Source organism: Tachyglossus aculeatus, chromosome 4 (assembly GCF_015852505.1).
Source record: "Tachyglossus aculeatus isolate mTacAcu1 chromosome 4, mTacAcu1.pri, whole genome shotgun sequence".
In the NCBI taxonomy this organism is placed as follows: Eukaryota; Metazoa; Chordata; class Mammalia; order Monotremata; family Tachyglossidae; genus Tachyglossus; species Tachyglossus aculeatus.
Window position 1 is genome coordinate 19,102,386 of NC_052069.1, and position 144,179 is coordinate 19,246,564.

General features: G+C 42.8%; 1 protein-coding gene and 1 non-coding gene across 2 annotated transcripts; both read right to left on the reverse strand.

The window, feature by feature from the left end:
* Positions 1-2,442: 2,442 nt before the first annotated feature.
* On the reverse strand, positions 2,443-85,286 carry TAPT1 (transmembrane anterior posterior transformation 1). The gene is made up of 15 exons (XM_038745606.1): positions 85,095-85,286; positions 84,946-85,033; positions 65,354-65,484; positions 58,324-58,442; positions 34,066-34,228; positions 30,476-30,611; positions 29,290-29,387; positions 29,059-29,128; positions 20,804-20,884; positions 19,178-19,287; positions 14,604-14,663; positions 13,971-14,039; positions 11,068-11,144; positions 7,778-7,938; positions 2,443-4,625 (listed from the first exon to the last, which is right to left on the reverse strand). The coding sequence occupies exons 1-15, from the start codon at positions 85,284-85,286 to the stop codon at positions 4,396-4,398; spliced, it is 1,785 nt and encodes a 594-aa protein (XP_038601534.1). The 3' UTR covers positions 2,443-4,395.
* A 26,482-nt stretch (positions 85,287-111,768) lies between these two features.
* On the reverse strand, positions 111,769-111,906 carry LOC119928056. Its single transcript, XR_005451015.1, has one exon. It is a non-coding gene; the product is annotated as a small nucleolar RNA SNORA7 (small nucleolar RNA).
* Positions 111,907-144,179: the final 32,273 nt, after the last annotated feature.

The following is a 144,179-nucleotide window of genomic DNA, read 5'->3' on the forward strand; positions in this document are numbered from 1 at the left end:
CACCAATATTAACCACATTGCCCCCTCCTACCTCACCTTGCTGCTCTGCCACAACCGTGGCTCGGTGGAAAGATCACGGGCTCGGGAGTCAGAGGTCATGGGTTCAAATCCCAGCTCCGCCGCTTGCCAGCTGTGTGATTTGGGGCAAGTCGCTTCACTTCTCTGGGCCTCAGCAGCGTGGCTCAGTGGAAAGAGCACGGGCTTTGGAGTCAGAGGTCACGGGTTCAAATCCCAGCTACGCCAATTGTCAGCTGTGTGACTTTGGGCAAGTCGCTCCAAACTTCTCTGTGCCTCAGTTACCTCATCTGTAAAATGGGGGATTAAGACTGTGAGCCCCACCGTGGGACAACTTGATCACCTTGTAACCTTCCCAGAGTTTAGAACAGTGCTTTGCACATAGTAAGCACTTAATAAATGCCATTATTATTAACCCAGCCCACATGCTTCATTTCCCTGGTGCTAACCTTCTCACTTTACCTCAACCGTCTCGCCCACATCCTACCTATGGCCTGGAACCCCGTCCCTCCTCATCCCAGATAATTGCTCTCCCCAACTTCAAAGCCTCATTGAAAGCACATCACCTCCAGGAAGTCTTCCCTGACTGAGCATTCCTCTCTTCCTACTCCCTTTTGCGTTGCTCATACTTGCTCCTTCATTCATCCTCCCTCCCTTCCCCACAGCACACATGTATATATCTGTAATTTATGTATATTAATGGCAGTCTCCCCCTCTAGACTGTGAACTCATTGTGGGCAGGGAATATGTCTGATGTTATATTGTACTCTTCCAAGTGCTTAGTACAGTGCTCTGTACATAGTAAGTGCTCAAGAAATACCAATAATAATAATACTTAAGAGGTACAGATCCAAATGCATAGGCGATGCAGAAGTGAGAGGGAGTAGGGGAAATTGGAGAGGATGTGATTTTGGTAAGGGGAGAGTGATGGTCTGTAGAATCTGAAAGGGAATGGAGTTCCAGGCCAGAGGGAGGACAAGAGCTAGGGCTCGGTGGTGAGATTCATTCAATCATCATTCATTCATTCAATCGCATTTATTGAGCGCTTACTGTGTGCAGAGCACTGTATTAAGCGCTTGGGAAGTACAAGTTGGCAACACATAGAGACAGTCCCTACCCAACAGCGGGCTCACAGTCTAGCAGGGGGAGACAGACAACAAAACAAGACATAGTAACAAAATGAAATAGAACAGTAAATATGTACAAGTAAAATAGGGTAATAAATATGTACAAACATATTCATTCATTCATTCAATCGTATTTATTGAGAGCTTACTCTGTGCAGAGCACTGTACTAAGCACTTGGGAAGTACAAGTTGGACTTTGCTCAGAGGGAGCATTGGATTTTCTGATTATAATTACAGCTAAGGTGATGCTTTTATAACCTCCTGGGGAATTCATTCATTCATTCATTCAATCGTATTTATTGAGCGCTTACTGTGTGCAGAGCACTACACTAAGCGCTTGGGAAGTCCAAGTTGGCAACATCCAGAGATGGTCCCTACCCGACAGCAGGCTCACAGTCTAGCAGGGGGAGACAGACAACAAAACAAGCTGCGGAGCAGTTAGTAGATAACGATTACATAATTCTAGGTCATCTCAGCCCCCAAAAGAACATGTTTAATCCCTGCTGCCAATTGCTCACCCATTTAGAAACATTAATTTTATTCTTTTGGCATCGGAGGTTGAGACTCATTCTCATTCGGTTCAATGCACAATGGCCATTTTGATTCCCAGATATATCCCAAACTACTGTCTTACTATGGATTAATTAATATTTATGGAGTACTTATATGAGCAAAACACTACTAAGTGCCAGGCAAGAGTTCAGTAAATGATAACTAAGACACCATCGCTGGCTCACAATCTATGAAGGGGATTACTGAGTAGCTGAATATCACCATGGTTTATATTAAAATGTTGATTCTGTAAAGGAAATGAGCAAAACAGACTGACCCACAGCTGCAATTTCAGAACAATTAACAGCAAAGTCAATCTGTTCAGAGAATTATAGCTAGGAATAGATGAACAGTAACAATCACCATGGTAAGCTGAATATATTAATAGTACGTTATAATTGTGCATCCCTTTCCCCGTCTATTTGGCCAACACACACAAATGCTTTATAACTTTTTCAGAACATAAATTTTAAGGAAAAGTGATTTGGTTCTAAAACCCTCTACTCTTTTTCATAACAGGTTTTTTCCACATGCCTTTTAAACACTCATCTTGTTGCTAAGACCAATCACTCTAAACCTCGCAGTATTACTAGGCTACTTATTTTCCTGGGCTGGTTCGATACGTGTGCCCTCTTAAACATCTCCTTCCAATCTGACACACTAAGAGGAAAAGGTAGCCACAGTGAAATGTTATCATCAAACGGAGCGGTGAATGTTAATCGAGTCACTGAATAAATTCAGAGTCACATTGGTTTAAAAAGATTACAAAACTGAATTTATTGAGTTTCACACAAGATGCACTTTATAAAATTGGTACTGAATGTCATTTAACAGAAGACATGAATATCATCCCAAACTCCCTGGAGCAACTGCCAAGTAACTGAAAAATTAAAAATGACATTATGTTAACTGAATAGACGACCTAAATTTGAAGGTACCACCAGCCGAGTAAGCATCAACACACCAAAAACAAATGCTGCTTTTTGAATTGGGTCACGGTTGTCATATTCTCCCCTGTCCTCACTGTTCTCATTCACCTTACGTCCTATCCCAGCAGCTGATGATGGATAAGAAGAGGGAGGAAAGACAAATAATGCTAAGGGGCTTTCCTCGCATCAGATAATCAAAGTCTCTTCATTTAACTTCATGCCCTTCTTGGTATATCATAAACACATTTCTGCAGATTCTTCTCTTTTCTCCCATGCCAAGAAGACTTTCTATTTTATAAAGTACCATTAATCTGCATGGACTTTAATATGCCAAACGCAAAAGCTAAAGCTTTAAACCATGGCTCTCCTATCCTGTACCACACTATTCATTACCCAGTAAGATAACTTTTGTATTTATTTAAGCCTGAAATACCTGCACTGAAGCCTCACCCCCTCTCAAATCAACACAATAACCTCATGGGAAAGAGTTTAGCATTAGCAAGGGCTTCTTCTTTGAAACCAGAAGTTACAACCCCCTTAAAAAGACTGCACGATGGCTTCTCTGTGTAAGATATGACAGGATAATTCCTCTTCCTGGAATGCAGTCTGGAGGACACAGTGAGCCAAAATGAAATTCTTGCTCGCAGTCCACCTCGAAGCACATTTCTGTTGCTGTTTCCATATCACACATACATACACACAAGCACGTGAAGACTGCATTGTATTTCAGAAACCCAAACATGTCATAAGGCTGCTGTTCAACTTATCTAGGTAGCTTGCTTTAGAATTGCTGCTTTCAAAAAAAAAAAAATGATCAACATAACACTGGTGCAATTTTCTTTTAAGTCAAGTCACTGACAATGTTTTTAATCAAATTATTGAAAATGAAAGTTAACTTTTTCACATAGCACAAGGTAATTCACAATTTCACAGAGTGAAAACTTTCCCTCTTAAATTTAACACTGCCTGCTCCTTAGTAAAATGTGCAGTTCTGTAACAAAATCCCTAGTTCTTTCACTGCAAAACACAACTGATACCTCTTTATCTTGCTGTGCAAAACAGTATAGAGAAAAATGATGAGACTTGATTTCTCAGTGACATAGAACCTGCTGTAATTTTCCCCTCCTCAGTGTGCTCTGGCCCCCATCCCTGGTTCAGGTTTTTGGGATATAACACTACTGCATATTACCTGTCTCGTTTAAGAAATGATTTTATTCTGATTAGTTCATATACATCCTCAACGATTTTTCTGGTGCTCAACAACATCATTCTTGATTTACCGCTTAACCTATCAAATGTTTATTTTAATGTTTTGGCAGATGAAGTGAAAGTTTGAAAACTGCTTCTGCAAACAGTACGGCACTGGAAAGTTAACTTCACGCAAAGCGATTCACATCTTTCCAGGCGTATCCTTATACTGAAGAGTCCTTGAAGTACAACAGTATGTGTTCTGGAAGCACAGTTCCACACAGCAAAAGTGGTTTTAATTTTGTTTCCGTCTATTTCCAGGAAAGTGAAACCGAAGCTCTGCCAGGCAGGTGAGAGATTTTCGTAATCCACCAAATTTTCCAAATAATTTTTAAGATCTCTGTTGTTATTTGATCTGACCTGCAACCACGCCAAGTTACTTGTAGAGATGACTACTTCCTTGCTATTAATAATTTAAGGTTTTAAATAAATATGTAGGTGCCGTTTTTGGCAACTGTCCATTCTGAGGGGCAGACACTTGCTACCCCAAAGCTCAGGATCCTAAGCATATATACTCAGAGAATTTAGTCAATGCGGTTTCCACAAATTGTAAATCTGTCTATCTCCAACAAATCTTTCTTTGAGGATCGGTGTTTTAATTCAGGGTTTTCTTGGGTCAGGTCTTTCTCTTCCCCATCTGGGGTTGTCAGAAATTGATCGGAACTGCACGTCACAAGTAACGGTGTGATGTTTTCCTTCTGAAGAACAGGCTGGCTAGTAACGGAAGCAGTTAAATTCTCTTCTGTGGGAAATCCTGTTGATAAAGCAGAATACAGTAATGTTGAGAAAGGCTTGATTTAAAAAAAAAAAACCTCAGGTTTTGGATAGCTGACAAAATTGTCTTCTACCAACACTTTCTTTAGACTCAGTAAACTATCCATGAGCGTGTGAAAACAACCTATGGCCCAACCAACAAAATCTATAGGGAAATATTAGATTTATTTCTACAGGAAGCATTTTTGTTTTTTAATTAATCCTTCCATGGTAAAGGCCTCAAAAATCCTGAGAAGTCCAACTTTATGTGATTATGACATTAAAAAAATTACTTCTAGCCCGCATCCCTGACCCTTAAAGGAGCCGTGGCCTGAATAAAGCAATTTTAAGATCTTCTGCCTTTCCCTTCTACTCCAATGGGAACTAGTGTTGAAAGGTAAACTTGTGGACTTCCGAGTTGATTTTTGTTCCCTAGGGCGATGAAATCTGAGCTGAGTGGAAACAGGAAAAGGAGGTAATAAATGGATGGGCCAATGCAAATTACACTTTTAAGTAACCCGCCTGAAATGGGTATGCCTTGAAAAATTTCAGAACTATGACCAGGGCTCTAGACCTGGGGAAGTTATGAGGTGAACTTCCATACGTTTTTCAAAATGACTTATTCCCAAATTAAATAAAATGCCCAGGTGTCTACTTTCTATTTTCTGTTGAGTTAAGACTTTTCACAGTTTTAGGTCACTTACAATTCCGAAAAAACGATCTCTTTGAAAGGACTGGTCTCCTATTTCAAACAGCTTCTATATTAAGCTATCTTCTCAATTTCAGGAGCCAACTTCTTTTAACCTTCCTTGCTAAGTAGTGCAGGTGCAATTAAATGGCTTCAATTTCAAAAAGCTATTATTGTGCTTTATTCATAGTTCCCACATAATTTTCTTAGTGATCTGATTCATAACATTGGGACATTCAAGTTCAGAGGAAGATCGCTTCAGGTCAAATGAAGCTAACCTAGATTTCTTGGTGTTGAATTTGGTGTAGTGAACAGCTGAGAGCTCCTGAGGCCCAGAGATTAATGACTGCAAAGAATTTTACAACAATAATGTTAAGAGATGGGAAGGGAGGTAGGCTGAAAAAATGCTTAGGAAATGTACGGCTTAGAATTGATGCAATTACAGTCTATATATTTTATTTTATAAAATAAAACATACAGAATAGTCTAGTAAAAACCAAGTTTCCTTTTTCCTCTTTGAAACCCATAACTTGGGAATACATTTCTGTGAAAACACTAAAGCATAGAACTCTTAAGAAAAAACAAAACATTGCTTTGGTCCTTACATAAGCAATTGGTCAATTTACAAAATACATTTTCTGCAGCTTCAGGGAAAATAGGCTTTCTGAATATAAGAATTAGAAAACGTTAAGTGACATTAGAAAATGCTGTGTTAATGCCCTGCACATACCTAGTGTTCAACAAATACAATTGATTGACAAAATTTAAGAGGAACAGCTGAGAACTCAACAGCACATTTTTAAAGTTTGAACCATCTGTTACTTTGAAAGATGTGTACAGTGGAAAACATAAGTAAATATATACAAAATGCATAACCTAAGTACCCCATTCTTCTGATTACATTTTATGACTGCACATAATGCTTTAAACTATTTTCATGAAAAACACACAGAACACTGTGTTGCAACTCCATTTGAAATGGTTACTTTATACAAATGTTCACAGAACTTAACCCAACTCCACAACTGGAAGGACCTGTATCCCTCTATTTTATGCTGTTCACAAGAGTGGTTAGCCTTTCAGTGAGAACATAAAAAAAATTTCACTCTGAAATATTATTAGTCCCCAATGAATTTCTTCCAGAAGTTTTAATATCAGTCCGCTGAACTGATCACAAAATGTTTTATTTACTCTCCATAAAAAATTTATAGTAATTACCATATGTAAAAATATAGGCCCACCATTAAGTGTTTCTCTCATGGAAATATTATAATATTATATAAATATAATATTACAATATTATGAATATTATAAATATGATTGATTGATTATAATTGTTAAGCACTTACTATGAGCCAGGCGCTGTACTAAGTACCGGGATGGATACAAGTAAATCGGGTTGGACACAGCCTCTGTCCCACATAGGGCTCTCAATCTCAAACCTCATTTTACGGATGAGGAAACTGAGGCATAGGGAAATGAAGTGACTTCCCTAAGGCCACACAGCAGGCACAGTGCCAGGATTAGAATCCAAGACTTTCTGACTCCCGGGCTCACGCTATACCCACCAGGCCATGCTGCTTCTCCTTTTGATCTGTTCAGTTTAAGAAAACTATATATATATAACTATATATATATAACTATATATATGTATATATATAGTTATATATATATTACATATATATATATATATAGTTATATATATATATATATACATATATCCTATGCCTTATTAAGGAAGATCCTATGAAGTGAGTCTTATTGTAGCCCTTTTGACAGACTACAAGATGGTCTTTGAAAAATTTCAAAATTAACAAATATATTATTGTTCGTTCATGTTTCCTTCTCTGAGTGTTTTGGCCAGAGCGCGAAGGAGACCAATGAGGGTCCCACCTTGACAGCCCAGCTGCTTCTGTGGTGAGAAGCAGCATGGCTCAGTGGAAAGAGCCCGGGCTTTGGAGTCAGAAGTCGTGGGTTCAAATCCCAGCTCTCCCACTTGTCAGCTGTGTAACTCTGGGAAAGTCACTTAACTTCTCTGGGCCTCAGTTACCTCATCTGTAAAAATGGGGATAAAGACTGGGACAACCTGATCACCTTGTAACCTCCCCAGCACTTAGAACAGTACTTGACACATAGTAAGCGCTTAATAAATGCCATTATTATTATTATTATTTAAAGGGCCCTGCCTTGGGGAGACGTTGTGGAGAGGAGCCTTATGGATTAGGAAGAGAGTAGGAGGATCACCAAAGGAGCATTGACATTTCTAAATGGATTTTACTGCTTCACTTATTTTGGCAATTCCTCTTTATCATTTATTGAGACTGTATACAGCCACTCCTTCAACAGCCAACTATTTTTCTTAAACAAGTAAACACCAAAGCACATTCACTGTTTGATGGAACACAAGCACACAGTGAATGTAGACTTCATGTCATCATCCCATCTTAATAATACGGTCAACTTACCTTGGGAAGTTTTACATTTGTTCTGTGGTTTATTGGATGGTTTGCCTGGGGTGCTGGTTGGAGGGGGATTAAACAATTTTTCTTCCATTTTGGCTTCCTTTACATATTGGCATGACTTTCCCAGCAACACAATGCTATTGAGGACTTTCAAAGTTATCAACCTAAAATTTAAAAAAAGAACACACAACTTTTAATCATTTCAAAGAAAATTGGATAGTCAACAAATATTGTCATCTAAAATGCAGGCTAACAACTTCTCTGGGCCTCAGCTGCCTTATCTATATAATGGGGGTTAAGACTGTGAGTCCACCATGGAACATGGACTGTGTCCAATCTTATTAATTTGTATCTACCCCACTATTTAGTACAACGCCTGGAACATAGTAAGCTCTTAAATACCATTAAAAAAAAGGATTCACTGTAGGAAACACAAATGAAATAAGTCTCAAATTTCTCCGACAGTTGCCTTGGGAACTGGGTTCAGAGGCAAACCACATATCTTACAGAACTCAGCTTAGATTCTGGTTTTTTTTCATTCCAGATAAAAAGAAAGGACCTGACAAATCAATCAACTGCATTTACTGAGTGCTTACTGAGTACAGAGCACTATACTGGGCACTTGAAGAGTACAACATAACAGAGTTGGTAAACCCGTTCCCTGCCCACAACAAGCTTCCAGTCTTTGCAAACTGCTCCATTCAAGAATGGACTTGAAGCAGTCTTAAATGAGTGTGGAAAAAGCTACAACTAGGTTTCTTCAGAGCAAGTTTTCTAAAGCCCAGAAAGATGTCTAAAAAAACCCACTCAAAATGGTGATTATTTCAGAAACACAACCAGCAACAAAATAAAGGGGAAAAAATGTGGATTCTGAGGTCCACCCATTGTTTGAGTGATTAGCTGATGCCTAAGAAAACACTGCAGCAGCTTTACTGTGGTGTTACAACACTGTAGTGAACAGGGGAAAATAATACCCAGATTTATGGGAGAACACTTGAGGGCTAACGACAAATTAGAAAGGCCTCACACCATGGGAGTATTTTTAACCCAATGTGATTTAACCTATTAAATATTCCAAGTAAACATCAAACCCTTCCCTCAGGGATCCTGGTGAAACTACAGGTCTCCTTAATGACAGATCACTTGTGTAAAACTGCTTTTTTTTTTTTCTAGCCAACCCAGGAACAGAAAACCAGATAAATTCCTGGGCCTCCAGCAAAATATGGTCAATTTTGGCAGGGGTAAATGCTGAGAATCCATGTGAAGCAGCTGGGAAAGGAAAAGTGCTTTTACCACTAATAACGATGAAAAGAATGACTGAATTCATTAAGCACTTACTTTGTGCTAAGTGTTGGGATGTGGGATTGGACCCTACCCACACATGCTTCAAAATCTATTTTATCCCCATTTTAGACATGAGGGAAATTGAGATCTAGTAACAAGAAGTTCTACAGAAGGCCAGTAACAGAGCTGGGACTCAATCCAGAGTCTCACGCTGATTCCAACATGCCTAATTTCATAGTGTGAAACACTGGAGAATTGGCTGAAGCAACGGTTAATTGTCGAAAACACCTTTCAAATCCAAAATGAGAGATTAAAAAGAGAATCCCTTCAAATCCTTAGGACCCTGAAGAAAGGACTCAGAGGCAGGTGATCTAGATTTTGCACCCTACTGCTGTTCCTGTTTCTGCCATTCACTACTTTGCCAGGGAACATGTCTACCAATTCTGCTCTACTGTGCTATTTTATAAGTCAGCTCAATGTGGGCAAGGAATGTGTCCATTTATTGTTATATTGTACTCTCCCAAGTGCTTAGTACAGTACTTTGTACATGGTAATAGCTCAATAAATGATTCAATGAATCAATGAAGTATATCAACGACAAGTACCTTGTGTGCAGGGAATATGACTTTTTTATTTTACACTTCGCAATGCTTAGCCCAGTGCATTGCACCCTATGGTCACTCAAATGCCATTACTATGGCTTATCAGGCTGAATTATTTTCTGAAAAGATACCTTGTGTTTATGTTACCCAGGGAAGTTGTGTTAATTTCACTGACTAGATTGTAAGCTGGTTGTGGGCAGGGAATGTGTCTACTATCTCTGCAGTCTGTATATTCCCAAGCACTTAGTATAGTGCTCCGCACACAGTAAAAAAAAGGTCAATTAATACTACTGATTGATTCATTCATTAGAGAGCCATAATAGGTGAACCTCTACTTAAGGTGTTGGCCTGGGGAATGACTAATTTGCCTTGAGATGCTTTCCAGAACTAAACAAAGGTCTTAATAATAATAATTATTATTATCTTTTCCCAGGTCTTCTAAGATATTTCACCAGGTAATGGGCTTAGTAACTACTTAGATGTATAAAGGATTAACTAGCTACTTATCATTGATACTCAGAAAATCTGACCTTTATAATTCCACATTAAGCTAAATGCACAAACTTCAAGACTATAGAGCTGATGAAACAGGGACTAGAATACATCTGTGCTCCAAAACATCATTAAATCATTTTTTTTGAATTGTTGAAAGTCTATTGTCACAGTGTTCTGAAACCACATTTTCTGATATAACTGCACTCCACAAATGTCAATGTCAGAGGATATAACAATGAAATTCTATCAATAGTTCTAAATCGGTCAGTCAATTGTACTTATTCAGTGCTTACTGTGCGCACTGTACTAAGCACTTGGGAGAGTACAATATAACAGACCCGTTCTCTGGAATGAATAAAGTTTTGTTTACCTTCAAACCACAGGTTGCGGTTTCTACGGGGTGTCTGATTTGGTCATTTTTGAAGCTGCTGATATGTACTTAGGATTCCACAGAACTAATCATAAAACCTTAACTACTCCAAAAGTTGCAACCATTAGAAAGGTTTAAGCAATTCACTGATTAGAGATACACATGACTGTAAAAAAGAACATGCTTCTAATTATTTGCTTCAAATCACAACCTCAGCATTTTAGAACACCAAAGTAAGCAACTGGCTAAAGTATAACATCCACATAAAATGGTTTATGATAGTTACTTTAAAAGGCTCAAAATCACCCTTTTGTTCCCGACTACCAACAAGGCCTGAAAAAGGTAGGAAAGGCAGTATACAATTTTCCTGGTTTCTGGGACTACTGCCTGCTCCCACAGGAATTCCTTTTACTACTGAACAGGGGTTCCCTGCCTGCACCACAGGATTAATGATTAAAGGCATGATAATCACCTCTGCTTTTAACATTTTCTAGAGTTAACTGATTACATGCCGCAAAAATGAAGGATGGTGTTAATCTTACCCACAGTAGAAGAGAACCACACAGGCATAAGACAGGATTCCTTGTACTTTTATTGAGCTTGTAACAACTCTGATGAGCTACAGAGAAACAAACACAAGAGCAAAAATCCAAAAGTCATACTCTCCCTCAGAAATACCTTTCTGGATCGCGAAGCGGGGAATGGGGAGGAAAGGACAGACAGACACACACACGAGAAGCCAAAGCCCTGAAAAGTGCAAGATGATAGCTTCCCTCACAAAGTTCTCCACTGGAGGGGAAGTGTTACTTCTTTAAGGAGATCTTTCTCTTCCCTCCTCTCATAGTTTTTCCCATTATGTCCTTTGTCTCCTAATATTCTACCATCTCTAGCCAGCCACACTCCCATTCACAGTACCTAAACCTCTCACCAGAGTTTATGTCCAGAATTTGGACCGACTGCTTTCCAACTAGCATCAATGACCTCGTCTTCTACTACATAGCAGTTGGCATTTTTTTAGAGTGAGGGACACCTAAGTTCAATGTTCTTGTTTACCCTACAGAGATGTAAAGAGTAAGAACCCGGGTAATTTCAAATGTGGCACGTAAATCACTTTGTGCCTCAAAAGAAAAGGGTTAGCTAAATGTTAAGATGCTCATTAAAATGACATTGTAAAATTAAAATAACACAAGCAGAGGGTAAAGAAACAAAAGTAATGCTAGGTCTGATAAACTGTTTCGTGTTTTATAGGCAAAATGGGATTCTATATTTAAATCAGCATCAATATTTTCAATATTTTCAGACACTGACAAAGGATCCATCGTCTATCACCTCCAAAAAGTAAGTGTTCATATCCGCCCCCCCTCCAAAAAGATTTCCGTAAGTGTATTTAGCTGTTTCTATTTTAGGATGGCAAAAATGGCCAAGTTTTGGAGGTTTATTTAAACCAGGTGACCATTTCAGAAATCAATTTAATAAACAAAAACAATGGACTTCACTATCTTGGCCAAGACCATCTGACAGCTTTTAAAGCAGCATTACCTCTCTGAACTTTAGGATTACTTTAGCAAATTAAAGCCTCTAACACACTAAAGGCTAATGCAGAGTCCTGAATGAGCTACTGCAAATATTTAAAAGTGAGCAAGTCTCAGTATTTCATTCTTCCTGTCAGGTAAAAAAACCCACTATACCACTGTAGAAGAAAGTGACCCAGTTTCTGTAACTAAGACCATGGTCTATTTCACTGCTTAAGGAAAAATGCTCTAAAGTACTCTAAATGAAATACTCTAAATGAAAACCAAACAGCCACATATGTTGCTCATGAAATTAAACATTTTATGAGATTTGTGTCCGGTAATCTGGAGTGCACCAAGTTTAGTCAGGTCTCCCATGAGTGTTTTCACTCTGGGTTTTGGATAGAACCCGGTTGGGCAATTAGAAAACGCACTCCTGACAATCTGTATAGAATGCCTTTGTGTGTTTGGGGTAGCAGTTGGCCAAGGCCTGCACACTAAACTGCATGTTTTTCTTACCAGAGAAAAGTAATCCCTTCATCAAAGGAGAACTGAATGTACTCACAGATGCATTTAAAATAAAATTTAGCTTGCTCGTTCCATTTAGTTCTAAAAAGGCAGAGCCTTTAAGATGCCTACAAAGTTAATATGCTACCAACACCTCTCACTACTGCAGTTATGAAATCATTATTTCTATCACAGAAGGATTTCCTAAAACTGTGTTTACTACTGATACACTTAAAGACTCTTAGGGTTAATGCGCGGAACTTGAAACTTGAAGAAAATGTGGAGACCCTAAAATGAAAAAGTTAGGATAGAATTAGCCAACAACATAAGATGGTTTTTGGGCTGGCATCTCTGCAAAAATGAGGGCAGTCAAACTTAGAAAGGAAGGACCCAAACTTTTCATCACCCTTGGCTCCCTGGACCTTGGATTGGATGGTCTGGCATGCTCTGAACATGTGCTGGGAACCAGCGAGGGCCGAAACTACTGAATGATTTTCCAATACTTTAGCAACTTGCATTTTCTTGATAGCTTCCCCTCCCCAGGAGGGTGAGGGAATGGAGTTGAAATCGAGGTCCCGACCCCTACATCCCTGCCTCCCTCTCACAATAAATCTAGCCTTTCTCTGAACCCCCTTTCTCTTTGGTTGAGGCATCATTCACTGCAAACATCATCACTGTCCTGGGAGGAGGGAGGCTTGATTTTTCCCTTGAAGAGGCAACCAGAGCTGGCTAAGGTTATGCGAAGATGTTGGTGGCTGCTGGTGGGGCTGCAAGGGAGATTTCATCCTGTCTCTTTCTTACAACATTGCCTGGCCACTGCCCATGTTGACCGGAAAGAAAGGTGCACATTCCTTGAGCAATTCATCATCTACATATTCATATGTAGTTGATAGAATAGTCCCTATTTCCCTAGATTTCCATAAAGATTTCAAGGAAACTTTCTTTTCTGCTTTTATTCAAAATAAAAAATGCCATTACTAGGTTAGACCATGATCCTCTCGTCCCAGATTCTGTGTCCATCAGCAACAGTGGGATGCTGAGAGAAACCACATTATGGGTGCCATCCCTGATGTTGATTCTGATATTTTGGGACATTCCACTGAACATCCCTAACTAACTTTTTTCCCTTGTACACCCCCATTTTTCCCTTTATTTCTTGCTAGAGTTTATGGTCTTTAATTGAAACTTATGAGAACACAATAAAATTCAAACAGACATTCTCTATCTAGCCATTTATTATTGATAAGAGAAAACTAAGCTATTCCTTCTTAAACATTCTACTAATGGTAGTTTTATGTTATTTGTGTTAACCCACTAATAGTTATTTTATTGTGAATTGTCACTATAGCCCATTCCTTTTTGAGAGAGGGAGGGGGAGAGGGAGAGGGAGAGGGAGAAGGAGAGAGAGAGAGAGAGAAAGTACTTACTAAAACAGCCAAAGGGAGAGGAATAAAACCCATCCTCCTTGCAACAGAGTCACTGTAATCCGTATATGCCTACAAAGGGGGGGAGGGAAAAAAACAAATATATTTTCCATATTTCAAATTTCCTAAAATAAAAAGGTTTACTTGGAAAATTTTGATTACTACTAGCAAATACTGATAGACAACTGCTCTGATGTTTGCAAGGAGGGAAAGGCACACCTATCTGCTGCTAGCTAGGAACTATAACAACTATTCTAAAGATACCGCACACAGCCCACAAGAACTAATATTAGTTGTAGGGCTCTTTAATGATGGGGTTGGAGATATTAGCAACCAGAGAGAGAGAACTGGAGACAGCTTGGACCTACTGCTGCTGCTCAGGGGGTGGGGGATGAGGTGCAGGATGAAGTCAGCAAGACGGGATGTCGACAGTTGGGACAATTCTGGGACATTTATGGGAGCTCCTTTAATGACTGACCTATATTTTTGCTCGGTTAATACAGTGGATGAGCTAATTTACCTGGTTCAAAAGCCTCAATCAACCAAACACGTACAGTGAGAAAATTTAGATATCTTGCAAATTTCCTTCTTAATTTAACAATTGATAGTACAATAAAATTTTGATTTAATGCTTACATTTTTCTGTCTGCTACTAACAAGGTCAAACGCAAGGCTAGCTCTGTACTCGCTGTAGACCTAAAAATACACATTATTAAAAAAAAGAATATGAGATCAACATGCTCTTCTATGCAACATTCATAAATTCATTAATAACATTTAGTGATTTGATTCATTCATTCAATCACATTTATTTTATATACAGATATAGATATACATATATACATATTTTTAGAATACTTAATCTTGCAATACCAAGGGACCATCTTCCATCTGAGTCCCTCCCTACTGGTCAAAATAGTCTAAGATTTATGAAAATGACAAAATGCACCAATGCCACAATTATCTACACTCGTAAAGTGCTGACTGATATACTAAACATATAACGTGCCAAGTGCTAATACGTTGTTGCCTTGTATGGAAGTGGAAGACAGAAGTGCTTTAAGAACCATGTAGAAAGAGCTTTACAAGCAGTGTTCCAAGTTGACGGCAAATTTATCTGTGAAGAATTTAATGTTGTATCCTACAAAACTTCTATTTTGGAAAGAACATAACTGGCTCTAACAGGGCAGTACTGAGGCCATGATTGATGGACTCTGATCCACAAGTGCCTAAAACTTTGCTCGCTTGGAAACAGTAACCTATTGATATTAATCAATGAATCATTCATATTTATTGAGTGCAGCCTATGTGCAGAGCACTTGGGAGAGTACAATATATTGGTTAGTACCCACAAGGAGCACTGTATTTACCACTGTACTTGCTTTTTATGCTGTTTTTGTATTTTTGTTGTTTCATCTCTCCTTATGTACTTGTTGCCAACTTTCTCTTTGCCCTCTATTCTTAAGGCTGGGAGCACCTTGAGGTCCAAGGATCATGTCTACTTCTCTTATATCTATTTTTTCCCCATTCTTAATCTGAGGTTTCACACTCAAAGTAGCAGTATATTACTTTTACTACTGAGGCCCATGATTAAACATATGGTATGTAAATCGCGAAGATGCTCTTTTTAAATAAGTGACACTGACTACGGTCAGTTCTCAATATTCATGAAATTTTTTTTACGGTTTTCTTTTCTGTGACCACTTCCTGTCTCAAACCGCCTGTCCCCAAACTCTCCCCATCTCTTGCCTTTAATGACCTGGCCACGCACAATCGATAAAATTGAAACAATCAGGCACTCTCCCAAAAATCTCCCCCACTTCCCTTCTCCTGCCCCTTCTCTGACTCTCCACTCACTCCAAGCAGCATGTCAAGAGGAAGTCTCCTGCCTTCTCTCAAAATCTAGCCTTCCATCTGGTCCTCTGACTCCATCCCTTGGCAACTTCACGGCACTCAGTAGAGTGCCTGGGACACGGTAAGCACTCAACAAATACCATCATTAGTAAAACATCTGCCCCCTTACTTCATAATAATAATAATAATAATAATAATAATAATAATAATGGTATTTATTAAGAGCTTACTATAAGCCAAGCACTAGATACAAGGTAAGCAGCTTGTCCCACGTGGGGCTCACAGTCTTCATCCCCATTTTATAGATGAGGTAACAGGAACAGAGAGGTGAAGTGACTTGCCCAAAGTCACACAGCTGACAAGTGGTGGAACCAGGATTAGAACCCACGACTTGCAATCTTCAACTGCTCACTCTCCAATGGTTTCTACCCCTACTGCTTTCACACATTCTCACTTTTCTACATATTTTCTACATATCTCACTTTGTACATATTTATTACTCATTTATTTATTTATTTATTTATTTTACTTGTACATTTCTATCCTACTTATTTTATTTTGTTGGTATGTTTGGTTCTGTTCTCAGTCTCCCCCTTTTAGACTGTGAGCCCACTGTTGGGTAGGGACTGTCTCTATGTGATGCCAATTTGTACTTCCCAAGCGCTTAGTACAGTGCTCTGCACATAGTAAGCGCTCAATAAATACGATTGATTGATTGATTGATTTCTACTAACCTAAAAAAAACCCCCACCAAACTTGGCTTTGCGGCTCCCTCCCTCATCTTTCCAGCCAAGCCCTGTCCTCCCTTGGACTTTCTCATTCCTGGGGACAGCACCGCCCCCCCCCGCCCCCCCCCCCCCCCATATCTCACAAGCCCATCAAGCGCTTAGTACAGTGCTCTGCACACAGTAAGCGCTCAATAAATACAATTGAATGAATTTCCTTGGCATTATCCTCTATTCATCCAATTCAACCCACATATTCACTCTGTCATCAAATCCTATCTGTTCTACCTCCACAGCATTGCTAAAACCCAACATTTCCACTCTATTCAAACTGCTACTATGCTGATCCATGAAATTCTAGACTGGGATCTCCCTTCTAGACTGTGAGCCCATTGTTGGGTAGGGATTGACTCTACCTGTGGCTGAACTGTACTTTCCAAGTACAGTTAGTACAGTGCTCTGCACACAGTAAGCGTTCAATACATATGAATGAATGAATGAATGAATGAACTTCTATCCTGCCTTGACTCCTCCATTACCTTCTTGGCTGACCTCACTGACCTCCCTATCCCCTGTCTCTCCCCACTACAATCTATACTTCCTTTACTCTGCCTGGATCATTTTTCTAGAAAGAGTTCAGTCCATGCTTCACCTCTCCTCAAGAGCCACCAATGGTTGCCCATCCACCTCTACATTCTGGCTCTTATGTACATATCTGTCATTTATTTTAATGTCTATCTCCCCCTCTGGATTGTAAGCTCTTTGTGTTCGGGGAACATATCTACAAGTGTTATACTGTACTCAATTACAAAAGATTAGTTTTTTCCTAGTTTACTGCAGCCTTTTATCTACCCCAGCACTTAGCACAGTGCCTGGCACATAGTAAATGCTTAACAAATACCACAATTATTATCATATGGCTAAACTGATTCCCTCCCACCCCCAACATCATTCAAAACAACATTCCTGCACACAGATCTTGCTCCCTATGTATCAATTTTTTAAAAAAAAAACTGCACTAAATCCTTGAACCGAGCCTATTTATTTGCCTTTTGATGCTAAGAAAATGATCCCACAAAGGGAATTATTTTTTTTTTTACTGAGGAAACAGCAACAGAAGGATGAAGATCCTCTTCCAGTAGCACATGGGAAATACTGACAAAAATTTAGGATAACTGCATCTTTCAACAAAGAACTGTGTTAATAATAATAAGGATGGCATTTGTGAAGCACTATGTGTCAAACACTGTTCTAAGTGCTGGGGTAGATACCAGGTAATCAGGTTGTCCCACGAGGGGCTCACAGTCTTAATTCCCATTTTACAGATGAGGTAACTGAGCAACAGAGAAGTTAAGTGACTTGCCCAAAGTCACACAGCTGAAAAGTGAAAGACCTGAGAATAGAACCCAAGACCTCTGACTCTCAAGCCCGTGCTGTTTCCACTAAGCTACGCTGCTTCTCTAGATATAATAGTGTTAAATATCAAACCTTGTAGGATTCCATAACCAAATCAGCATATTGATTTGTACTATACTTCACTGCAATCTTAGAAGAAAGTAGGCCAGGCAAAAATGCTTGCGGCTTAAGAATGCTTATTAAAGGCATTTATTTAGCTCGTCTTTATAACTCATAAAATACAGAAACAGGCAAAAGTGATATTTCTTATACGGAGCTCTTTTTTTTTTTAAGAAAAAAGGGGATATGAGAAAAATGAAATCTTATCCTGTCCTTAAGGAGTCCAAATTTAACAAGTCATTCAATGATTTACTAAATATCTACTTGATGTTATAATCAGATATAATAACATCCCCAAAGTCCATAATACTTTAATAAGAAAGAATAAAATATTATACATGCCTTGGGAAATTAACAGGCCAGAATTTACGTTATACTTTACAACCCAAACTAATGAGACAGTCAAGGAAAATGTTTAAGTACTTAAATTTCAATACTGGATCACATTTTTAAAGTACAATGGAAAAAATCATGTTTTTCAAAGTCTAAAATTTCTAGGGAACAAATACTGCAACACAAGATGCCTTGATAAACTCTGGTCTCTAGGTATCACAGTCACCCAACAGTACACCTTTCAAAATTCTATTTTAGCTGCACAAAGTCCCTCTGAGATTATCTGTCATCAGTGTTGCTTGTCTAGAATTTGATTTTCCGAACTAAGGTTCTCAGAGAAGTGGCAAAAATATTTCTAGGAAAAAGATTCCAAATTTTTTTTTAAATATGACATGAAATTGCCAATTTTAAGGGAACCAATTACCTTCTTACATTGTGATTAGACACATTAATTATTTGGTACTAGTCTGCAAACTTATATTTAATTTTTGCCCACCTGATCATACATAATAGGTGGCAGAATCAAAGGATATAGAGGGTGAAAAATATACAGAGACAGACGAATGTATGAATGAATGGATGAATGGAAGAAATAACAGAGCACAGAAACCCACAGATGGCAGGAAAGTTATCAAAGAGCTAATGGTAAAGAGTAGTTAAAGAATATGGAAAGACCTTTGAGTGTTTTTCGGCCTCAGCTAATGAACTGTAACGCATACCCAAAAGCAGAAAATACTGAACTGCATTAACCTAAAATACCAAAAAGCTCATTATGATACATACGTCTGCTGTTATGTCATTGAATTTGGTAATGAAAGCGTGTTTTACAATGTCCACAGCAGTTTCTGATGCAATCACCATGCAGACATCCGGGAAAAGCACCCAGAGGTGGTCTGTAGAATGAAGAAAGGCATTAATTCTGTATAGGGAAAAGCTGTAACATTATGATCTTTCTAGAAGCACCAATTCTCCAAAAGCGGGTATTCATTCCCCGACAGCACATATGTACATATCTATCGTTTATTTATTTATTCTCATGTCTGCCCCTGCTCCCTCTAGACTATAAATTTGTTGGCAGGGATTATGTCTGTTTATTGCTGCACTGTACTCTCCCTTAGTACAGTGTTCTGCACACACTAAGCACTAAATACGATTGAAAGAATGAATGTTGATATGAAGGCCGCGACACTTCCCCCTCCACTGCGCATATGTACACTTTGTTGCCCTTGGTAAAGGGCTGTGAAGCTCTGTACTGCAGATAAAACTGAGGGGTACCTGATGTGGGGAGCTTAAAAACCCCAGTAAAAGACCAAGGACAGTGATGGTCAGCAGGAGCTCTGAGCCTATTCTTGAGAGTCTGTAGAAACCACCCCATCTGCCCCACTCTGTAGAGGAAATGAGCTAGAAGATAGATCAATCTGACAACTGGGACAACTAAATTTTCAGTGTTTCTTTAAATCCAGAAATCTATTGGGCATCATTTACTCATTCAGTCATATTTATTGAGCGCTTACTGTGTGTACAGCACTGTACTAAGTGCTTGGAAAGTACAATTCAGCAACAGAGAATCCCTGCCCATAATGGACTCACAGTCTAGAAGACGGGAGACAGGCATCAACAGCATCAATATAAATACATAGAATTATAGATATATACACATCAAAACAAGTAAACAGGCATTAATATAAATAAACAGAATTATAAATATATACGTATATGCACAAGGGCTGTGGGTTGGGGAGAGTGGGGTGATAGGAAGAGGGGGAAGCTGAGGAAAAGGGGAGCTTAGTCTGGGAAGGCTACCTGGAGGAAGTGCGCCTTCAGTAGGGCTTTCATTCATTCATTCAATCGTATTTATTGAGTGCTTACAGTGTGCAGGGCACAGTAGTAAGCGCTTGGAGAGAGGGAAGTGTGATTGTTTGGCCGATTTGAAGAGGAAGGGCGCTCCAGGCCAGAAGTAGGTGGGACACATGAGAACAAGGCATAATGAGAAGGTTAGCACCACAGGAGTGGAGTGTGTGGGCTGGGATGGAGAAGCATAGAAAGGACACCATGAGTCTTACAGAATATAGCGGAATGGACATTTGGATAGAGATTATTCCCACCCCACCATTTCAATACTTCTACGCAATTTGGGAAGGCCTATTTAAAAAAAAAAAAAATCAATTTCACTCCATACTCTGGTGCCACATGAGACCTGTCTTAAAATGGGCTATTATGCTGCCTTTCAAACTACCAAATTGCTAGGCTGGCCTATATAGTCAAAAGACATTATTTACACATACAAACAGCTGGGCAGAGACCCAAGAGGAAATTATTTCTAAACAAATACCATATTTTACTCAAATCTATCTCAATATTCATTCAAAATTAGAACTGACGCATTATAATATCTAAAGTCTCAATTACCTGGATTCCAAGAGAACTGTTCCATGTTTCTTAGGCATACTATTAGTAGGAGGACGTAGTTAGTGAATCGTTCCTTAATATCTGAATAAAATGCAAAGAATATATTCACTGTTAGGTCTACCTAATGTTTTAATTATATTGAGATAATATGACAGTAAACATTTCTTTGTGCAGTTTTTTCTTTCTCCTTATAAACGGATTTGGAGGCCATTTCTTCTGTAATACCCCTAATAATTAGCTTTCTAAAGTTTTTGAGTTTTACCTTTTTCTGGAAAAGATGATTTTTGTAACAAACTCACTAAAAAGATTAAATCATCTTTAAAATCAATCAATCAATCAATCAATCGTATTTATTGAGCGCTTACTATGTGCAGAGCACTGTACTAAGCGCTTGGGAAGTACAAATTGGCAACACATAGAGACAGTCCCTACCCAACAGTGGGCTCACAGTCTAAAAGGGGGAGACAGAGAACAGAACCAAACATACCAACAAAATAAAATAAATAGGATAGAAATGTACAAGTAAAATAAATAAATAAATAAATAAATACAGTAATAAATATGTACAACCATATATACATATATACAGGTGCTGTGGGGAAGGGAAGGAGGTAAGATGGGGGGATGGAGAGGGGGACGAGGGGGAGAGGAAGGAAGGGGCTCAGTCTGGGAAGGCCTCCTGGAGGAGGTGAGCTCTCAGCAGGGCCTTGAAGGGAGGAAGAGAGCTAGCTTGGCGGAGGGGCAGAGGGAGGGCATTCCAGGCCCGGGGGATGACGTGGGCCGAGGGTCGACGGTGGGACAGGCGAGAACGAGGTACAGTGAGGAGATTAGCGGCGGAGGAGCGGAGGGTGCGGGCTGGGCAGTAGAAGGAGAGAAGGGAGGTGAGGTAGGAGGGGGCGAGGTGATGGACAGCCTTGAAGTCCAGGGTGAGGAGTTTCTGCCTGATGCGCAGATTGACTGGTAGCCACTGGAGATTTTTGAGGAGGGGAGTAATATGCCCAGAGCGTTTCTGGACAAAGATAATCCGGGCAGCAGCATGAAGTACGGATTGAAGTGGAGAGAGACACGAGGATGGGAGATCAGAGAGAAGGCTAGTGCAGTAGTCCAGACGGGATAGGATGAGAGCTTGAATGAGCAGGGTAGCGGTTTGGATGGAGAGGAAAGGGCGGATCTTGGCAATGTTGCGGAGCTGAGACCAGCAGGTTTTGGTGACGGCTTGGATGTGAGGGGTGAATGAGAGAGCGGAGTCGAGGATGACACCAAGGTTGAGGGCTTGTGAGACGGGAAGGATGGTAGTGCCGTCAACAGAGATGGGAAAGTCAGGGAGAGGACAAGGTTTGGGAGGGAAGACAAGGAGCTCAGTCTTCGACATGTTGAGCTTTAGGTGGCGGGCGGACATCCAGATGGAGATGTCCTGAAGGCAGGAGGAGATGCGAGCCCGGAGGGAGGGGGAGAGAGCAGGGGCAGAGATGTAGATCTGGGTGTCATCAGCGTAGAGATGATAGTTGAAGCCGTGGGAGCGAATGAGGTCACCAAGGGAGTGGGTGTAGATTGAGAACAGAAGGGGACCAAGCACTGAACCTTGGGGAACCCCCACAGTAAGAGGATGGGAGGGGGAGGAGGAGCCTGCAAAAGAGACTGAGAAAGAACGACCGGAGAGATAAGAGGAGAACCAGGAGAGGACGGAGTCTGTGAAGCCAAGGTCAGATAGCGTGTTGAGGAGAAGGGGGTGGTCCACAGTGTCAAAGGCAGCTGAGAGGTCGAGGAGGATTAGGACAGAATATGAGGACAGAATCAAATCTGGAAGATTATTTTCTCTGCAAATAACCCTAATTACTAACTCTACACACTTTGTGATTTTCACCTACAGATCTGAAAAATGATTTCCATAGTACACTCACTGAAAATATTATGCCATCATTTGGCTTTGAACAAAATCTTGAATACTGGCAATACCACCCGGAGATGCCTACCAGCAAATTTTCCATTTTACAGGAGACAAACAACAGGCATAAAAAAGAAAGCTGCTGTCCCATAAGAACCAGAAATAGGAGTTAACAATACGGAGCTCCTTTTCTTGGAGAAAAACTTTGCTAACTCAGAATACCACTGAGGTTAATAAAGCGAGAGGGAGAAAGAATCAGAAAATAAACACAACACAAACATTTTGGACAGGCATCTTCATATGTTTTGGTTTCCTCTTGCGCAGCAATACAGCTGTATGTACTGTGACAACTGAAGATGTATTATTAGTGATCTATTTGGCCTCAAATTTTACTTTGTAGAGGGAAAATTACCTACAAAAGATCACCCATTTTGGATCAAACTCTACTGAAAAATGTACTGCTCCTTAGCATGGTAAGACCAAACTCTAATTTAAACTCTCTAGGCTTCAAGCTTGTTGTGGGCAAGGAATGTGATTGCTTATTGTTGTAATGTACTTTCCCAAGCACCTACTACAGTGCTCTGCACATAGTCAGCACTTAATAAATATAACTGAATGAATTAAATTTAGCTCAAAGGCGACTTCACTCTTTCACGCTCCTTGAGAAGGTTTCCTGATGCCCTTCACATCAGAATGTAATGCTTCACCATGAATTTCAAGGTTCTTCACCAGGCTACTGAAATTTCTCCTTTTCCCATTCCTTCCAGCCCTTGCCACCACCTTTCCCCAGGCAAACCCATTCATTAGTTTCTGCCACTTGTTCTGCATAACAATTCTGGTGAAATCTCTATTTAAATTCTGCAGTGGCAAGCTGCTGTACAATTACAGGAGCTTACTGTAAGTACAATTACAGGAGCTTACTGTAAAAACAAGTACAATCACCTACATCCAAAGATGTAATATTGTCCTTGGAACATAGCTTTACAATAAAATACATAATTATTTTCACCAAACTCACACCTAAGACTCTGACCCATCACTCCCCACCTCTAACCAACCTCTCCCAAACACCACTCTGCAAGTAAATCCTCAGCCTCAAATTCCAATTTGTGGCTAATTAAATTCTCTTTCTCCCAGTGTATCCACCAGTAACTACCACTTAGGACAGAATAAACCCTAGGATGAACAGATGTTCACACGAGACAAAATCCGGTGGGAGACAGCGCAGCAGTTTTCAGAGATAAGTAAGCTTCGAAGATGGAAGTATCTTGAATTAAATAGTTAAGTTTTATAGTTATCATCATCAATCGTATTTACTGAGCGCTTACTATGTGCAGAGCACTGTACTAAGTGCTTGGGAAGTACAAATTGGCAACATATAGAGACAGTCCCTACCCAACAGTGGGCTCACAGTCTAAAAGGGGGAGACAGAAAACAAAACCAAACATACTAACAAAATAAAATAAATAGAATAGATACGTACAAGCAAAATAAATAAATAAATAAATAAAGTAATAAATATGTACAAACATATATACATATATACATATAAATTATCCAATTTACACATAATTATGTAGACAGATTATATTTTAGAGTAAGCCATTTACTCTTTAGAATATTCATAAGAGTTGACTGGTAGATTTGGGGGAAAAACTAGACATGCCAAACTATCTTCAGTAATGTCAACTTTGATTACAAAGAATCCTTCTCGGCACATACACACGTATTATCCAGGAAAACACTGAAATTACTTTTTACGGCTAGGAGAGTACAAGATTTTAGATGCCGAACCCAAGTCTGCATAACTTTAGGAAATGTAAAAAATGTGGAGAGATAGATGGGGGTGGCTATTCAAGGAAACTGCTATCTGAATCAGGGGTGAAAGTAGAAATTTTCTTATCTGTTCTTCCTCCCATTTAGACTGTGAGCTTCATGTGGGATGGGGACTTTATCCACCTTCACTGTGGGCAGGGAATGTGTCCATTTATTGTTGTATTGTATTCTACCAAGTGCTTAGTACAGCGGTCTGGACATAGTAAGTGCTCAATGAATACGACTGACTGACAACCTGATTGACTTGTATCTACCCCACTGTTTAGGACAGTTCTTGACAAAGAGTAAGCGCTTAACTACCACAGTCATTATAATCACTATATCCTCAATATCAATGGGAGTGATAACAACAAAGAAATCTACGAAGCAAATGTGTTTTAAGAGTGAGTTCAAGTGTTTAATTCAACTCTCTTTGTATTGATGCCTGTTTGCTTTGATGTCTGTCTCCCCCTCTCTAGACTTTAAGCCTGTTGTGAGCAGGGATTTCCTCTCTTTTTTCTGTATTGTACTTTCCAAGCGCTTAGTACAGTGGTCAATAAATACAATTGAGTAAACAATAAATACTACTCATGTTGTACTAACACATCAGTCAATTAATGGCATTTACTGGGCACTTAAAATATGCAAAGAGTACTTTATTAAGTGCTTGGGAGATCTCAAGTTCAACAGATGTGACAACATGCAAGAATTCATATATAAATACGTAAGTTCATGTAGGTACCCTTTCCTCTGAAACTTTTATTTCATTCTAAACACAGTCTGAAAATGCTTAATTGGAAATTCCATTCCCCCCCGGACCAAAAAAGAACAGTTGAATTATTTGACTGCATAACGTTTTGCAGAAACATACAGAAGGGTTTTGTATTGGTAAAAAAATACCAGGATAGTGCCTCAGACTGAGTCCCAGACCAAAGGGAGCTAGAGAGGAGAGGCATCGGACAGATGGACAGGGTAACAGTAAAAAAATACACTTAACCAAAGCCATGAAAATAAAAGCAGTTTGTTCCTGCTGCAGTCCTGTTTGCTCCCGGGGCTGCCTTGGTCTAGTCAGAAGAAGCACAATTACTGGAATTACCCAGGAATAGGCAGAGTTTAGTTAATCAATAATGCCGATAAATGACTTGATTAAATCGGTTCTGATACCGTGCAAGGAACACATGGAATGATAACCAGGAAACCTGAAAGGATGTAAATATTGGAAGATAGATTTTGGTGACTTAAGCGTACATCCCAGGCCAAAATACACACGAACAACCTGTTTTGCACCGTCACAACTGGAGCATGCTAAACTACACCCTGAATCATAAATGACTTGCATAAGCAGAAGAGCCAGATAAGCATGGTTCTGATAAGTGAGGCTGTGATATATTTTAAGTGTTAAGCACAGGAAAAAGAATAGAGGGAGATAGGTTAGGTGACAGTGTTTCATGAGTTTTCTGGAAAATTTTTCTGCATTATTGTTATTTATGGGCACCCTGAATGGGAAAATTAGTACAAGAAAATTTAACAAGCAATCTCAGTTCTGTGCAGACTACCACTAAAAACAATGCTATGCGAAAGCAGGGTAATTACCAGGGCCTTCTAAATATAGAATTTGCACTGAAATAATTTCACTGGTAAATATGCTAAAATTTGATTCTGGTCTGCACCCTAAAAAAATAGCATAATTAATTACTGAAATATAGGAAGGAATAAATTGCCTTGCTTGATCAATCTTGCAACAATAAAAGGGTTTCATACTAAAGTTACAGTGATTCAGACTTTTAATTATGTATTTGCCTCATAGCTAAATAGATGAATTTGACCTTCCATTATGGTTTGCTAACCTGCCCAATCCTACTGGTTATGAACTATACGTTTGTTCTCTTTTATTTGCCCATTACGAAAGGGGCAAATCAATCAATCAGTCGTATTTATTGAGCGCTTACTGTGTGCAGAGCACTGTACTAAGCGCTTGGGAAGTACAAAATCTGAGAGCTTTCCAGAAAAAGCACATTACAAATACAGAAAATGGAACGATTGAATTGGATGGTGAATAGCTACGCAATTAATGATGTAACAGCTGAATTGTTTTTAACTCAGAGTGTGGCCAGGCCTTTCACTGTAGGAGTGGGACCTAACAGCACCAGAGAAGCAGTGTGGCTCGGTGGACAGAGCACGGGATTTGGAGTCAGAGGTCATGGGTTCAAATCCCGGCTCCGCCAATTGCCAGCTGTGTGAATTTGGGCAAGTCACTTCACTGGGCCTCAGTTGCCTCATCTTTAAAATGGGGATTAAGGCTGTGAGCCCCCCATGGGACAACCTGATCACCGTGTAACCTCTGCAGCGCTTAGAACAGAGCTTTGCACATAGTAAGTGCTTAATAAATGCCATCATTATAATAGGACTGTGTTACTTCTGCTAGGCTATAAAAAAATCACTAAAGTGATAGTGCAGGGGCTACTAAAGAAAAGAGGTAAGCAGTCCATGAAGCAAAGGGGAGTAGTGTGGTTTAGTGGAGAGACCATGGGCCTGGGAATCCCAGCCCCACCACTTGTCTGCTGTGTGCTGTTGGGCAAGTCATTTAACTTCTCTGTACCTCAGTTACCTCATCTGCAAAATGGGGATTAAGACAGTGAGCACCATGTAAGATATGGACTGTGTCCAACCAGATTAGCTGGTACCAAACCCAGCACTTGTTACAGTGCCTGACACACAGTAAGCACGCAATACCGTAAGGAAAAAAAAAAAGTGAAGTCAGGGAACGTATAATAGGATGGGATGTCATAACTCAGACTTTCCACAATGTCTGGCAGGGGACAATTTGATTTACTGTATTTCTATACTGTCATCAACACATCCCTCCTTCAAGTAGAACACAAATGGGGAATGATTTACTAACAGACTGTTTCACACAGATCCCAATCCATCGATTGTATTTATTGAGCGTTTACTGTATGCAGACCATGGTGGTACTAAAAGTGCTTGGAAAAGTACAATATAACAGAGTTGGTAGACATGTTCTCTGCCCACAAGGAGCTTACAGTCTAGAGGGAGAAACGACACTAATATAAATAATCAATGGTATTTATTGGGCACTTATTATGTGCAGAGCACTGCACTAAGTGCTTGGGAGAGCCCAATATAACAAAATTAGGAGGCATGTTCCCTGTCTATTATGAGTATGGATATGTACATAAGTGATATGTGGGGCTGAGGGTAGAATGGATAAAACCAAAATCCAGATCAATCTCCACAAAAAAATAAAAGTGCAGCCAGGGGATCATTAATGTTCTCTCGTCCATCTTTCAAACCTGTTCTCTGAGGTGTCTTTCCTCTCACTTATCACAGGACACTGGACATTTTCCAAATCTCTACACTCTTTTAATACTGTACCCTAAAAGAAGGAAACCCAGTCTGGGTAATTCTCCAGTTGCTCCTGTAAACTCTCTCTGAAGGTAAGAACCACAAGAGACTGCTAGACAAAATTATTTCTTAGAACTAACAACTTGACATTTTTACAATATCTCACTTGTATATTCCTTCCCAGCACTTGGTACAGTAATATGCACTTGAGAAGAAGCACGGCCTAGGGGAAAGAACATAGGTTTGGGAGTCAGACGTCCTGGGTTTTAATTCCAGCTGTGCCACCTGTACGCTGGGTGAAACTGGGCAAATCGCTTAACTTCTCTGTGCCTCAGTTACTCCATCTTTAAAATGGGGATTGAGACTGTGAGCCCCATGTGGGACAGGGAATGTGTCCAAACTGATTCGCTTGAATCTACCCCAGCACTTTGTGCAGTTCCTAACACGTGGTAAATGCTTAACAAATGCCATTAATACAGGACAATAAATACTATTGCTACTACTATAATGTCCTTTTTCCTGCCTTCATTAGCAATTCAGAGAGTCCATGGTATTGCCCAGCACTACAATCCAAACAGGGAAAAATCAGAAGCAGCGTGGCTCAGTGGAAAGAGCACGGGCTTTGGAGTCAGACGTGATGGGTTCAAATCCCAGCTCCACCATTTTGTCAGCTGGGTGACTTTGGGCAAGTCATTTAACTTCTCTGGGCCTCACTTACCTCATCTGTAAAATGGGGATTAAGACTGTGAGCCCCCCGTGGGGCAATCTGATCACTTTGTAACCTCCCCAGCGCTTAGAACAGTGCTTTGCACATAGTAAGCGCTTAATAAATGCCATCATTATTTATTATTATTATTTATTTATTTATTTCACCTGATGGTCCTGGTATCAAACACTAATAACTATGTCTCGACAAATCCTCATCTCCTTCCTGGCAAGTGAGTGAAAACTCAATGTTGAGGAGATTCCTGTTATTCCCAAATAGCCTGCAAATAATGCAGTGGGAATCAGTGAGGTACTAAGCTAAGACAAAAAACAGTGACATTAAAGCCAGGATGTACAGGCAGTTTATCACACCAGGAATAATTCTGTTTGACCAAAGAACTAAGCCAACATTAGTTGGATCCTAATGTCCACAAATATTAAAATAACAATAGCAGTTCTGTGGAGATCCATGAATTGAACCTACCGCTGTTGGACATTTGAAATAGATTGTTCTTCTCAAACTTCTTAAAAACACTCCCCTTTATTTCAACGAACTGTAATTGAAAGAGAAATTATTACTCATTTCACAATGGAAACAATGAAAAGTGTTAAAAATTATTGTAAATGGAAAGCACGCAAGTCATTCTGACCCCATTTAAAACAGACACTAAAATTCAGTTCTCTGGAGCGGGCAATAAATCCACTTAACACTTACGTTGTTAGACATCATGATGGTGAGCAATGACTTGTTGTGGGAGTTAAAGGCTACATTGAGAGTTGTTGCTTGAACCATTATAAGAATAGCGTGCAAGACTGTGAGCAGCTATGTTAAGGAAATGACACTTTTATACCATGTTAAGATAACCAGCTTAAACAGTTTATTTTGAAGATACATACCAACGAGAAGAGAGCAGAACACACTTAGCCACTGGGTTACTTTGGGTTCAAAATAATTTCCTCTGTACCTTAACCTTGCTGTTTGTGATATAGCCAGATTTTTCTGGATCAATCAATGGTATTTATTGAGCACTCAGTGTGTGCGGAGCACTGTATTAAGCACTGGGAGAGTATTCTGAGGCTATTGACACCTGTCTACTTGTTTTTGTTTCATTGTCTGTCTCTCCCTTCTAGACTGGGAGCCCGTTGTTCAGTAGGGACCATCTTTATATGTTGCTGATTTGTACTTCCCGAGTGCTTAGTACAGTGCTCTGCACACAGTAAGTGCTCAATAAATGCGATTGAATGAATGAACAATACTTAATGGAGTTGGTAGACACAGTCTCTGCCCACATGGGGCTTAATTACAGTTTTAGAATAGGGCACTGCACCACGTAAGAACTCAATAAATGCTATTCTTTCTCACTGCAGCCCCATCCTCTTGAAACTTTCTCTCCCATTCCATCTCCTTCCCGCTCGTGTCTCCCCCCCTTTTAGACTGTGAGCCCACTGTTGGGTAGGGACTGTCTCTATATGTTGCCACCTTGTACTTCCCAAGCGCTTAGTACAGTGCTCTGCACACAGTAAGCGCTCAATAAATACGATTGATTGATTGATTGATTTCATAATTGTCTCCCCAGTTGCTTATGGCTCTCTGCACCTCAATCCCCATCACCACATCTCCAGAGCTGGTGACATAAAGGAGGCTGATAACTTTTACTTCGCATAAAGTCGAAACTCTCCTGTTCTGAAGCTGAAACAGGGTCCGTTTAGAAAAATGGAATACATCACTCATCTTAATTCAAAATGACTCAAGACGAGGACTTTTTACATAATTAGTACTTTTAGCCTGTTGCTCTGAAAGAAAAACTAATCAATTTTTTTCAGCATTCACACAATTAATCTCCAAAACTGCTTCTGACTTCAGGAAATAATTGGACAATTTCTCAAGTGTTAAAGGATACAGACATAAAGCACTGCCATAAAAAAATGTGGAATCACACCAATATGAGCTCTTTTTCTTTCCTTAGGTTCGGTTGCTGTCCAGTAAAGAGCATCCAAAATATCTTGTCCAAATGATGAAAACAGACGATCAGCCACCTGGAGGGACAGACTTATTTTTTTTAAACAAGAAAGTATATTTCAATGGAATTTGAAAAGACAAACAAATCAAACAAACAATTTATACAAGCAACTCCAGAAACCAAAATGCTTTTTACCTTTTGCCCTACTCATTTACCTCTCTCGATTAAATATGCAGTAAACAACAAAGTGGCACAGGATAATGTCATGTCAATATCTTATTTTGATTAGTCTTGGCAAAAATGCATTCACATTTAGGACCTCAAATTTATATCCTTTATTAAGAAGTACATGTGTTCATTTCACCATTTTAATCAATGTCACATCCTCCACCAAACATTTTAAAGTCAATTTGAGTCATTATTTGCAGGAGTTCTGTATATCAGTAGGGACATATGTAGGCATTTTCAGATGCCTCCACTCCTGAACTTATATTTTGATGAGACTGAGCTAAAATTATTGCAATAAACTGAAGTATTTCCATTTTTACATGGCTTGGTGCTGTTAGGACTTTTGCCTCCTTGTCTCTCATTCCCCTGAAGTAGCTGTGGGCAGGGAACCTATCTGCCAACTCTGTTATATTGTAATAATAATAATAATAATGATGATGGTATTTATTAAGCACTTACTATGTGCAAAGTTCTAAGCACGGGGGAGGTTACAAGGTGATCAGGCTGTCCCACGGGGGGCTCACAGTCAATCCACATTTTTACAGATGGGGTAACTGAGGCCCAGAGAAGTTAAGTGACCTGCCCAAAGTCACACAGCTGACAAGTGGCGGAGCCAGGATTTGAACTTATGACCTCTGACTCCAAAGCCCGTGCTCTTTTCACTGAGCCATGCTGCTTCTCACACTGCTTGTACTTTCCCTTGAGCTTAGTACAGTACTCTGAACACAGTAAGCAGTCAATAAATATGACTGACTGATTGAATATCTCATCCAGGTACTTCTTTCCCAGTTCTTAGTAGAGTGTTTGGCCCACATGAGGTGCTTAATAAATACTTTTACTACTACTACTACTCCCCACACCACATGAGGAAGAGAGTAAGTGGAGAATAATAATAATAATAATGGCATTTGTTAAGTGCTTACTAAGCACTGGGGAGGATACAAGGTGATCAGGTTGTCCCACATGGGGCTCACAGTCTTAATCCCCATTTTACAGATGAGGTAACTGAGGCACAGAGAAGTTAAGTGACTTGCCCAAGGTCACACAGCTGACAATTGGCGGAGCCAGGATTTGAGAAGACAAAGTTAGTGACATTTTCCTTTTACTTGCCACATTTCTTACACTTTTTCTACCTTCTGCCAATTCTTCCTCCAAACCAATTTCCACTCAGCCATCACTATATCATGCTATAAGCTCCTTTTTTTGCCTTTTAATAATAATAATTATGGTATTTATTAAGTGCCTATTATGTGCCAAGCACTGTTCTAAGCGCTGGGGTAGACACAAGTTGATCAGCCTTCTCACAAGGCCCCCCGTCCCCAGCCTCTCCCACACTGCTTGCTGCTGTCTGATCGTCCTGAAATGCTTGTCACACATTTCTCTGCTCCTCACAAACCTCCAATATGTGTCCACTCCCTCTGCATTTTTTTTTTTAAATCCCGTCACATTTTCCCAAGCGCTTAGAACAATGATTTGCACTCAGTAAGTAGCTCAAAAAACCCCTTAACTACTGCCTCCTGTGCTATTTCAGACACAATCTCCATTTTGTGTTGCAGTGGCCCTCCTGATATGAACAGGTAAGTCAGTCACTCTGGTTGAAAAGGTAGTCTCCCAGTTGCATGTGCCATTTCTACACAGAACAGTATCTCTCCAATGCTACAGTGACTACAGAAAATATGTATATATATATATATATATATATATATATATATATATATATATATATATATTTCTGGCCAAATATGTTTGGCCAGAAAGGGGGAGTGGGGGTGTGTGCTAGATCCAACAAACACTTCCTCTTATTCCAGGAAACAGCACTACAGTGTCCATGTCAAGGAAATGGGGTCCTTCTTGACCTTGGGGTGTCTTCACAAGCTGCAGGAATGGCTGGGAGAGCATTCCAAACTTGGACAAATCATCCTTGGTGGTGTGAGTTCATTCATTCCCTATCTGCCCACTGATCGGAAGAACGTATCTCAAGAAAAAGGGATAAATGATGGTTTAGATGATCAATCAATCAAACCTATTTATGGAGGGCTTACTGTGTGCAGAGCACTCTAAGCGCTTGGAAGAGTTCAATACAACAAAGTAGGTGGACACGTTTTTGAATTTATGTCTACATTTTTTTACATGAAAATCTTTCATTTTACACCACAAATTGAAACGGTCTTCCTTTGAACTGTTTTATGCTAAAGATTTTTTTTCATACTTTGCAGTGAAATCCATGTTTTTTTTTCAAAATCAACATTTAAAATGGTAAAGTTCCAGCAGAGGAGGCATTTTACCTTCAATATACAAAGAGATGATTTTCCATTCCTTCCACAGAAATATATGCCCTTTGAAAAGACATTAAGAGCACATAATCTCATTTTACAGATGAGACAAACTTCTTGTGGGCAGCAGATAATGTGTCTGTTATATTGTTGTGTTGTATTCCCCCAAGAGCTTAGCACAGTGCCTTGCACACAGTAAGCACTCAATAAATAAAACTGACTGACTGAGGATACAAACAGAAATGACTCAACTTTCTCATGGCCACTGAAGACATCATTACTTATTTACTTATATAAAAAATGCCTTGCTGTCATATAGCTTGTTTATTAAGAGACATAATCCTCTAGACCGAAAGCTCATTGTGGGCAGGGAATGTGTTTGTTTACTGCGGTTTTGTACTTTCCCAAGCACTTAGTACACTGCACTGCACACACAAAACGCTCAATAAATACAGCTGAATGAATGACCTGAAGACTCCAAAGACACAGACGATACGGGCTGAATGAATATAAAGTTGTTCACCAAAACCTATGTGCAAACAGAGCTAGGGAACCGTAGAGATTTGATATTACCAATAAAAAGAAAAACACATCAAGGAGACAATATATAAAACTTTTTTTTACTACTGTCAACTTGTTCAGACAAAATGGAGATAGGTTAACAGGGGTTAGACTGATTTGTGGGGAATGGAGGGGGGTCCACATTTGGCTATTGGAGAGAAAAGTTAAGACTATGACAAGACTCAAGAAGACTTTAAATAGAGGAGAAAAGTTAGAGATGCTTGGCAGTAGAGCTCTATCCTAGAGGATGGATGTCCAGGACGTGGGCTACCACATTGTTTCTCCAAGTGTTATTTTGTGCCTTTGTCGGAGACCGAGTACCAGTCTGACCCAGTATAGCAGTTCTTGTGTTCTCAGGGAGAGAGAGTCAAATGAAATGCAAAGTACAAGACAAGAATGTAGCACTTCAACAGGTATCCCAAGGCAATCAACAGTTACTTTAGAAAATAATTAGGCAGCTATCCTTACCTCCAGCATGTTGTAGATGATATATAGTTTTATGACAGATTGCCCTCTTATCAGGTGATACATCATAGAGTAGTCAACATAGTGCATCATGAAGTAGCAGATAACCAATATCACTCCTTTCAAAATATCACACACTTGAGCAGGCTGAAGCAAACGCCCATCCCTGAAACATGTAAAAGATAAGGAAATCATTAAACCCTAAAATGTATTGGTACAGTAACGTACGACCACGGAAAATTGGGTTACATTTAGAAATTTCTGAAATAAAACAATCCAAATACAAGAGACTAGCAACACTTAGGTATAAAGAGAGGCATACTCCTCTTCCTCTCTTTAGAATAAAACTCAAAACACTAAAGGTTAAAAACCTATATTTCTTATTTATTGACATGGTTGATGTGTAATGCAGACTATGTTCAATCTGATTATTTTGGGTCTGCACCAGTGCTTTGTAAATATTATCATTACTAAACATCAAATGTAGCAACTAATAGGGAAGGCACTAAAACTCGCTTATTAATTCCATTCTACAAACATCCTAATCCCAAATTATTTCTAATATGCTATACTCCTGTACCCCGGTTAGTACTGTTAATGGGTTTCAGGAGAATGGTTTGAAATAAAAGCATGATAACCAAATAGAGTTTCCCTTTGGCAATAATGTAAAGTTACTTCATGGGTTTCCAAGATCTGAAGCTCTGACATAAAATATAAAACTATTTTAAAAAGTGACAAAAACCAAAACAATTAGAGTTACAAAATTAAAGAACAAAGAAACTATATGCCAATAGTGCAAGATTTTTGAATAGCTCCATGTTACTGGGAAGAAAAATCACTTCTATAAGTGATATGAGATTAACTCTCTTGTTTAGGGAATTTGCCGGAGAAATAACACTGCCTCTTCCTTCCTACCTGAAGGCACCCATTCCAGGGAACTTCTTGGCATTTCTCCACACCTTGAATTTCCCTTCCTGCCTTTCTGTAATGCTTTCTAGTCTAAACCCATGATTGCTGTTTTCTCTTTCCTACAATTACAAGGTGCTGGACTGCTGTGCCTAGAAAGCAGAACCTGCCTGCCGGACCTGAAATCTCAGGGAGGCATGGTGAGATGTAGGGGGGAGATAGGATGTGGGGGACAATAGGGAATGGTGGAGGAGGGGGACAAATGGGGGAAGTCTAAGGCTCTTCTCTTTTACCCTCTTCCTCTTCCACCTGCAGCCCCTGACACTATCCCTGGATGACGGAGTGTGTTTGGGGAGAGGGGAGGTGGGGCCTGTAGAAGCCACAATGGGAGAAATGGAAGTTACAGGAGTGGATGTGAAATGGAAGAGGAGAATGGGGAGAGAAGTCAGGCACACACACCCAAGTTGCCGAACTCCTTGGAGATTGGCAGGGATGCTGCTGCATAGAGGATTGGGGCTAGTTTTATTCATTCACTCATTCAGTCGTATTTATTGGGGGCTTACTGTGAGAAGAGCACTGTACTAAGAGCTTGGAAAGTGAAATACAGCAATAGAGACAATCCCTGCCCCAAACAGGTTCGTGTTTTTATGTATTTATAAATTTTGTTTTTATAAATTAGTTTTATTCAATTTAACAGGGAAGAGATACATACATGTGAACTCCAGAATAGCAGGGGTCATGTTCTCAATTCCATTGTACTTTCCAATTAATCAGTGACATTTTTTAATGGCATTTGTTAAGGACTTACTCTGTGCCAGGCACTGTGCTAAGCACTGGGGTAGATACAAGCTAGTTACATTGAACACAGTCTGCATCCCATATGTGTATAGATCACTGTATTATGCACTGAGTACAGCACAATATAATAGATGCATTCCCTGCCCACAATGAGCTAACAGTCTAGAGGGGGAGACAAGCATCAACATAAATAGATTACAGATATGTTCATCTCCCCCTCTAGACTGTGAACTTGTTGTGGGCAGGAATGTGTCTGTTGTTTTATTTGTATCCCCCAAGCACATAGGCCAGTACTTTGCCCACAGTAAGCGCTCAAAAAATACAACTGAATAAATTAAGTGCAGTAGAGTACAGAGTAGTTAGACACTAGCCCTGCTCACACTTTTACAAACTACAAGGGGAGACATAAAATAACTAACAGATTGATATAAACATAAGTGCTGTGGGGTAGGGTAAAAACAAAATGTTTAAGGATTACAAACCCAAATGCCAAGGTGATGCAGAAAAGAGGGCAAATAGGGGAAGTGAGAGCTTAGTCAGAGAAGTCTCTTGGAGGAGATGCAATTTGAGTAGGGCACTGAAGATGGGGGAGACAGATGGTTGGTGGGATATAAGTGAAGTGAGTGAGCTCCAGGTCAGCGGGAATGTGTTCCATACAGTGCTCGGCCCACAGTACGAGCTCAATAAATACTACTAATTGACTTTCTGAATTAACTAAGGACCACAAGCTCCTTCCCCTAGGCCAATTTGCTTCCAAATCTAAATACAGCACAATGTCGAAGTGGTATCTTTAACATCCACTAAGCAAAAATCCACTAAGCAAAAAGCCCTTTGTACTACCGGATTAGAGCTGTCATTAAGTTAAACAAATTAACTAGGCTAAATTAAAGTGGGTTCTAATCACTCAAGACAGAGACAGAGAAAAGGAAAAAAAGGTGAGGTACTTAGGATAAGGTACAAGGATGGTAAAGGAGATGGCATAATAGTGTCCTCACTATGCAATTAAACATAACACTAGTGTTGTTGAAAGATATAGTTTTGAGCATTCCCAGAGCCAACATGGTATACCTAATAGTGCGAGGAATTTTTCAGGAACTTCACCAATCAATTGTAATTACTGAGCACTTACTGTATGCAGAGCATTGTACTAAGCATTTAGGAGAGTACACTATCACAGAGTTGGTAGACACACTGCTTGCCCACAATGAGTTCAGTCTAGAGGGGGAAGCAGAAATTAGTATCAAAACATAAATTATGATTATGCACGGAAGTGCTGTGGGGCTGAGGGAGGGGTGAATACGGGGAGCAAATCAAGGTGATGCAGAAGGGAGTGGAGAAAAAAGAATGAGGACTTAGGGGAGGCCTCTTGGAGAAGATGTGCCTTCAATAAGGCTTTGAAGGAAGGGAAAGTAATTGTTGGATATGAACAGTGAAGACATTCCAGGCCAGAGGCAGGAGATAGGCGAGAGGTCGGCGGCGAGGTAGAGGAGAACAAGGTATAGGGAACAGGTTAGCATTACAAGAGTGAAGTGCGTGGTCTGAGTTGTAACAGGAGAGCAGTGAGGTGAGGTAGGAGGGGAAAGGTGATTGAGGGCTTTCAAGCCAATATTAAGGAGTTTCTGTTTGAGGCTGAGAAGGATGGGCAACCACTGGGGGTTCTTGAGGAGTGGGGAATCATGGACAATGTTTATGCAGCAAAATGATCCAGGAGGCAGAATGAAGTATGGACTGGAGTGGGGAGAGACAGCATGTAGGGAAGTCAGCAAGGAGGCTGATGTAGTGATCAAGGTGGGATAGGATATGTGCTTGGATTAATGGAGTAGTAGTTTGAATGGAGAGGAAAGGGTGGATTTTAGCAATGAGGTGAAGGGTGAAACCACAGGATTTAGTGAGAGATTAATTATGTGAATTTACTCAGAGAGATAAGTCCGGGAAAACGCCATGGTTTCATGCTTCTGAGACAGGAAGGATGGTGGTACGTCTATAGTGCCAGGAAAAATCAGGGAAAGGACAGCGCTTGGGTGGGAAGATAAGGAGATCTGTTTTCGACATGTTATGTTTGAGGTGACAGTGGGGCATTCAAATAGAGATGTCTTGAAAGCAGAAGGAAACCACGAGACTGCAGACACGGAGAGAGAGAAGGGCTGGAGAAGTATATTGGAGAACTGACTATCTCTACTTTGCGCTCTATGCTCTCTTCCCTTTTCCTTGCCCTATTCTTCTCCCTGCAAAAAACCTTCTCCATTAATGTTCCACCTCAATGCCCTGTGTGACATTCAAAATGAGATGTTAGAGCCACTCCCAAGGTCTGAATAATTGAATACAATAACAGAGTTACATTTTTTACTATCCAAAATTGAGATTGAATTACCACTATTTAGTCAGACTTCAGCAGGTTGAGGAATTCTCTTTTCCCACCTTCCTTTCCAGAATACAACTTCCACATTTTATACCCGTCCTTTCTTACTGAGCCTGGAATAGGAGGGTTTTTTTTTTTCTTTTTTAAAAATAAAACAAAAGTTCCCAATGGGTGGGTGGTTTAGATATGCAATCTGAGTTTTGGTTTACAACTAATCTGGGTCTACTTAAAATATAATGCAGTGCTAGTTCCTCGGCCAAGGAGAAAAAGCATGGGCCTGGGTGCCAGAACAAGACTTAGGTTCTACTCCCAGCTCTGCCATTTGCCCGCTTTCTGACCATGGCGAGTCACTTGACTTCTCAGTGCCTCGGTTTCCTTACCTGTAGAACTGGGATTCAATACCAGTTCACCTGCCTCCTCAATTAGACTCCCCCTTCATCACTTGATCATATTTAAGGAAGTCTAAGCACTTGAGGGAGTATAATAATAATAATTATGATATTTGTTGAGAGCTATGTGCCAGGCACTGTACTACGCGCTGGGGTGGGTACAAAGCAAGCTCACAATTTGCTGAATAGTACTTTCTAAGCGCTTCGTACAGTTCTCTGCACACAGTAAGTGCTCAGTAAATATGACTGAATGAATGAAATCAGGTTGGACACAATCCCTTGCCCCACACTGGGCTCACATTCTCAATCCCCATTTTATAGGTAAGGTAACTGAGGCACAGAAGTGAAGTGACTTGTCCAAGGTCACACAGCAGATAAGTGGTGGATCCAGGATTAGAATCCAAGACCTTCGGACTCCCAGGCACATGGTCTATCCACTAAGCTATACTGTTTCTCCAAGACGAGTGTGCAGGCTAGAGGGAGAGACAGACTTTAATATAAATAATAGATATGCACACGGGCACACAAGCTCTGTGGGGCTGAGGGAGAAGTGAATAAAGGATGAAAATCCAAGGTCATGGGTGACCTAGAAGGGAGTGGCAGAAGAGAAAATGAGAGTTTATTGGGACAGCCTCCTGGTGATGTGCTTTTAATACGGCTTTGAAGGTGGGGAGGGGAAATTCCAGGTCAGCGGCAGGACTTGGATAAGAGATTGGGAATGGGACAGCCCACAAAAGAGATTGAGAAGGCGTGGCCAGAGAGGTAGGAGGAGAACCCAGGAGAGGAGAATATTTCCAGAAGTGGGTGGTTGACAGTGCCCATGGCAGCTGAGAGGCTGAGGATGATTAGGATGGAGTAGAGGCCAAGAAGGTGGTCATTTGTTATCTTAAAGTAAAATGCCATTTTTCTGTGGGTGTTTTCCGGGAGAACGACTAGCTTTGTGTTTCTCTGCCTTTGAAAAACTTGCCCCTGTCGGCCCTCCATTCGCTCGCTGAATCAAATTTATTGAGCGCTTACTGTGCGCAGGGTACTGTACTGAGCGCTTGGGAGAACACAACATAACAGTAAGTAGACACATTCCCTGCCCACAGCGAGAGGTTGTCTCTTCAGTCAAGGTATTTACTGAGCACTTCCTTTGGGCAGAACCCTCTACTAAGCGCTTGGGAGCGTGCAATACAGTACATAATAAGGAAATTTATTAAGCACTTACAATGTGTCAAGCACTGTTCTAAGCGCTGGAGAGTATTAGAATATAATAAGAGTAGTAGCGTGGCTCAGAGGACAGAGCCTGGGCTTGGGAGTCAGAGGTCATGGGTTCTAATCCCGGCTCTGCCAACTGTCAGCTGTGTGATTTTGGGCAAGTCACTTCCCTTCTCTGGGCCTCAGTTCCCTCATCTGTAAAATGGGGATTGACTGTAAGCCCCATGTGGTACAACCTGATTAAGTTGTATCCCCCCAGTACTTAGAACAGTGCTTGGCACATACTAAGCACTTAACAAATGCCATCGTTATTATTATTATTATTATTATTATCATTATTAAAGGAGGCTGTGAGTCCCATGTGGGACAGAGACCGCATTCGACCTGGTTATCTTCTATCTACCCTGGGGTTTAGTACAGTGCTTGGCACAGAGTAAGCACTTAATAATAATGATGGTATTTGTTAAGCGCTTCCTATGTACCAAGCACTGTTCTAAAAGATATCACTATTATTACTGCAACAAATACCCGACGTTTTCATCCCGCTCGTTATTAAATAAGAACACAGCAATATCACAGCTCATCTATAATCTGTGTAGTGACAAGAAGGGGTTTCTTCCCTCTTGCTCCTCTTCTTTATTAATAATAATAATAATACCATAAATTATTATGGTATTTGTTAAATGCTTACTATGTGCCAAGCACTGTTCTAAGCACTGGGATAAATACAGGTAATTGGGTTGTCTCGTGTGGGGCTCACAGTCTCAATCCCCATTTCACAGATGAGGGAATTGAGGCCCAGATAAATGAAGTAACTTGCCCAAAGTCACACATCTGACGCGTGGCGGAGCCGGGATTAGAACCCATGACCTCTGACTCCCAAGCCTGGGCTCTTTCCACTAAGCCACGCTGCTTCTTTCTTTGGACTCATACAACTTCAGAATGTCTGATACACTAAAAACTTCAGTCTGTTATCACATCTTTTCTTGGTATATGAAGTTCTGCCATTCACATTTCTCTGGAATAGCTTCCTCCCCCCCTCCACTGACTGGGGAGCAATACAGAGCAGAGAGAACTGAGCCTCATTCTCCACTCTCTAGGCATTCCAGGTACATGGAAAGTAGTACTAATGGCATTAATTGAGCCCTTACTGTATGCAGAGCATTGTACTAAATGCTGGGAAAGAGTAAAGAGGTGGGAATTAGACACACACCCCGACATTATGAGGGTCTCACAAGTGACCCGTTGCTAATATTTGTTGATACTGTTTTCATATCTCAAAGTACTCTGCTTTGTAATACTGGCTCCACTTTTTGCTAATGTGTTTCGCCCTTAGATGCAACTGCAAATTAAGGCAAGGGTTATCAACACATGGTTATTATAGAGAGGGCAGTGACTAGCTTATCTGTACCTCCACTGAGAACAGAGGAAGAGAGAAATGCCTAAATTTCACCACCAGAATCTGAAGTCAAATGTATGGAAGCACTTTCAGAGAGTAAGAAATTGTTACATACTGAAATGGGGTTGCTAAGAAAGATAATTTAGTCTCATTCACCTGGGGTATTCTTAACTTTCTAGGATGATTCAGGGTAATTTGCCCTAAAGGCTGATCAGACCCCAGATGACCTTCTTAATGTCCTTTTCAAAACTGCATTCCATGGTCTATGCCTTCAAGACAAAATTCTCAAGTTAATGTGACACTAATGTGAGTTGACATACACTGAAAATAAAACTAGACTACACACTGTATTTTCCCTTAAACCTAGACTAGACAGATAGAAAGGCTTAAGGTGAGAGAGGATGAAGGTGAGGACCACGGTACTCTGAAAATTCCTATTAAAATTACAGCATATAATCTTCACTGGGGTTCAAAGCTGACTTCCAAAGGTGATTTGGATATGAATTAAGGGAATTGCTGAAAAAGAACTGGGAAAGTAAATTTGAGTTTAGGTAACTCCAACAGGCTATTTTCCTTTCAAAACATGACATAAAAAATGAATTTCCCACTGCATTCCGAGGGTTTTTTTTTCCTTTCTACAGAAGAGATCTGGATGAACCGCATTTACCCGCCTGAAGGCAGGGGCCTGGTCCGGATAATCTCCTGGGGTTCCTTCTGATTCTACAATTCTGTGATTCATTACACTGATACTTATCCTGAGGGAGGACACAATTAAAACGATGGATAATTGTCAAATCCTAGAGGACCTATGCATTTTTTGATAAATCCCTTGATGAATTTGTATCTTCAAAATGTTAATACTTGAAATGAATTACGCATATAAATTTTATACATTAAGTCCTGCCACTTAATAAATAAAACCAACGAAAATGCAAAAGTTTACATCCACATATTGTTGCAGCCTTCCAATCAACAGTCCTGTGTCAAATAATAGTAATAAGCTGAACCATGATTCTCGGTTTAGCTGAGTAGATTGGGCCCAGGGGAAAAAACAATCTTTGAAGGTTAAGATCTTATTACATTTTTAGGCCAATTTATAAAAAAAAATTCATCCACCAACCAAGAGACTGTGAGCCCATTGTTGGGTAGGGATTGTCTCTGTTACTGAATTGTACTTTCCAAGCGCTTAGTACAGTGCTCTGCACACAGTAAGCGCTCAATAAATATGACTGAATGAACTAGAAACCCTAATGCAATTACTGAAAGGACCACAATGCTTATAGTTAAGTATTAAAAACAACTACAATCCTTTAAAATGAAAAGCATGCATTTTGCCTATGTGATTCAAAGGTTTTTGATCATATTTACATGGAATTCATGTTATTTCAGGGTAAGGAAGAAAAAACAGTCTAAATCTACACTCATTTTCTTGACAAATATTGCCTCACTTCAACCACATTAATCTAGCATTCTTAAAAGCACAAATAACTTGGACCAAAAGTGATTTCTATGTTGCCACAGTGTATCAGGTTGAAATTCTCTAGATCTATAAAAGCCCTTGAAGAGAAAATACCCTGTCTTCATGATTGGGAGAGTTCAAACGACACAGAATTGGGATGCTATAAGGCACCTCTGGAGACATTCTGCTTCCACTGCTGTGTTACCAGATCAGAGGTTGGATGGAGACATCTTTTGCAGTACGTGAAATTCATCTTGTATAAATTCAACTGCTTAGTTAAAAAATGGGAGTTAAAACCTAAATAACTCAAAACTTGTGTCCAAAAATCCCATCCAGATCTAGCTTAAACTTATAATAATAATGATGGCATTTATTAAGTGCTTACTATGTGCAAAGCACTGTTCTAAGCGCTGGGGAGGTTACAAGGTGATCAGGTTGTTCCTCGGGGGGCTCACAGTCAATCCCCATTTAACAGATGAGGGAACTGAGGCCCAGAGAAGTTAAGTGACTTGCCCAAAGTCACAGAGCTGACAATTGGCGGTGCCGGAATTTGAACCCATGACCTCTTGACTCCAAAGCCCGTGCTTCTTCCACTGAGCCATGCTGCTTCTCTAGTTCTTAGTGTATCAGACGAATCCAGGTCTTAAATTTAAAAAGTGTATACAGAAGTATGTGTATCTACCAGACTAAAATTGTGTGTGCTTGTGGAAAACTGCCAGTCAAAAATAAAAGTATATATTGCCTAGACCTAACACGTAAAATTTGTTTTAAAAAAAGAAACAAACCAGATCCAATGCTTATGATTTTTTTAAATAAAATTTCATTTATATTACACATATGAAAGGCAAACTGGAGAGATATTTTAACAGGCCATCATTTCAAATAACACTGATTTTTCATTTTGCCTACTTATGCAATATTATAAACCAGATTTATTTTATCAGCTATGAATGACTCAAAACACAGATAATTGTCCTGGGCAAACTCAAATGGTGACGGTTCTTTTGACTTCAATGTAAAATTGTAGTTTGAATCTCGCCTGGGCCTTAGGGATAGATGACGTTACTGAATATAAAACTGTTTACTAAGCTTGCACTGAAATGTACACATGACACTTATGATCATTAAAATTGAGGTTTTATAAGAAAAATAGCTTTCCCAAAACACAAAAGGCATCTATCTGGTCTTTTCAATATAATTTATGTGACTGAACCATGAATTGGTAGAAGTGGCCCATTTATCCAGCACACTGCTTTAGCGCTCTTGGGAAAAGTTTAGAAATCCATTCATTCATTCATTCAATCGTGTTTATTGGGCACTTACTGTATGCAGAACACTGTACTAAGCGCTTGGGAAGTACAAGTAGGCAACATGTAGAGACGGTCCCTACCCAACAACAGACTCACAGTCTAGAAGGGGGAGACAGAGGACAAAACAAAACATGTGGACAGCTGTCAAGTCACCAGAATAAATAAAAATAAAGCTAGATACACATCATTAACAAAATAAATAGAATAGTAAATTTGTACAAGATAAATAGAGTAATAAATCTGTACAAACATATATACAGGTGCCATGGGGAGGGGAAGGAGGTAGGGCAGGGGGGATGGGGAGGAGGAGAGGAAAAAGGGGGCTCAGTCTGGGAAGGCCTCCTGGAGGAAGTGAGCTCTAAATAGGGCTTTGAAGGGAGGAAGAGAGCGAGCTTGGTGGATGTGCAGAGGGAGGGCATTCCAGGCCAGGGGGATGACGTGGGCCAGGGGTTGATGGCGGGACAGGTGAGAATGAGGTACAGGGAGGAGGTTAGTGGCAGAGGAGCAGAGGGTGCGGGCTGGGCTGTAGAAGGAGAGAAGGGAGGTGAGGTAGGAGGGGGAGAGGTGATGGACAGCCTTGAAGCCGAGATTGAGGAGTTTTAGCTTGATACATAGGTTGACTGGCAGCCACTGGAGAATTTTGAGGAGGGGAGTAACATGCCCAGAGCATTTCTGGACAATGATGATCCAGGCAGAAGCATGAGGTACAGACTGAAGTGGGGAGAGACAGGAGGATGGGAGATCAGAGAGGAGGCTGATGCAGTAATCCAGTCGGGATAGGATGAGAGATTGAACCAGCAGGGTAGCGGTTTGGATGGAGAGGAAAGGGCGGATCTTGGTGATGTTGCGGAGGTGAGACCGGCCGGTTTTGGTGACGGGTTGGATGTGAGGGGTGAACGAGAGAGCAGAGTCGAGGATGACACCAAGGTTGTGAGCTTGTGAGATGCGAAGGATGGCAGTGCCGTCTACAGTGACGGGAAAGCCAGGGAGAGGGCAGGGTTTGGGAGGGAAGATAAGGAGTTCAGTCTTGAACATACTGAGTTTCCGATGGCGGGCAGACATCCACACAGAGATGTCCTGAAGGCAGGAGGAGACCCGAGCCTGAAGGGAGGGAGAGAGAGCAGGGGCAGAGATGTAGATTTGGGTGTCATCAGCATAGAGATGACAGTTGAAGCCATGGGAGCGAATGAGATCACCAAGGCAGTGAGTGTAGATAGAGAACAGAAGGGGACCAAGAACTGATCTTTGAGGAACCCCTACAGTAAGGGGATGGAAGGGGGAGGAGGAGTCTGCAAAGGAAACTGAGAATGAACAACCGGAGAGATGAGAGGAGAACCAGGAGAGGACGGAGTCTGTGAAGCCAAGGTCGGATAGCGTGTTGAGGAGAAGGGGGTGGTCCACAGTGTCGAAGGCAGCTGAGAGGTCGAGGAGGATTAGGATAGAGCAGGAGCCATTCGATTTGGCAAGGAGGAGGTCACTGGTGACCTCTGAGAGGGCAGTTTCAGTGCAGTGTAGGCGATGGAAGACAGATTGGAGGGGGTCAAGGAGAGAGTTGGCGTTGAGGAATTCGAGGCAGTGGGTGTAGACGACTTGTTCAAGGAGTTTGGAAAGGAATGGTAGGAGGGAGATAGGGCGATAACTAGAAGGTGAGGTGGGGTCAAGAGAGGGTTTTTTTTTAGGATGGGAGAGACTTGGGCATGTTTGAAGGCAGAGGGGAAGAAACCAGGGGAGAATGAGCGGTTGAAGATGCAAGTTAAGGAGGGGAGGAGGGAAGGGGCGAGAGATTTTATGAGATGAGAGGGAATGGGGTCAGAAGCACAGGTGGCTGGAGTATGATATAGCACTGTTTCTGTTTCTTGTTCCCATGATTCTTGTTTGTCTCGATCTAATTTTGCTTCTCTAGGATTTACTCTTCTCTGCCACACATCCTTATTTTAAAATAATTGTCTGGAAAAATCACAATTCTCTTGTCTTGGGGATGATTGTGGTTTTGAGAGTTTTATGATTTCAAATAAAAACTGGCCATGAAACAGGTGAACTCTCGAGAAATAAAAGTGTTTTTTGTGTATTTGTGTGACCAATCAATGATTTTTACTGAGCATGTAAGAACATTGTACTATGCATTTGGGAGAGTAATAATAATAATAATTATAATAATAACGATGGCATTTATTAAGCTCTATGTGCAAAGCACTGTTCTAAGCGCTGGGAAGGATATAAGGTGATCAGGTTGTCCCACGGGGGCTCACAGTCTTAATCCCCATTTTATAGATGAGGTAACTGAGGCACAGAGAAGTTCGGTGACTTCCCCAAAGTCACACACCTGACAACTGGCAGAGCTGGGGTAGAGTACAACACAACCAAGTTGGCAAACACGTTCTCTGCCCACAGCCAACCTACAGAACTCAAAGTTGTTTCTACAGTGAAGGTATTATCAAGTTTACAGGAAACAACAGAGAACTTTTTTTGATATAAACTAAGTTTATCCACGAAAGCAACTTAAGCCACATTAACCTTGTTATAATGACTGCTTTCCAGTTACTTCATTTTTCTCCCTGAAAAATATTCCCCTTTCTTGCATTAAAACATGCAACCACTAGTTCTCACTGCATTTGGAAATTCTTAAGTGTGTTGTATGTGGTGCTGAAAATAAACCTGGAAGAAGTACTTGATTTATCCTCTTTCGAAGAAAGATCTTTTCATCTTAAATGTCAGTTTGACACTCAACTGCAATTCATTTTGCAAACACAGAAAACCCTACATGCACACACAAATGGACAAAAAAAAATCCTGCAGCACAAGAAGTGCATCAACCTGATATTTAGGTTCTGGTGAGAGCTGTGGCAAGACAATATAAAATGAGACTTCCGATGAAGGTTAATTAGCAATTCAAAAATCACTCCTGATGGGGGCTAACATTTTAAAACGGAACTTTCTCACAAATCTCAGCCTTGGGACTGTCACTATATGGAATGTTCCTCTTATATGCTTCTGAGGTATTTTTGACCCCTATGAGACCTTGTCTTCTCTCTACCGGAGCTGATGTGGAACCCATGAAGGGCAGAACAGGAGAGAATTGTCGAGGAGACCAACAAGCAGCAGCTGAATGAAGGCCCAGAAATCAAGCACTCTGCCTCTGATTGATTAGGGCAGTTTTAGTAACCTGCAGGAGGTGAAGAGCCCATTAGGAACTTGCACTTCCCAAGCGCTTACTACAGTGCTCTGCACACAGTAAGCGCTCAATAAATACAACTGAATGAATAAATTAGGAGAAAGGCTTGCAGCTGCTGGAGTAGAAGATATGATGCCGGAATAATTCTCACCTATTTGACTATGCTGGGAGGCAGCAGGATCAAAACAAAAAATTCACTTGGCAAAATATAAAAGTGAAAGTGTCTTGTGGTTTTTGCCTATGCTAGTGATGTTAAAATACCTTATATTTTTTAAAAGAAGCTGAACCAGATTTAGAGGCAAACATTAAAAGCGTGTCTCACAAGAGTTGCCCTACTTACAACTGAGTGACATACTCCAGTTGAAGAAATCTGAAAATTTACAAATTGGTCTAAGTTATTTCCACATTAACACTGAAATGTTAAATGAAACTTACTGGTCAACGCCAGGCACAATAAAGAAAACTAGTTTTAAAAGGTCATCTTCAACAAGTAGATTATTTCAACCCTTCCTTTTAGTTAAAAAGTTTTAGATGAAGAAAAGAATGGTTCAGTAAAATAATAGGAAGGAATATTAAGACCCAGAATGTCCCCTGTAGTTATTAGGAAGGGCTTACAGAAGTAAATTCCAAACTTTTACACTGAAGAAATGCCCAACAAGTATAACTGAAGGAGATGAGTTTATGAGATTACTCTCTTTTCCTAAAGCTAGGACAAGTAGTGCAGAGTTAGATTTTCCAGTATTTTGAAGCACAAGAATAAAGTGTAAGAAGGTACATAGCAAATCACCATGTCCTAGTTACATAATGATCCCTTTACACCACATAAGTCATTAAACGGATAGTTTCAAAATAGGCTACTAATGTCTATGTTGTCTGTCTATGTGAGCCCACTGTTGGGTAGGGACTGTCTCTATGTGATGCCAATTTGTACTTCCCAAGCGCTTAGTAGTGCTCTGCACATAGTAAGCGCTCAATAAATACGATTGATTGATTGATTGATTGATTCTCTCTCTCTCTCTCTCTCTCTCTCTATATATAAAATGGCTATAATACCTATGCACTTGGATCTGTACCTCTATCACTTCCCCTACCTGTAATTTATTAAATGCCTGTCTCTCCTTCTAAACTGTACGCTCCTGGTAGACAGGGGTCATGTCTACCAACTCTATTGCATTGTACTCTCGCATATGCTTGGTCCAGTGCTCTGCACACAGTAAGCACTCAAATACTATTGATTGGCTGAAACTACATAACCAGGGTTGCAACTGTTTTCTTCCAACATAAAAGGCAGGTTTCCAAAAGAATACCGAAGAGTGCCAAAACTGTTTATTTTTTATTTGTTTTTTGCACTGCCATCCATTTTGATTTTTACTGATGTCAATTTGGCCAAGTGTATAGAAGGAAAATCAGGGTTTACTCACCACGAGGAGTCCCTGTGACACCACATTCCATCCTATAAAGGAGGTGAAAGTGCTCCTCCCTTCGGTCTGATTTATGAGAGAGAAAGAAAGAGAGAAGGTTGTAATGTTGCTACGCTACGAGGAGTGGCAAGGTGAGGAAATGGGAACGACAAACTTTGACGTGGCGAAGCCTCTCCCAAATAGAAGATAGGTACCTGGATGAAGTGTTTCTGCAAACGGGCAGGCTAGAAACTCCCTTGTGAAGGAAACGAATTACAGCTCTGCTACAGGAGACTAGGCTTCTCTTTCCCCTATACGTGTGTGCTTGTGCTGGCATTAACAGTCCATGCCAAAAGTTAGGGTTGGGTAAAAAGATGAGGAAACAAATCTATATAAAAATTCATTTAAAAAACGAGATGTTTGAGATGGAAAAAATCTAGACAGAGATGAGATGCCAAGGGGAAAAAAAAAAAAGCCCCAAATTCTAAACCCACTTATTTGGAATTTTCCTTTCTAATTTACCAAAGATCGGGAGTCAAAACAGACGGAATTTTCCTATGGAAGAAGCCTGTTTCATATGAAAAGAACTCTTTATTCCACTCAAGAATCTTGAAAAAAATTAAAGAGCTACAGGTACACCACAATTAGATATCAGGAAAGAGTCATATGCAGGTAGACGCAATGGAATATACAGAGGGGGCTAGTAGAAATGTGCAGAACTGGGAGTCAGGAAGCCAAGATTATAAATCCTGGCTGGACCACTGTCACCATCATCATCATCAATCGTTATTTATTGAGCGCTTACTGTGTGCAGAGCACTGTACTAAGCGCTAGGGAAGTACAAGTTGGTAACATATAGAGACAGTCCCTACCCAGCAGTGGGCTCACTGTGAGCCCTATGTGGGACACAGACTCTGCCCAATTTAATAATCATATATCCTCCCCAGCATTAGGCACAGAGTAAGCACTTAATAAATGCCATAATTATTACTACTGGGTCAGCCTGTTGGGCATCCTGGACAGCTTAACCTTTGCATTTCCATTTCCTCATGTACAAAATGGGGATAAAGAAAATTTTGGGCCCCATGTGAGACAGGGACTGAGTTCAATCTGATAACCATCCATCTACACAGGGTTCAGGTCAAACTAAGCCCCAAATAATAATGATGGTATTTGTTAAGCGCTTACTATGTGCAAAGTAAATGCCATAATTTCAAACGAATGACAGCAAGATAACTGCCTTTTCCTTTTAATTAAAAAGGACAATTTGTGAGAAACCTTTCCAAAAATAGGTAGCCACTACATGCCCGATGTCCTGACCCACCTCCCTGCAATTGTAAAATGTGATTCTCTTTAATGTTAAAATATGATCTGGCTCCATTTTCTAGAAAATGCTCTAATATTAAACTCCTAAGGGTAAGGAGGAAAATCTGTATGGCAGAAATACCCAACTACAAGCAAGAAAACTTATTCTGTATTTAAATTGGGTAGAATACCTTTATCTGTCAAAACTTCATTTGAACTCAACCCTCCCCATCTTTTTAAAAAATTGAATTCCAATCCCAAGAAGACTGGAAGCACCTCTCAAAAGAAATGGGGAAAAAAAAGCCTTAAATTTCCAAACATGGTGACGAGGCACTTAGCACAGTGCTCGGCACACATTAAATGCTTAATATCTGTTATTGGATGACAAAATTCCACTCTACTTGCCATCTCATGAATACTGTGTTTGAGATCCTAAATCCCAAATTTTCCGGAACACATTCAGTTGTTCAACATAACACTGTTTTGTAGATTAAGTAAAGCACAGATTACTTGGCTTCCGAAGATTCTGGAAGCCATTTTCTCGCTTGAACCTGCCAGAGATCACATTTACATTTTTAGAGGCCCAATTTATTTTACTGATTTCTTACTGAAAGAGTGCCACCTCTCCAGAGGAGCAGTGTTGTCTAGCAGAGAGAGAGAGTACCTGCATTCTAATCCCAGCTCTGCCACATGTCTGCCCCTGGGCAAGCAGTAACAATATAATTTATTAAGAACCTACTTTGTGTAGAGTACAGTTCTAAGCACTGTCACAACTAATCTGTGCCTCAGTTAACTCAAAGGTAAAATGGGGATTAAGACTGTGAGCCTCACATGGGACATGGACTGGGCCCAACCTGATGACCTTCGTCTATCCCAGTGCATAGTACAGTGCCTGGCAAATAGTAAATTCTTAACAAATACCATTAAAAAACTCAGCAGGTTAAGCATGGCTATAACTCCAGAGCTACGAAAATTATTCTGCCAACCTCTCAATCGGGGCAAAGTTTGTACTGCCAGGATAAAAGCAGCTTTTACTTGAGGGGCTGATCTAAACCTCACATGCAAGGCCCAAAACAGCAATTAGGTTAATACGAAGAGATCTTTCTTTTGAACTTATTAAGAGAAAAAAACTGAAAGTATAATCCGTAACCCGGAAAATGAAATCCAAGGTAAAAAACAGGACAGAATGATGTCGACTGTGTGACCAAGGGCCAAGTCACTTGACTTTTTTGTGCCTTAGTTTTCTCATTTATAAAATGAGGATTGAAACTGTGAGTTCCATGTGGGACATGGACTGTGTCCAACCTCATTAGCCTATATCTACCCCAGTGCTTAGTTCAGAGCCCGGCATAGAGTAAGAGCTTAACAAATACCATTAAAAAAAATGATGGAAAACCGAAGTACATATTTATTACTCTATTTATTTATTTATTTATTTTACTTGTACATTTCTATCCCATTTATTTTATTTTGTTGGTATGTTTGGTTCTGTTCTCTGTCTCCCCCTTTTAGACTGTGAGCCCACTGTTGGGTAGGGACTGTCTCTATGTGTTGCCAATTTGTACTTCCCAAGCGCTTAGTACAGTGCTCTGCACATAGTAAGCGCTCAATAAATATGATTGATTGAAGGGAGAAAACAGGATATGAACACACTTGTTCACTAAACTCCCGCACCTCCTCATCCCCTTATCAAATAACATTAGTAAAAATATACGTCAGACTGAAGGAAAGAGCACTTTGGCTTCTTGCGAAAAATGTAATTGAAAAGGATGGAATAAAATGATACAGTTCTAGGCAGTGAAGACGTTTGGGAACTGAATAAAGCTATAAGGAGGAAATATTCAGCATTTACTGAATCAAAGTCTAGAAACAGTGGAAGTGTGTTCACACTTTCAGTTTTCATTTTAATAGATTCACATGTCCTACAAATATTGATTAATTTTCCCGAGAGTATGGGGCCTCTATTTTTAAAGACATTTAAAATTGTAAAATGGCCTAAAACAAAAATTTCCACATTGCATCACAAATATATAGTTTAATAACACTAGTAATATGTTCATTATATTAAGTGCTGTAACACAGAAAGTACAAACTATCACAAGCAATTACTGTGAACTAAGAAAGGGGAATTCCTAAACAGGATACAGCTGCAAGGTTTTGATTGAATTTATGGAAACCATTTTATTTTGAGAAAGTTATTTACAAAATAGAATGCCAGATCGGGTAAATCATGGGCTGCTTCAGGATGTTAAGAGTAGTTTTCATGTTGGAGTAGAGAAGCAGCGTAGCTTAGTGGAAAGAGGAAGGGCTTGGGAGTTAGAGGTCATGGGTTCTAATCCTGACTCTACCACTTATCAGCTGTGTGACTTTGGGCAAGTCACTTAACTTCTCTGGGACGCAGTTACCTCAACTGTAAAATGGTGATTAAGACTGTAAGCCCCACGTGGGACAACCTGATTACCTTGTATCTACCCCAGCGCTTAGAACAGTGCTTGGCACATAGTAAGCGCTTAACAAATGCCATAATATTATTATTATTCTTCAATGAATTCAAGATAGACTGTGAGCCCGTTGTTGGGTAGGGACCGTCTCTCTATGTTACCAACTTGTACTTCCCAAGCGCTTAGTACAGTGCTCTGCACACAGTAAGTGCTCAATAAATACGACTGAATGAATGAATGAAGGTTAGGCAATGGAACAGACTGCCCTCTAGTGTCAATATACATAAAATATACACATTTTTAAATGCAAAATTTTCAGATGAAATATATCCTGGAATATTAAAGGCTAACTACCGTATCATTCGTCCCAATTACGTCCCACACTACTGTGTCTGTCGCTGGGAGTCCTTCAGGACCACGAGCGGCAGCAGGCGGGGGCTGGGGGAGGTGGGAGTCAGGATTGACAGTGCTCTGCACATAGTAAGCGCTTAATAAATGCCATCATCATCATCATCCCGGCCCTCAAGGCAATAGAAATAGCTGGGGTGGCCGACCCACCCAATTTCCAGCCGCTATAATGCTATTCTAAGGCAGAGGGGCAGTAGGGGCCACGTTCCATCTCCTTCAGATGACCTCTCCGGTCTCAGATACGAGGGTCAGGAAAAACAAAACCTACCGGCAAACTGGGGATGACATTCCACTGATCTTCAATTCTATCTCAGAATGCATTCCCTGCTTTGGGTTTCCAATGTAGCTAGCACACACGATAACTCCGGCAGATAAAAGATCGCCTCAGAATATCTTCCTCCCCTCGGGCAAATGCAATTTCCCCTTTTGGGCTTCTTTAACGGATAATTTTTTATCCTGCTTCCTTAAAATGGGGACTGTGGTATGCCTCTCTGCACATGGTGCAGGCTATAGCCCTCTAGACCACGGGAAGCAGCGTGGCTCAGTAGAAAGAGCCCGGGCTTTGGAGTCAGAGATCATGGGTTCAAATCCCGGCTCTGCCACTTGTCAGCTGTGTGACTGGACAAGTCACAACTTCTCTGGGCCTCAGTTACCTCACCTGGAAAATGGGGATTATGACTGTGAGCCCCACATGAGACAAGCTGATCACCTTGTAATCTCCCCAGCGCTTAGAACAGTGCTTTGCATGTAGTAAGCGCTTAATAAATGCCATTATTTTTTCTAGACTGTGAGCCCGCTGTTGGGTAGGGACCATTTCTATATGTTGCAAACTTGTACTTCCCAAGCGCTCAGTACAGTGCTCTGCACACAGTAAGTGCTCAATAAATACGATTGAATGAATGAATGAACATGGTGCGGCTCCATAGTGCAAAATTGGAACCTGATGAATTGCCATTATGCCTACAGATGCACATAAATCACTCTTTTTCTAAAAACCCACTAGCTAAGGAAGGATAAATGCAGGCTAAATTTCTTCTTCTTTTTTCTCTCGGGGAAACAAGAGCTCCATGTGGGACAACCTGATCACCTTGTCTCCCCCCCCAGTGCTTAGAACAGTACTTGGCACATAGTAAACGCTTAACAAATGCCATCACTATTATTATTATTAAGTCGGAAGATTGTTCCTTAAAGTAAATCGCCACTGCTTTAGATTGCTTATTGAAGCAAAAAACTTCACCTACACAATATTTTGTGTGCACATTAACTGCCAGCCTATTTAACAATACATATGTGGCAGGAATAAATAATTACAAACAATCCACAGTGTATAAACTATTAAATTATACTCTACGTTGCTCAAGCATATGGTCAGATTAAACACCATCTGACTCCAAACACTCCCTAACTAAGCCACTTCCCCAGCCACTTGAGTATACTTCAAAAATCATATCCTCCTTCTCCTTCCCCGTGCACTGGGGAATTTCTTCTGCCCCACTCCTCTGGCCAAGCAGCTGGTCCACTTGCGTGTTTATTCGGTGGCTCATTTCCCTCATTAAATTTTACACTAGAAGGACCATGGTCTGCTTTCCCTTTAGTTGCCTTCGCAACTAATGCAGTGTTTGACACAAAGTGGGTTCTCTACATAGCAACTAATGCAGTGTTTGACACAAAGTGGGTTCTCTATACATACCATTAACTATGCATTTATGTTTTTCCTTCCTAAAGTCAGGGGATTAGATGAATCAGCCAATGATTAAAGTACAATACACTGTCAACAGCAATAATGGAGGGGTGCACTAAAACAGAAAATTGAAATGACGGGCGACACATAGTTAGAGTCAGACACTCACCGCTTTCCGCATGGGCCCTGACACAATCTTTCGGCTCCGTTTTCCTGTTGGGGTGGTGAGTTTCATTGGCCCTAGGCTCTGGCAAAACTGCGGGAGGGGAATTGGGCCAGGGTGAGCGGGGCAGATGCCTGAATGTTAGTGGATGGGACAGCAGTACAAGTTTTCCAAAGGAAAGGAAGAAGAAATGCAGGACAGCATAAGAGCAGCTGACGGTGAGGCTGACTCAGGGAACCTACCTCCCTGCTTCCTGGGGAAAACGGCCCAGACCTGCTAAAATCGTGCCCCAGTGGATAGAGCACAGGCCCAAGAGTAATAATAATAATAATAATAATGTTGGCATTTGTTAAGTGCTTACTATGTGCAAAACACTGTTCTAAGCGCTGGGGAGGTTACAAGGTGATCAGGTTGTCCCACAGAGGGCTCAGTCTTCACCCCCATTTTAAACATGAGGTCACTGAGGCCCAGAGAAGGGAAGTGACTTGCCCAAAGTCACACAGCGGACAAGTGGTGGAGCCGGCATTTGAACCCACGACTTCTGACTCCAGAGCCCGGGCTCTTTCCGCTGTGCCACGCTGCTTCTAAGAAGGTCGTGGGTTCTAAACCAGCCTCTGAAACCTGACTGCTGTGTGGCCTTGGACAGGTCACTTCACTTCTCTGGGCGTGGCTCCGTGGAAAGAGCCCGGGCTTTGGAGCCAGAGGTAATGTGTTCAAATCCCGGCTCCGCCACTTGTCAGTTGTGTGGCTTTGGGCAAGTCACTTCATTTCTCTGTGCCTCAGTTACCTCATCTGTAAAATGGGGATGAAGCCTGTGGGACAACCTGATCACCTTGTAACCTCCACAGCATTTAGAACAGTGCTTTGCACATAGTTAGCGCTTAATAAATACCATTACCATTTATTCATTCATTCAATCATCATCAATCATATTTATTGAGCGCTTACTATGTGCAGACCACTGTACTAAGCGCTTGGGAAGTACAAATTGGCAACATATAGAGACAGTCCCTACCCAACAGTGGGCTCACAGTCTAAAACACTAAAAACTATATTAATTTTTAATATAATTAATTAATTTATATTAATTAAGAGTCTAAAAAATTCAATCGTATTTAGTCAGTGCTTACTGCATGCAGAGAACTGTACTAAGTGCTTGGGAAGTACAAGTTGGCAATATATTATTATTATTATTATTATCTGAAAATGGGGACTGAGATTGTAAGCCCCATGTGGGACAGGGACTGTGTCCAAACTGAACTGCTGGTATTCACCCCAGCGCTTAGGATAGTGCCTGGAACATAATAAGTGCTTAATACCACAAATATTATTATTATTATTACTACTATCAAAATGTACAAGGCAGCCTGCCCCAGTGGGGAGGCAGCAAAGCAGCCGACTGGAACGAGTATGCCAATTCTTTAAAAATGGACACTTTTAATTTTCTGGCGCCGAACAGTCGGAAGCGGAATTCCCCGGCAGGCTAGGACTGGCAGTCACTGCTATACCAACCTCTGGCTTGAGCCTATGGCACAGCGCTCTCGCTTCAGATGTGCAAGGCTGCCAGTTAGCCGCCAGCGGCACGACTGGCTCCGGCAGCGAGCCGCCGGGGCTCCCCCGAATCTCTTTCACCTCTGAGTCTCCTCCTCTTTCACCACTGGCAGTTGGTCCCCAGCTGCTGCTGCAAACCTCACTGACCAGACCGCCTTCTTGCACCCCGTGGTAAAAGAGTCAAGAGGTGAGAATAGGCAGTGGCATACCGGAGATCATGCCATCATTATTACTATTATTATTATTATCATCATCATCATCATCATCATCTCCTTCGGGGAAGGCCCAGCAGATGGGCAGGAATGGGGATGGCTGGACATTAGAAGGATGGGGAGGGGGCTACTGCCCAGCCAGATTCGACAGACATGAGCTATGCAATGAATATGAAAATAAGTGATTTCCCTTCTAATGAAAAACTCCCTAAATTATAAGGGAACCACTGGGGTAGCCTTTAAAAGCCTTGGCCCCACATTTTGTTCTGATGCGAATGAATTTTTATTTCCCCTCCAGTGAATGGAGGCAGCGAAGCCTAGTAGAAGGCGCATGGGAATAGGAGTCCGGAGATTTGGATTCTATCAATCAATCAATCAATCGTATTTATTGAGCGCTTACTGTGTGCACAGCACTGTACTAAGCGCTTGGGAAGTACAAGTTGGCAACATATAGGTCCCTACCCAACAGTGGGCTCACAGTCTTGGATTCTAATCCAAGTTCTCTGCCACTGACCTGCTGTGTGACCTTGGGCAAGTCACTTAACGTCTCTCCGCCTCAATTTTCTCACATGTAAAATGGACACAAAACACCTGATCTCCCTACATCGTTACGACAGTAGTATTTATTGAGCACCAAACGGGGGCAATGCACAATACTAAGTGTTTGAGAAGTTCAGAACAAGTAAATGGCATTCCCTCCCTCCCTCCTAATGTAGGAGGCAGACAGAACATATGTACTAATAGAGTAATGAAAGAAAGAGGTTGAATAACTATCGTTAACCAAAGTGCTCAGGGTAGATATAAGCAAGGATATAAATACTGCAGATTACTGGTAGGCTTGCATGACTTGGGGTACAGGACGTAAGGAGGCAAGACACGTTGGGGGAGGTGGGATGGCAGAAGGACACAATGTGGGGAACAATCAATCCATCAATCAATCATATTTATTGAGCGCTTATTATGTGCAGAGCCCTGTACTAAGCGCTTGGGAAGTACAAATTGGCAACATATAGAGACAGTCCCTACCCAACAGTGGGCTCATAGTCTAAAAGGGGGAACACTGTGGTCTGTTTTGGAAGCGACGGCATTCCAGGCCAGAGACCAGAAAGGGCAAGAGACCTAAGGAGGAAGAAGCGAGAGCTGAGTAGGATTAGACGATTGGAGGAATGAAGAGAATACAGAGTAAAGTAAGGTGACTTGGCTGAGAGCCTTGAAGCCGAGGGTGAGTAGTTTTTGTCTGATTCAGAAAGAAAAGAAGCTGGTGGAGGTTGTGAAACATGTGCTGTCACACTCTAAGAAGATGATCACTGCAGCAGGGTGTAGTATACACTGGATGGGGGAGAGGCAGGAGGCAAGGAAACCAGCAACAACAACAAAAAAAGAGACTATAGTACTGCGCATCTGACTAGTTTGGACCAGGGTAACAGCCATCTGGATGGAGAAAAAGGGTGGATTCACAACTTATTACGTAGGGAAAAACCCAGCCTGATTTTGCAGTATAGTGAATGGGATAATTCAGAGATGTGGAGAAGTTCAGGATGATACCGAGCCCCACGTGGGATAGGAACTGTGCCTAATCCGATTATACGCCTGGCATCCAGAAAGTCCTTGATGACTACCACAATAATTATTATGTGGAAATTTCCTGACCCCGCAAAGAGACTCTGCAGACTCTAAGAAATAAACTATATTATTAGCTTGCATTTATACTGAGTACCCTTAAGAGACTTTGGAAAATCTTACTGATCTGATTTAATAGAGTGATCCTCAAAATAACTCTGGAAGGAACTGTATTAAACCAATAACCAATTCATCTTTCTCCCTCCTTCAAAAGAACCACACAGCACATAACATACTAAAGAGCTATTCGACTGAAATATTCATTGCCCTGCCACTTATAAGATAAATGATAATATAAGTCTGCTTTCAGGGAGATGATATTATAAGTTTTGACAGCTGTCATTTATTTAAAAATATTATCAATACTGAATTAATTCAATGCCAAATCTATTAGAAAATGTGGAAATATATCACGATCATCCAAAACAAGGGATCATAGAAGATTGATACAATTCTGAAAGCTACAAATTATTACTTTCCAAACTTACCTTAAACCGTAACAAGGCAAGGTGAAGAACCGGAACAGTGCCAGAAACACTCTCAAAGGAAGTAGGGTAAACACATATAGAAAAGCATCCAGGCACAGAAAAATTCCAAAAAACATGAGCTGGTTTATTTTTAGAGAGAAAGAGAAAAAAGTAGGTTATATTAAAAAAAATGGAAAATGTGTTTCAATAGCTCATTAACAGCTTTTAAATTCAAAACAATCATCTTCTCCCCAGGAGTTTCCCTTCCCCCACATGCTCTTCTCCCTGATATTCTTCTTCGAGGGAAGGAACTAAGGATGCACAAACAGTTTAGGATTGCATAAATAATAATAATAATAATAATTATGGTACTTGTTAAGCACTTACTATGCGCCAAGCACCTGTTCTAAGCTTTAAGGTAGATACAAGTTAATCAGGTTGGACAGTCCCTGTCCCAGATTGGGCTCATTTTTAATCCCCATTTTTTACAGATGAAGTCACTACAGCTCAGAGAAGTGAAGTGACTTGCCCAAGGCCACACAGCAGACAAGTCATGGAGTCAGGATTAGAACCCCTGACCTTCTAACTCCCAGGCCTGTGCTTTATTCACAACATAGAGAAGCAGCGTGGCTCAGTGGAAAGAGCACGGGCTTTGGGTTCAGAGGTCATGGGTTCAAATCCCGGCTCCACCACATGTCTGCTGTGTGACCCTGGGCAAGTCACTTCTCGGAGCCTCAGTTATCTCATCTGTAAAAGGGGGATGATGACTGTGAGCCCCATGCAGGACAACCTGATCACCTTGTATCCCCCCCAGCGCTTAGAATAGTGCTTTGCACATAGTAAGTGCTTAGCAAATACCATCATTATTATTATTATTACTATTATTATTATTATTACATCATGCTTCTACACCAAGCAGTGGGCCTGGGTGGATAATAATAATTAATAATGATGATGATATCTGTTTAGCACTGACTATATGCCAACCACTGTCCTAAGTGCTGGGGCAGATATGGGGTAATCAGGTCCCACATGGGGCTCCCAGTATAAATAGGAGGTAGTAGAGACACTGAATCCCCATTTTGCCGGTGAGAGAACTGAGACACAGAGAAGTGAAGTGACTTGCCCAAGGTAACACAGCAACCAAGTGGCGGAGCCGGGATTGGAACCCCAGGTCCCAGGATATAACCCATGGGAAATCCGGGGAAACATTCCTCCCACAGCATGAGCTGTTTTGGGTACGACTTGATTCTCCGCACATAGTAAGCGCTCAATAAATACGACTGAATGAATGACTCCACAAATTGATTCAAGTTGATTCGGTCTCGTAAGAAGCAGCTGTGCACATGCTATGGGACGAGGCAGTATGATGGAGCGGAAGAACGCCAGCAGCTCAAAAGCAAGCTGGAGGACTCAAGTTCAAGTCCGAGCCTCGCCATGACGTGCAGTGTGTCACCATGGGGATATCACTTCATCTCTCTTGACCCCAGTTCCTCATCTGCAAAATGGGGATGACAACTGCCTTTCTACCTACCTCACAGGGTGGTTATGAAGGCAAATGGGAGATAAGTAATGTGAGGGCACTTTGGGAATGAAAACACTGTACAAAAATCCAAGGGGGCATTATTATCAGTCAGGGTTTGAGGCTGCTACCTTCCCAAGCCTCTCCTTCGCCTTACTTTGTCAATCTTGCATGTTTTTGCAATTTTACGCTATTTAATACAGTATTAATGAACTAACACAGACAATTAATACTGACAATGAGTAACAGATGCTGGACATTCTGCCAATGAACGCAATTTGCTCTGAAAAACATCAGTCATGTTGGTATCGAACTATCTACCCCCCAATCCATTAAATCAATGGCTGCCATGTTACATTTTCCCAGAGTACGAGGCTCTTGAAGAGCTCAACGATTTATGTCAAAGTAGAAATAACTACTTAATACACTTGTATTCATGCACAAATTATTTAGTGCTATACATGCCTAAGAAACAAGTATGGGTGCAACATTCCACACTTTTCTAACTTGTTACTCCTTATGACAATCCAATTACAAAAGTCAGCAAAGTATCCTGAAAATGGAGCAGAACTTTCGGGCCTTGGTTTTCTACTATGTAGCTCAGAATATTACAGCCAACGTTATCCCCGTCTATATTTTTATTAAATTATATTAGATTGGTGCACTCAAGGAGTTTATCATTATCAAGTCTCACAATAAAATGCTCAAATATTTTTGCAGAAGTGAAGAGGTAAAGGCACGGTACTTTTGCCAAGATTGACTAAATTTTCTAGCACTAAAATGATCATAAGGCTACTGCCTGATGACATAGCTGATTTTATCAGAGTTGAATCTGGCATGCCAGGTGCTTTCCCTCACTACCACTGGAGTTAAACAGGGAGGTGTAGTATGCCCAGAACTGTTCGACCTGTTCTACACAACCACTGTTTAGGATGCACAGGGGAGACCTGAAAGCTGGAGTCAAAATAATAATAATAATAACAATAATTTTGGTATTTGTTAAGCGCTTACTATGTGCCAACCACTGTTCTAAGCGCTGGGGGAGATACAAGGTAATCAGGTTGTCCCAAGTGGGACTCACAGTCTTAATCCCCATTTTCCAGATGAGGTAACTGAGGCACAGAGAAGTAAGTGACTTGCCCAAAGTCACACGGCTGATAAGTGGTGGAGGCGGGATTAGAACCCATGACCTCTGACTCCCAAGCCCATGCTCTTTCTACTGAGCCACGCTGCTTCTCAAAAGGTACTTCTGACCCCCCCAAAAAAGAAAACAAAACCAAAACAAAACAAAAAAACCTCTTCCTACTGAAACAGGCTTGAGGTTGTTGAAACTGACGAAGACTCTTTATTTTGAGAGTCACCTAGGAGCTGCTGTTTTGCTAATGACTGAACTGTATATATATATATATATATATATTCATTCATTCGATCGTATTTATTGAGCGCTTACTGTGTGCAGAGCACTGTACTAAGCGCTTGGGAAGTACAAGTTGGCAACATATAGAGATGGTCCCTACCCAACAGTGGGCTCACAGTCTAGAAGGGGGAGACAGACAACAAAACAAAACATATTAACAAAATAAAATTATATATATATATATATATATATATATACATATATATATATATATATATATATATTTATACACACACACAGGGAACAAGATAACCTGAGGTATGGGGGCAGTGAACAGTCTGCCCTGCAGAAACCTTTCACAGAGGGAGTACAATTACGCCAAATAATAAAATCATATACTTTACAGTAATTAAATACGGTCCTTGATGGGAAATCTCATCTGTTAAGAAGCACACTGGGAAAAAGAACTCCGCTGACCTGCCCCCTCCTACAAAAGCACATGATGGATGCAATCGGAATGGGGCTCAAGCCCCTTTCAATCAGTGGCACTAACAGTGCAGAGCACTCTTCTTAAACGAACAAAAAAAAAGGTCACTATTTCTTAAGCAGTTACTATGTGTCAAGCCCTGTTCAAAGTGCTGGGGTAGATACAAGCTAATCAGGTCAGACACTGCCTCTGTTCCACATGGGACTCACAGTTTAAGTAGGAGGGAGAGCAGGGATTGAATCCCCATTTTACAGATGAGGAATCTAAGGTCCAAAGAAGTTGAGCAACTTGCCCAAAGTCAAACTGCAGGTAAGAGGTGGAGCAGGATTAGAACCCAGGTCCTCTGGTTCCCAGGCTTGTGCTTTATCCACTAGGTGAAGCTACGTCACCACTAGAGAGGGGCTGCAGGGTCTCAGGACTCTATCGCAAATCCCATACCGCTGCACAAACTTCCCAAGCACTCAGTACAGTGCTCTGCACACATTAAGCGCTCAATAAATATTACTGAATGAATGAATAGGTGAGGAAAATGTAGAAGCATGGCCCAAACCAAGTCCAGATATGGTCCTCGGGGAAAAGAGGTTTGGCGCCTCCGCCCTTCCAAACCAAAGACTTCCATCAGCATCTCCACATTAAATTCTGTAAACCAGGCAATAACGCACAGTAAGAACTGCAAATCAAATCGAGAAAGCCAGCACGTCTCTTGGGAAATTCACCCAGAGAACGGGGACAGTGAGGAAGCAATCAAAATTCTCTAGCAAAGAGCTGAAACAGGCCTGCACTCCCATCACAGACCAGGCTCTCTATGCCAATGGATAGGTAATTCATTACAACGGTTTTCCCTAACGTGGCATTTTACAAGCTTATTTTGCTGTCTATAATGAAAAGCTTAAACCGCTAGCAACTAGTTGATAAACGAGCTCAAAAATTTGCTCTCCCCATGGAGAGAAAACCTCAGATCGGTCTGAGATTAGAATAAAAATAGTGAGAATATAATTGAAACTAGCGAAATTTTCCTCTAGACTGCAAGTTCGTTGTGGGCAGGGAACATGTCTTCCAACTCTACCATACTTTACTCTCCCAAGCACTTGGTATTGCTCTGCAAACAGTGTGTACTCTATAAATATGGCTGCTTGATTGATTTAGGCAATTTCAAACATGTGACCACTGACTCTTACGCCGATTAGTCAACCTCTGCCAAGAGTCACTCAATTCTGGTTCAAATCTCAGAGGACTCAGTTCCTGTGAGCAGGTTGTCCATTGGACTAATTTTACTGTAGAACAATTAACAACATGGAACTTACAAGGCAATAATAAAATACGAAGATATTAACCGAGTTGCACACCGTTCCTTCTCACAGTTTGGCTGTGCCTTGATGTGATGACACATTTTCGTTCTGTCTGATACAAAACACTCACAACCCACCCAAAAAAGAGAAAGCAGCCACCAGACAGGTGATTACCCAAGGCCACATAATTTTATCTACAAAACGAAGTTGGCATACCACCACAATGACTTCATTTCTCAACAATCAATCGTTGGTATTCACTGAGCGTTTACTGTGTTCAGTGCATTATACTAAGTGCTTGGGAATGCATCATAGTTGGTAGTTGTAAGCTCCTGCCCAAAAGGAACTTGCAGACTGGGAAGGAGAGAGACATTAATAAATTAATTATGAATATGTATTTCCCCTATCTCTAATTTGGGCAAGGCATCTCCCAATTCTATTATATTGTATTTTCCCAAGCACCTTAGTACATAGTGAATATTCAATAAATACGACCGACATACATTGATCTTTATGGACATGGTGGATGACTTGAATAGACAGTGTTGACTACATAAGAAGTCTTATACTCTGCTGGGGGGAAAAATAAGCCTCAGGATAGAAAAGAAATCCCTGAGCATTGCCACTTGTCAGCTGTGTGACTTTGGGCAAGTCACTTAACTTCTCTGGGCCTGTTACCTCATCTGTAAAATGGGGATAAAGACGGTGAGCCCCACATGGGACAACCTGATTACCTTGTATCTACCCCAGTGCTTAAGAACAGTGCTTGGCACATAGTAAGCGTTTAACCAATACCATCATTCTTTATTATTATTACCATCATTTTTGACTGAAAAAGAGCATCACCACTACAAGGCATCCCTCTATCAATCAAAGTTTGCGGAAATGCTCCCGGTAGGAAAGCTGGTTTCAAAGTAGGTACAGTTAAGGTGCTATCCAAAGGCCAAGATAAGAGGTCACCGTTACCCGTTCGCCAGGAAGACGGGCCACAACCTAAGCCAGAGTTCTCCTACTTGTTTGGTACTCGTTGTGGGCAGGGAATGTGTCTCTGTCAACGCTGTTGGACTGTACTCTCCCAACTGCTTGGTAGAGTGTTCTGCACAAAGTAAGTGCTCTAGAAAGGCATACATTAGAACTCAGGGTCTCCGACTCCCAAGCCCCTTTGCACTCGGCCACGCTGTTTCCCTTAAAAATCAGACACAGAAAAGTTGCTCCTAACTGGCATTTTGAAAGGATCACAGGTATAAGAGAGGTGAGGATGGCTTAGGCACTAAAAGGTGAGGTGGGTGGCTAAGTGTAATGGAGATAAAGGCAGCAAGGGCACACAGGTAACAGGATTTCCCTCAGTTCAAATACGAGTGTCACTTTTGACCCAACAGTGATGTACTCTGAAGACAGAATAAAACAGTATTTTATTTTATTTGAGAGTTCTAATATATCTGTTTTCCTGTCACTGTTCTGCTTGGAGATAAATACTCTGTCAGAGATTATTTTAAATAAACAAATTTTTGAATGGAGGTAGCTCCAAGAAAAGGGGTTCATATTTGTGTCCACTCATGCTCTATTAAAGAGGAATAAAATCACTTAGATGACATAAACCTATTCAAAGTAGCTGAACTGTTTTTTTTTTTTAAAAAGGCAGTGTACCATAGTTTAACCAAGTGCAAGCAATTTTTAAAAGTCCAGGTAACATAGTAATAATAATAATGATGGCATTTGTTAAGCGCTTACTATGTGCCAAGCACTATTCTAAGCGCTGGTGGGGATATACAGTAATCAGGTTGTCCCACATGGGGCTTACAGTCTTCATCCCCATTTTACAGATGAGGTTACTGAGGCCCAGGGAAGTTAAGTGACTTGCCCAAAGTCACACAGCTGACAAGTGGCAGAGCCAGGATTAGAACCCACGACCTCTGACTCCCAAGCCCGGGCTCTTTCCACTGAGCCACGCTGCTTCTCAAATACACATCTCCCTCTGTCTAGCATTTATTGTGTTGGATTAAATGGAGCTGACAGTTGAACAGCAAATGGAATGGAATCTCTATCCTATGTGCCTTTGCGTCGCCTCTCAGTAAAAACAGAAACAGAGCTGTGAAGAAATAAGAATTGGAATAGTGTAGTTTTAACAAAATTCAATATAGCCTGAAAAGATACTCCCAATAAGTATTCATATTCTAGCATTCACAGAACGCTCACTAAAAATATAACCACACGGTCTTCTCATTCTTCTACAATTCTAACCCTCCAAAATCTGACTCACTGCTGACATCAAAATAACAAATGGCATTACAGCCTCACTAGAAAAACTCCACAAAATTATATAAATCTGTCAAAGTACTTTTATGAGATTATCATTGCAAAAATGTGACAAAGGAATTTGTAATGAATAACTCTACCTTTTCCAATTCTCTGGGTATTCGTAAACATGTATATACTCTCTCTCTTCGCTCTGTATACTTTGCCTCATTATGTTCAAGGAAGTATCCTCTCGTTAGTTCAGCACCGAGAAACCTCAACAATGAAAGTTCTGCAGAAAAATAAAAGGACACCAAACAGGAAGAATCAATACACGTATTAAAACTTGAAGCTCACAGAAATGCAATTGACTATCGGGTGGCATCTTAATCCAGGCTTGGGTCACACTTAAAAAAAAAAGAGGTATTTGTTCAACTTTTACTACGCGCCAGGCACTGTACTAAGGGCTGTGGCAAATACAAGCTAATCAAGTTGGACATAGTCCACGTGCCACAGAGGGCTCAGTCTTAACTCCCATTTTACAGACGAAGCACACAGAAGTTACACAGCACACTACAGACAAGTGGCATCAGTCTCCCAGCCCTGTGCCCTATCAATTAGACCATGCTGTTTCTACCTCTTGCCTATATGGTCAAAGCACCTTTTTCTCCGGACTCTCTGTCATTCATTAATAGCCCCTCCAATTGATTTTCAATACGCCTTCATCCCCCTTATTTTGAAGATCTGAGTCATATTCTGCTTAGAGACTTTTTATACTATTGCTCCCCTACCAGTGCTAATCAATTCACCACAATCAATGGTATTTACTGAACATTTACGGGGTGAAGAGCACTTCACTAAGCACTTGGGAGAGTATGAATGAATTGGTGGATGCCCTCTTTGCCCTCCAGGAGACTACAGAAACAGACAATTATAAACAGGGGAAATGGCTGAGTAAAGGGATACGGACAGAAGTGCTGTGGGGCTGGGGATGGGGTGAGTGGGGTACAGACCCAAGTGCATAGGTGACGCAGAGGGAGGGCAAATAAGCTGGGAAAATGAGAGGTTAGTCAAGGAAAGGTTGTCGGAGATAAGGTTTCGGTAGGGTTTTGAATATAGGGGAGAGTGGTGCTCTGTCACACATGAATGGGGAGGAAGTTCCAGGCAGTAGAGAGGATATGAGAAAGGACTAAATTCACTTAACATCTTTTTCAGCCATCTGATACATCAATCATCCCATTCCTGCTTATAACCTCCTCCTAAGCCATACCATACACCTAGAGTACTCTCTCAGTCTCTTTAATCACTCCAATAGCTCTTGAAATCATACCTCTTCCATGATGCCACTACAAACTGGAGGTGATGACTTCACCCCAACCACACTTCTGCTAAATAAAGGATGTCCTTGAATTAAGATGTTTAAGTTAAAGCGAACAGGATTCATGCTCCTAAATTTACCCTGAATATCCATTTCAACTCCACCGTACTAATTTCCTTGATGGCACCAGCACAAGGGGCACGGTGGTAGAGATGGGAGAGCTGGTGCATGATATGGGGAGCTGGGGAAGAGAAAAAAAGCTTTAAAAAGGGCTGGGGGAGGGGAACAAAGTGGGACACACAAGGGTGGCAAGGGGTTGATTATACTATTGTGAGAAGCAGTGTGGCTCAGTGGGCAGAGTCCGGGCTTGGGAGACAGAGGTCATGGGTTCTAATCTTGACTCTGCCACATGTCTGCTGTGTGACCTTGGGCAAGTCACTTAACTTCTTTGAGCCCCAGTTCCTTCATCTGTAAAATGGGGATTAAGACTGTGAGCCCCACAGGGGACAACCTGATCACCTTGTATCCCCCCAGTGCTTAGAACAGTGCTTTGCACACAGTAAGTGCTTAACAAATGCCATCATCATTATTATTATTATTATTATTATTATTCAGTATTAGGGGTTCTTTTATTCTATAAACTTAACATTTTTCTCAACATCCTAAAGGAAACCTCATACAAGCCAGCAATTTTTAAGGATCATATGAACCCTAGGTACTGACCAACATTCAATCGTATTTAATTGTATTTATAGAGTGCTTACTGTGTGCTGAGCACTGTACTAAGCGCTGAGCATTAAAACTCATTGGTACAGCTATCCCCTTCGGTATGGTCAACTTCATACTAAAGAGCAAGTAAGTAGTGACTAGTAAGGAGAGAGCAAGTAAGGAGGGAATCCTGCACTCTAAAAGGCCTTTCTACTTCTCAACCACTGAAAATGCCGACTTCAGCTTCCCAGGCTCCCTAATATAATTTTCTATAGTTTGTCATTATCTTATTTCTGCGGGGTCATCTATCCATCTATCTAGAGAACCCTATCATACAAACAGATTCTCCTGCGTCTAACCCAATATGAAGTTGCCTGAGTGACCTTCCTTGGAGAACTCTTTCACTCCCATGGGTTCAGCTACTTCCCAAGAGCTTAGTACAGTGCTCTGCACACAGTCAGTGCTCAATAAATACGATTGAATGAATGAATGAACTATCAGTCAATGGAATTTTCTGAGTGCTGACTGTGTGCAGAGCACTGTACTAAGTGCTTAGGAGAACACAAAAAGTTGGGAGACATCTTCTCTGGCCACAATAAGCTTACAGTCTACCAGCTATGATGATAATAATAATAATAATAATAATAATAATAATAATAATAATAGCATTTATTAAGCACTTACTATGTGCAAAGCACTGTTTTAAGCATGGGGGAGGTTACAAGGTGATGAGGTTGTCCCACGGGGGGGCTCACAGTCTTAATCCCCATTTTACAGATGAGGGAACTGAAGCCCAGAGAAGTTGACTTGCCCAAAGTCACACAGCTGACAAGTGGAGGAGCTGGGATTTGAACCCATGACCTCTGACTCCAAAGCCCGTGCTCTTTCCACTGAGCCACGCTGCTTCTCTATGCAACTCTATGCAGATGATTCCCAAATATACACTATACACCTTCAGTTCTGATCTCTCTCCTTCTATGCAGTCCCATATTTTCTCCTGCTGTCAAAACATCTCTACTTGGATGTTTCACCGACACCTCAAATTTAACATGTCCAAAACAGAACTCCTCAACTTCCCACCCAAATCCTCTCCTCCCTCTGAGGTTTCCATAATGGCAGACGGCTTCACCAGCCTCTTTGTCTCACAAGTCTGTAACCTTATCCTTGTGTGCTTTAACTCTGCCCTCTCCTTGCCCTGGCAAAATTGAGAAAACTGACACTTCCAGGCATGAACCTCCTAAAACCTCCTCAGTCCCTCCCCAATCCTGCCCTTTCTTTCAACTCTCCCAACTTTCCCAGCAGTTTCTCTACAGGAGATCTCCCTTCTCTCAAAATCCACCCCCTCCCCCTGCGCACCCGACTCTATTCCTTTGCACTTTATCAAAACACTTGCCCTCTCCCCTCCTTCCTTCCCTAACTACCATCTTCAACTGTTTCCTCTCTGCCCCACTGCTTTCAAAGACGTCCATGTCTCCCCAAACCTTAAAAAACCCTCCCTTGACCCCACAACTCCCTCCAGTTTTCACCCCATTCATGTCCCTCCTACCATTCCTCCTCAAACTCCTTGAGCGACTCGTCTACACCTGCTGTCTCAAATTCCCCTCCTCCAATTCTCTCCTTCACACCCTCTAATCTGGCTTTCTTCCCTTTCGCTCCACAGAAACCACCCTCTCAAAGGTCACGAATGATCTCCTTCTGGCCAAATCCAAAGGCCTCTATTTCATCTTGATCCTCTTCGACCCCTCAGCTGTCTCTGAAACGTCGACCACCCCATTCTCTTGGTATCATTATCCAACCGACACTGTCCTCTCCTGTTTCTCCTCTTTATCTCTCTGACCCATTATCATCATCATCATCATCATCAATTGTATTTATTGAGCGCTTACTATGTGCAGAACACTGTACTACGTGCTTGGGAAGTACAAATTGGCAACATACAGAGACAGTCCCTACCCAACAGTGGGCTCACAGTCTAAAGGGGGGAGACAGAGAACAAAACCAAACATACTAACAAAATAAAATAAATAGAATAGATATGTACAAGTAAAATAAACAGAGTAATAAATATGTACAAACATATATACATATATATACATATCTCTGACCCATTATCCTCAACATCTCTCACTCAACCCACATATAGGATCTGTCTCCAAATCCCATCGGTTCTAACTTCACAATATTGCTAAAATCCACCTCTTCCTCTCCAGACCAACTGCTACCATGCTGATCCAAGCACTTATCCTATCCCACCTTGGTTACTGCATCAGCTTCCTTGCTGACCTCTCTGACCCTTGTCTCTCCTCACTCTGCTTCCTAGATCATTTAAAAATAAATAAGTAAATAGAAAAAGTTCAGTCCATTTCCCCAGTCAAGAACCCCCAGTGGTTGGTCATCCACATCTCCATCAAACAGAAATCCTTATCAACAGCTTTAAAACATTCCATCACCTCGCCCCCTCCTACCTTATCTCTCTGATTTCCTACTAAATACACAAACTTTGATACTCTAATGCCAACCTACTCACTGTACTTCGATCTCCGCCACCGACCCCTCATGCACACCCTGCCTCTGGCCTGGAACTCCCTCCCTCTTTATATCCAACAGAGGATCACTCTCCCCACTTTCAGAGCTTTAATAAAATCACAACCCTCTCATTTCCCCTAATTCCTCTCCATCTGTGTCCCCTCTGCACTTGGACTTGTGCCCTTTAAGCACTTGATACTCACCTCAGCCCTCAGCCCCAAAGCACTTAAGTACAATAACTGTAATTATTTTAACGTCAGTTTCCTCCTCTGGTCCCTAAGCACTTTATGGTCAGGGAACATGTCTACCAACTCTGTTATACCGGACTCTCCCAAGCCCACAGTACAGTGCTTTGCACACTGCAAGTGCTCAATAAATATGATCACCTGATTGAATGGACTTTTCAGGTCACTAAGTTGCCCAAACATTCTGAAAATTCTGGAGTTCCCATCTAGTAATAGGTAACAAAAGCCATTGAAAATAAAAAAAATTGCAAGAATTTTCTGATTTTCAAGATCAGATATATTAGGAAGCAAATGTGTTTGTTTTAAGAAACAGCTAAAACAGTAATTACTGCAGTCAATTTTAAATCATTTTTACTTAATCTTCTGGCAAGTAAGTTGACACGAACTTTTTAACTGACCACTGTACTTTGAAATCTGGCAAAGAGCGGATTCAAACAGAATATGTAACTGTTAACACACATAAGCACACAATCTTTGGAATTGGAACTCTGAACCAAAAGTAAACGCTACCATAGGTCACTAATTCATCAAAAACGAGCTCTGAGCGAAGCAAGAGAAAAATTATTAGAATCTTGTCCCCCCAAACCTGCCCAATGGCAATCTGAATTTTTCTAGAATTCAAAACCATTTAAAAATTGGAGGGTGAGTTTTCCTTTCCCACCCACCAACAACAGGGGGAAAAGGTCATAATCCTGCAACTTGTGTGCCAGGCCAAAGGGGGCTGCAGCCCCTTGGGCTGCTTCAAGCGCTTAGTACAGTGCTCTGCACACAGTAAGCACTCAATAAATACGACTGATTGAATGAATGAATGCTCCCTGCCCTTGGAGGTCCAGGGTCCCTGAGTGTGGGGGCTGAGGCTGCAGGGCCTCGCCAGTTCCTTACTGCCCATCACTGTCAGGGAGAGGTTCATCTGACCGATCAATCAATCACATTTATAGTCATTCATTCATTCAATCGTATTTATTGAGCGCTTATTGTGTGCAGAGCACTGTACTAAGCGCATGGGAAGTACAAGTTGGCAACATATAGAGACGGTCCCTACCCAACAGTGGGCTCACAGTCTAGAAGGAGGCAGAGAACAAAACATATTAACAAAATAAAATAAATAGAATAAATATGGTATAGAGCACTTACTGCGTGCAGAGCAATGATATGAAGATCTGGGGAGAGCCTACTATAACGAAGTTGGTAGGTAGGATCCCAGTCCACAAGGAGCATACAGTCAAGAGGGGGAGACAGACATTAAAATAAACTACAGCCCCCACTGTTGGGAAAGTCATGGCTGAGGACTAGTAGAGAAGCAGTATGGTCTAGTGGATAGAGCACAAGCCCGTGAGTCAGAAGGACCTGGGTTCTCATCCCGGTTCTGCCACTTGCCTGGCATATGATCTAGGGCAAACCACTTAACTTCTCTGTGCCTCAGTACTCATCTGTAAACTGGGGATTAAGACTGTGAGCCCCATGTGGAACACGGACAGTGTCCAGACTGCTTAGCTTGTATCTACCCCACCGCTTAGTACAGTGTCTGGCACATAGTGAGCTCTTAACATATATCAGACTGAGCCCCCTCCTTCCTCTCCCCCTCCTCCCCCTCCCCATGCCTCCCCACAGCACCTGTATATATGTACATATGTTTGTACGTATTTATTACTCTATTTATTTATTTTACTTGTATTCATTCTATTTATTTTATTTTGTTAATATGTTTTGTTTTGTTGTCTGTCTCCCCCTTCTAGACTGGGAGCCCGCTGTTGGGTAGGGACCGTCTCTATATGTTGCCAACTTGCACTTCCCAAGCGCTTAGTACAGTGCTCTGCACACAGTAAGCGCTCAATAAATATGATTGAATGAATGAATGAATATCATAAAAAAAAATTTCCAGGTTTAGGGAATAGCTGTTCTTCTAATCACTGTATCTGTTGTGTTTTGCTGTAGTTTCTTTTTTGGACACAGTGATACATGAACTTCATCACACCCTTCCATTTCAACCACTCAAAAGCACTATCCTTGTGCATAACTCCTCAGTCCCTAGAAGCAAGGCCAACTCATAGAAACCAGAATATTTTTTTAAAAATTTCTAATCCTAACCCCCGCTTCACCTACCCAGTTTGCTCTGAACATCACTAGGCCCCCAAACTTCAGTCTACTTCATGTTGTCCCTCTTTACCTCTCTTCTTTCTCTTTCCTAAAAGCATCCATTTTATCTTCTTTGGGACATTTCTCTAGCATTCTACAACTCCCCCTAAAATACCTGCAATGATGCAGTCCTATTTAATCATTCCAATATAGCCTAATATTTTTCACAACCTGGCTCCACCTGACTTGAAGAACTCTTCATAAAGACTTTAAGAAAAATGCAATCTAATCTTGAAGGACTGTTCTTACATTTTCCTGCCAATTCTTGAGACTTTATACGTTACAAATATCAATCTTCACAATGTTATCTCTGAATCTTAAGTTGAGATGGCTCCAACTGTCACTAGTTCAACTGTTTTCCAATCTCTAGCACGAACCTACTCATCGTGCCCCGATCCCATCTCTCTCGCTGCCGACCCTTGCCCATGTTCTCCCTCTGGCCTGGAACTCCCTCCTCTTTCACATCTGAGAGATCATCACTCTCAGAACCCCATTAAATTTTATCTCCTCAAAAAAGCCTTCCCTGATTAACCACTCATAACTCCACCCTACTTGCCCACCCTTCCACCCTGGGTGCACTTGGGTCTGTACCCCTTAAGCACTTGGATACTTACCCCACTCCCACAATCTCTAAAAGTCTGCTTCTTCCCCTATCAGTAATGCATTTAAGTATGTCTCTCCATCTAGATTGTGACCTCCTTGAGGGCAGGTATCATGTCTACCAACTCAATCAATCAATGGCATTGACTGATCACTTACTGTGTGCAGAAGACTGTTCAAAACACCTGGGAGAGTACAACAGAGTTAGTAGAGAAGTTCCCTGCCCACAGCAGACTCACTGATGTGCAGTGGGGTTGTTTCCTACTTTTACAGATGATTTCTGGCCACCAGGTAGTGGTGGAGCAGTGGTCTGAATCCTAACAATAGTGGCAGTATTAACAAGCTTGGGGGTCACAGCCCCAGGGTATACTTCTTGTGAACCAGAGGGAAGGCAGTGTGGTGTAGTGGAAGGGGAGTGGTGCCAGAAGTAGGAGGATTTAGGTTTTTGTTCCTGTTCTGACCCATGCCTTGCTGTGTCACTTCACTTCTCTACACCTCAATATCCTTGTTGGTAAAATGGGTGTAATAATACTGGTCTTTCCCTACTTCCCAGAGGTGTTGAGAGGACCAAAATGGGTTTTGTGAAAGCATGCTGAGAATGAAAGCGTTATATAAAAAGCAAGATACTAGCAAGAGGAAAGAATGTGTTCTCCAAAACCCACTTTACGTGGCATTTATAGCTGACGGAAAGCAGCTAAACATCTTAAGTAAATTAATCCAGGTTTGTAGACTCCAGTCATCCAAAAGTAATAATTTGATCTAGGGGAGTAGTAAAGTGTATTCACTCTTTTTTTGCCTACTTTTCGAAAGAGAAAGGAGAGGAGCCTTTTAAAACAATAAGGAGGATGAGATTAAATTATTGTACTTTTTACAAGGGATGGGATTCTTGTTTTGTTTTGTTGTCTGTCTCCCCCTTCTAGACTGAGAGCCCACTGTTGGGTAGGGATTGTCTCTATCTCTTGCTGAATTTTACTTTCCAAGCGCTTAGTACAGTGCTCTGCACACAGTAAGCACTCAATAAATACGACTGAATGAATGAATGAATAATGGGAATAGGACTACAAGCTCAATTGTACACTCTCTCAAGAGCTTAGTACAGGGCTCTGAACATTATGTCCTCAATAAATACAACAATTGATTAATTACACACTCGGAATAAACACCTTCTAACGATACTTCATCACTAATATCTGACTTTCTCGAGGCAGAATTCAGGAATGCCCTGCAATGGGGGCATTGGGGGGAACAGTGGGGAAGGAATCCTGCATACAGTTAAAACACAGCAAAAGTTGTGTGTTCAGAAGAAGGGAACCACTACACCATTGTAATGAACTCTCCAAAGTGCTTAGTACAGTGCTCTGCATAAAGTAAGCACTCTGATGGCACTGATTCTTCTCTTGATCGTTTTTATTGTGCACCTACTGAATACATCGGCCCTGGGAATCCGGACACACCCTGGTTCTAATCCTGATTCTGCCTGCTGGGGCTCTACCATCAGTAGGGAGGATTACTGAATGAAAAACCACTTGTTCCATGAGGTTGGCAAGCCTAGTCTGGAAAATAATAATAATGGCATTTGTTAAACCCCAAGCGCTGGGGGGGGGGCGGGTGCATGGTAATCAGGTTGTCCCACATGAGGCTCACAGTCTTAATCCCCATTTTACAGATGAGGTAACTGAGGCACACAGAAGTTAAGTGACTTGCCCAAAGCCACACAGCTGACAAGTGGGCAGAGTTGGGATCAGAACCCATATCCTCCCTACTGAGAGCTCACCTCCTCCAGGAGGCCTTCCCAGACTGAGCCCCATCCCCATCCCCCCCGCCCTACCTCCGTCCCCTCCCCACAGCACTTATATATATGTTTGTACAGATTTATTACTCTATTTATTTTACTTGTACATATTTACTATTCTATTTATTTTATTTTGTTAATATATTTTATTTTGTTGTCTGCCTCCCCCTTCTAGACTGTGAGCCCGTTGTTGGGTAGGGATCGTTCCTACAGGTTGACAACCTGTACTTCCCAAGTGCTTAGTACAGTGGTCTGCACACAGTAAGCGCTCAATAAATACGACTGAATGAATGAATGAATGAATATCCTCTAACTCCCAAGTCAGTGCTCTTTCCACTGAGCCACGTAGCTGGCTAACATGGGTGGCAAAGACCGCAGTGGCTACAAAGGCCCAATGGCTATGCATTGGTACTCCGCTGCAGTCGCTCTGGCCATAAATAGTCCCTCAAACCCTTCACGGGCAACACCCCACCATGCTCCACCCCTGCCCTCCCAGCCAGTCCTGTTCTCACTGGGTCACAGAGGGCAAGGAGAGGGTAGAAATGCCACTGTGCAAATGACTAGCACCGGAATCAATTCCTTCATGCACATAAAGCAGGACAGATGCCTGAAGAGCAAAGCCCATCTACCAACAGGAGACTTTATCGAAGAATCCAGAGCATCGTATTAAGTGCATAAGAGACACGGAAAAAGAAAAACAAAACACACTTATTCTGTGCTCTAAGGGGGTTTACGGTACAACTTAAGCAGCTGGACCACATAATTGATATTAGCCTTTAGTTATATTTGTGAATAATAATGTGAATTGTAGCTCTGGTTCAAGCTTAAGGCCGTAAACTCCTGATTTCATTGAATGAATGTATGACAATGAAATTTTCAATTTATTTTCATTGTTCATCAATGTACAAGAAATATTTATTACTCTATTTTAATTGTACATATTTACTATTCTATTTTGTTAATATGTTTTGTTGGCCATCTCCCCCTTCTAGACTGTGAGCCCGCAGTTGGGTATGGACCGTCTCTACATGTTACCAACTTGTACTTCCCAAGCGCTTAGTGATGCTCTGCACACAGTAAGCGCTCAATAAATACGATTGAATGAATGAATGAATGAATGAATACTGCTTCCACTCCGTGAGGGATTAAAGGTTTGTTGAAGTTGACTATTTTACACAAGTATAAGCTCATCAACTATAAAATCCACTGGCAGAAACCTCCCAAGCTAGATGTCATCTCTCCCATCTTCTATTTTAAGTCATTGCTCATCCCTGGGGTCCGATGGTTTTAAAACCCAATAAGAATCCCGATATGAAGTGACCAAAATACAGCCCAAACCTTTGCTGAATGATACACCATTAAGTGGAAAAATATAAGTGTGAGCCCCCTCTAGACCCTGAGTCCGTTGTTGGGTAGGGATTTGTCTGTTGCCAAATTGTACTTTCCTAGCACTTAGTACAGTGTTCTGCACACAGTAAGCGCCCAATAAATATGATTGACTGAAATACGTTCACAGACATACCAGAAAACATTTTTCTTTGTCATTCTGTTCATTCATTCATTCAATCGCATTTATTGAGCGCTCTGTGCACAGCACTGTAGTAAGCGCTTGGGAAGTACAAGTTGGCAACGCATAGAGATGGTCCCTACCCAACAACGAGCTCACAGAAACTGTCAATTTTTAAATGATTTAAATTCAAAGGTTTAGGGATGTATAGATTCCTTAAAATTATCCCAATTAAAAAAAAAATTGCTAAAACTGTAAAATTAGAACCAAGCCAGTTTATTGTGCGCAAGGATTGTCCATCTTTATTGCTGTACTGTACTTTCCCAAGTGCTTAGTACAGTGCTCTGCACACAGTAAGCGCTTAATACAACTGAATGATATATCTGCACATATTATGCTAGTATTTATGGATTACATGAATTTCTCTGCCTGCTATCTCCAACAGCCTCATGTGACTTCCTTCTTGTTTTTTCAGACCAGACTCCAGACACTACGACATGGGAGGCGGTTCAGTCCCGAGAGTTCCACGTCTCTTCTGCTTAAATTGGGGTGTCTGGTCAAGTTAACCTCGGAGTCCCTAACAGATTCATTCATTCATTCAATCGTATTTATTGAGCGCTTACTGTGTGCAGAGCACTGTACTAAGCACTTGGGAAGTACAAGTTGGCAACATATAGAGACGGTCCCTACCCAACAGCGGGCTCAGAGTCTAGAAGGGGGAGACAGACAACAAAACAAACCATATTAACAAAATAAAATAAATAGAATACGTACTCGTAAAATAGAGTAATACGTACAAACACATATATTTATACAGGTGCTGTGGGGTAGCGGAGCCAGAATTCGAACCCGGGTCCTTCCGACTAGCCACTAGGCCTCTCAGTTTCTTCTCCTGCTTCTCTCTCCATGGGGCTGGGTTACACTGGGATCTACCTAGCTCTCAAATTTCTGAGCTCAAAGCAGTTTTGGATCAGAATTTAGCCCTAGGTCCAAGGCACCTGGAATGGGGATTCCCTTTGGAAAACTTCTGAAATGGTGAGAAGGAAAGGCCAGATCAGGTTGAACAAGTCTGGTCAGGGTTCAAATGCTAGCTGATGACAGTGGAAAAAAAATCAGAGTGAGAAGAGTTCCCTCCTTAATCTCTTAACTATTCCGCATGTAACTGGAAAACACATGCACTATTCTGCAAGTAAGTGAAAACCAGGGAAAGAAAACAACCTAAGGAACACAAAAGACATCTGACTAGATGTAATTAAATAGCATAGTATTTGTTGAACCCCATTATGACCATTTTACCGAAGGAAATTAAATGGTTTACCCAGAGTCACCATTAAATCAGGGCCAGGAATTTTAATGTCTTACTAAGCCTTCTTTATACTGCCTTCATAATGATAATAATAGTAATATTTATTAAGGGCTTATGCTGTGCCAAGCTCCCGCATTAACCACAGAAGCACACACTGAATAATCAGATTACACTATCAAAAATGAAACTACAATCTGAAACTGGTGCAGGTCCTCACAACACAGTTTTCACAACACACAGTTATTTGTTCAATTCCATTAATTTCATTTCAATACAACAGTTCTCATAAATGGTCCTGAAATGATAGGGATTTAACCACTTACCCAAAATGCCGAACATCTGGATCAGAAGCCTAATAATTCCCATTTCCAGCTCCACGTCAAATAGCTTATTTGATTAAAACACCAAGAACTTTTAAAAGGAGATCGGCAGCTTGTCTTGGGGAAACTAATTACATTTCCTTTGCCCCAACTAGAATTCTATTTCTCCTTCAATATTGAGCAAAGGTATTTCCTAATTCAGTGTTCTGAACAGCTTATCCTATCTGAAAAGTGACACTAGGTAGTGGTCCACTGAATTTTACCCACAAGAGACTCTTTCTACCCCTTCAGTCTACTTCCAAATCCTTCCAATTCTTCCTCCACACCAATTCCAGAATCTGCCTCTTCCTCTCCATCCAAATTGCTATCACATTGGTCCAGGAACGTGTCATATCCTAAGAAGACTACCGCATCAGCCTCCTTTCTGACCCTCCCACCTCTCCTCTCTCCAATCCAAACGTCACTCTGTTCCCCTGATCATTTTTCTAAAGCCCTGCGCTGCCCAACTCTACTCACCCTTCAAAAACCTGCAATGGTTGTCCATTCCTCCCCGCATCAAGCAGGACATCCTGAGAACAGTGCTTGGCAACAGTAAGTGTTTAGCAAATGCCAGCATTATTATTTAAACACCCGATCAAATCTTAACCTCTTAGTTATCTCCTCTTTCCTCCTGCTACATCCAGTTTGCCATCTTCTTTCCCCACAAACTAGCCAATTCCCTAGGCCTCTTTCTTGTCTCTTCTACCTGCAACCTCTCATGTCTTCCAGGAGGGCTTCCCTGACTAATCGGTACTCCGCCGCAAATGATTTGCCCCAAATGCGATTTCAGGCCTTCCACTCAAGTGAAAACTGGAAATCGACTACTAAGGACAGCCCTGAAGGGCCCATTGCCATGAAGAAGGGAGCGGCGCTCTCTGAGCAAAATCTTCACCTGGAGAGGGACAAGGAGGCAAGAGAGAGAACGGTGCCACGAGCTGTAAATATTACACACGGAGCCACCATAAGCGACAACCTCTTCGTGTGTCTATTGTGGTGGAGACTGTGGATCCCACATTGGACTTTTTCAGCCACACACGTACTTACAGGTGAATTGCACCACTAATAGTGTCTTCTTGGTATATATGTGTGTAAATACTTATATAAATTTATAGATATTACATATCGCTCAATGGTATTTATGGAGTACTTACTCTATGCTGACTACAGTACTAAGTGCTTGGGAGAGTACAATGGAACTAGCAGACACGGTCCCTGTCCATAATGAGCTGAAATATTTATCCTTCTTATTCAAAGTGGCAAGTCAGATATTCACATTTTGGAGATGGACCTACAAAGGAAGATGTACAAAGCCTAACCAGGGCTGATACCTTGGCCATGGCCGGCAGACCAAAGCTGAATTTCAAACAACATGAGTCGAGACTCCAGTGAAAGAGAATGTGAGAACTAGATCCTAATGGGAAAATCATGACAATTTACACAACCATGAGCATTACAGATCTCTCTCCCTCTCCCGTTCCTCTCTCTCTTTCTCTCTCTCACCGGTATTTAGCAATTCATCTATTAGTGATAGATTTAACCAGGCTGAATTATCTGAAGAGCAGGGGCGACTCTGCAGTATCTGGAGCCAAAGTAATAGATACTCTGCAGCAAACTTCCTTCATGCTTTCTGGACATCACCTGTGAGTCAAGAGGGGCAACTGGCCAATAACAATAATTTTGATCTTTAAAGGGCTTACCAAGAACTGTAATAAGCACTGGTGTATGTACAAGATCAACGGATTGGACACAGTTCCTGCATGAGACTCACAATCTAAGGAGGGAGAACAGGTATTTAAGTACCATTTTACAGATGAGGAAACTACAGTACAAGGAAGTTGAGCGACTTGCCCAAGGTCACACGATGGGTAAATGGCGGACACAGGATTAGAACCCGGGACATCTGACTCCCAAGCCCGGGCTCTTTTCACTAGCTCAAGTTCACTCTAGACCACTAACTGTAAAATAAGGTTTCACGTAACGGAGTAGATTAGTATAAAATATTGTATACGAAAATCAATTGAATGCGTAATAAGATTATCTCCTAATAATCTTCTAATATGCAATGACATATTTTTAATTCTGCAAAGTTGATTCTTTATATTCAAGTAAAATGTCTCCACTTTCCCATCTGTAGCAAAGGGATTTCTGAAATTCAGATATATTAAAAGAAATTGTGGTGAAGCTTGGCACCATCCAAATCCATTTGTCAGAGTGCTTTTTACCTTCCAGTGCACTCACTCAGCCAAAAGGACAATTTAATATTTTCGCTTGGTTTAGTAGTGCCTGCCAATCCTGAAAGTAATCATTCAATATGCCATCTAATTGAGAAGTGAACAAACCAACACAATGAGAAACTTGAGAAAAAAGACGGAAAGAGCTAAGTCAATAACATGTTGAACTTGAGCAATTTTAAGGATACTGCCGTTTCACTCTACGAATAAGTCACATATTAAATTGGGCTCATTTCGTAAGTCCCAGCAAAACAAACATATGTCTGATATTTAGATAATTTAAAGCTGATATAGCAGCTATCGAAGAGTAGAAGAAAGCGTTAGGTAGGATGCTATAAAACAATGAAAAAAGGATTTGGTCATTTGCTGCTAAAATATAAAACTACAATTTTTGTTTCTATGTTCCCATGCCATAGTAACTGAGGGAACAGATTACTAGTTTCACTTTCAGACTTGACGAGCTTCTGAAAAACTCTACAGGAGTTAAACATCCTTTCTTCAATTGAAGGAAATAAACAATTTTTAACTCCATAGCATGAAAAAAGAATTACCGAAGGTTCACTTTTAAAACAAACAGCCAAGGAGATTTTAATAAGCTCGTCTCTGGCACTAACTTTTCTTCGAGACATATTCACAAATGGAGTAACATCATTCAACAACAGCTGGAAAAAATAGCAATCGTACTCACAATCTTAACTGACTCGCCCATGTATATTAGCAGAATGGACCGACCAATATCAAATTGGTCAGAAGACGGTCCGCAAGATGTTGGTGTTTTTTTTTTTTAAATAAACCTGAAAAAAGCCCACCCTAAAATGGCTTGGCATATATCCCTATTCCCAGCTTGCTCAAAATACAGAATGAAACAAGAGAAACAAAACCAGAAACAGCGTGGTCTAATGGATAGAGCACAGACCTGGGCATGGGAAGGACCTGGGTTCTAATCCCAGCTCCACCACTTGTCGGCTGTGTGACCTTGAACAAGTCATCATCATCATCATCATCAATCGGATTTATTGGGTGCTTACTATGTGCAGAGCACTGTACTAAGCGCTTGGGAAGTACAAATTGGCAACATATAGAGACAGCCCCTACCCAACAGTGGGCTCACAGTCTAAAAGGGGGAGACAGAGAACAAAACCAAACATACTAACAAAATAAAATAGGATAGATACGTAGAAATAAATTAGAGTAAAAAAAAATATGTACAAACATATATACATATATACAGGTGCTGTGGAGAAGGGAGGGAGGTAAGATGGGGGGATGGAGAGGGGGACGAGGGGGAGAGGAAGGAAGGGGCTCAGTCTGGGAAGGCCTCCTGGAGGAGGTGAGCTCTTGGCAGGGCCTTGAAGGGAGGAAGAGAGCTAGAAGTCAGTTAACTTCTCTGTGCCTCAGTTACCTCATCTGTAAAATGGGGAACTTGTGTCACGGCCTGTGTCCAACTTGATTAGCTCATCCCTCCCCTAGAGTTTATTCATTCATTCAAATTGCATTTATTGAGCGCTTACTGTGTGCAGCACGCTGTACTAACCACTTGGGAAGTACAAATTCGCAACATATAGAGACAGTCCCTACCCAACAACAGGCTCAAAGTCTAGGAGGGGGAGAGGACAACAAAACAAAACAAGTAGACAGGTGACAAAACAAGGAGACAGCACTGTTTAGAACAATGCTTAATAACTGGGGTATTTTGTTGAGCGCTTGCTACGTGCCCACAGTGCTGGGCACATAGCAAGTACTTAAACACCATCATCAGAAGCAGCGTGGCTCAGTGGAAAGAGCATGGGATTTGGAGTCAGAGGTCATGGGTTCGAATCCCAGCTCCACCTCACGTCTGCTGTGTGACCTTGGGCAAGTCACTCCACTTCTCTGGACCTCAGTTCCCTCACCTGTATAATGGGGATTAAGACTGAGAGCCCCCCGTGGGACAACCTGATCACCTTGTATCCCCCCAGCGCTTAGAACAGTGCTTTGCACAGGGTAAGCGCTTAACAAATGCCACCATTAGTATTATTATTATTGTTTCAACGTGTTTCCTATTTTAGAGGCACACCGCCTGTCCCAGTGTTCAAGTAATATTTTTATATTTGCCTGCCTCACCTTTGCACCGTTAATGAAAACACCACAACAATACATTTTTTTAGCGGAACTTCAGAAACCACAACCATCTATTTTCTCTGCTCTAACAGTGCCGTTCAGGTCGATGTGAGCTGCACAGTTCAACGACTTTGAAAAACGGAAGAAACATCTGCAGCAAGACCCCAAACTGGGCCACGATCACACTCGCACTGGGGCAACGGTTTCCAAGAAGTCTTCCCCTGACATGGAAGATCTCTTCTTCATCATCATCATCATCAATCGTATTTATTGAGCGCTTACTATGTGCAGAGCACTGGACTAAGCGCTTGGGAAGTCCAAATTGGCAACATATAGAGACAGTCCCTACCCAACAGTGGGCTCACAGTCTAAAGGGGGGAGACAGAGAACAAAACCAAACATACTAACAAAATAAAATAAATAGAATGGATATGTACAAATAAAATAAATAGAGTAAATAAATATGTACAAACATATATACATATATACAGGTGCTGTGGGGAAGGGAAGGAGGTAAGATGGGGGGGATGGAGAGGGGGACGAGGGGGAGAGGAAGGAAGGGGCTCAGTCTTCAATCCATCAATCAATCATCAGTCCTATCTACTGAACACTTATTGTGAGCAGAGCACTGTACTAAACACTTGGGAGACTACGATAAAACAAAGTCGGTAGACACTGTTGTAATAATAATAATGGCATTTATTAAATGCTTACTATGTGCAGAGCACTGTTCTAGGGAGGTAGCATGGCCAGGTGGACAGAGCAGAGCCCAGGCTTTGGAGTCAGAGGTCATGGGTTCAAATCCCAGTTCCGCCAACTGTCAGCTGTGTGACCTTGGGCAAGTCACGTCACTTCTCTGGGCCTCAGCGTCCTCATCTGGAAAATGGGGATTAAAACTGTGAGCCCCCCGTGGGACAACCTGATCACCTTGCAACCTCCCCAGCGCTTAGAACAGCGCTTTGCACATAGTAAGCGCTTAACAAATACCGTCATCATCATCACAAGCCTGGGAATCTGAGGGCCTGGGTTCCAACCGCGGCTCCGCCACTTGTCTTCTGTGTGACCTTGGGCAAGAGAAGCAACCTGGTTTAGTGGAAAGAGCCCGGGTTTGGGAATCAGAGGATGTGGGTTCGAATCCTGGCAACTGTGTGACTCTGGGCAGGTCACTTCACTTCTCTGTGCCTCAGTTCCCTCATCTGCAAATCGGGGATTAAGTCTGTGAGCCCCACGTGGGATAACCTGATTACCCTGTAGCTACCCCAGTGCTTGGAACAGTGGTTGGCACACAGTAAGTGCTTAATAAGTACCACTATTATTATTATTATTATTCTTTGTACCTCAGTCCCCTCATATGCAAAATACGGACTTAATAACTGTTCTCTGTCCTACTTTCCGCCCTCCTACTTCGATATTAAGATGCAGCGTGACAGTGGAAAGAGCATGAGCTGGAGAGTCAGAGGACGTGGGTTCTAATCCCGGCTCCGCCACTTGTCTGCTGTGTGACCTTAAGCATGTCACTTCAGTTCTCTGTGCCTCAGTTATCTCAACAGTAAAATGGGCATTAAGACTGAGCCCCACATGGGACAACCTGATTACCTTGTAACTACCCCAGTGCTTAGAACAGTGCTCTGCACAAGGTAAGCGCTTAACAAACACCACCATTATTAAGGCCGTGAGCCCCATGAGGGAACTGATGAGCTTGTATCTACCCAAGCGCTTAATACACAGTACTTGACGCCTAGTAAACACTTAACAAATACCACAATTATTACTATTATTAGAAAAGTTTCCTGCCCACAATGAGTTTCTTTCCCTCCATCTCCCCTCCCCTCGGGGGGGTTGAGGCAGTGAGCTCTGGGTTCTCACTCCGGCTCTGCCACTTGGCTGCTATGTGACTGTGGGCCGATGGCTTAACTTCTCTGTGCCTCAGTTTCCTCCTCTGTAAAATCAATCAATCAATCGTATTTATTGAGCGCTTACTGTGTGCAGAGCACTGTACTTAGCGCTAGGGAAGTCCAAGTCGGCAACATAGAGAGACGGTCCCTACCCAACAGTGGGCTCGCAGTCTAGAAGGGGGAGACATGTGGGCAAAATAAGATAAATAGAATAGATATGTACAAGTACAACAGAGTAATAAATATGTACACGCATATAATAATAATAATAGTAATAGCATGTATTAAGCGCCTACTATGCGCAAAGCACTGTTCTAAGCGCTGGGGAGGTACAAGGTGATCAGGTTGTCCCACGGGGGGCTCCCAGTCTTCATCCCCATTTGACAGATGAGGGAACTGAGGCCCAGAGAGGTGAAGTGACTTGCCCAAAGTCACACAGCTGACAAGTGGGAGGGCTGGGATTTGAACCCATGACCTCTGACTCCAAAGCCCGGGCTCTTTCCAGTGAGCCACGCTGCTTCTCCATATATATATATATATATATATATATATATATATATATATAAATATATACACACACATATATATATACATATATATATATGTGTGTGTGTGTGTATGCATATACGTGCACACACACACATATAATATATATGGAGAAGCATACATATACATGCTCACATATATATGCTGGCATATGCTTACATACATATGCTCACATGCTTACACACACATACATACATATGCTTACATACATATATATGCTTACATAAGCATACGTATAGATACATCTACACATATATAGATGTATATATACATACATACATACACATATATATGTCTGTATATATACATCTGTCCAGGCGCTGTGGGGAAGGGAAGGAGGCAAGGCGGGGGGGATGGAGAGGGGGAGGAGGGGGCTCAGTGTGGGCTGAGCGCCATCACAATAACACTATATCATGATGATGAGGACGATGACGACGACGATGATTAGAATTGTTCCGCTCCCGGTCCCGTGGGCGCAGCTGACCTGGGCGTCGGCTGTGGGCGTCCCGCCGCCGGTGGCCCCCGCAGAAGCCCAGGCTCTCCGGGGCCGGGCGGGGCTCGGGCCGAGGGGGCTGAGGGGGGGGGCGGGGGCCGAGGGGGCTGAGGAGGGGGCCGACGAGGCGGGCCCGGGGCCCCGCCGGGCCCGGCCGAGCCGCCGTGGGCGCCGTGGCCTCCTCCTCCTCCTCCTCCTCCTCCCCCGCCGTCGGGGTCGGGGGCCTCCTTTCTGCCGCCGTCCCCGCCGTCCCCGCCGTCCCCGCCATCGCCGCGGCCGCCGTCGGCGCAGTCCGGGCCCCGGGCCCGCTCCCCCGCCGCCGCCGCCGCCATGGCCGCCGCTGCGCCGCGCAGCGCAGCCCGCGTCACGTCACACGCGCGCGACGCGCGACGTCACCACGGCGCCGCGCATGCGCCCGCACGCTTCTCACTCCCTCTCTCCCTCCCCCCTCCCCTCTCTCTGTCCCTCTCCTCTCTCTCTCCCCCTCTCCCTCTCCCTCTCTCCCTCCCCCTCCCCCTCCCCCTCTCCCCCTCTCCCCCTCTCCCCCTCCCCCTCCCCCTCTCCCCCTCCCCCCCTCCCTCTCTCCCCCCTCCCTCCTTTCTCCCTTCCTCCCTCTCTCTCCCCCCTTCTCCCACTCTCCTTCCTTCCTCCTCTCTCCCTCTCTCTCCCTTTCTCTCTCTCTCCTCCCTCCCTTCTCCCTCTCTCTCCCCCCCTCTATCTCCCTCTCCCCCCTCTCTCCCTCCCCCTCCCTCTCTCCCCCTCCCTCTCCCTCTCTCTCTCCTTCCTCCCTCCTTTCTCCCTCCCTCCTTCTCTCTCCCCCCTGCCTCTCCCTCCTTCCCTCCCTCCCTCTCTCTCCCTCCCTCCTCCCCTCTCTCCCTCTCTCCCTCTCCCTCCCTCTCCTCCCTCCCTTTCTCCCCTCTTCCTTCCTCTCTCTCTCCCTTTCTCTCTCTCTCCTCCCTCCCTCCCTCCTTCCCTCCTCCCTCCCTCCCTCCTTCCCTCCTCCCTCCCTCCCTCCTTCCCTCCTCCCTCCCTCCCTCCTTCCCTCTCTCCCTCCTTCCCTTTCTCCCTCTCCCCCCTCCTCCTCCCTCTCTCCCTTCTCCCTCTCTCCTGCCTCCCTGTCTTCTCCCTCCCTCCCCCCTCCCCTCCCCTTCCCTCTCTCCCTCCCCCCTCCCCTCCCCTTCCCTCTCTCCCTCCCCCCTCCCCTCCTCTTCCCTCTCTCCCTCCCCTCCCCTCTCTCCCTCCCCCCTCCCCTTCCCTCTCTCCCTCCCTCCCCCTCCCCCTTCCTTCCCTCCCTCCCTCCCTTCCCCGCCTCCCTCCCTTCCCTCCTTCCCTTCCCCTTCCCTCCCTTTTCCCTACCCCCGCCCTCCCTCCTTCCTTTCTCCCTCCTCTCTCCCTCCCTCCCTTCTCATTCATTCATTCATTCAGTCAGTCGTATTTATTGAGCACTTACTGTGTGCAGAGCACTGTACTGAGCGCTTGGGGAGTACAATCAATCAATCATATTTATTGAGTGCTTACTGTGTGCAGAGCACTGTACTAACCTCTTGGGGAGTCCAAGTTGGCAACATCTAGAGACAGCCCCTACCCAACAGTGGGCTCACAGTCTAGAAGGGGGAGACAGAGAACAAAACAAAACGTTAACAAAATAAAATAAATAGAATAAATGTACAAATAAAATAAACAAATAGAGTGATAAATCCATACAAACATATATGCATATATACAGGTGCTGTGGGGAGGGGAAGGAGGTCTCCCTCCTTCCACACCACCCCAGCTCAAGCTCCGCCACCTTGGACCAGTCACTTCCCTTCCCTGGGCCTCAGTCTCCTCATCTGTCAAATGGGGATGAAGACTGAGAGCCCCCTGGGGGACAGGGACTGTGTCCATCCTGACAACCTTGGGTCTACCCCACCTCTTAGCACAGGACCTGGCACATAATTATAATGATATCAATGCCATTTGTTAAGCGCTTACTATGTGCCCAGCACTGTTCTAAGTGCTGGGGTAGTTACAAGCTAATCAGGTTGTCCTAGGTGGGGCTCACAGTTTTCATCCCCATTTTATGGATGAGGCCACTGAGGCCCAGAGAAGTGAAGTGACTTGCCCAAAGTCACGCAGCTGACAAGCGGCAGAGCCTGGATTAGAACCCATGACCTCTGACTCCCAACCCCGGGATCTTTCCACCGAGCCACGCTGCTTCTCGACATAGGATCCACCTAACACGTACCACAATTTGAAAAATGTATTATTATTATCATCATGGTATTTGTTAAGTGCTTAACAAGTACCACAGTTTAAAAATAGATGTATTGTAATCATGGTATCTGTTAAGCGCTAAATACCACATTTAAAAAAATTATTATTATCATTATATGCACTTACTATGTGCCAGGCACTGTACTAAGCACTGGGGTGGATACAAGCAAATCGGGTAGGACACAATCCCTGTATCCCATGTGGAGCTTAAAATCTAATTATTATTATTATTAATTATTAAGTATAATTGTCATTATTATCTGACTTGGGTCAGCTGCCCTTTTTGGAAGTCCCTGAATCGGGAGAGAGGGCATGTTGACAAGAAGTCTGGAGATCCAAGTTCGAGCCCCAGATAGCCCACTAGCCTGCTCCATAACCTTGGTCAGTCACTTAATTGCACCCTGCCTCAGTTTCCTATTATTTATTATTATATTCCTATTTAGTAATATATTCCTATTTATTTTATTTTGTTTGGTTTTGTTCTCTGTCTCCCCCTTCTAGACTGTGAGCCCACTGTTGGGTAGGGACTGTCTCTATATGTTGCCAGCTTGTACTTCCCAATCAATCAATCAATCGTATTTATTGAGCACTTACTATGTGCAGAGCACTGTACTAAGCGCTTGGGAAGTACATATTTATTACTCTATTTATTTATTTATTTTACTTGTACATATCTATTCTATTTATTTTATTTTGTTAGTATGTTTGGTTTTGTTCTCTGTCTCCCCCTTTTAGACTGTGAGCCCACTGCTGGGTAGGAACTGTCTCTATATGTTTCCAACTTGTACTTCCCAAGCGCTTAGTACAGTGCTCTGCACACAGTAAGTGCTCAATAAATACGATTGATGATGATGATATAAGGTGATCAGGTTGTCCCACATGGGGCTCACAGTCTTCATCCTCATTTGTTGCTGGCTTGTACTTCTCAAGCACTTAGTACAGTGCTCTGCACACAGTAAGCGCTCAATAAATATGATTGATTGATTGATGGATTGATTTCCTCATCTATAAAACAGAAATTAAATGCCGGTTCTCCCTCCCTTGTAGATTGTGAAGACCATGTGGGACAGATAGTGTGTCTGTTCGAAATTATAGTGCATCTACCCTGGTGTTTGGCCCATAGTAAACCCTTAAATACTACTATGACTAGAGAAGCTGTCGGGCCTAGTGAGCCCACTGTTGGGTAGGGACCGTCTCTATATGTTGCCAACTTGTACTTCCCAAGCGCTTAGTACAGTGCTCTGCACACCGTAAGCACTCAATAAATACAATTGATTGATTGATTGATTGATTGAAAGAACAAGGGCTTGGGAATCAGAAGAAGTGGGTTCTAATTTGGGCTCCACCACTTACCTGCCGTGTGACCTTGGCCTCTCTCCTTCATCTGCAAAATGGAGATCCAATACCGCGTGTTCTGGCTCTTATTTAGACTGGGAGCCCCGTGTGGAATCTGATTATCTTGTAATACTCATAATAATAATGATGGCATTTGTTAAGCACTTACTATGTGCAAGGCAGTGTACTAAGCGCTGGGGTGCAGACAAGTAAATCAAGTTGGACACGGTCCCTGTCCCAGCTGGGGCTCGCAGTCTCAATCCCCATTTTACAGATGAGGTAACTGAGGCCCAGAGAAGTTAAGTGAGTTACTCAAGGTCACACAGGAGACATCATCTTCATCAATCGTATTTATTGAGCGCTTACTATGTGCAGAGCACTGTACTAAGCGCTTGGGAAGTCCAAATTGGCAACATATAGAGACAGTCCCTACCCAACAGTGGGCTCACAGACTAGAAGGGGGAGACAGAGAACAAAACCAAACATACTAACAAAATAAAATAAATAGGATAGATATAATGTACAAGTAAAATAAATAAATAAATAAATAAATAAATAGAGTAATAAATCTGTACAAACATATATACATATATACAGGTGCTGTGGGGAAGGGAAGGAGGTAAGAAGGGGGGATGGAAAGGGGGACGAGGGGGAGAGGAAGGAAGGGGCTCAGTCTGGGAAGGCCTCTTGGAGGAGACAGTTGGCGGAGCCAGGATTAGAGCCTTCTGACTTTTGTTTTGTTCTCTGTCTCCCCCTTCTAGACTGTGAGCCCACTGTTGGGTAGGGACCGTCTCTATATGTTGCCAACTTGTACTTCCCAAGCGCTTAGTACAGTGCTCTGCACACAGTAAGCGCTCAATAAATACGATTGATTGATTGATTGACTTCCAAGTCCATGCTCTATCCACCACGCCATGCTGCTTCTCAGTATGCCATGCTGCTTCTCATGCTGCTTGTATCTACCCTCAGCGCTTAGGATAGTGCTTGACATTCATTCATTCATTCAATCGTATTTATTGAGCGCTTACTGTGTGCAGAGCACTGTACTAAGTGCTTAGGAAGTACAAGTTGGCAACATATAGAGACGGTCCCTACCCAACAGCGGGCTCACAGTCTAGAAGGGGAGCTTGCAGTCTAGTAAGTACCCAACAACTATTAGTATTATTGGTATTATTGGTATTATCTCCAATGCTGCCTGTGATTTCCCCAGACCACCTGATCACTTTCAAGCCATTTCAAACCTCCCTCATTTCAGACGTGCTATGAATATTCAATAGAATATCAAATACCTGCTCTCCCTCCTATTCCAGCTCTCCTGACAGTGTTTGACTCATACTAAGTGCTTAATAAATATAATAATAACAATAATTATAATAATAAGTGTTTTGAGCTTATTTATTTTATTTGTACATGTTTATTCTAATTATTTTATTTTGTTGATATGTTCTGTTTTGCTCTCTGTCTCCCCCTTCTAGACTGTGAGCCCACTGTTGGGTAGGGACCGTCTCTACGTGTTGCCAACTTGTACTTCCCAAGCGCTTAGTACAGTGCTCCGCACACAGTAAGCGCTCAATAAATACGATTGAATGAATGAATGAGGAGCAAGTAGAATCAGTTTTGCTGGTTGGAACGAGACAGTATGATGACTAAATAAATGCCCATTCCACTGAGTGGGCAATTAAAATGGGACACCTTGCTTCCTAAGGTACAACCCACCACAAAAATTGCTGTCCTTAAAGCCAGATTTGTTTCATGGAATTCGTTCAATCATATTTATTGAGAGCTTACTGTGCCCAGAGCACTTTACTAAGCGCTTGGAAAGTACAATTCCGCAACAGATAGAGACAATCCCTACCCAACAATGGGCTCACAGTCTAGAAGGGGGGAGACAGACAACCAAACAAAACAAGTGGACAGGCATCAATAGCATCAATAAAGATAAATAGAATTATAGATAGATACAGATCATTAATATGATAAATATGTACATATATACACAAGTGCTGTGGGGCGGGGAGAGGGGTAGGGCAGAGGGAGGGAGTAGGGGCGATGGGGAGGGGAGGAGGAGCAGAGGAAAAGGGGGGCTCAGTCTGGGAAGGCCTCCTGGAGGAGGTGAGATCTCAGTAGGGCTTTGAAGGGGGGAAGTGTGCTAGTTTGGTGGATTTGAGGAAGGAGGGCATTCTTGGTCAGAGGGAGGACGTAGGCCAGGGGTTGAAGGTGGGACAGGCAAGAACAAGGCACAATGAGGAGGTTCGTGGCAGAGGAGCAGAGTGTGCGGGCTGGGCTGGAGAAGGAGAGAAGGGAGGTGAGGTAGGAGGGGGCGAGGAGATGGACAGCCTTGAAGCCCAAGGTGAGGAGTTTCTGCATCATGCAAAGGTTGCTAGGCAACCACTGGAGATTTTTGAGGAGGGGGGTAACATGCCCAGAGTGTTTCTGTAGAATGATAATCCGGGCAGCAGAGTGAAGTATAGACTGAAGCGGGGAGAGACGGGAGGTTGGGAGATGAGAAAGGAGGCTGATGAGGTAATCCAGTTGGGATAGGATAATCAATCAATCATATTTATTGAGCGCTTACCGTGTGCAGAGCACTGCACTAAGCGCTTGGGAAGTACAAGTTGGCAACATATAGAGACGGTCCCTACCCAACAGTGGGCTCACTGTCTAGAAATAGGATAAGTGATTGTACTGACAAGGCGGCGGTTTGGATGGAGAGGAAAGGGCAGATATCCTTCCCCTCCCAGTAATGTATCATAATGTTTGTCTATACCTCTAGATTGTAAAGTCCTTGAGGGCAGGGGTAGGGTCTGCTTGCTCTCCCAAGTGCTTAACACAGTCTTGTCTTTTGCCACTGAGTCATAATAACAATAATAATAATAATAATAATAATAATAATGGCATTTGTTAAGCGCTTACTATGTGCAAAGCACTGTTCTAAGTGCTCGGGGGGGAGACAAGGTGATCAGGTTGTCCCACGCGGGGCTCACAGTCTTAATCCCCATTTTACAGATGAGGGAACTGAGGTTCAGAGAAGTTAAGTGACTTGCCCAAGGTCACACAGCTGACAAGTGGCGGAGTCGGGATTCAAACCCATGACCTCTGGCTCCCAAGCCCGGGCTCTTCCCACTGAGCCACGGTGCTTCTCTATCTCCGACCCATAGTGATGCTGTGGACACATCTCTCCCAAAATGCCAACCTCCACCTGCAATAGTTCTGGTAGTGTATCCGTAGAGTTTTCTTCATCAAAATTTGGAAGTGGTCTACCGTCGCCTTCTTCTGCACAGTAAACTCGAGTCTCCACCCTCGGTCCTCTCCCGTGCTGCTGCTGCCTCCTCGCTGAGGCACAGAAGTTAAGTGACTTGCCCAAGGTCACTCAGCAAGCAATCGACAGAGACCAGATTAGAACCCAGGTCCTTCTGAGTCCCGGACCCCTGTGCTCTCCACTAGGTCATGCTGCTTCTCCATGTTTCTGTGCATGTTTCCCCTCTCCTCAAAAACTTCCAGGCAGAAGCTCCTCACTTTTGGTCCTAAGATACTCAATAATAATGACGGTATTTGTTAAGTGCTTACTGGTATTAATAATGGTATTTGTTAAGAAGCAGCGTGGCTCAGTGGAAAGAGCCCGGGCTTTGGAGCCAGAGGTCATGGGTTCAAATCCCAGCTATGCCAACTGTCAGCTGTGTGACTTTGGGCAAGACACTTAACTTCTCTGTGCCTCAGTTACCTCATCTGTAAAATGGGGATTAAAACTGTGAGCACCCTCTGGGACAACCTGATCACCTTGTAACCTCCCCAGTGCTTGGCAGATAGTAAGCCCTTAACAAATACCATCATTATTATTATTATTATTATTACTATGTGCCACGCACTGTTCTAAGCGCTGGGATAGATACAAGGTTATCAGGTTGTCCCACGTGGGGCTCACAGTCTTAATCCCCATTTTACTGATGAGGTAACTGAGGCACAGAGAAGTTAAATGACTTGCCCAAAGTCACACAGCTGACAGGTGGCGGAGCCAGGATTAAAACCCATGACTTCTGATGCCCAAGCCCGTGATCTTTCCACTAAACCACGCTGCTTCTCATCTCTCTCCCTACTACCTTTGTTTCCTTCTTTCCCATTACAACCCCCTCCAAACACATTGCTCCTCTGTCACCAATCAATCAATTGTATTTATTGAGCGCTTACTGTGTGCAGAGCACTGTACTAAGCGCTTGGGAAGTACAAGTTGGCAACATATAGAGATGGTCCCTGCCCAAAAGTGGGCTCCCAGTCTAGAAGACTAGAAGACACCAACTCACTGTGCCTTCATCTTGTCTCTCCCCTTGGACTCCTTGCTCACAGCCTCCCTCCTGCCTGGAATTTATTTATTTTTTTTACTCTATTTATTTATTTATTTAATTTATTTGTACATATCTATTCTATTTATTTTATTTTGTTAGTATGTTTGGTTTTGTTCTCTGTCTCCCCCTTTTAGACTGTGAGCCCACTGTTGGGTAGGGACTGTCTCTATATGTTGCCAATTTGTACTTCCCAAGCGCTTAGTACAGTGCTCTGCACATAGTAAGCGCTCAATAAATATGATTGATGATGATGATGATGATGGAATTCCCTCCCCCTTTTATCCATCAGATGACTGTTCTCCCCACCTTCAAAGCCTTACTAAAATCATATAATAATAATAATAATAATAATGATAGCATTTATTAAGCGCTTACTATTTGCAAAGCACTGTTCTAAGCACTGGGGAGGTTACAGATGATGAGGTTGTCCCACGGGGGGCTCACAGTCTTCATCCGCATTTTACGGATGAAGGAACTGAGGCCCAGAGAAGTTAGTAATAATAATAATAAAATTTGTTCATTCATTCAATCGTATTTATTGAGCGCTTACCGTGTGCAGAGGACTGTACTGAGCACTTGGGAAGTACAAGTTGGCAACATATAGAGACGGTCCCTACCCAACAATGGGCCATCCCCCCCTTCTTACCTTGTTCCCTTCCCTGCAGCACCTGTGTATATGTATATATGTTTGTACATATTTATTACTCTATTTGTTTATTTATTTTACTTGTACATATCTATTCTATTTATTTTATTTTGTTAGTATGTTTGGTTTTGTTCTCTGTCTTCCCCTTTTAGACTGTGAGCCCACTGTTGGGTAGGGACTGTCTCTATACGTTGCCAATTTGGACTTCCCAAGCGCTTAGTACAGTGCTCTGCACATAGTAAGCGCTCAATAAATACGATTGATGATGATGATGAGAAGGGGGAGCGGAACGGGCTCTGGACAGGAGAGCGTTTGCATGCATGTGTGCCTGGGTACGGGCACAGGGGAAGATGGAGATTGGGGAGGGGAAGGAGGACCGTCAGTCAGGAAAATCATATTTAATGAGCGCTTACTGTGCACTGTACTAAGCGCTTGGGAGAGGACAACAGAACAATAAACGGACTCATTCCCTGTCCACAGTGAGCTTACAGTCTAGAGGAGGAGCCAGACACTAACAGAAATCAAGAAATGATGGAGGTGGACATAGGTGGTGTGAGGTGGGGACGGGGGGATGAATAAAAGGAGCAAGTCAGGGTGATGCGGAAGGGAGAGGGAGGAGAGGAAAGTAGGGCTTAGTCGGGGAAGGCCTCGTGGATGTGCAAAGCACTGTTCTAAGCGCTGGGGGGATACAAGGGGATCAGGTTGTCCCACGTGGGGCTCACAGTCTTCATCCCCATTTTACAGATGAGGTAACTGAGGCTCAGAGAAGTGAAGTGACTCGCCCAAAGTCACACAGCTGATAAGTGGCGGAGCCGGGATTCGAACCCATGACCTCTGACTCCAAAGCCCGGGCTCTGTCCACTGAGCCACGCCGCTTCTCTAAAATTCCAAGAAGCCTTCCTCAGGAAACCTCTCATGTCCCCCCACTTCATTCTCCCTCTCTTCTGTGTCATCTATGCAATAGGGTGTGTGCACCTTAAGCGTTTTGGTATTCACCCCGATGCCACCCCTCAGTACACTTTGGAATTCATTTTATTGCCACCCCCGCCACAAGATTGTAAGCTCCTTGTGGGCAGGAATCATGTTTACCAACTCTGTTTAATCAATCAATCAATCAATCAATCAATCGTATTTATTGAGCACTTACTATGTGCAGAGCACTGTACTGAGCGCTTGTACTAAGCGAGTTGTTTACCAACTCTCCCATACATTTAGTACAGTGCTCTGCACGTGATAAGCGCTCGTATCATGTCATGTCAGGGGTCAGGTCGTGGGTTCTAATCCCGGCTCTGCCACTTGTCTGCAGTGTGACATTGGGCAAATCACTTCAGTTCTCTGTGCCTCAGTTCCCTCATCTGGGGTTTGAGACTGGGAGTCCCATGTTGGAAAGCGACTGCGTCCAACCCAATTTGCTTGTATCCACCCCAGTGCTTAGTAAGAATAATAATAATAATAACAATGGCATTTATTAAGCGCTTACTATGTGCAAAGCACTGTTCTAAGCGCTGGGGGGGAGACAAGGTGATCAGGTTGTCCCACGCAGGGCTCACAGTCTTAATCCCCATTTTACAGGTGAGGGAACTGAGGCACAGAGAAGTGAAATGACTTGCCCAAAGTCACACAGCTGACACTTCAGCAGTGTGGCTCAGTGGAACGAGCCCGGGCTTTGGAGTCAGAGGTCGTGGGTTCAAATCCCAGCTCCGCCAATTGTCAGCTGTGTGACTTTGGACAAGTCACTTAACTTCTCTGTGCCTCAGTTCCCTCACCTGTAAAATGGGGATGAAGACTGTGAGCCCCATGTGGGACAACCTGATCACCTTCTATCCCCCCAGCACTTAGAAAAGTGCTTTGCACATAGTAAGCGCTTAACAAATGCCATCATCATTATTATTATTATTATTATTAACTTCTCTGGGCCTCAGTTCCCTCATCTGTAAAATGGGGATGAAGACTGTGAGCCCCCCGTGGGACAACCTGATCACCTTGGAGTCGCAGGTCATGGGTTCCAATCCTGGCTCCACCAATTGTCAGCTGTGTGACTTTGGGCAAGTCACTTCACTTCTCTGGGCCTCAGTTACCTCATCTGGAAAATGGGGATTACGACTGTGAGCCCCCTGTGGGACAACCTGATCACTTTGTAACCTCCCCAGCGCTTAGAACAGTGCTTTGCACATAGTAAGCGCTTAATAAATGCCATTATTATTATTATTATTATTGTAACCTCCCCAGCGCTTAGAACAGTGCTTTGCACATAGTAAGTGCTTAATAAATGCCATTATTATCATCATTATTATTATTAATAATAATCAATCAATCGTATTTATTGAGCGCTTACTGTGTGCAGAGCACTGTACTAAGCGCTTGGGAAGTACAAGTTGGCAACATATAGAGACAGTCCCTACCTTTGACTCCAAAGCCCTTGTTCTTTCCACTGAGCCACGCTGCTTCTCTAGTACAGTACCTGGCACACAGGAAGCACATAACAAATACCGCAATTGTTATTATTATACCACTGATTGATTGCTTAGAAAATGAGAGATTAATTAGGGAAGGGCTTCTAGAGGAGATGAGATTTTAGTGAGGCGCGAATTTGGGGAGAATGGTGGTCTGTTGGATCTGAACGGGGAGGATGTTCCGGGTAGGAGGAAGAGAGGGATTCAGTCAGCTGGATTTATTGAGGGTTTACTTTGTGCAGGGCAGTTGGCAGATTGACAAGAGTGAGGCACAGCGAGTAGTGTAGATCACCTACTCATAATTTATGTGGTTGACGTGTGACTAAGCGCTTAGTACAGTGCTCTGCACACAGTAAGCGCTCAATAAATACGATTGATGACCATTCTGGGCAATGAGTCACTCATCACTTAATAGTACCAAACTCATCATGAAACAGGTTTCACCAATGGGCAGTTCCCGATATTCAGCCTACATTTCTCACTCATTCATCATCATCATCATCATCATCAATCGTATTTATTGAGCGCTTACTGTGTGCAGAGCACTGTACTAAGCGCTTGGGAAGTACAAGTTGGCGACATATAGAGACGGTCCCTACCCAACAGTGGGCTCACAGTCTAAAAGGGGGAGACGGAGAACAAAACCAAACATAGTAACAGAATAAAATAAATAGAATAAATAGAATAGAATAGATATGTACGAGTAAAATAAATAAATAAGTAGAGTAATAAATATGTACAGACATATATACATATATACAGGTGCTGTGGGGAAGGGAAGGAGGTAAGATGGGGGGGATGGAGAGGGGGACGAGGAGGGGAGAAAGGAAGGGGCTCAGTCTGGGAAGGCCTCTTGGAGGAGACAGTTGGCGGAGCCAGGATTAGAGCCTTCTGACTTTTGTTTTGTTCTCTGTCTCCCCCTTCTAGACTGTGAGCCCACTGTTGGGTAGGGACCGTCTCTATATGTTGCCAACTTGTACTTCCCAAGCGCTTAGTACAGTGCTCTGCACACAGTAAGCGATCAATAAATATGATTGAATGAATTAATCAATTAATTGTTCCTTAAATGTGTTTTTCCTACCTGCAATGGACTATGATTTCTGCTACATCACATGTTTTCATGATATGATTTGAATGGTCCATGCTGCGTGGCCATGTCAAAAGATCATGGGCCTGGGAGTAAGGGGACCTGGGACATTCATTCAATCGTATTTACTGAGCGCTTATTGTGTGCAGACCACTGTACTAAGCGCTTGCCCTTAGTCTCCATTCTGTCTGTCGGGGCTCTGCAATTGATGGTGAAGATTTATGCCTGAAGAACCATCTAAGGCATTTTGCAAATTAATAGACCCACAGAAACTCCCTCAAATAGCTGCCTAGCACAGGAGGCAACCACCGCAATTCCTTCATTCAATCATAGTTATTGAGCGCTTACTGTGTGCAGAGCACTGTACTAAGCGCTTGGGAAGTACAAGTTGGCAACATACAGAGACGGTCCCTACCCAACAACGGGCTCACACTTTAGAAGGGGGAGAGAGACAATAAAACAAAACATGTGGATAGGTATCAAGTCATCAGAATAAATAGAAGTAAAGCTAGATGCACATCATTAACAAAATACAGTAGTAAATAGGTACAAGTAAAATAAATAGAGTAATAAATCTGAACAAATATATATACAGGTACTGTTAGGAGGAGAAGGAGGTAGGGCGGGGGGGGGATGGGGAGGAGGAGAGGAAAAAGGGGGCTCAGTCTGGGAAGGCCTCCTGGAGGAGGTGAGCTCTCAGTAAGGTTTTGAAGGGAGGAATAGAGCTCATTTGGCGGCTGTGTGGAGGGAAGGCGTTCCAGGCGACGCGAAGGATGTGGGCCGGTGGTCGACGGTGGGACAGGCGAGAATGTGGTACAGTGAGGAGGCTAGTGGCAGAGGAGTGGAGGGTGCGGGCTGGGCTGTAGAAGGAGAGAAGGGAGGTGAAGTAGGAGGGGGTGAGGTGATGAAGACCCTTGAAGCCGAGAGTGAGGAGTTTTTGGTAACCGATTTCTGGGTCATGGTATTCTGGTGCTGCATTGCCCCAGGTTGTGGTCACTTTGGCCACAGATGGGGTGCAGCACGTAAAAAATGTGTCCATTTGTTGTTGTATTATACTCTCCCAAGCACTTAGTACAATACTCTGCGCACAGTAAGCACTCAATAAATACGATTGAATGAATGAATCCCTCCATATGCAGTTGGCAATTCACTTCTTGCATCCTGTGTCCCATTGGAGATGTGGCTGGCAGGGAGGAGAGTTCAAGTGGCACTGTGCAAAGCACTGGCGCTCAATTCCAAAGTCTAGGGCCAAGAGACACCCATTGTTCCTGACAGGAGACTCCATCAGCCGGATGGAAGTATTAGGTAATGTTCTCTCCACAGAAGGAGCCTGTTTTGGTGCAAAACGGTCATTCTTTCATTCAATTGTATTTATTGAGCACTTTGTGCAGAGCACTGTACTAAGTGCTTGGGACAGTACAATACAACAATAAACAGACACATTCCCCGCCCACAACGAGCAGCCACAAAATGGTACAAGATCTGGTGTAGGAAGAAATGATTGGGTATATGATCATGGGGTCGGTCATCAATCAATTGTATTCATTGAGCACTGTACTAAGCACTTGGGAGAGTAAAACAGGGAGTGAAGCTGCTACACCTCCCAGCTTTTGCATTGCCACTTGAACCAAACGGTTTTTTTATGGTTTTGCAGCTGTGTAGTTCTCTCAGAGTAGCAAGAATGGAATCTATTCTTCAAGTGGTTGACAAATAATAATATAGAGATTTATATTGGAAAATGTCAGTCACGGTGATACTTTCAAGCCATGTAGTAGTTGTAATGGGAGCACTGATCAAAGATTTACTATGTGCAGATCACTGCACTGGGATAGAATGCAGAAGTGGGAATTAGACATTCTCCCTGTCCCTCAGAGAGCTCACATTCTAAAAATAAAAAGGGGGAGAAGATATTGGCAACAGATGCATAAGAAGAGATGAGATAAAACGGTAAGACAGCGCAAAGCAAAAAGATGCGGCAAGAGGAATTTCAGGTTCCTCACGTCGCAGAGTCCACATTCATTCATTCATTCAATCGTATTTATTGAGCGCTTACTATGTGCAGAGCACTGTACTAAGTGCTTGGGAAGTACAAATTGGCAACATATAGAGACAGTCCCTACCCAACAGTGGGCTCACAGTCTAAAAGGGGGAGACAGAGAACAAACCAAACATAAGAACAAACCAAACATAAGAACGAACCAAACATAGAACAAACCAAACATAACCAAACAGGAATGTGTCTGTTTGTTGTAATATTGTACTCTCCCAAGTGCTTAGTATAGTGCTTTGCGCTCAATAAATATGATTGAATGAATGAATGAAGAATCTACCATATTATAGCCGAAATGACCTTCTTCGGAGCATCCTAAATAACAGACACTATAGCAATTTGTTGTATTTAATGTCTGGCTTGGGGGCCTTCTTCAACAAAAATAATCAGGTAAGGACAGTGCATACACCTTCAATCAGAATTTCCTTCCTCAGAAATAATAAATGTATATCAGTATTGTTTTACAGCAGGCAATTTTATTTTGGCAGCCTGTGTGGAATTTTAATTTGTATTTGGAACATCAAGGAGAAATCATCAATTCTTTCCACAACAGCTGCTTCTGCAGCAGGAGTTCTGGAAAATTACGGGAAAGCACTGGAGTAGAATTTTTCATTTTTCTCAGAAATGCTTTTGACCAGCATTTACCCATTGGATCCAGTTTACAATGTCTTCCCAATAATATTTTCCAGAATTTCCTTTGGTCAATCTTTAATACCTAAAGCTAGCGAGAAGCAGCGTGGCTCAGTGGAAAGAGCACGGGCTCGGGAGTCAGAGGTTGTGGGTTCTAATTCTGACTCTGCCACTTGTCTGCTGGGTGACTTTGGGCAAGTCACTTCTCTGTGCCTCAGTTACCTCATCTGTAAAACGGGGATTAAGACTGTGAACCCTACATGGGACTGTGAGCCCTACCTCATATCTCCCCCAGCGCTTAGAACTGTGCTTCACGCATAGTGAGCACTTAACAAATGCCATCATTATTATTATAGTAGAAAGAGCAGAGGAATGGAAGACAGAAAACCTGGTTTCAAATCCTAGCTCTGCCACTTACCTCATGCATGACCTTGGACCAGCTTCTCTATGTCCCAGTTTCTTCATCTGTAAAATGGGGATAATAATAATGATGGCATTTGTTAAGCACTTACTATGTGCAAAGCACTGTTCTAAGCGCTGGGGAGGATACAAGGTGATCAGGTTGTCCTACGTGGGGTTCACAGTCTTCACCCCCATTTTACAGATGAGGTAACTGAGGCACAGAGACGTTAAGTGAGTTGCCCAAAGTCACACAGCTGACGAGTGGCAGAGCTGGGATTTGAACCCACAATCTCTGGCTCCCAAGCCCGGGCTCTTTAAGATCAGATCAGATACTTAAAAATAATAATGGCATTTGTTAAGGGACTATTATGTGGCAAGCCCTGTTCTAAGTGCCGTAGTAGATAGAGTAGTAGAGAAGCAGCATGGCTCAGTGGGAAGAGCCCGGGCTTTGGAGTCAGAGGTCACGGGTTCAAATCCTGGCTCCACCAATTGTCAGCTGTGTGACTTTGGGCAAGTCACTTAACTTCTCTGGGCCTCAGTTACCTCATCTGTAAAATGGGGATGAAGATTGTGAGCCCCCCGTGGGGCAACCTGATCACGTTGTAACCTCCCCAGTGCTTAGAACAGTGCTTTGCACATAGCAAGTGCTTAATAAATACCATTGGTATTATTATTATTATAGATACAAGGCATTCAGGTTGGACCACAGTCCCTGTTCCACATGGGGCTCACAGTCTAACAGAGGGAGTAAGATTTAATTCCCATTTTACAGATGAGGAAACTGAGACAGAGAAGTGAAGTGACTTGCCCAGGATCACACAACAGACAAATGGCAGAGCTGGAATTAGAACTCAGGTCCTCTGGCTCTCAGGCCAATGTTCTTTTTGCTAGGCTATGCTGCTTCCCAATACTTGATCCCCTTCTCCCTTAAACCATAAGCCCCATGAGGGATAGGGACTGTGTCTGATCTAATTATTTTGTATTCACTCCAAGGTTGGCACACGGTGAATTCTTAAAAAAAAAACACAATTATTATTAACTATATAGCAATTAAAGAACATTATGTTCCAATCTTAACCTTAAAAAGAAAGTTTTCCCATCAGGCAATGTTATGCTCATCTCAACCTTTTTTGTACTTGTGATCTCAGCATTTCACCCTTTGAAAAGGTGAGTGTGGCTTAGTGGGTGGTATTGGACTAGGAATCTAATAATAGTAATAATAATAGTAAATGATTAACGAATACAATAATAATAATGATAATAATAGTTGGTCAGTCAATCATATTTGTTTAGTACTTACTGTGCACAGAGCACTAAACTAAGTGCTTGGGAGAAGGCAATATAACAATAAACAGACACAGTGGTAACATCATGATATTTGTTAAGCATTTACTATGTTCCAAGCACTGTATTAGATTCAAGATAATCAGATGGGACACAGTCCCTGGTTCACTTTCGGCTCCCCTTTTAAGTAGGAGGAAGGACAAAAATTGAATCCCTATTTTACAGTTCAAGAAATTGAGGCACAGAGAAGTTCAGTGATTTGCCCAAGATCAAACCAGCAAGAAACTAGCATAGCTAAGATTAAAACTGAATTATTCTGACTCTAAGGCCTGTGCTCTTTGCTTTCCACATCCTACCTCTGGCATGGAACACCGTCCCTCCTCATATCAGACAGATAACTGTTCTCCCCCATTTCAAAACCTTATTGAAGGCACATCTCCTCCAAGAAGCCTTCCTTGACTAAGCCCTCTTCTCCTCTTCTTCCACTCCTTTCTGCACCACTCTTACTTGCTTCTTCATTCATCCTCCATCCCATCCCCACAGCATATATGTCTATAACTGTAAATTATGTATTTACTTTTCTGTTTATGTATTTATATTAATGTCTGTCTCCCCCTGTAGACTATGAGCTTGTTGTGGGCAGGAATGTGTCTGTTTGTTGTTATTTTGTACTCTCCCAAGCGCTTAGTACAGTAAGCGATCACTAAATACGATCGAGTGAATGAATGAATGAGCTCCATCTAAAGAAGTAGATGCATAGATAGGGGCTACGTGGGACTCACAGTTCCAATCCCCATTTTACAGATGAGGTAGCTGGGACCCAGAGAAGTGAAGTGGCTTGCCCAAGGTCACACAGCAGACAAGTGGCAGAGCCGGGATTAAAACCCATGATCTTCTAATTCCCAGGCCCATGCTCTTTCCACTACGCTATGCTGCATCTCCTAATTCAGTGGCTGTGATTTTCATGCTGACCATGCTCTCCCATCCAGCTCAATGTGTTTCCAGAGAAGCAACATGGCCTAGTGGGAAGAGCACGGGCCTGGGACTCAGAAGACCTGAGTTCTAGTCCCGTCTCTGCCACTTTGTGACCCTGGTCAAGTCACTTCACTTCTCTGTGCCTCTGTTATCTGTAAAATTGGGATTAAGACTGGGAGCCCTATGTGGGACATGGACTGTGTCCAACCCGGTTAGCTTGTATCTACCCCAGTGCTTAGTACAGTGCCTGGCACTTAACAAAGACCACAATTATGTGATATTATTACTATGCGGATGGCGTCTGCTTCCCTTGCAGTCCTGGCTTGGGTCCTAGAGACCAATTTCCACCTGGTTCAAAGCAAGACCCCGTGTGAACCATAACTGTTGGAGCCAGGAAGCGGCTGTAGCCAAGCTGGTGAGGTCCCAGCTCGCTCTTCCCTGCCATTAGTACCTTCCCACCACACCCACCGACAGTATGCTCAAAAAAAACCCTAAAAGGGGCCGGGGCAAACCAGGACGACACTGGGGAGGACTGTGCAAGAACAAAAACTCCTCACTATTGGCTTTAAAGCACTCCATCACCCGGCCCCCTCCTAACTCACCTTAATTCTCTCTTTCTACAACCCAACCCGCACACTTCGCTCTTCTAGTGCTAACCTTCTCATTGTGCCTCCATCTCGCCTTTCTGTCCACCAACCCCTAGCCCACGTCCTGCCTCTGGTCTGGAACACCCTCCCTCCTCTAATCCGACCGACAACCATTCTCCCCCACTTCAAAGCCTTATTGAAGACACATCTCCTCCAAGAGGCCTTTCCAGATCAAGTCCCACTTTTTCTCATCTCCCACTCCCTTCTGTGTTGCTCTGACTTGGTCGCTTTGCTCTTCCCCCTCCTAGCCCCAAAGCAGTTCTATACATATCTGTCATTTTACCTATTTGTATTATTTGTCTCCCCCTCTCTAGACTGTGACTTTGCTGGGGCAGGGAATATCGCTGTCTATTGTTGTATTGTACTTTCCCAAACAATACAGTGCTGGGCACACAGTAATTGCTCAATAAATATGATGGAATGAAAGGAATGAAATGCTCTGGTCCTGCCTCAAGTTTGCCCCACAACAAGCTTCAGGAGAGGGGAGGGCTGTCTTTTCTGTACAACTCTGGCAAAACGCTCAAGACAATTATTTGAATGAGAAAAACAGTGTGGCTCAGTGGAAAGAGCCCGGGCTTTGGAGTCAGAGGTCATGGGTTCAAATCCCAGCTCTGGTGTGACTTTGGGCAAGTCACTTAACTTCTCTGGGCCTCAGTTACCTCATCTGTAAAATGGGGATTAAGACTGTGAGCCCCCCGTGGAACAACCTGATCACCGTGTAACCTCCCTAGCACTTAGAACAGTGCTTTGCACATAGTAAACACTTAATAAATGCCATCATTCAAGCACTTGGTACAGTGCTCTGCACACAGTAAGTGCTCAATAAATACAATTGAATGAATGAATGAAAGAGTACGGGCCTCAGAGTCAGAGGATCTGGTTTTAATCTCAGTTCCACAACATATCTGCTGGGCGACCCTGGGCAGGTCATTTCATTTCTCTGGGCCTCAGTTTCCTCATCTGTAAAATTGTAATTAAGATTATGAGCCCCATGTGGGACATGGGACTGTGTCCAACCTGATTGATCTGTATCAACCCTCAGACCAGTGCTTGGCACATAATAAGTGCTTAAAAGATACTGTTAAAAAAATGGGGGGGGGGGGGGAAGGAGTTCCAAGAGGAGAATGGCAGATGGTGGGGAGGATGGAAGGGAAGGGAGAAATCAATCAATCAATCAATCAATCGTATTTAATGAGCGCTTACTGTGTGCAGAGCACTGTACTAAGAGAAAGGGGGATGAGGGTTGGGTGGAGAATAAGGGTAAGAAAGGAAAGTGTGGGTCTCTCCCCTGTGTCTTGATTACATTGTTGGCACTCTCCCCAAGTCAGAAGCTTACTGCATCCGCCCTCTTGGGCCTTCTCCATTCCAAAATACTGGCTTAGGCTAGTGATTCAAGGGAGGCTTGTGCATCCTGAGTCTTGAGTTTAGTTTCCACAGTTATAAGATTGGGCACATCTGAACTTAGCAGAAACACACAAAATCACAGTGGAATTTATTGCTGGTACTTTACAATCAGTAAGATTTTTATTCTTTGGTCTGCTGTTGGCTGACTTGGGGCATCATTTTACCTTTCCAGACCTTGACTTGTCTCCCTGGAGAGAAGGAAGGGGAGAGAATGGAGTTGGAAGAAGAAAACAGGCTCTTTAAAAAAATTATGGAGTTTATTAAATGCTTACTATATGCCAAGAACAGAAGCTCTTCTGTGCTTCTTCTGGCTTCCAGACGCTTCCCCAGTGGTAAGCTCCTTACCCTTAGCTTTAAAACACTCAATCAGCTTGTCCCATCTTACCTCACCTTACTAACCACCTACTACAGCCCAGCCCACACTCTGCTTCTCTAGTGCCAGCTTACTGTGCCCCTTTATTGTCTATCTTGCCGTCGACCCCTTTTCCAAGATCTCCCCCTGATCTGGAACTCCCTCCCCCTCCATATACTCCAGACCACCACTCTCCCAATATTCAAAGAATCACTAAGGTTGCATCTCCTCCAAGAGGCCTTCCTGATTAAGTCCTCTTTTCCCCAGCTTGCTCTCCCTTCCGTACCATCTGTGTACTTTCATCTGTGGCCTTTGGACATTTGATATTTGCCCCATCCCCAATGCCATAGCGCTTATGATCATATCTTTAAATTATATACTATCCATTATTTATTTACTCATATTAGTGTCTGTCTCCCCCTCTAGACTGCAAGCTCATTGTGGACAGGTAATGCGTCTACACATTCTGTTGTTTAGTGCTTTCCTAAGAGCTCAGTGCGGTCCTCTGCATATAGTCAGCACTCAATAAATATGATTGATTGACTGATTTTCTTAGGTTGGCTCATGCCCAAAGCCAGAGGAGAATGAAACTTCTGCTCACTGGAACTAAACTACGCTCAAGGTCATCACTGGGTAAAAGGGTGTCCTGTTTGAGAACTGGTCCCCTCGGACTGGGGGAGAGAAGGGAGACAGGGAGGGATAATAAGAATAATTATGGTATTAGTTAAGTGCTTACTATGTGTCAGGCACTGTACTAAGCTCTGGGGTGGATACAAGCAAATCTGGTTGGACACAGTCCCTGTCCCACGTGAGGTTCACAGTCTCAATCCCCATTTTACAGTTGAGGTAACTGAAGCACAGAGAAGTGAAAATGACCGGCCTAGAGTCACAGAACAGACCCTAGGAGGCAGGATTGGAACCCATGACCTTCTAACTCCCAGGCCCTTTCTGAAAATTAAGAAAGAAGAAAGATTAAGAAGTACAAGGGTTGAATTCTGACCTTAATATGCCCATATTTTTTAAAAAAACCCAAAACTTGAATTTGTTAAGTACTATTTGCCAAGCACTGTGCTAAGCACTGAAGTGCATAAATAGTAATAATAATAGTGGTATTCATTAAGCGCTTACTATGTGCCAAGCAACTTTTCTAAGTGCTGAAAATACAATAAGATCAGACAAAGTTCTGTCCCACATGAGGTTCACAGTCTGAAGGAGAGGGAGAACCCTATGTGTCCAACCCGATGTGCTTGTGTCAACCGCAGTGCTTAGTACGGTGCCTGGCACATAGTAAGTGGTTAACAAATACCATACTTATTAATTATTACTATTAGTATTAACCTCTTATTTACAGGTGAGGAAACTGAAGCACAGAGAAGTTAACGGACTTGCTCAAGGTCACAGCAGGCAAGTGGCAGAACTAGGATGAGAACACAGGTCTCCTGATTCCCAGTCCCATGGCCTTTTTTCCACTACAAGTCACTTCTCTACAATATTCATTCAATAATATTTATTATGCATTTACTGTGTGCAGAGAGGGTGAATTGGAACTGGGAGTTAAAATTTCACATAAAAGCTCCTGGGTGAGTAGGAACAGTGATTTATTTGAGGGGATTGTCATTTATTTTGTATTTGTGTCTTTTATTACCATCCTAAATAATATAATTTTGATTAAGTGGGCAATTATTGCCTTTCTGATTCTGTTTGTCTCATCCTCCAGCCTACGAAAATAAAATTATTCAGATATTTCTTTGGTTAACTTCACTTGCTCACTTTCACCGTGACAGTGTGATTAGATCCCCTTTTACTGTACTGAGATAGACATTGCTTTAATTTACATAAATAACTGTTGGATAAGCAAGGATCCAATTGCACTAAAAGCAAGATACCTATTGATCTGGGGGGAGTAATTAGTCAGATAACACTGTGACATTCAACAGAACAGATGTCTGACTGAGGAGTTTGCCAGTATTTCTATTGATTTAAACCGGGCAGACAAGGAGGGAAAGAAAACGTAGGGTGTTTTAGCACAAAACTACTTCAGCAGATTTCTAAGGTTAGATGGTTTTTGCTCTGCCACCCGTGCAGGATGATGGTGCTCCTATTTGCTGGAGGAAACTGTGATGAGTTAAGTTCCAATTAACATTCAATCAGATTAAGTGTTTTTGGGTGTAGTTTCAATTGATCATTCATTCATTCGTATTTATTAAGTGCTTTCTGTGTGCAGAGCGCCGTACTAAGCGCTTGGGAAAGTACAGTACAACAATAAATAGTGACATTCCCTAAGTCCTCCTTTCCCCTTCTTCCACTCCCTTCTGTCCTGCCCTTACACTTAGACTTGGATCCATTATTCACCCCTCTCTCTGCCGCGCAGCATTTATGTACAGATCTGTAATTTATTTTTATGTATATTAATGTCTTTCTCCCTCTCTAGACTGTAATTTCATTGTGGACAGGGAGCATATCTACCAATTCTATTGTTTTGTACTCTCTCAAGTGCTTAGTACAGTGCTCTGCACAGAGTAAATGTAAGCACTTAGTACAGTGCCCTGCACACAGTAAGCGTTCAATAAATACTATTGAATGAATAAATATGATTGAATGCAGAGCACTAAACTCAGCCCTTGAGAGGGTAAAATATAACAGGTTGGAAGACATGTTGCCTTAGCACAGGGAGTTCAAAGTCTAGAGTCTTTATTTATTAAATATTATAATAATAATTATCGTTATTATCATTAGTGTTGACCTGTTGTCTGGTTTCTCTCTGGCTTGCCCTCTGATTTGACTGTCAATCTGTTCAACTCTGCTTCATGGGAGACGGGGAAACAGACTCCTTAGAGCCAGGCACTGTACTAAGTGCTGGGGTGGGTACAAGTAAATCAGGCTGGGCACATGGGGCTCACAGTCTTCATCCCCATTTTAATAAATAAAGACTTCATTATTATTATTATTTATTATTTAATAAATAAAGTCTAAAATAAATTTTGGACACATATACATTCCTGTGGGGCTGCGGGTGGGGTGAAAAGCAGAGAAGCAGCATGGCCATGTAGATAGGGCACGGGACTGGGGGTCAGAAGGGTCTGGGTTCTAATCACCCCTCTGCCACACGTCTGCTGTGTGACCTCGAGTAAGTCACTTAGCTTCTCTGGGCCTCAATTTCCTCATCTATAAAATGGGAAGTAAGACTGTGAGGCCCACATGGGACAGGGACTGTGTGCAACCTGATTAGCTTGTATCTACCCCCCATTGCTTAGTACAGTTCCTGGCACATAGTAGGCGCTTAACAAATACCATAAAAAAATCCAAGTGCTTCAGGGGTCTAGATCCAACTGCAAGGGCATTGTAGAAAGGCGATGGAGTAGGGGAAGTGAGGGCTTAGGTCTCTTGGAGGGGATGTGTTTTTAATAAGGCTGTGAAGGTGGAGAATATATTGGTCTGTCAGATATGAGTCATGCTAAACATCCATAAAGAATAATTAGGGCTAAACCTCTTTTGGAACTCATGAACTCCTTGGATGCATGTGGTAATAATAATAGTAATGATAATAATAATAGTGGTATTTGTTAAGTGCTCACTATGTATCAGACATCGTACAAAGCCCTGGAGGGATACAGATACAAGCAACTTGGGTTGGACACAGTCCCTGTCCCGCATTTTACTTACATTTCACTTACTTATTAGAGGAGCAGCGTGGCTCAATGGAAAGAGCACGGGCTTGGGAGTCAGAGGTCATGGGTTCAAATCCCTGCTCCACCAATTGTCAGCTGTGTGCGTGGCTCAGTGGAAAGAGCCCGGGCTTTGGAGTCAGAGGTCATAGGTTTGAATCCTGGCTCTACCACTTGTCAGCTGTGTGACTGGGCCAGTCACTTCACTTCCCTGGGCCTCAGTTCCCTCATCTGGAAAATGGGGATTAAGTCTGTGAGCCCCACTTGGGACAACTTGATTACCTTGTATCTACCCCAGTGCTTAGAACAGTGCTTTGAAAATAGTAAGTGCTTAATAAATGCCATCATTATTCTTATTATTCTCTGTGCCTCAGTTACCTCACCTGTAAATGGGGATTAAGACTGTGAGCACCACGTGGGACAACCCGATCACCTTGTATCTCCCTCCAGCGCTTAGAACAGTGCTTTGCACATAGTAAGTGCTTAACAAATGCCATCATTATTATTATTATGATTCCTCATTTTACTCCCCATGTCTTACTCCCCATTTTGCACATGAGGTAACTAAGGCATGGAGAAGTTAAGTGACTTGCCCAAGTTCACACAGCAGGCAAGTAAGAGGTAGGATTAGAACCCATGTCCTTCTGACTCACAAGCCTGTGTGCTATCCACTAAACCATGCATTGTTCTCTCCCAAGCACTTATCACTGTCCTCTGCACAAAGTGAATGCTCAATAAATTCTCCTAATTGATTTTTTTAATGGTGTTTGTTAAAAAAATCTGTGCCAAACACTGTTTTAAGCACTGGGGTAGATACTAGTAAATTGGGTTGGACACAGTCCCTGTTCCCCATAGGGCTCACTGGCCAAGTAGGAGGGAGAACAGATATGCAATCCCCCTTTTGTAGTTGAGGAAACTGAAGCCCAGAGAAGTTAAGTAACTTGCCCAAGGTCACAAAGCAGGCAATTGGCAGAGTCAGGATTAGAGCCCAGGTCCTTCAAATCCCAGGCTTGTGCTCTTTCCAGTGGGCCACACTGCTTAGTGGCTGCCTGTCAACCTACGCATCAAGCAAAAACTCCTCACCCTGGGCTTCAAGGCTGTCCATCACCTCACCCCCTCCTACCTCACCTCCCTTCTCTCCTTCTCCAGCCCAGTCCACACCCTCCATTCCTCTGCCACTAACCTCCTCACTGTACCTCATTCTTGCCTGTCCCGCCGTAGACATATGGCCCACATCCTCCCCACATCCACCAAACTAGCTCCCTTCCTCCCTTCAAAGCCCTACTGAGAGCTCACCTCCTCCAGGAGGCCTTCCCAGACTGAGCCCCCTTTTTCCTCTCCTCCTCCCCATCCCCCCCGTCCTACCTCCTTCCCCTCCCCACAGCACCTGTATATGTTTGTACAAATTTATTACTCTATTTATTTGACTTGTACAGATTTTCTATTCTATTTATTTTGTTAATGATGTGCATTTACCTTTAATTCTATTTGTTCTGATGACTTGACACCTGTCCACATGTTTTGTTGTCTGCCTCCCCCTTCTAGACTGTGAGCCCATTGTTGGGTAGGGACTGTCTCTATATGTGGCTGACTTATACTTCCCAAGTGCCTAGTACAGTGCTCTGCACACAGTAAGTGCTCAATAAATACGACAATGAATGAATGAAAAGTAGCCTGGGCCTGTGTGTCAGGAGACCTGAGTTCTAATCCTGCCCCTGTCTCCCCCATCTAGACTGTGATTCTGCAGTTGGGTAGGGACCATATCTATATGTTGCCAACTTGTACTTCGCAAGCGCTTAGTACAGTGCTCTGCACACAGTAAGCGCTCAATACGATTGAATGAATGAATAAATGATTAATTGATGGAAGGCAGTACCCGTCCCAGTGGCAGTTGTTTGGAGGAACAAGGTTGCTTGTTTTGCCATTCCCCTTGTCATTCTACTGTGGGCTCCCCTGTGACGTAAGGCCAGTATCCCAAAGTTTATGCCTCCAGAGAAGTAGTGTGGGCTAGTGGGTAGAGCACCGGCCTAGGAGTCAGAAGGACCTGGGTTTGAATCCTGCTCTGCCACTTGTCTGCTGTGTGATCTTGGGCAAGTCACTTCACTTCTCTGTGCCTTACTTACCTCATCTGTAAAATGGGGATGAAGACTGTGAGCCCCATGTGTCCAGCCTGATTTGCTTGTATCTACCCCAGCACTTAGTACAGCGCCTGGCTCTAAGGATTCTGTTTCCCCGTCTCCCACGAAGCAGAGTTGAACTGATCAACAGTCAAATCAGAGGGCAAGCCAGAGAGAAACCAGACAACAGGCCAACACTAATAATAATAACGATAATTATTATTATGATATTTAAGTGCTTACTATATGCCAGGCACTGTACTAAGCGCTGGGGTGGATACAAGCAAATCGGGTTGAACGCAGTCCCTGTCCCACATGGGGCTCACAGTCTGAGTAGGAAGGACTGGGATTTAATCCCCATTTTACAGACATGGAAACAGACATAGTGAAGTCAAGTGATTTGGCCAAGGACCCACAGCAGACAAGTGGTAGAGACAGGATTAGAACTCAGATCCTCTGACTCTCAGGTTCATGCTCTTTCCTCTAGGCCACATTGCTTTTTGATATGGCTTCTCCCCTACTGTTTTCAAACATGCTCAGGTAACCCCTAGCCCCCCTCAACCCTTCCCTTGTTCCCATTACTCCCTCCAGTTATTGTCCCATCTCTCCTACCATTCCTTTCCAAACTCCTTGACCTAGTTGCCTTTACCTCCACTCCCTTTCCCCCACTTCTCTCCTTGACCCCCTTTAATCTGCCCCTTCATTCCAAAGAAACTGCCCTCTCAAAGGTTTACCAATGAGCTTCTTGCCAAATCCAGTCAATTCTACTCCATTCTAATCCTCTTGGATCTCTCAGCTGCTTTCGGCACTGTATACCACCTCCTCCTGGAAACATTTAGGAAGCAGTGTGGCTTAGTGGATAAAACCCACACCTGGGAGTCAGAGGACCTGGGTTCTAATTACAGATCCGCGGCTTGTCTGCTGTGTGACCTTGGCCAAATCACTTAACTTCTTGTCTTACGCTGTCGGGTCGTCTCCGACCCATAACGATGTCATGGTCACATCTCTCCCACAACGCTCCACCTGCAATCATTCTAGTAGTGGATCCATAGAGTTTTCTTGGTAAAAATCCAGAAGTTGTTTACCATTGCCTCCTTTCGTACAGTCAGCCTGAATCTTCAGGCCCTCCATTCTCTTCCACGCTGCTGCTGCCCAGCCCAGGTGAGTTTTGATTTGTAGCAGATTGCCTTCCACTCACTAGCCACTGCTTAAGCTAAGAATGGGATGGTTATGCCTCTGCTTGACTCTCCCTCCCATAGTTGAGACTGGTAGAGAACTGAAAACTCTCCAGGTGCAAGCCTTAAAGGAGCACTTAACTTCTCTGGACCTCACTTACCTCATCTGTGAAATGGGGATTAAAACTGTAAGCCCCGTGTGGGACATGCATAAAGTGTGTCCCACCTGATTATCTTATATCTACCCCAACGTTTAGTACAGTGCCTAGCACATTCATTCATTCATATTTATTGAGCACTTACTGTGTGCAGAGCACTGTACTAAGCACTTGGGAAGTACAAGTTGGCAACATATAGAGACGGTCCCTACCCAACAGCAGGCTCACAGTCTAGAAGGGGGAGACAGACAACAAAACAAACCATATTAATGAATGAATATTAACAAAATAAAATAAATAGAATAAATATGTACAAGTAAAATAAATAAATGGAGTAATAAATCTGTACAAACATATATACATATATACAGGTGCTGTGGGGAGGGGAAGGAGGTAAGGCGGGGGGGATGAGGAAGAGGGGGAGAGGGAGGAGGGGGCTCAGTCTAAGTTTTTAAGAAATACTATTTAAAAACAAATAAAGCAAACAAACAAAAAATTGTCCAACCTTGCCTCCACTGACACTGTGTTTTCCTGCTTCTTCTCTTATTTCTCTGGTGGCTCATTCAGTTATGCTTCTCCTCTGCCACCTAACAGAGGGAACCCCTCAAGATTCAGTTCTTTTTTCCATCTCCACCCACTCCCTTGGAAAACTCAATCGCTCCTAGGGCTTCAACAACCAGCTCTATGAGGATGATTCTCAAATCTACATCTCCAACCCTGATTTTTCTGCTTCTCTGCAGTCTCATATTTCCTCCTGCCTTCAGGGCAACTCCACTTGGATATTGCACTGACACCTCAAAATTAACTTGTCCTAAACAGAACTGCTCATAGCGTGGCTCAGTGGAAATAGCCCGGGCTTTGGAGTCAGAGGTCATGGGTTCAAATCCCTACTCTGCAACTTGTCAGCTGTGTGACTTTGAGCAAGTCACAACATCTCTGGGCCTCAGTTCCCTCATCTGTAAAATGGGGATGAAGACTGTGAGCCCCATGTGGGACAACCTGATCACCTTGTATCTACCCCAGTGCTTAAGAACAGTGCTTGGCACACAGTAAGCGCTTAACGAACACCAACATTATCAGTGCTTAGAACAGTGCTTTGCACATAGTAAGTGCTTAACAAATGCCATCATTATTATTATTACCCAAACTCTGCCATTCCCCCTGACTTTCATTCATATTTATTGAGTGCTTACGGTGTGCAGATCAATCAATCAATCAATCGTATTTATTGAGCACTTACTATGTGCAGAGCACTGTACTAAGTGCTTGGGAAGTACAAATTGGCAACACATAGAGACAGTCCCTACCCAACAGTGGGCTCACAGTCTAAAAGGGGGGAGACAGAGAACAAAACCAAACATACCAACAAAATAAAATAAATAGGATAGATATGTACAAGTAAAATAAATAGAGTAATAAATATGTACAACCATATATACATATATACAGGTGCTGTGGGGAAGGGAAGGAGGTAAGATGGGGGGGATGGAGAGGGGGACGAGGGGGAGAGGAAGGAAGGGGCTCAGTCTGGGAAGGCCTCCTGGAGGAGGTGAGCTCTCAGCAGGGCCTTGAAGCTCTCAGCAGGGCCTTGCACTAGATCTAAGCACTAGGGAGGCTACAATACAGTGATAAACAGAAACATTCCCTGCCCATAATGAACTTACAATCTTGAGGTGGGGAAACAGATAACAATTCAAATAAATAAATTACAGATTTGTATATAACTCCTGTGGGACTGGAAGGGGAGAATGAACAAAGGGAGCAAGTCAGGGCAATGCAGAAGGGAGTGGAAGAAGAGGAAATGGGGGTCTTAGTCAGGGAAGGCTTCTTGGAGAAGATGTGCCCTCAGTAAGGCTTTGAAGGTGGGTGGATGAGTTGAGTAATTGTTGAATCTGAGGAGGGAAGACATTCCAGGCCTTAGGCAGCACATGGGGGAGGGGTCAGTGATGAAATAGACAAATGGAGGCACAGTGAGAAGGTTAACACTACAGGAGCGAAGTGTGCTGGCTGGGTTGTAGTTGGAGAGCAGCAAGATGAGGTAGGAGGGGGCGAAGTGATTGTGTGCTTTGAAGTTAGTGATGAGGAGTTTTTGTTGCAAGGATGGATGGGCAACCACTGGAGTTTTTTGAGGAGTGGGGAAACATAGCCTGAATGTTTTTGTAGAAAAATGATCGGGACAGCAGAATGAAGTATGGACTGGAGTGGGGAGAGACAGGAAGCTGGGAGGTCAGTAAGGAGGCTGATGCAGTAATTCAGGTGGGATATGATGAGTGATTGTATTAATAATAATAACAATAATAGCATTTATTAAGCGCTTACTATGTGCAAAGCACTGGGGAGGTTACAAGGTGATCAGGTTGTCCCACGGCGGGGGGGGCTCACAGTCTTCATCCCCATTTTCCAGATGAGGAAACTGAGGCCCAGAGAAGTGAAGTGACTTACCCAAAGTCACACAGCTGACAAATTGGCAGAGCCGGGGTTTGAACCCATGACCTCTGACTCCAAAGCCCGGGCTCTTTCCACTGAGGCATGTTGCTTCTCTATTAAAGTGGTAGCAGTTTGAATGGAGAGGAAAGGGCAGATGTTAGCGATGTTGTTAAGGCGGGACCCAGAGGACTTTGTGATGGATTGAATATGTGGGTTGAATGAGAGCGAGGAGTCTAAGATAACGCCAAGGTTACGACTGGCTTGTGAAACAGGAAGGATTGTAGTGCCATCTACAGTGATGGGAAAGTCAGGGGGAGGACAGGGTGACTTTCCAATCACTGTAGACAGGACTACTATCCCCCCTGCCTCACAGTCCTATATCCTTCCCCTCCCCACAGCACTTGTGTATATTTGTACAGATTTATTACTCTATTTACCCAGACTAAGCCCCCTTTTCCTCTCCTCCTCCCTATCACCCCTCTAGCCCTACCTCCTTCCCCTCCCCACAGCACGTGTATATATTTGTACAGATTTATTACTCTATTTTACTTGTACACATTTACTATTCTATTTATTTTGTTAATGATGTGCATAGAGCTATAATTCTATTTGTTCTGATGATTTTGACACCTGTCTACATGTTTTGTTCTGTTGTCTGTCTCCGCCTTATAGACTGTGAGCCCATTGTTGGGTAGTGACCGTCTCTATATGTTGCCGACTTGTACTTCCCAAGCGCTTAGTACAGTGCTCTGCACACAGTAAGTGCTCAATAAATATGATTGAATGAATGAATGAATGAACCTTGACATTATTCTTGACTCATTTCTCTCATTCAACCCAGATATTCAGTCTGTCACCAAATCCTGTTGGTTCCATCTTCACATCACTAAAATCCATTCTTTCCTCTCCAACCAAATCAATACCATATTGATCTAAGCACTTATCCTATTCCTCTAACAAATGCATCAGCCTCTTTACTGACCTCCCTGCCTCCTACATTTCCCTACTCCAGTCCTCACTTCCCTCTGCTGCCTGGATTATTTTTCTACAAAACCATTCAGTCCATGCTTCTCCACTCCTCAAGAGCCTCCAGTGGTTGCCCATCCACCTCCCCAAAAAACAGGTACTCCTTATCATTGACTTTAAAGCACTCAATCACATTGCCCCCTCATTTTACCTTGCCAATTTCATCCTACAATTTATTTAACTCCTATAATGGCAACCTACTTATTGAACCTCGATCTCATTTATCCTGCCATCAATCCTTGCCCACATCCTACCTCTGTCCTGGAGCACCCTTCCCATTCATATCTGACAGACCATCACTCTACCTCCTTCAAAGGCTTATTAAAATCCCATCTCCTCCAAGAGATCTTCCCGAATGAAGCCCTCATTCAATAATTAATAATGATTATGGTATTTGTTAAGCACTTACTATGTGCCAGACACTGTACCAGCGCTGGGGTGGATAAAAACAAATTGGTTTGGACACAGTCCCTTTCCTACATGGGTCTCAGTCTTAATATCCATTTTACAGAGTCAGGACATGGGTTCTAATCCTGTCTTTGCTGCTTGTCTGCTGTGTGACAGAGGCACAAAGAATTGCCCAAGGTCACACAGCAGACAAGCAGCAATGTGAGGATTAGAACCCATGACCTTCTAACTCCCAGGCCCAAGCTCTATCCACTACACCTTGCTACTTCTCAAATTATGGCACTTGTTAAGCGCTTACTATGTGCCAAGCACTGTGCTTAGTGCTGGGGTAGTTCCAAGGTAATCAGATTGGACACGGTCCCTGTCCCACATGGGGCTCACACTGTTAATCCCCATTTTACAGTTGAAGTAACGGAGGCTCAGAGAAGTTAAGTGACTTGTCCAAGGTCACGCGGCAGACAGGCGGTGGAACAGGGATTAGAACCCATGACCTTCCGACTCCCAAACCTGTTCTCTATTCACCTCCTCCATCTTCCTTCTGCATTGCCCTTGCACTTGGATTTGTTCCCTTTATTCACCCCCACCCTCATCCCCATAGTTCTTATGTAGTTACCTGTAATTTTATATTAATGCCTGTCTCCCGCTCTAGTCCATAATCTTCTTGTGGGCAGGGAGCACATCTACCAAATCTGTTATACTGTACTCTCCTAAACCCTTAGCACACATTAAGCATTCAATCAAAACAATTGATTGAATGATTGATTGAGATATTTTTGGCCAACCCCTTCCCTGACTTATTCTTAGGGTAATACCCTTTGGGGCCTGGGGCCGTGTCTATATCTCATCTTTGTACTCATTTCTCAGCACTTAATAGAGTGTTTTGCCCACAGTACTAAAACTACCACCACCGCTCTCCTAATCTTCCCAGACCCACTCCAGCCTGTGCCTTTCTCACTGTTGATCTACTCACCAAATCATGTGGAAGGCTGTCCATCACCTCGTCCCCTTCTACCTCACCACGCTTCTCTCCTTCTACAGCCCAGCCCACACCCTCAGCTCCTCTGCCGCTAACCTCCTCACTGTAACTCGTTCTTACCTGTCCCGCCGTCGTCCCCCGGCCCACATCCTCCCCCTGGCCCGGAATGCCCTCCCTCCGCACACTCACCAAGCTAGCTCTCTTCCTCCTTTCAAAGCCCTACTGAGAGCTCACCTCCTCCAGGAAGCCTTCCCAGACTGAGCCCCCTTTTCCTCTCCTCCTCCCCATTCCCCCTGCCCTACCTCCTTCCCCTCCCCACAGCACTTGTATGTATATTTGTTCTGATTTATTACTCTATTTTACTTGTACATATCTACTATTTTATTTTGTTAATGATGTGCGTCTGGCTTTACTTCTATTTATTCTGATGACTTGTCACCTGTCCAAATGTTTTGTTTTGTTGTCTGTCTCCCCCTTCTAGACTGTGAGCCTGTTGTTGGATAGGGACCGTCTCTATAAGTTGCCGACTTGTACTTCCCAAGCGCTTAGTACAGTGCTCTGCACACAGTAAGCACTCAATAAATACGATTGAAGGAATGAATGAAAAATAGCCTGGGCTCGGGAGTCAGGAGACCTGAGTTCTAATCCTGCCTCTGTCACTTGCCTTCTACCTGTTTTTGGACAAGTTGCTCATTTCTCTGTGCCTCATTTGTAAATGTGAAGGAAATAGTCATTCTCCCTTTTCCTTATACTGTGAACACTACATGGGGCAGAATTCTGTATCCCAGTGGTTAGCGGAGGGCTCAGCACATACTGCTTAACAAATACCATAATTATTACTATACATTCTGTTTCCTAACTGTGGGGCCCAACACAACTCAAGAGCTGACATGCTGCCTTCTTGCCCAGAAAGAACCCTGGGGGTATTCTTTTATCTCTTCCTCTTCCTCCTCTTCTTGCAGCCACTTCTGCTGCCAAAGGGAGACTTCCATCATAATAGAAAACAGAATGGACTTACAGTTTAATACAAAACAAGCCTGGATAGTCCCAGTTAATTCCAGATTGGCGCTGAAGATTAGGTTTGCCCTTATAGCTTTAAATTGAGAGGATAATTTTCCCATTGGTAAACCCTCTCAGAAAATATCTGTCTCTTGTGCAGTTTTTTTTCCCTTTGGCCTGATTTAGCCAGACATTAATATAAATAAAAGCTGAAAATCATTCGTCACCACGTTTTCAGTTCGACTCCAAGTACCTAAATTAGGAGATTGAAATTCACAGCTAAAACCTTGAGTAAAATCGAAATGCAATTCGGTAATGAATAATACACCTTGTGATTTATTATTGCATGCTGCCATCTAATGTTAAGCTCTGTAAATGGCATTTGCACCTCAGAGTGTAAGCATCTATTTCCCATCCCCATTTCTAAACATTTGAGTATTGGAATGGCAATTGTTGTACCCTCAAATCACATATTCACAGTGTACCAAGCGCTGGGGTGGATAAAAACAAATTGGTTTGGACCCAATCCCTGTCCTACATGGGGCTCAGTCTCAATCCCCATTTTACAGACGAGGTAACTGAGGCGCAAAGAAGTTAAGTGACTTGTCCAAGGTCACACAGCAGACAAGCAGCAAAGCCAAGACTAGAACCCATGACATTCTGATTCCCAGGCCCACACTTCATCTACTACACCTCGCTGCTTCTCAAATTATGGCACTCGTTAAGTGCTTGCTATGTGCCAGGCACTGTTCAAAGTACAACAGATATTGTTCACAGCGATGCTGTACAACAGATAAATAATAATGATGGTATTTGTTAAGCAGTTACTATGTGCCAAGCAAAAGAGGAAATTCACAGGAATCAGAATCCAAAAGGAACTGAGCAATTCAAACCAACCCCTTGCTTCACCCCATTCTTAAACGAAGCCAGAACAGGTGGAGACCAGTAAGAGGTCCAGGTGTTTTTGATTACAAGATTTCTGAAGGAGGTGGAGTTCAGCTGGTTTAGGCTTCAGAATGAACTAGAAAGTAGGATGGCTCAGAGGATATCGTATGGGCTTGAGAGTCAGAGGATCTATGTTTTAAATGCTGACTCTGCTACTTGTATGTTGTGTGACATAAAGTCCTTTAACTTCCCTTTCCTTCAGATTTCTCATCTGTAAAATGGGGGTTAAGACTGGGAGCCCTATGTGGAAAAAGGACTGTATCCAACTGAGTACCTTGTATCTATCCCAGTGCTTAGTACAATTTCTGGCACATAGGAAGTGCTTCACAAGTGTCATTTAAAAAAAATCAAGCAAGAAACTACCTGGAGAGTGAATGGGAGTAAAAACAGATTTGGGGAGAGAAATATTGATTCTCAGAGGAGAGAAGCTACCGTGTGAATTTACAAGAATATCGTGTGGTCTGAGGAGGAGGAGGATGAACATCTTTCTATTTGGGACTGACCGTGGAAGAAGTGACAGGTGAGTTTTGTATTGACCTTCTTCTCCTTGTTTGATTTTTCAGGTATACATATGCCATTGAGTTTCCTGGCAGAGGAAACCATGGTGAAAAATCATGATTGTTGCTGAGGCAATCAATTTTAGGAGGTGTCTCAAGCAATACAATTTTGGACCCACTGCCCTGGCTGACAGTTTCATGGCATGATATAGGGCTACAAATCACTAGCCTTGGTTTCTAAGGATACCCTGAAGTGATCCATTAAATAGGTGAAGATGGAAACAAGAGATGGAAAAAGGTGGGTGGGGGGGGCGAAGAGAAAGCCAGAGGAACAAGGGACTCCTGAATCCTATGGTGTTTCTTGGGAAATTTGTAGGGGAAGGAGGAGAGAGATTTAAGGCTTTCTGCAGTGCTTACTATGCTGAGGAAAACCTTCTTTCAAGAGGATCTGTGTAGTTTGCAGGTGGATCTCAGAGAGAATTTCGGAGCTCTCAGAGTGGTTTAAAAGATCAACTAGGTGCAGCAGTGGTTTCTCTTGTGAGAAGGATACAGACCTAGGAGAGGAAGAATATTAAGGGTGGAGAGGAAGATGCAGGGAGGGGAAAAGATGATGGAACTATGGAGAAGAGATGAAGGAAAGAATGCACACACCTCATTCAATTGTATTTAACTCTTATTATGTGCAGAACACTGTACTAAGTGCTTGGGAGAATACAAAATAACAACAGACACTCCCTGCCCACAACGAGTTTATAGTCTAGAGGGGGAGACAGACATTAATATAAATAAATCCAAGATATATACATAAGTGTTGTGGGGCTGGCAAGCAGGGTGAATAAAGGAAGCAAGTCAGGGTGATGCAGAAGGGAGTGGGAGAAGAGGAAAGGAGGACTTGGTCAGGGAAGGCCTGCCCTTCTTGCTGGAAGTTCTAGGACATTCTGATTCAGGCTGGGAAAGGTTGATTAGTAGAGAACCAAATTGAGGAGGAAAAATGGCAGATCAGTATTTTTGTTTAAGGTATTTAAGTGTTTACTATGTGCCAGGTACTGTACTAAACATTGGGGTAGATACGAGCTAATCAGGTTAAACACAGATCAGCCCCATATATAGCTTATGGTCTTAATCCCTGTTTTACAGATGAGGTAACTGAGGCACAGAGGAGTCACACAGCAGACACGTGGCAGAGGCAGGATTAGAACCCACGTCCTCTTGACTTTCAGGCCCGTGACCGATCCATTAGGCCACGCTGCTTCTCAGTTGGGTAACAAGGCCCAGTAAAATGTAACTAGGCTGGGTTGGAGATGTAGGAGATTCAGGAATGAAACCCACCTCCTTATCAAACAAAAACTCCTCAACATTGGCTGTAAAACACTCCATCACCTTTTTGTTTCCTATTTCACCTCGCTTCTCTCCTTCTACAACCCAGCCTGCACACTTTACTCTTCTATTGCTAACCTTCTCACTGTACCTCGATCTTGCCTGTCTCGCCACTGACCTGGATCACTCTCCCTCCCTCCCCCAAATCCTCCAGACAATGACTTTCCCCCCTGCTTCAAAGCCTTACCATAGGCTCATCTCCTCCAAGAGGCCTTCCCAGACTAAGCCCTACTTTTCCTCATCTCCCACTCCCTTCTACATCGCCCTGATGTGCTCCCTTTGCTCTTGCTCTTCTCCCCTCTTCCAGCCCCACAGCACTTGTGTATATCTGTAACTTTATATTGATGTCGGTTTATTTGTACTGATGTCTGTCTCCCCCACTCTAGATTGTGACCTCCCTGTGGGCAGGGATTGCCATTCCTGTTGTACTTTTGGATGCTTAGTACAGTGCTCTGCACACAGTAAGAGCTTAATTAATACAATTAAATGAATAATAGCATTTGTTAAGTGCTTACTATGGGCAAATCACTGTTCTAAGCACTGGGGAGGTTACAAGGTGATCAGGTTGTCCCATGGGGGACTCACGGTTTTCATCCCCATTTTACAGATGAGGTAGCTGCGGCACAGAGAAGTGAAGTGACTTGCCCAAAGTCACACAGCTGACAATTAGTGGAGCCGGGATTTGAACCCCTGACCTCTGACTCCAAAGCCCGGGCTCTTTCCAGTGAGCCACGTAAGTTCTGGGGAGGTTACAAGGTGATCAGGTTGTCCCATGGGGGACTGACAGCCTTAATCTCCATTTTACAGATGAAGTAACTGAGGCACAGAGAAGTGAAGTGACTTGCCCAAAGTCACACAGCTGACAAGTGCTGGAACCGGAATTTGAACCCATGGCCTCTGACTCCAAAGCCCGAGCTCTTTCCACTGAGCCACGCTGAATGAAATAGCAAGGCTTGCTACCACTTGGGAAATCCTGGCATGTGGGCTTTCTCCATGTTTAAGGAGGCTACACTAACTAGGAAGCCAAGAAAGGAAAGTTCTTAATCTTTACTTGGTGTTACCTAGTGAGGCACTTTTTTTTTTACTGCTTTTTTTGAGACTGCTTTTTTTTTTTTACTGGTATTTGCAAAGTGCTTACCATTTGCCAGGCACTGTACTAAGTGTTGGGGGTAAATACAGGCTGTACAAGTTGGACACAGTCCTCACAAGCTTAATCCCCATTTTACAGATGAGGTCACTGAGGCACAGAGAAGTGAAGTGATGATGATGGTGTTTGTTTAGCGTTTAGTATGTATGGAGCACTGTTCTAAGCACTGGGGGGATACAAGGTGATCAGGTTGTCCCACATGGGGCTCACAGTCTTAATCCCCATTTTACAGATGAGGTAATGGAGGCACAGAGAATCAATCAATCAATCGTATTTATTGAGCGCTTACTGTGTGCAGAGCACTGTACAAGCGCTTGGGAAGTACAAGTTGGCAACATGTAGAGACAGTCCCTACCCAACAGTGGGCTCACAGTCTAAAAGGGGGAGACAGAGAACAAAACCAAACATACTAACAAAATAAAAGAAATAGAATAGATATGTACAAGTAAAATAAATAAATAGAGTAATAAATACGTACAAACATATATACATATATACAGGTGCTGTGGGGAAGGGAAGGAGGTAAGATGGGGGGATGGAGAGGGGGATGAGGGGGAGAGGAAGGAAGGGGCTCAGTCTGGGAAGGCCTTCTGGAGGAGGTGAGCTCTCAGTAGGGCCTTGAAGGGAGGTAAGTGACTTGCCCAAAGTCACACAGCTGACAAGTGGCCGAGCTGGGATTACAACTCAAGTCCTCTGACTCCCAAGCCCGGGCTTTTTCCACTGAGCCACGCTGCTTCTCCAAGTGACTTGCCCAAGGTCACAAAACAGACAAGTGGTGGAGGTGGGATTAGAACCCAGGTTGTTCTGGTCCCCAGTCCCATGCTCTATACACTAGACCGTGCTGCTTCTCTGTCTGCACTGTTAAAGGTTGAGGAATGTCAAGAAAATAATTGGTAGCTCCTTAAAATACAGAAACTACTTCTGACTGACTTCAAGAGGATAAAGTGTGGTTTTCTATATAACTTGGTGACTTTATTCTCCAAAAATGCTACAGAAATTTACTCGTTTGGAGAGGAAGGACATTGGCCACTATTTAAAAATTAATAATAATAGTAGTGGTATTTAAGCACTTTCTATGTCAAGCACTAGCACCTCCACATCAAACAGAAACTCTTCACAATCGACTTTAAAGCATTGTCACCTTGTCACCTCCTATCTCACCTTGATTCCTCCTACTACAAACCAGACCCCAGACTTCTCTCCTCTAATGCTAACCTTCTCACTGTACTTTGATCTTACCTATTTAGACAGGGACCTCCCTCCCACAACCTGCTTCTGGCCTGGAATTCCCTCCCTCTTCATAGCCAACAAACAATTACCCTCCCTAACTTCAAAGCCTTATCTCCTCCAAGAAGGCTTCCCTGATTAAGCTGTCCTTTCTCCTCCTCCTACTCCCTTCTGTGACATCCTGATTTGCTCCCTTTATTCATACCCCCACCCAGCTCCACACACTTAAGTACATAGCTGTAATTCTATTTTTATTAATGTCTGTCTCCCCCTCTAGACTGTAAGCTCATTGTGGGTAGGAAGTGTCTGTTATTTTGTTATATTGTACTCCCCCAAGAACCTCATACAGTGCTCTGCACAGTAAGTTCTCAATAAATATGACTGACACTGGGCCAGACGAAAGATCAAGATCATCTAGACTGTGAGCCTGCCATTGGGTAGGGACCGTCTCTATATGTTGCCAACCTGTACTTCCCAAGCACTTAGTAGAGTGCTCTGCACACAGTAAGTGCTCAATAAATATGACTGAATGAATGAATGAATCAGGTGGGACATAGTCCCTGTCTCACATGGGACTCACAATCTAAGGGGGAAGGAGAACAAGTATTAAATGGCCATTTTTCAGATGAAGAAACTGAGGCACAGAAAGGTTGTGATTTCTTTTTCCCAAGGTCACAAAGTGGGAAAGTGCTCTTTCCACCAGGCCATGCTGCTTCCATAATTATATGGCTCCTAAATAAGCCCTCCAGGGTTTGACCCCTTAGGGGCCTTGCCCTTGTTTGCATGAACACACTTTTCCTCGATCCCAGACTTGCTGTTGGGAGGCAGGAAGGCTTTGTTTCAGTATTCGAGTTCCTTCAAAAGACCACCCTAACTATTATCACCTGGAGCTAATCTCTGTACTGTAAATCCTGGGTTTCTCTCGGCCCCCTAGGAGTCCCTTGAGATCAGAGTCCACCTCATTACCCTAAGACACTGTCTGACACACAGTTCTAATGCCCGCAAATCTCCAAGAGTTCCTCATTTTCCTCCTCACCAACCCGAAACTCCTTGTTGGCGTCAAGGCTTCATACCAGCTTTCTTCATCATAGACCATAGTGCCCTGGGCCCTCTCCACATCTCATCACTTAACTGTATCTCACACAATTCTCTCACCTCTGAATTCTTGTTCATGCTGTTTCTCCTGCCTGAAACTCTCCCACTTCATCACCAACAACTTAGCTCTCCCGCCCTTCAAAACTCTCCTAAAATTATTCTCCAGAAATCCTGAAGTGCATCATTCATTCATTCAATTGTACTTATTGAGCACTTAGTGTGTGCAGAGCACTGTACTAAGCACTTGGGAAGTACAAATTGGTAACATATAGAGACAGTCGCTACCCAACAATGGGCTCACTACTCAGCAACCCTTAGCCCTTGTGTATTTATACCCATCCAATTCAACTTTTTAAAAATCCTGATATGTTAATGCTACTGCATGTAAAATCTATGTTCCTTCTGCTGCTTTTTGTAAATAATGTATACCCATCTCTTCAATAAGACTGGGGCAGGACATTTATGTTGCTACTGGTGTACTCTGTCAAACGCTGAATGCCATATTCTACAACTTATAGGTGCACAATCTCACAAGTGGTACATTGAGACTAGACCTTTGGGAGCCTTGAAAACCTTATCCCCCTGCCAAACACTGAGACCGACCCAAGTTCTAGGGTTAATGGATGGTAGTAAGAGTAAGGGAAGGGGATGAGGTGACCTGATTTGGATCCAACCGAATGCATGTCAGACCACAGGATGTGTCAAAGATTCCAGTGATCTTCTGCACTACATTTTATTGGCATGCTAATGTGCTCTCTAATGGAACATTTATGTATTACCTGCCTTCCAATCATTGGAACTTGATGCCAAAGTCAATCAATCAATTGTGCCCTTGCTGTGTGCCCAACGCTGAACTAAGTGCTTTGTAGAGTACAATATCATCAGGTAGACGTGTTCCCTGCCCAAAAAGGGGGCATGAAAGCAATTAGAACAGAACAGATATTTTAAGGAATTAATCCATTTCAAACCTACTCCCCCAAGTGCTTAGCACAGCTCTGCATTCGTTCAATTCGTATTTACTGAGCGCTTACTGTGTGCAGAGCTCTGTACCAAGTGCTTGGGAGAGTACAATACAACAATAAATAGACACAACAAAGTAAGCACTCTAAATATTGATTGAAACCGTGCAGAGTACCAGTAGACTGTTGGGAAAGAGCAGTGGCCATCATGATAGAGATCACTTCCCTCAAGCGGGGACTTGAAGACAATCCAAGCATCTGTGACAGGGTGTGCTTTGCAGGGAGGTTTTTGGTTGGCTTACAAACCTGTCTGAGAGTCCTGTCAGTTCTACGAATCCCAAGGTGAAGGGGTTGAATGACCACTCAACATGGTACTGTCTCTCCCTGTCAGTCATATGACATTACCTGCCACGGGTTTGGTGAGGAGCCAGGTGCTTTTCTCGATTTTTATTTAATAAAAAGAGAATGAACATGAGCCTCCTCTGTGTCTGGAGATTGCCACGGGTGTTTTTCTGTTTTACCCACTGGAACGCTCACTCTGGATGCCTGGCTCCTAATCCTCCCACAGTCTCAAGCATGGTGGGACTGGTAGTGGCAGCAGCCATGGAAAATTCCTCTCCGCGCTTTCAAAGCCTTATTGAAGGCCTATCTCCTCCAAGGGGCCTTACTTGACTAAGCCCTCCATTTCTCTTCTCCCTCTCTTTTCTGAATCACCCTGAATTGCTCCCCTTATTCATCCCTCACCCCAGCCCTGCACCACTTACATATGTATCTGTAATTTATATATGTTAATGACTGTCTCCCCCTCTAGACTGTAAGCTCACTGTGGGTGGGAAATGTGTGTTTTTAGTGTGTTTTAGTGTTTAGTGCGCACAGTAAGTACTCAATAAATATGACCGAAAGAACGGTAGTGGCAGTTCTTGGCCCCCGGCTGGAAAAGCCGTGGTTCCCACTCTTATGGCAGTCCTGGGCATGGCAGTGATGATGGCAGCTCTCCATGTTCAGTGGGGAGAGCCCCATCTGTGGAAACCCAGGCTGGGGTCTCCCCTGCCCCTGATGTGGGGGTCAGATCGTGAGGAAAATCCCATCTGTCTCTTTTCAGGCACCACCCCCTGGTCAGATGGCCAGGAGACTTTGTGACTTAAAGAAATAATAATAATAATGGTATTAAGCACTTACTATGTGCCGAGCACTGGGGTAGATACAAGATAATCAGATTGTCCCATGTGGGGCTCACAGTCTCTAATCCCCATTTTACAGATGAGGTAACTGAAGCATAGAGAAGTTAAGCGACTTGCCCAAGGTCACACAGCAGACAAGTGGCGGAGCGGGGATTAGAACCCACGACCTCTCACTCCCAGACCTGTGCTCTTTCCACTAAACCAAAGTATGCAGACAGCAGAGCAGCAGGTGCTATAAACTCCTCCTTTCATGGATCATCTTGAAACATTTCACCGGATTAGTGATTTGTAGGCTAAAATGTGCCAATGTGCTGTGGAACCCCATCTAAAATGCCAAGAGGGACAGATTTCTAAATCAATCAATCAATCATATTTATTGAGCGCTTACTGTGTGCAGAGCACTGTACTAAACGCTTGGGAAGTACAAGTTGGCAACATATAGAGACAGTCCCTACCCAACAGTGGGTTCACAGTCTAAAAGGGGGAGACAGAGAACAAAACCAAACATACTAACGAAATAAAATAAATAGAATAGATATGCACAAGTAAAATGAATAAATAAACAGAGTAATAAATATGTACAAACATATATACATATATACAGGTGCTGTGGGGAAGGGAAGGAGGTAAGATGGGGGGATGGAGAGGAGGGGAGGAGGGAAGGGGCTAAACACATTAGTGTCCTAGCTATTTTCTCCAGCTTGGAATGGCTCGGGCATATTTCCATCAATTTGGTTCTATGCAAGTCCATGCAAATGGACTTGGTACTTTCTGAAGCATAAAGTTAAACTTGATAATCTCAAAATCTGAATGAATCAGTTGGGCCAGCAGCATAGCCTAGTGGCTAATAATAATAATGATAATGATGGCATTTATTAAGCACTTGCTATGTGCAAAGCACTGTTCTAAGCTCTGGGGAGGTTACAAGGTGCTCTTCTTGTCCCACGGGGGGCTCACAGTCTTAATCCCCATTTTACAGATGAGGTAACTGAGACCCGGGGAAGTGAAGTGACTTGCCCAAAGCCACACAGCTGACAAGTGGCGGAGCTGGGATTTGAACCCCTGACCTCTGACTCCAAAGCCTGGGCTCTTTCCACTGAGCCAAGCTGCTTCTCAAGTTAGCGCACGGGCCTGGGAATCAGAAGGGCTGGGTTCTAATTCCGACTCCACCTCTAGTCTGTGTGAACTTGACTTCGCGGTGCCTCAGTTCTCTCACCTGTAAAATGGGGATTAAAACTGTGAGCCCTTTGTGGGACAGGGACTGTGATCAGCTCTATTATCTTGTATCTACACCAGTGCTTAGTACAGTGCTCGACTCGTAGTAAGCACTTAACAAATACCAGAACTTCTGGACTAAAACCAAATAGTAACTTGTACCTGACTTTCTTATTCACAGCATGGTGTAGTGGATAGAGAGAGCACGAGCCTGGGAGACAGAAGGTCATGGGTTCTAATCTTGCCTTTGCCACTTGTCTATGTGACCTTGGACAAGTCCCTTCACTTCTCTGTGCCAAAGTTCCTCCTTTGTAAAATGAGGATCGAGACTGTGAGGCTCACCTGGGACAGGGACTGGGTCCAACCCAATTTGCTTGTATCTACCCCAGTGCTTAGTACAGTGTCTGGCACATAGTAAATGCTTAATAAATTATATTATTATTATTATCGGGCAAGTCACTTGACTTCTCTGTGACTGTTACCTCATCTGTAAAATGGGGATTAAGACTGTGAGCCCCATGTGGGACAATCTGATTACCCTGTATCCCCCCCAGATCTTAGAACAGTGCTTGGCATATAGTTAGTGCTTAACAAATGCTATTATTATTATCACTTAATCAGGCAAGTGGTCATTTCATCCCAATAGTTTGTCTCTGATGGGACCACAGGATGTTCATCCTGGAAAACATCCATCCTGAGAGTTAGGGATGTATCCCCTAACATCCTAAAACTGCTTCTTCAGTGGTACAGACTTCATTAAATGTTGCTGCAGTACCTTAGAATGGATTATTCAGAGAGTCATTCTGACTGAAAGTAAAACAAAATGTGATATTAGTTTGGATTTGTTATATTAATGTTATTTAATCTCTGAAAACTGACTAACCTCAATTAACATTGTGCATATTTTGAACTGTAATGACCAATTATTCCATTAAATTATGTAAATTCTTTGCATTGTAATTACAATTTAGCTTTATCGATAATTGGAATTGTTTGCCTTCTGGTAATGAAGCACAAATGATCACCCCCTCACTCCCCATTAATCACAAGGCATACTTTGGTAGAAATCATAAAGGAGAAAGTGATAATATCACTAAACTCTTGGTATCTGTTGCACCCTTATTTAACATTTTAAACCAATGTCTTCAATTAACTTTCAGATCATCTTTAGAATACTGGATGGTTTTTATAAATATCATCAAGACAAAAACTCCAATGTGACTTTGGCATTTTATTGGGAAGATGCTCTTACATAATATTGCCCCTCTTTCTCCATGGCATACTAAACAAATTAGCAAAGGATAGTATATATTTTTGCCCATTACTGTTCTGTATGTTGGATGATGCTATTCTTGTCTTTAGTGTAGCTGGAAAAGATAGATGTTTGAATGCTCAAGAACCCTTCAAACACTATATAAGGGAAACCATGTTTTTTTGGTTTGGAGCTTGCTGCTCATTTTAGTTCTTAAAATTTATCTCTAGATGCCTCCCCCCTCTCCTTTTCTATGCATGGGCAATCAGGAGCAGGGTCTAGGTATATGCTGTCATTCTGAGAGACTCTGAACAATCTTCGCTATCTCCTGATGATGGTTAAACCTTTGTTAAATTTATGCAAGTTGATCATTGACTGCGGTCGCAGGTTGATTTCTGTCTGCACCTGATTCCCAGAGTTCCGCAGCCTGGCCTGAAGTTGAGCTTTTAGAATATCCTTGGAGCATTTCTTTAGACTGTTCTTGCTGGGTTCATCCCATTTCAGATTTTCCCTCTCCCACACAAGCCCAGAAGCAAAGTGTTATCCTTTTTTTAATGCCATTTGTTAAATTTTTACTATGTACCAGACATTGTACTAAGTGCTAGGTACAGACCAGTCAGGTTGGACAAAATCCTTGTCATTCATTCAGTCATATTTATTGAGTGTTTACTGTGTGCAGAGCACTGTACTAAGCACTTGGGAAGTACAACTCGGCAACATTCATTCATTCAATCATATTTATTGAGCACTTACTGTGTGCAGAGCACGGTACTAAGCACTTGGGAAGTACAAGTCGGCAGCATATAGAGACGTTCCCTACCCAACAACGGGCTCACAGTCTAGAAGGGGGAGACAGACAAAAAACCAAAACAAAACATGTGGACAGGTGTCAAAACCACCAGAACAAATAGAATTCTAGCTATATGCACATCATTAACAAAATAAATAGAATAGTAAATATGTACAAGTAAAGTAGAGAAATAAATCTGTACAAATATATATACAAGTGCTGTGGGGAGGGGAAGGTGGTAGGGTGGGGGAATGAGGAGGAGGAGAGGAAAAAGGGGGCTTAGTCTGGGAAGGCCTCCTGGTGGAGGTGAGCTCTCAGTAGGGTTTTGAAGGGAGGAAGAGAGCTAGCTTGGCAGATGTGCGGAGGGAGGGCATCCCAGGCCAGGGGGAGGACGTGGGCCGGGGGTCGACGGTGGGACAGGCAAGAACCAGGCCAAGTGAGGAGGTTAGTGGCAGATGAGAGGAGGGTGCGAGCTGGGCTGTAGAAGGAGAGAAGGGAGGTGAGGTAGGAGGGGTCGAGGGGATGGACAGCCTTGATGCCGAGAGTGAGGAGTTTTTGCTGTCCCATGTTAGGTTCACAGTCTTAATCCCCAATTTACAGATGAGGGAAGCGCCGCATAGAGAAGTGAGGTGATTGGCCCAAAGTCATACAGCAGACAAGTGGTAGAGCCAGGATTGGAACCCAAGTCCTCTTCTATTTTTGTGACATTTGCTAAGCACTTACTATGTGCCAGACACTGCATTAAACACTGGGGTAGATACAAGCTAATCAGGTTGGACACAGTCCATGTTCCATGTGGGACTCAGATTCTTAAACCCCATTTGGCTTTGGAGTCAGAGGTGAGGGGTTCAAATCCCGGCTCCGCCAATTGTCAGTTGTTTGATTTTGGGCAAGTCACTTAACTTCTCTGTGCCTCAGTTCCCTCATCTGTAAAATGGGGATTAAGACTGTGAGCCCCCTGTGGGACAACCTGATCACCTTGTAACCTCCCCAGCACTTAGAACAGTGCTTTGCACATAGTGCTTAATAAATGCCATCATTATTTTTAAGAAAAGCAGCATAGCTCAATGGAAAGAGACCGGGCTTTGGAGTCAGAGGTCATGGGTTCAAACCCCGGCTTTGCCAATTGTCAGCTATGTGACTTTGGGCAAGTCACTTAACTTCTCTGTGCCTCAGTGACCTCATCTGCAAAATGGGGATTAAGACTGTGAGCCCCCCATGGGACAACTGATCACCTTGTAACCTCTCCTGCGCTTAGAACAGTGCTTTGCATGTAGCAAGTGCTTAATAAATGCCATCATCGTTATTATTATTTTCTGGATGAAGTAACTGAGGCCCACAGAAATTAAGTGACTTGCCCAAGGTCACTCAGCCGACAAGTGGTGGAGCAGGGATTAGAATCCAGGTCCTCTGACTCTCATACCTGTGCTCTTTCCAATAAGCCATGCTGCTTCTCTTCTTCTATAGAGAATAATGTTTCAGTACTGATAGGATCACTTAAAACAGTTTATCAGATTTTCTATTTAATGTGAAATATGACATAGATGATATTGATTAATGCACTCAAGACTCACAGCAATGAAGGCTATATATATATCACTTACGCGTGGTAACTTCAAAGAATGCAGCTTTCTGTGATTACTGACTGAAAAACAAACAAACAAAACAAAATCACCAGAGAACACTCTAAAGTGGCACCTGAGGGCCTGGGCTCTTATGAAACACCGAGTTCATCAATTGTAAGCATTCAGTTCATGCAGTCTTGAGCCCATTTATCACAGTGACTTCTTTCAAACTGTTAGATAATGATGGAGTCATCTATGAGCAAACTATTCAGCCTTTAATCTGAGAATTATTTACATAGCCTACCTGCCTAAAATATGAAAAGTAATTGTAGCAGGGGATTAAATATATACACTTGGCTCACTCTTCACCACATATTTATGAATAACACTGACTTTACTGGGATCATGTCTACTTCATTATACTCTCCCAGTCACTTAATGCACTGCTCTGCACACAGAGAGTGCTCAATATATAGCACTGATTGATAACAGGACTTCAAGGTATTATGAAGACTCAGAGGTATTATGAAGAATCAGCCTAAGCAGCATGACCTACTGGAAAGAGCACAAGCCTGGAAGTCAGAAGGACCTAGATTACAATCCCAGCTCCTCCACGTGTCTGCTGTGTGACCTTGGGCAAGTCACTTCACTTCTCTGGGCCTCAGTCATCACAACTGTAAAATGGGGATTCAGCCTGTCAGCCCCGTGTAATAATAATGCTTACTATGTGCAAAGCACTATTCTAAGTACTGGGGAGGTTACAAGGTGATCAGGTTGTCCCACGGGGGGCTCACAGTCTTAATCCCCATTTTCCAGATGAGGTAACTGAGGCACAGAGAAGTTAAGTGACTTGCCCAAGGTCACACAGCTGACAATTGGTGGAGCAGGGATTTGAACCCGTGACCTCTGGGTTCAAAGCCCGGGCTCTTTCCACTGAGCCATGCTGCTTTTTCCAACTTCATCTACCCCAGTTCTTAGTGTAGTTCCTGGCACGTGGTAAGTGCTTAACAAGTACCATTAAAACACAACAACAACAACAAAAAATTAGGAAGAGGGCCAGGATTAGAATCCAGATCCTTTGACTCCCAGGCCGATTTTCCTTCCATTAGGCTGTGTTGTTTGCCCGAGTGGCCTCGTAGGAAGATATTGTCAGATATTATATTGTCAGAGTTTCAACAATAAGGCAAACAACCTTTGCTTCATCAGAGGTACATAGGAATATTTACGAATAGTCATTATTCATTCAATCATATTTATTGAGCACTTACTGTGTGCAGAACACTGTATTAATAGACTGTACACTTGACTGTGCTTATACACAAATGCTGTTGAAGGGTATGACTATACAAATATTTAAATATGTAAGTGTTCGAGGCATCTGGGTTGATATGACTAGAGGTGTTGGGAGTTGATCAGGGAAGGCTTTTGGGAGGAGGTGGGGGTTTTGAATTAGGGGGAGTTGTAGTCTGCCAGAGAGTAGGAGACCAGTAAGGGATTTCCAGCCAGAGGAACAGCATGATTGAGGTTTTGAAAATAGAAGGGTTAAGAACTTGGTATGCATAGATTTAGTTTTTTGGTGAGTAGAAGTAACTCTGCTTCTTCTAGGCAACAATCTCTGTAGTCTTAAAAAATGCCAACAAGCTATAGTGCACAGAGATACAGACTTTCTTGACATGGGAATTAAAGTAAGCAGTTTTGGTGAGTAGGACTCTGCTTCTTCTAGGCAGCAATCTCTGTAGGCTAAGAATGCCAATAAGATATAGTGCACAGAGAAACAAACTTTCTTGATATGGGAATTAAAGTAAGTAGGCATGTTCTGGAGCCTTGGTTCCCTGCCTAAAGTTGGACATTTTAATTGTTCCTAAGTAGTAATATGTAGCAAATTTCCCTTAAATTAAAAAAATAGATTTTTCTACAATCAAATATTGTATAGGGTCATATAAATGAAAGTCTTACTAAAAGAAAAAATTTTTATCAGCAAATTAAAGATTAAGATCCCAGTATCCCCCTCCCCCCACAAAAAAACCCCAAAAGGCTGGAGCAGTTGCATAGTCGGACATGCTGAAGTTTTAATAAATTAATTGGTGACAAATCAATGTGAAGTACAGAGTAGTGATTTCAGGTCTTTATCACTCTTTGTGTGTTTAAAATCCGAAAAATCTTGGCGCCTGAGAAATCCTTCACATGAGAGTGTGCACTTCATAAATTATGAAGAATATGTTTTAACAGGAAAAGACTAGCTAGTAGACAAATTTTGTAGTGTTTACTTTTGTTAAAATACAGAAGAAAACACTACTACAGTCATGTAAAACGTGAGTAGGTTTCCAGTCAGCTCTGCTACCCATCAATGACATTTACTGTACGCAACCCAGATGGCACAGAAAGGAAGAGAAATAACTTGATGTTTTGAGGATTCCAACTCCACTTGGGAAGTTCTTTCGAAGGTCCTTGGGTCACACCCAGTTCCCTCCAAAGCCCAGTTTGCATTCTCACCCCCTAGTCCCACCCACCAACCCGAATCCAAAAACAAACAGCTGAATGTCAGAGTGATCTATTTAACTGATTTCCTCTTGCATGTACAGTTAATGAATGATTACAAAGCTCTGTGATTTCCCCTTCCTACTACCCAGCTAAGCCCATCTTTTTTAGTTGCTTGGTACCCTTCTCCCCCTAACTCAATACTCTATAACCCTGAATCTTTTCAACTTAAAAAAAAAAAATCAGTCTTTCCTGACTGGGAGACTTGAAATGGGGAGGAGCTGTGGGATACAAGAAGGTAGAGTCATAATACATAAAGCAGAATGCAGCACAATAGTCGACAGACATGATTCCTGCCCTCTAGCATTTTATATTCTAGTTAAATAAAATTACATTTGGCAGAGAAGCAGCGTGGTCTAGTGGATAGAACATGGGCCTAGGAAGCAGAAGGATCTGGGTTCTAATCCCCACTCTGTCCCTTGCATGCTGGGTGAACTTGAGCAAGTCTGGACCACTTCTCTGAGCCAGTTACTTCATCTGTAAAATGGGAATTAAGACTGGGGCAGGGACTGTGTCCAACCCAATTTCCTTATGTCTACCCCAGTGCATAGTATGCCTGCCACTTAGTAAGCACTCAACAAATACCACAGTTATTATTAGTACTACAACGGATTGAAGGCTAGATTTAAATAGCTTTACATCCTTCTCTGACCATCTGCTTAAAAGGTGTAGGATTTAAACAAGTATTAGGGAGGAAACCTGGACAAATATCAGAAAAAAAATTAAAATTGTCTTTGGGACTATTAAAGTTCTTGCATGAAAACCTTAAGGATCTGAACGGACAAAATGCTATCCAATTATCACCCTCTTGCTATGACATGAACCAAAAAAGATAATTGTGCATCAGAACGTGTACTATAAGTGGAACAAAAGGATTACTTTTATTGATGCTGAAAAGAAAAATGGAGCTGGCTATGGCCTTTTAACCTAAAATGCTTCTCCAAGAACAATCTATGACAAAAAAGGTGTAATTAGTCATTGTCAGAACACTACTTTTTATAGCTGCCTCTGGTGAAACCTTTTTGCTTCAAAAATATTTCCTACATTTACTTTTTTTAAGCTGTAATTACTAACTGAAAGCCCCTCTCCCCCTCGAAGGGTAAAGGATGCCGAGGCCATTTGGGACGAGCCTGTTGTTGGGTAGGCATTGTCTCTCTGTATTGCCGAATTGTATTTTCCAAGCATTTAGTATAGTGCTGTGCACACAGTAAGCGCTCAATAAATACGATTGAATGAAAGGGAAGGAGCTTAGAGGGGAGGCTTGAGGAGGTATGGGGGGGCTTAGTAGGTAGGAGAACATTGAGGGGGAAGTTCTAGAAGTCAAAGCCACAGAGGCAGAGATGATTGGAGAGCATCAGCCTGGAGTTTCTTGGGAGAGGAAAGGCAAAAGAGCCAGAGAGATTGTCATTTGAGATGCAGCGTGACTCATTGGAAAGAGCACAGGCTTGGGAGTCGGAGGTCATGGGTTCTAATCCCGGCTCTGCCACTTGTCAGCTGTGTGACTTTGGGCAAGTCACGTCACTTCTCTGTGCCTCAGTTCCCTCATTTGTAAAATGGGGATGAAGACTGTGAGCCCCATGTGGGACAACCTGATCACCTTGTACCCCCCAGGGCTTAGGACAGTGCTTTGCACATAGTAAGCGCTTAACAAATGCCATCATTATTATTATTCCCATTATCCAAAGCCCATTATCCAAGGCTAGATCCCTTCTCCAGTAACTCATCCCTCAAGCTTCCCTGGGCTCTGACCTGTTGTTCAAAAGACAGAATAGTGACTATTATCTCCAAAGCTGTCAAGTCATGTCTGACCCATAGCGATGCCATGGATACATTTCACCCAGAATACCCACTTCCGTAAGTAATTGTTCTGGTAGTGTAGCCATAGAGTTTCCTTGGTAAAAATACAGAAGTGGTTTATCATTGCCGCCTCCTGTGTGGTAAACTTGAGTCTCTGCCCTCGACTCTCTCCCATGTCACTGTTGCCCAGCATGGGTGAGTTTTGACTCGTAGCAGATTGTCTTCTACTCATTAAGTATTGCCCAAGGTAGGAATGGAATAGGTATGCCTCTGCTTGAACTTTTCTTCCTGTGGTCGAGACTGGTAGAGTACTGGAAACTCTCCAGGTGTGGTCCTGAGAGGGGGTTTCAAAGCAATGCTAAGTTCCTATCTCCTCCAAGAGACTTTTCCCAGTTTAAGCCCTCTTTTCCGTGGCTCGCTTTCCCTTCTGCATAGTGCTTGCCCTTCTATCTGTGATCTTTGGACATTTGATAATCGCCCAACCCCACAGCACCTATGTACCTATCCTTCAAATCCCGGCTCCGCCAATTGTCATTTGTGTGACTTTGGGCAAGTCACTTAAATTCTCTGTGCCTCAGTTACCTCATCTGTAAAATGGGGATTAAGACTGTGAGCCCCCCGTGGGACAACCTGATCACCTTGTAACCTCTCCAGTGCTTAGAACAGTGCTTTGCACATAGTAAGCACTTAATAAATGCTATCATTATCATTATTGTTATTATCCTTGAATTATATAGTGTAAATTATTTATTCATATTAATATCTGTCCCCTCCTCTAGACTGTCAGCTCGTTATGGGCAGGTGTCTACTAATTCTGTTGTACTTTCCCAAGTGCTTAATACAATCCTCTGCACATAGTAAGTGTTCTATAAACATGATTGATTCATGTGGCCCCCAGGAGACCACACCAATCATGGTTACAAAATGAGATCAGGCCCTGAGAGTGGTTTAAATAGAAGACTTTCTGCTTCTGGTGTTGCAAAGTTTATGAGGAACTGGGCCCATTTGGAGCTGGAAACGTGGCAGAGGGTGGAGAAGCTCCCCCAGGCTTGGATGTGAAGCAGAGAAGCAGCGTGGCTCAGTGAAAGAGCCTGGGCTTGGGAGTCAGAGGTCATGGGTTCTAATTCCGGCTCTGTCACTTAGCTGTGTGACCTTGGGCAAGTCACTTAACTTCTTTGTGCCTCAGTTCCCTCATCTGTAAAATGGGGATTAAGACTGTGAGTCCCATGTGGGACAACCTTGATTACCTTAAATCCCCTCCCAGCGCTTAGAACAGTGCTTGGCACATAGTAAGCGCTTAACAGATACCAACATTATTATTATTATTATTTTCATGTGCCCTGAGTCATCCTACCATAGCCATGCTTTCAAACAGTGCTTCACACCTGCTCTAAAGCAATCACTGAAAGTTGCATGGTAGCACACCATGATAGCTACCCTGTTAATACAATCACTTCTCATCCTGACTGGATTACTGCATCAGCCTCCTTTCTGATCTCCCAACATCTGTCTCTCCCCACTTCAGTCTCTACTTCACTCGGCTGCCCGGATTATCTTTCTAAGGAAACACTCTGGGCATGTCACTCACCTCCTCAGATATCTCCAGTGATTGCCTATCAAACTCCGTATCAAGCAAAAACTCCTCGTTATTGGCTTCAAAGCTGTCCATCCCCTCTCCCCCTTCCTACCTCACCTCCCTTCTCTCCTTCTCCAGCCCAGCCCGCACACTCCACTCCTCAGCTGCTGCTAACCTCCTCACTGGGCCTCGTACTTGCCTGTCCCACTATCAACCCCTGGCCCGTGTCCTACCTCTAACCTGGAATGCCCTCCCTTCCCACATTTGCCAAACCGGCACACTTTCCCCCTTCAAAGCCCTACTGAAAGCTCACCTCCTCCAGGAGGCCTTCCCAGACTGAGCTCCCCCCTTTTCCTCTGCTCCCGCTCCCCTCCCCATCATCCTGACTTGCTCCCTCTGCTCTACCCCCTTCGCCCCCGCCCACAGGACGTGGGTATATATGTACATATTTGTTATTCTATTAATTTTATTAATGTTGTGTATATATCTATAATTCTATTTATTCATATTGATGCCTATTTATTTGTTTTGATGTCTGTCTCCCCCCTTATAGACTGGAGTCTGTTGTAGGGCAGGGATTGTGTCTATATGCTGCTGAATTGTCCTTTCCAAGCACTTAATACAGTGCTCTGCACTCAATAGCGCTAATAAGTGTGATTGAATGAAAGATAAACCCATCATTATTTATTGAGCACTTACTTTGTACAGAGCACTGCACTGTGGGCTTGGGGAAGTTCAGTTCAACAGAGTTGCTGGACACATTCCCTGCTTACTGTCTAGAGGGGGAGACAACATTTAATATAAAATAATTTATGGATATGTACATACATGCTGCATGGGAGACTATCAAATGCCCAGAGGGCATAAATGACACACAAGGCAGAGGGAGTCCATGGGGGGAAAAAGGGCATAATTGGGAAGACCACTTGGAGGAGATGTCATCTTAAAAAGGCTTTGAAGTTGGGGAGAGTGGTGGTCTGGCGTATATGGGGGAGAAGGAATTCCAGGTTGGAAGGAGGGCGTGGGAAAGGGGTCGGTGGTGTGAAAGTTGAGATTGGGGCACAGTGAGCAAGCTGGCGCTAGAATAACAAAGTGTGTGCCCTGGGTTGTAGTAGGAGATCACTGAAGCAAGTTAGAAGGGGGCAAGCTGACCTGATGCTTTAAAGCCAATGGTGAGGAGTTTGTTTGATGTGGAGGTGGATGGGCAACTGCTGGAAGTTCTCGAGGAGTGGGGAATTGTAAACTGAATTTTTTTTTAAGAAAAATGATCCTGGGCAGCAAAGTGAGGTACGGACTGGAGCAGGGAGAGTGAGGAAGCAGACACAATAGTCAAGGCAGGATAGGACAAGTGCTAGCATTAGCATTGTAGTAGTTTAGATGGAGAGGAAAGAGTAGATTTTAATGATGTCATGAAAGTAGAACCAACAGGAGTTGGTGACATTAAATATGTGGGTTATATGACAGATGAATACAACATAACACCAAGGTTATGGGCTTGTGAGATAGGGAAGATAGTGCTATTTTCTATGGTGATGAGGGCAGGGTTTGGATGGGAAAATAAGTTATTCTGTTTGACAAGTTTGATTTGAGGTATTAGTGGGACATCCAGCTGGAGATGATCTGAAGGCAGGAGGAAGAGACATCAGGACTGGAGATGTAAATTTTGGGAATCATCTGTGTAAAGATGGTAGCTTTAAGCTTGATGTGGGCAGGGAATGCATCTGTTTATTGTTGTATTATACTCTTCCAAGCGCTTAATACAGTGCTCTGCACACAAGTGCTCAATAAATACAATTGAATGAAAAATGAGTTCTCTGAGGGAGTGGGCATAGATGGAGAAAAGAAGGGAACCCATAACTGGAACTTCGTGGAGCCCCGCTGTCAGAGGTAGTTGGCAAAGGAGGAGCCTGTGAAGAAGACTGAAAATGAGCATCCAGAGGCATAAGAGAAGAACCAGGAGAGGACTATGTCAGTGAAGCCAAGGTTGGATAATTTTTCAAAGAGAAGGGGGTGGTTCACAGTGTCAAAGGCAGCTGCCAACTTGTACTTCCCAAGCGCTTAGTACATTGCTCTGCACACAGTAAGCACTCAAATACGATTCATGATGATGATGAAGGAGGATCAGGGTGGAGTAAAAGAAAGTCTTTGGTGACCCTAGTGGGTCTGTTTCTTTAGAGTGAAGGAGGTGGAAGCCAGATTAGAGGGGGTCAAGGAGAGGAAGTTTAGGCAGAGGATGTAGGCAACTCAATGAATTTGGAGAAGGACGGCTAGAGGTAGATGGGACAATAACAGGAGGGAGATATGGAGTCAAGGGAGGGACTCAGTCGTGCCTTATGGGTCACAAATGCATTCTCGTACATTTAAAAACTAGACCCTGAAAATGAAGTCTTATTGAGGACTATTCTTTCCCTTACACTTTAAAAGTTAGAAATTAGGTTCCATTCCAGAAGTAATATCCAGAGAAGTAATATAAAATTCCTTTGCATGCTTTTCACTGCAGTGGTGTTAAGTATTACTAAACCATTGTTGAATCATTAATAAAAATAATTGAAAATGTAGCATTGCATTTTAAATAAATCAGATGTAATATAATTGAACCTTCGCAAGAGGCTGCTGAAGTAGAAACTTGCTCTATGAATGGTGTAGTGGCTTTTTAACTTTAGGGAGGAATTTGCCCAAATTAGGGCTGAACAGCTGCATATTTTTTCCAGAGAACCTTTTAGTGGGCTAACTTGTCAGTCGATGAGCCTAGCATTCATTCATTTAATTGTATTCGTTGAGCAGTTACTGTGTGCAGAGCACTGTTCCAAGTGTTTGGGAGAGTGATAATAATAACTGTGGTATTTGCTAAGTGCTTACTTTGTGCCAGGCACTGCACTAAACGCTGGGGTGGATACAGGCAAATCAGGTTGGACACAGTCCCTGCCCCACGTTGGGCTCACAGTCTCAATCCCCATTTTACAGATGAGGTAACTGAGGCCCAGAGAAGTTAAGTGATTTGCCCAAGGTCATACAGCAGACAGTGGCAGAGCCAGTATTAGAAAACCCAGGTCTGTGCTCTATCCACTGTCCCATACTGCTTCTCTACAAAACAATATAACATCCAGCTGGAGACGACCTGAAGGTAGGAGGAAGAGACATTATGCCTGAAGATGTAAATTTTGGGAATCCCTGCCCACAAGGAGCTAACCACCTATGGCTTTGGAGTCAGAGGCCATAAGTTCAAATCCCGGCTCTGCCAATTGTGAGCTGTGTGACTCTGGGCAAGTCACTTAACTTTTCTGTGCCTGTTACCTCATCTGTAAAATGGGGTTTAAGACTGTGAGCCCCCTGTGGGACAACCTGATCACCTTGTAACCTCCCCAGTGCCTAGAACAGTGCTTTGCACATAGTAAGCACTTAATAAATGCCACTATTATCATTATCATTAGGCTGTAAGTAGCATAATGTTTCGAACTTCTTCTGAGCACTACTGCCTTCTTCTCTCCATTAGCATTTACTTCTTCAATCCTATTTGAAAATCCATTTATTTGCTTCTCAGCTAATACATATGACATTTTAATCCCAACTTTAGCTGGTGGTAGAGAATCACAAATTCTTTTCCTTTGCTTTCTTTCTTTCTTTCCATCTCGCAATGATGCATTAGAGTGCCAAAGTTCGATGAGGTACTCTTTGGACAACATGTCTTCTAGATGAGATGTAATTAATCCCAGGCACCTGCATCATCCATTTCTAAATTAATTTGCCACCTCCCTCTCTCTCAGACTGTGAGCTCTGAGGGACAGAGACTGTGTCCAATCTGAGTATTTTATATCTACCCCTATTCTTAGTACAGATTTTGAAACAGAATGGGCTTAATGAATCAACCAATCATATTTATTGAGCACTTACTGTATGCAGAGCACTGTACTAAGTGCTTGGGAGAGTACAGTATAATAGAGTTGGTAGACACGTTCCCTACCCACATCAAGCTTATAGTCCTAGAGGGGGAATTGTTATTATTATTAATATTTGACTATCTGGGTCTCTTAAATGACTTAAACAGCTGATGTCAATTGAGGGCAGAGCTTTCTCCGAGATCCATTCATTGTTGATCGTTTAATTTTGGCCTAGTTAGGGAGGGGTGGGAGTAAGACTTTCTTATGATAGGAAGAAGTGGGCTGGTTAAAGGTCACAGAGCAAAGCATCATATCTGTAATTTTATTTACTTTTTTTGATTGCCTGGCACATAGTAAGCACCGAACAAATACCAGCATTATTATTATTGATGTCTGTCTCCCCTACTCTAGACTGTGAGCTCACTGTAGGCAGGAAGATCACTGTTTATTGTTGTATTGTACTTTCCCAAGTGCCCAGTACAAAATCTGCCCCTTTCTCTCCATCCAAACTGCACCGCATTAACGCAAGCACTTACGATAATCGAGGCGTGAGCCCGCTGTTGGGTAGGGACCGTCTCTATATGTTGCAAACTTGTACTTCCCAAGCGCTTAGTACAGTGCTCTGCACAGAGTAAGTGCTCAATAAATACGATTGAATGAATGAATGAATGAGGCAGGAAAGGATATCCACCTCCTTGCTAACCACCCTGCTTTTGTTTTTCCCCACTCCAGTCCACACTTCATTCTGCTGCCCGAATCTGATCCATGTGTCTCTGTCCTACAGGTCACAGGTATCTTCACCATGAATCTCGGGTTTGAAATGACTTTGGTCCCACCTATTTTACGTCACAAAATCTTAGGGATCAAGAACCTGGCAAAGAAATCTATGTTCATGCAATCCATTGCATTTACTGAGTGCTTATTGTGGGCAGAGCACTGTAATGAGTGCTTGGGGGAGCATAAGGTAGGAGTTGGTAGACGTTCCCTGGCCAGAATGAGCTCATGTTCTAGTAGAGAATACAGATGTTAATATAAATTAGAGATATGTACATAAATGCTGTGGGACTGAGGGAGGGGTGAATAAAGGGTGCAAATTCAAGTGCAAGGGTGGTGCAGAAGGGAATGGGAGAAAGAGGAAATGAAGGCTTAGTTGAGAAGGCCTTTTGGAGGAGACATGCCTTCAATGAGGTTTTGAAGAAGGGCAAGGTAATCATCTGATATGACAGTCTGGAGGTGTGGGGGGAGGTGATATTTGGGGCCAGAGGTTGGGCTAGTGGTTGTGGTCTCTATTGTGCCTCTTGTACTACCAACCAGTGAGGAGGTAGGGGTTAATTAGAGATATGTACATAAATGCTGTGGGACTGAGGGAGGGGTGAATAAAGGGTGCAAATCCAAGTGCAAGGGTGATGCAGAAGGGAATGGGAGAAGAGGAAATGAGGGTTTAGTTGGGAAGGGCTTTTGGAGGAGACATGCCTTCATTGAGGTTTTGAAGAAGGGCAAGGTAATCATCTGATATGACGGTCTGGGGATGGGGTGCGGAGGTGATGTTCGGGGCCAGAGGTTGTGCTAGTGGTTGTGGTCTCTATTGTGCCTCTTGTACTACCAACTAGTGAGGAGGTAGGGGTTATACCTTCAGTGGTAAAGGTTTCTCAAGAAGGAAGGGCCCAAGAGGAATCCTGAAAATCATCTGGCTAATATGGATGAAGTCCAGCAAGGCACATAGCCAGCATGTCTTCTAGACTGTGAGCCCGTTGTTGGGTAGGGACCATCTCTATATGTTGCCAACTTTTACTTCCCAAGCGCTTAGTACAGTGCTCTGCACACAATAAGCACTCAATAAATACGATTGAATGAATGGTTATTGAGAAGCAGCATGGTGTAGTAAATAGAACACAGGCCTAGGCATCAGAAGGTCATGGGCTCTAATCCTGGCTCTGCCATTTGTCTGCTGTGTGACCTTGGACAAGTCACTTCACTTCTCTGTGGCTTGGTTACCTCATCTGTAAAATGAGCATTGAGACTGTGAGCCTTATGTGGGACAGGGACTGTGTCTAGCCCGATTTGCTTGTATCTACCTCAGCGCTTAGTACAGTGCCTGTTGCATAGTAAGCACTTAATACCATAATTATTATTATTAAATAACCACCTGCTGACTCAAGATGCTGCAGCCCAGCATCAATGCTGTGCCCCTGTCACATTGCTTATAAATGGGACCTACACCTTAATAATATATTATATTTTATATTATATTTTATATTATATCATTATATTATATTATATTATATTATATCATATTATATTATTTATATATTATATATATACATATATATATATTCTCCTTGCCCACCTGCACTGTGTTGTAATACCACTCATTTACTGGTTTGATGCCGATCTAGTACTATTTAAAATTCCTTTGTTCAAGTCTTGGCCCTGAAGTTTCAGGACTGAGGATTAGCCTTCATTTCTCATTGGAGACTCCATCGTCATAAAGGTGGCCACTGGCAGCACCCACAAATGCTGGGGGCCCCTTTGCTGACCCTGGGCCTGTTACCCTGGTGTGCCCTGCTCTTTGTTTTGCTGAAGAAATAGTGTGTATCAAGTACTTGAAGAGTACAAATCCAATTGCAAGGGTTACACAGAAGGGAGAGGGCATAGGGGACGTGAGAGCTTAGCTGGGGAAGGCTATTGTGTGCCCTCCCTGAGTTCTGTAACCACGGGCACTACTTCTGAGCCACAGAACTCGAGCAGGGGACGCTGAACACTTAAACCAAAACTGAACAATAAAAATGGCCAGTGTCTTACTTGGACAAGAGGTGGACCTGTCTCTGATATAAAATCAGATAAATGGTCACCCCACTTGTTAATCCCATCAAAAATCTCTTTTTTTTTACATTTTATGAACTATTTTAGTGTACCGGGGTTCTTGTGATCCAATAATAACTTGAAACGAATCAAATATTTGCTTAAATACATTGATCAGGTTGTAGGGGTCAGTGCTCTTTGTATTTTTCTCTTCAGACTTCTCTCACAACTAATAATCATAATAATAATTATTGGTATTTGTTAAGCACTTACTCTGTGCCAAGTACTATTCTAAACTCTGGTCGGGTGGCAGGGGGGGCGGGGCGGGGGGCGATACAAGGTAACCAGATTGTCCCACATGGAGCTCACAGTCTTAATCCCCATTTTACAGATGAGGTAACTGAGGCACAGAGAAGTGAAGTGACCTGCCCAAAGTCACACAGCTGACAAGTGGCAGATCTGGGATTAGAAGCCATGACCTCTGACTCCCAAGCCCGGGCTCCTTCCAATGAGCCACACTGCTTCTCATATTACTTCCTACTCTTCCACAAAACCAGAAAACAAGGGGTTTT

Bases quoted from the DNA above. Each gene is read 5' to 3' on its own strand.
- TAPT1 (XM_038745606.1), bottom strand. From the start codon at position 85,286: ATGGCGGCGGCGGCGGCGGGGGAGCGGGCCCGGGGCCCGGACTGCGCC. The intron at 20,885-29,058 runs GTAGGTTCAATT...CATTTTATTCAG, and splicing joins ATTTCAAATGTCCAACAGCG to ATATTAAGGAACGATTCACT. The intron at 7,939-11,067 runs GTAAGATTAACA...TTTAAATTTTAG, and splicing joins GTGGTTCTCTTCTACTGTGG to GTTGATAACTTTGAAAGTCC.